General features: G+C 41.3%; 1 protein-coding gene across 4 annotated transcripts; it reads right to left on the bottom strand.

Annotated features, from left to right (window-relative positions):
• Positions 1 to 5,673: 5,673 nt before the first annotated feature.
• On the bottom strand, positions 5,674 to 113,892 carry APBA1 (amyloid beta precursor protein binding family A member 1). Of its 4 annotated transcripts, none has more exons than XM_081940630.1 (13): positions 113,646 to 113,892; positions 53,238 to 54,436; positions 39,526 to 39,627; positions 35,221 to 35,260; positions 25,054 to 25,199; positions 22,076 to 22,108; positions 20,469 to 20,555; positions 19,004 to 19,189; positions 16,815 to 16,994; positions 14,923 to 15,135; positions 12,779 to 12,898; positions 11,462 to 11,602; positions 5,674 to 9,469 (listed from the first exon to the last, which is right to left on the bottom strand). In XM_081940630.1, the coding sequence occupies exons 2-13, from the start codon at positions 54,381 to 54,383 to the stop codon at positions 9,398 to 9,400; spliced, it is 2,466 nt and encodes an 821-aa protein (XP_081796756.1). In that variant the 5' UTR covers positions 54,384 to 54,436; positions 113,646 to 113,892; the 3' UTR covers positions 5,674 to 9,397. The 4 variants fall into 4 exon arrangements, with proteins under 4 accessions (XP_081796756.1, XP_081796757.1, XP_081796758.1 ...); XM_081940631.1 differs by lacking the exon at positions 113,646 to 113,892 and adding an exon at positions 113,201 to 113,342; XM_081940632.1 differs by lacking the exon at positions 22,076 to 22,108.
• Positions 113,893 to 115,080: the final 1,188 nt, after the last annotated feature.

Below are 115,080 nucleotides of genomic sequence, written 5' to 3'. Positions count from 1 at the left end.
ATTCTCTGTCCCCGCTGTTCAGTTTAAACGTTTATCCAGAAAATCTGTGAATTTAATGCCAAGTAACTCAGTCCCTTTCTTGGATGGGTGCAAACCATCTCTTTTGTACAGTTTTTCATTGAACCAGCTGCAGACATCATGACTAATAAAACCAAAGCCTTCCCTTTTACACCACTTCTTTAGCCGCACATTAAACTCTGCTACACACTGGCCCTTCCCTTTTTGTTCCTTATATACTGGTAAAATCTCTGAAAAGATATGCCTACAACCTATACTACTAAGTTCATACCCAAGCTCTGGAAATCATTCTTCACAGAAAGTACATCTTTTTGGAACAGATCATTTGTGCCAAGATGTACAATAGCATCAACATCACAGTCCTTACTTGCATTCTTGACTATCTTAAGAATGCGCCTCTTGTCTCTGCTGGCAGTGGCACTTGGCAGACACCTGACCTCTTTTAAAACCTACATATCCTTTCCTAAATTTACATCCCTTATGATTGAATCACCAACCAGAAGGTGACTTCTCTTTTTGCATACCTTGCTCTTCTTGTGCGACTGATGTGTGATACCTGGTTCCCATTTCGCCTTTCCAAAGTAAGTTCTTCATTTTGGACCACGATCCCCTGCTTATTTGAGTCATCATTATCACAACTACCTTGACCTGTCTCTTTAGTGTCCCCATTAGGGTCAGCAAGGGTGCTATATCTGTTATGCTGGGTCACAGCAAAAGCTTTGTGTTTATGGTTCACAGCTCTCACCCAGCCAGATCCCACAGTTGTCCATACTGCTCTTCTCCTGCAGGATCTTTGCGGTAGGGGGGGCTGATAACGTGGCATCTCCATAGAGTGGAATGGCCGAATTGGACACCTAATTTCTGACTGGAGAGCACAGATTAGAGATTCTAGATAGGTAATCTGTCTATGTAGACTAGTAATTTGTTTACAAAGGGGACAGTATCCAAATTTGAAAAGAGTACTGCGAAAGACAGGTGCAAGACAGTTATTACATTGAACTAAACTCGTCATTTTGAAATAAATAAAATAACAATTTCAAGCGCACTAATCCAGAATGTATTATTACTATTTTGGTTTATGGACATATGAAATGGAGTTAAAGGGCCACTGCCAACTCCTCTTTGTCTCTCTGCTTCCCCGCTTCCAGCCAGCAGTTCCAATCAGCCCCAACTATAAATTTAATTTATAGTTGTGGGTTAGATAAATTCTTTTACCAGGCCTATCATCTCTCCTGGTCCCCACCTGCTTCATTTGCTTGACAAAAAGCCAGCATCTTGTCAGCCATGATGACTGCCGCCCCGACTCTGATTCATAGGCAAATCTCTAACCCACGAGGGATCTGTTGCTTCTCCCAGGGTCTGATGAGACACTGCCCTTCTTCTCCCCCACCTCCAGTGGGCATTCAGATTCAAAAGAATCTCGGAATTGGATTGTCAGACAGGGTTCATGTGAGACTCTTAAGAGCCCACACCACCCATGTCTGTCAAGCTGGAGAACTTTCTGTCGACTCTCTGCAGAGCCAAGTCTTCAGCTTGTCGCAGAAGATCAGGAGGGTGAAAGCCAATTTCACCGGGACGATGGGAGCCAATCACATCTCAATAAAATGTTCCAAAGGACAGAAACCATGGCAGAGAAGGCTCTTCTGAATACCCTGACCGATGGGATACATAGTAAGTCTTCTCTGCCAGCACAGGTGGGGCAGGCCAATCCCATTTGGATGGGACAGCTCAAGTAGCTAGGACTCATGCCTTGTAGGGCTTAAAGGTGATAACATCTTGAATTGCATTTGGAAGCCTGTACAGTTCTTGGAACAGCAGTGCAATCTATGTCCTGGCATCTCTTAACCCTTTTCCGAACTTGCAGCTTCTCCGTGAACCATGGAGTCAGGAATGATGGGTCAAGAGAAGTCTCAGGCACGATCCTGTCCAAAACCTTTCTCACCATTTGATTCCAGGTCACTATGCTGGTTTTTGCCAGGGCCATGCTGCAAACCCTCCAGGATATCCCCCGGTTCCCTCTGGAATCCATTCAGATCCATTACTCACTGGGGTCAAATGGGTCTGGCCTCCCCATGGAAGAGAATGGCATAAGAGAGCCTCGAAGACACCAGGACGTGATCTGATCATGATGGGGACAATGTTAAATCCTCCACTAGTTCACATTGCCATTGTTACATTATATCTGGTGTGTGGCCAATCCCAAATTGGAACCATGATGATCTGAGAGAGTTATGAGGTAAAGTTGATAGTGATGTTGATGGTTGTGAGGTAAAGTTGATAGTGTAAGGTTTCAAGAAATCCTTTAAATATCCATCTGCATTCCAAACAAATGAGAAGCATGAACTTTTCCTGCCAAAGCCATCGGTTTTAATTTGGGTATGGGTATGGTAAAGCTTATTGATGATATTCTGTGGCCTGATGCTTGGTTTCTGGGTCTGTTTTTCACTGGCTTTCATGAAGCTGTGAAGAAATTCCTTATTTTCCTTCTCACTAGTGCATTTGTAGCAGGGTTTCAGCTCACACACAATAGCAGCACAATCTTTTATCAAGTAACTTCTGACCAAATGAAGTGAAAAGAATGGATGCTGAAAACATGGCAGAGCTTCTCGTGCATCAGACCTGCCAGCTTAAAATATTGGAGACCTCCCTTTTCACTCAACCCTATTTTTGAGCAGTATCGATTGAAAACAGCCATATTTTAAAGGAAGAGGCATGCTGCATTTCATAGGAATTGGTACAAGGAATTGTTAGGTGGTATTTCCCCCTTTTTAATATTTTAAGATTATATGATATAGCATTTATAGATTTTTCTGACGAGAACACTGCTAAATTGCAAATCTTTCCAATAGCTGTAGGGTGGCACGATGGCTCAGTGGTTTAGATGCTGGGCTTGTCAGCCAGCTGCCCAGGTTTGAGACCAGGGTGGATTTGATTTCAATCTAGTTGACTTAAATCACTGGTAAAAAGATTTGATTTAAATCAACACAATTTAAATTGTAATTTTTAAAGAGCAACGGTCAGCTCTGTCCCGCAGCGGCTCCTCCTCTGACCCGCTGTTGACTCACTGACAGTCCCATTCACTTTATTGGTATGGCTGGTGATGGGGCAGTGACACAACAAGGTGAGGGACGTGGTGGGCAGCAGGTGAGTGGATGGCCTGCTAACAGCCACTGCCATGATGGATCTGAAATGACAGATGCTCTTTAAATATAATGACTCATTCTTGCTGGTAGTTAGAATCTTTAATATTATTTGCAAACAAAATGAAGGTTTCCTATTTAGCTAGCAGACTTGGATTCACTGAATGAGTGTACCAAAAATGTAAATATTGCAGAATATACAACCTCATGCTACATAACTAAGCTCCATTTTTTTTTACTCCAAAAGCATTTTATTAAAATAAATTTGATAAAAAAATTTAAAAATCATATTTAAAATTTAAAAATCAAAATTTATTTTTAAATCAGCGATTTTTATCCACCCTGTTTGAGACACAAGCGCCAAGTGACGGGGTGTGTTCCCATCCTCACCCCAGCTCCTACCAGCCTAGCAGTTTGAAAGTATGCAAGTAGATAAATAAGTACACTATGGTGGGAAGGTAACAGCATTCTGTCACGTCACATCACAAGACCAGAAATGTCTTCAGACAGCGCTGGATCAATGGCCTTGAAACGAAGATGAGCACTGCATCCTATAGTAGGCAACGACTAGCGGAGTAAAATCCACAGGGACTCCTTTACCAGTAGCTGGAGAAGCACAGTATTGTTATAGCAAGCTGTTTGGAAGAGATAATGCCTGTTGCGGAATGTGATTTTAGAGACTTGTGACAAGTGTATGGAATGTACTTCCCAGTTTTTTCCAGTTCTTGCTTTATCATTTGAATGAGCTAGTGCAAACCAAACACATTATGCAGAAGGTGGGGTGAGTACTCTCCCCGCCTCAAATTACTTTGCTCTTATTGCATCCAGTGTCATCCGTGTGGCCCTGCTCAGGTTCCCCAGGCCCTCCTAGGACAGGAAGGCTTGGGTGATTATTTTCAGGGCAGTGCAGAAAAATTTGTAGAACCCCTCACAGAGTCCCTCAGATCTGTTTCCAGTTGGAATACATGTGTGGTGCAGGTCCATTAGAGATGCCAAAGCTCTTACTCAGCTATTTGGGAACAGTTTGATCCTGATGGACCTGACAAAGGGGCAGGGCCCTTGATGCTGTCAATGCAACCACCTGCCAATCAATTCCCTGCCCTTTTTTGCTGGTGAACGTTTTTAGTATGGTGACTGCCAGATGGGTTCAGGCAATGAATTCTTCACTGGGGGAGTGGACATTCCAGGGATTTTTTTTCAAAGAATCCCCTGGTCCACCCACTTCTCAAAGTCCCCACCCCCACCCCTGGTCTCTTGATCCCACATACCTGGATAGTTGCCATCCAATCTGTCACCTTCCTTTTTTAGGGAAGGTGGCAGAAAAGGTTGGAGGGCAGCTTCAGAGGTTCCTGAAGCTGCCACAGAACCACCTATTTGAACCCCTTCCAGTCAGATTTCAGGGCCGGTTATGGGACAGAAACAGCATTAGTCACACTTGATGATCTCTGGCAAAAAGCAAGTTGAGGATAGGGCATCCATCCTTGCTCTCCTTGATTTTTCAGCAGCCTTCAATAATATTAACTATAGTATCCTTTTGGCTCAGATGAAGGATCTGGGACTGGGTGGCAGAGTCTTGCGCTGGTTTGGCTCATTTCTCCAAGGCCACACCACATTTGCTGTTGATAGGGAGTGAGAGCTCCAGTTCATGGCTGCACCTTTGTGAGGCGCTGTAGGGCTGACCTGCTGTACAACTTGGGGGTACTCCTGAACTGATCCTGATCAAAGAGCAGGTGGTAGTCGTGGCTAGGAGACAATTTTGTGTGGCAACTTTATGTTGTGTTCAGTTGCGCCCTTTCCTGGATTGCGAGTTCCTGTGCTCAGTCACTCAGGCTGTGTCATCTCATATATGGACTATTGCAACGTGCTACATGGGGCTACTCTTGAAGAGTATTTGGAAACTACAGCTGGTGCAGAATGAAACTGTACAGATAGTTCTTGGGGTGCCTAGAGTAGCCCATATTACACTGCTGTAACACTGGTTGCCAGTTTGGTACAGGGTCCAATTCAAGGCATTCATTAGCACCTTTGAAGCTCTTTATGGCATGAGACATAGTTTGAGATTGGCCACCTGCATTGGCAGAAGGGGCAAGCTGAAGACCCCATTGGTCAAGGAATTCCAGCTGCCAGGGTCCAGAAGTGCTTTTTCTGTTGTGGCTCCCACACTCTGGAGAACATTGTGCTCCCCAAGGTGTGATTTGCACCCATCTTTTTGACCTTCAGAAAGGGCTTGGAAACATGCTTCTGCCAATTAGCCTGGAGCCCCTTAAGAGAGGGGGGTGTATTATACAGGAGGTGGCTAATGGACTAAGACCCCCACCTCCATCCCATGTGCATCTTGCTCCCTTCTTTGCCATCTTTGTTAATTTTAAATGCTAATATTTATTTTTGATATTCAATGTTTTATTTAGTTTTACTTGTAAGTTGCCTAGAGTTGCCTCTTGGCAAGATGCGCAGTATATAAATTAAGTAAATTAATTAATTAATTAATTAAATAAATAAATAAATAAATAAATAAATAAATAAATAAAGGGGTTCAAAAGACCTGTGACAAAAATATCCCAAAACTTCCAATCAATAAATGGTACAGTATCAACCGTCAAGGCCTACACAAGTGCATAGTATCTTTCTTGTTTGTTCACCTATACGAGCATGTGTAAATCTTATTTCAAAATGAGAAGCTATTCCCCAAATTTCATTAAATTAAATAGAGTAGATCAGGAGAAAAAATACTGCCGCCACCAACTTAATTCACCCATTCAGTAGCTGAACTATTGTAAAATGGTACGCCAATTTCTAACCATCATAGGCGGTCCAAAGATTACACACATCCACACATGCATATTTTCCCTGTTTGAACACATTTCTTTTATTCCTAAAATAAAAAAATAACTTACTGTCTGCCTTAAAATTAAATTATTAAAATGCACATAGAAAAATGGTAAATCTGAGGCAACCTAAACTTTTATTGTAAACCCGTTGAAATTAAAGGTTGCTACTACATTTTCCTGGATTTTTTGCAGACTGGAATGATATAAAATAAATAGTTCCTTTGATCACAGAGAATCTTCCCATATCAACTATTTAAAACATCCATTTTCAGTGAATTCTTAACTTCTAATCCGTATTATTCTTAAAATATTCTTTGGAGATTCTGAGTTGATTACAAAATGAAAGAACAGAGAAAGCCCCAATACTAGACTTTTTGAACAGGACTCTCTCTGGCTGTCCTAGACCTAGAAAAACATACTGGGAATTCAAGTTAAGGACATGTTGAAGCTTGCACAAGCATTTGTTTCATTTCTTTAAAACGTATCAATCCTGCTTGTATCTTACATTCTTAATATGTCTTATCAGGAAGGCTCTTGGGTATACCTAAAATAGAACAAACCTATTTTAAGAGCCAATGTTGAAGAAAAGATTTGGTTCTTTTTAACTTAGAATGGAGGGCATTTTTCTTGATTGTAGGGATCACGAAGAAAATTAATTATGGTCTTTCTTTAATGGAAAAAAAAATAGGCTATTTGTAACTTTCAGGTTGTAGGTGGGAGTTGTGAGCAGTGTGTTACTATTCCTGTGCTGATCACAATAATACATGCTGACAGACAGTCTTTACAAATAATTGCAATATTTTGTAAAGCAGCTCACCATCAAAAAAGTTCAACTTGCTTGTTTCTGAATGGAGGATGTCTCATATAGTCTACATATAAATATATGTATTATATATTTATAATATGCATTATATGTTTGTAATATATATTACAAACCTGTAATATATATTGGAAAACTGATGATTCCACAGCTTGGTATGTCTATTTCACAACAAGGTAATTTTACTGAATAATCACATTCAATACATTTTTTTACTCGGACTTTATGTAGTGTATGCCATTTTTCATCTAATCCATACAACTTCACATTTCTCCAGCTACATTTCTCTATTTCAAAAGTGAAAAATTCGCCCTACCTTACACGTAGAAAAAAGCAAAACAGTAGGATGAAAAAAAGTCCAATTTTAGGACAAATGAATATATAGTACGTATGTATAGTGTGTATGTGTATATATGTACATATATACAAATGCAGAAATATGCATTTTCTTTTCACAGCTAAATAAATACAATAGGTGAATTTAGTTAAATGTCCAAAATCCAAGAGCTGAATGTAATATATTTTATTTTGCTTTGCTTTGAAAAAAATTACAACTTTATATATATCTTGTACTTTTATTTGCAGCACTTAGTGATCTCACATCTAGTTTGTTGACCTGAGCTATAGCCATTTCATTTCAGTAAAGCAATAGCATTAAGTAGCTCACTGACCCCAAATTTGCATCTCAGTCTAATGCAGATTTCAGCGAGTTGAAATGTACTACGATAGATAGGACTGGATGGCAGACTTGGACTGGTGGAAATGAAGTTTTATTTAGCATTGTATATCGTTGCAGTAATACTCTATAGGCAATATGATGTGATGGTGTACAATTCTTTTGAAGAAAGGAAATTAACACTCCAGTCTTGTTGCTATGCTTCTGCATATGTGTGTGATTGGGGCATAGAGAACTTTAATAACACTATGCCCTGTAGGCCACAGTTTTCTGTTAAATCACTCACTGTTCTATTGTACTACCAAACTCTCAGCTTCCCAGTACTTTTACATTTCTGGAAAAGGGTGGGATCTACATGCATTTACATCTAACACCCATGCAGGGCACTGAATCCCAAAGACCCGATCATTACATATCTTTGCAACATGTGTGCAGAGTGCACATCCATGCAACATGCATACACCCAGGTCCTTCCCTTGGCACACATGTGTTGCTCTGGATGTAAATCTGGGCGGCCACCTTTCCACTTTATTACTCTTATTTTCTATTTTCTTTCTTATGTCCCATACAAATACCAAACACTTTTCGGAAAGATAAAACATGTCTGTTTGTCATATCAAAGCAAACAATTGTAGATTACTTTAAAGTTCAAGGTATGTATTGTGAATAAACATTTATCTGCACTATTCAAAAATACTGTGCTAAATTTATAATTGTGTAAGCTGCCACAGGACCTAAACTTTTGTGTTCTCACTCTATAGTTTTACTACAAACATTACAGTCTACTGGCCTTGATTTTAGCTATCATGATCAAACTTTTTGCAATATTCTTTCATTTCACAAGTGTCTACAATAATTAACTGAACACAATCTTTTTAGCATCACATAGAGTAGGAATAACTTTTCATCTATTTTATATAGGTGTGTGTGTATATATATATATGTATATATAACAAAATAAATTAAGTTTTTTTTCCCTTACATAATTATGGTCCAGAATGAAAGAAAACTCATAAAAATAAATAAATTCAAGATTTTTATACCAAGATATGTTAAAATTAAAATTGGCTCAGAACAAAGAGAAGTAGTACTGTGACAAGCAAGCACTTAAAATGTGACAGCTTATTAACCCATGGATGCCTACAATGGAAAAAAATAGAAAGTCTGGCAAAACATTTTCCTCATACCCACATTCTGGTTTCTTGGATATTTCGAATGAATCATTTATCTTGGAAAGAAAGCAGGAATTAGAAAAGTCATTTTTAAAAAATTGTGTTATATTCAAGAAATAAATGACTTTTCAGGAATATGAGGAAAGTTTTTTAACTCAAGGGGAAAAATTGTAAAATGATATCTCCCATAGACAATACACCTTTAAGTTTGGAGGTTTATCAGCAAAAGCTAAACACCATTGTTTAGTAATCGATTTCCATTACATAAATTTTTAATTACGTAAGGAAATCAGTGTTTCCTTCAAACTATATTTAATTATTTGTTTAGGGTAAAATTGTAATGTTGCTTTCCTACTTTTGGCACAGCAAGTTTATAAGAGAAATTGATCAACACCCTGTCTGTTTTCATAAATAGAGAACGTTACCCTGCAATCTGTCTTATTCGGTGAGAAGAGCTTTTTACTTTATTTTTATGTAAGATACTTGTGTTTTCTATCGTTAAGAGCCACAAAACATAAATGACATAGCTTGAAGAAGTGCATGCATGTGTATAGTAGAGATTCTTAGTTACATAAAACTAGTTGTAAAAAGGTGCAACCAAAAATGCCATCTGATACCCAACGGAATGATCAAAGGTAAGAAAGGAGCAAGAGATATGCTGCTGCAGACATCAAAACGCAGCCCAAGAAAACACCACCACTAATGAGAAGGAACATCCTCCATGCACGCTGGAAGAGTCAGCTTCAGATGTAAACTGGTTGTTCCTGGGCAGTCAAGAGTCTGTACATGGCAGCTGGCATAGTCTTCATATGAATCTGGAAGAAAGAAGGACTATTCAGTTGATAGTCCATCCAGAATAATCAAAGGGACTGGGGCATTTGCATTGGGTCAAGAGTAGAATAGCTTCAGTACTCGCCATTCAAAAGGCATTTGAAAGAGATTGATACGTTCAATAGCAATACACAATGTATAATATCATCCGTTAGCTAACATATTAGTATAAGCCTATAAATAAAAGTTCCGTTCAATAATTAGATTAATGCTAAATGTATGCATATATTTTAAAACGAGATATTAAACAGCAACTCAAATTTTAATGCAAAATACATGTCTATATGTCCATTTCAGGAATCAGTCTACTAAATCATTGGATGTAAAGTTAAATGAGAAAATAACTAAAAATATCTGTGCAACATGCAGGGGAGGAGCAGGGAGATCATTTTCCCTTCTATATAATGGAAGCTGTTATTCTGTTATAATTGTGACTTCTGACTTCTTGCCAGCCACCCCACTGAGTTTGTTTTTTGGAAGCTGGCAAGGAAGATTGTCAAATTGTGATCATGTGACTGTGGGGACTCTAGCTGTAACTACGAGATCTAGCCCTAACTACCAGCATTGTAAATTTCAACTAAGTGAAATTTCAACTGAGTGGCTGTTAACTAAGGACCACCTACTGTATTTTTAGGAATATAAGTCGCACTGTTCCCCACCCTAAAAGAGGGTGAAAATTTGGGTGTGCCGTACATTTGTACACCAAATGTAGCCCCGCCGGCCCCTACCCTTTCGCCTCTGCCTCCCAGCAATTTGCCTCCTTGTAGCAAACAGCAAACAGACCGTTTCAGTTTCAGCACAGCCTGATTAATGCAAGCAGCTGATTGTCGGTTGGATCGGCCTACTGACCATCAGCTGTTTCAGGCTGCATGGATTGCCATTGCCTATTGGTCTTTGTGCGCCCCGTTTTTGGCCTCTGCACTCCCCATTTTCTGCCCATTCCGATTCCCGCACCCGGAATGGGCAGAAAATGGAGTATGCGGAGGCTGAAAGCAGGGCATGCAGAGGCTGAAAATGGGATGCAGAGGCCGAAAATGGGGCGTGCAGTGGTGGCAATCGGCTATGGAAATCCCTGCAGCCTAAACAGCTGATCGTCGGGAGGCCGATCCAACCGATAATCAGCTGCTTGGGCTAATCAGGCTGTCCTGAAACTGAAACAGCCGTTTGCTGCAAGAAGGCAAATTGCTGGGAGGCAGAGGCAGATTTCCCCCCCTTTGTTTTCCTCCCCAAAAGCTAGGTGTGTCTTATATTCCGAAAAATACGGTACATGACTTAAAATGTGAACTGTTCTCCACACAAGCCTAAAACTAAATACAGAACCCAATTAAACAAATGTGCCAAAATATTATACTTATCACAAAAGGGTTTGATGTACATTATGCGTCTAATTTTAAAAAAATAGTTTCGGTCATTTTTCATGTCCTTTTCTCCTAGTTCGTAAACAATTGAAAGAGAAAATGGTGACAGTTGCATTAGTGTAATTGACTTTAAATTTGGAATCCAGATAGACCAAAGACTTTCTGGTGTAGTGAAGGGCACATTAGACTAAATAGGTTCAAATTCCTAGACAGAATTTTCATTTGGTTACCTTATCACTCAGCTAGAATAATCATACGTAGTGGGTAAGTCCATCTGTGGATAAAAACTATTACGGTATATACTTGCTAATAAGTCCATCTGTGGATAAGCTGAACCTAATTTTCTGGGTGCAATTTGGTACCTAAAGTTCTAAGTTTGTCTATGAGAATATACAGTATTTTATAACTGTTAGGTGCTTATAAGTTCGAAACAGCTTGGAAGAAAGGGATATAATCCTGAACCCATCAAATATGCACTATAAAGAATACAACAGGCTCAGGAAAATTTATAACACTACTATGTGTATTAAAGAGTGTCCCACCAATATTTTAATTTGTGGCAGCAATAATGCAGCCCAACCAAGCTTTCATGGGGCACTGATGGATCCCAGCTCTTACCTCACCAACAGCATTTGAGAGAACATGAACAATCTTTTCATGAGGTGTTGCTACAACACTTTGTCCATTTATTTCAATAATTCGGTGACCCACTCGGACTCCTCCTCGTTCTGCAATCCCTCCTCTCATAAGACTACAGATCTGGAAAGATATAAGAAACCAACAACATTGAAAAGATGTAATAGCAGATGCTTCAATAAGGCCAAGCATTAATTTGCACTTGCATGATTGCCAATTTGATGCAGTGATTAAAATGCTGGCCTAGAAATCAGGAGACTGTGAGTTCTAATCTTGCCTTGGGCATGAAAGCTGGTTGGGTGTTTTTGCACTTCTCTCTCTCTCTCTCAGCCCAACCCACCTCACAGGATTGTTGGTGTGAGGAAAATAGGAGGCAGGAATATTAGGTATGGTCATTCCTTGAGTTGAATGAATGAAATAATAATAATAATAATAATAATAATAATAATAATAATAATAATAATAATAATAATAATAATAATAATAATAATAATAATAATAATTGTTATTGTTATTATTGTTATTATTATTATTTCACAAACTAACTCCCTACAATGCCATGACCGCGTTGCTAAGATTATTCACTGGAAATTGTGCCAAAAGTTTGGATTTGAGTACAGCAAAAACCACTGGGACCATCAGGTTGAGGAGGTTTTAGAGAATGAGAAAGACAAAATCTTGTGGGACTTCAGAATCCAGACTGACAGGCACTTGGCCTACAACATACCTGACATAACAATAATTGAAAATAAAAAAGTATGGTTCATTGACATTGCAATACCTGGCGATGCACGAATTGAAGATAAACAGCAAGAAAAAAATCACAAAATACTGGGACTTGCAAATTGAGGTTGAGCGACTGTGGAAAAAGAAATCATGTGTTGTCCCAATTGTAATTGGAGCTCTTGGAGCAATACCTAAAGGGCTACCTTACTATTTGAAAATTCTAAATTTACCTGACTTGAACATTCTGACTCTACAAAAAACCACCCTACTTGGAACAACTTATACCCTCCGATGTTACGTTAACAGTTCCTAGGTCCTTGTTTAGGACTCGAGCTGTTAGGCTACCAACCAGCCCCAAAGGCTGTGAATCTCACCAAAGATGATGATGATGATGATGATGATGATGATGATGATGATAATAATAATAATAATAATAATAATAATAATAATAATAATAATAATAATAATTCATGCTCAGTATTCTCATTACATGACAATGTTTTAACTGGAAGCATTAAAAATGTTTGCAATAAATAGGATTATGAATAAGAAATTATATTGAATATTACTTACTATGCCATTCTGTACACTGAAGCCTAGTTGGTATCTGAGGTCTGGTCTTCTAATGAGTACAGTAGTTACTGGAGGACATCTCACTATGTTCAGTTTCACTCTGGCTTGTGTTTTTAAACCCTGAAATACAAGATAGCAGGATTTTCACATTATTCTTTTGAAATCTGCAGTAGACCTTAATATGGCAAGTCTACTTTAAGAAAGTATTTGGGTAGCATTACATTTAATTTATTCTTAACATAAAAGCAAGGCATACAAAAATAAATAATTATAATATCTGTATCAGTTAAACGGTAGGCAATTAATTTTCCCAAGAGACTACAAGAGAAACTGGAGTTGTTGTGGAAGACTACTGCCATTCAGTACCTATGAATTAATGCCCTTATATTGAGTTGGGCAGTACAACCATTGGGGCCAATACTATTCAATATTTTATTGATGACCTGGATTGATGGGTGGATATCACATTTTCAGATGACATAAAATTTGGAGGTCTGGCTAACAGTCAGGGTACAAAATGAGATTGCAGTCTAATCCGGACAGATTGGAAGACTGAGCTGAGAGGACAAAGATGCCCTTCAGAAAGGAGAAATATAAGTTATTACTTACATATAGGAAAGAAAAACTTAGACCACACACAGAAGACAGGGAACTCTTGTGTCTTGGAAATCACTATATTGGAAAATGATTTGACTCTGGTCATAACATAAGCTAAATATAAGAGCAGTGTGAAGCAGCTCTAGAAAAGTTAACACAGTTCTGGGGCTCATCAGATGTTCTGTATCAAAGCCATGTAATAGCCTTAATCACTTCTACCTTCTACATTCACAAAACCACTGGAATATTGTGTATGACTCTGGGCAACACATTTTCCTAGGACTGCCACAGATTATAACACACTCAAAGAAGAGCAACAAAGGCATTACAGGAACTTGAGGTCATTGCTCTATGAGGACAGGTTGAGATATCTGGGATCGGTCTGGAGAAAAGACTAGAGAGACATGATATCAGTGTTCAGTACAGACCAGGATGCTACAAGGAAGATGTTCAAGAATTATTTTCCTTTAACACAGAAACTAGGATCAGAAATAAGGAAGCTAAACTACAACTAGGTTCTATTTAAGGAAAAACTTCCAGCCCAACAGTAAGATCTGTACAATGGTGCTACAGTCTAGGGAAGTTGTCGTCGTCCATTTCTGACAATTTATTTTACTCTTTTCCTTTATTTTCCTGCCACCTATTCTTGAAGGCTCAGTACAAATAAAAATCAATATCAGAATAAAATAGAAAGCAACACCTTCAAAATTAATGAACCCCTGAAATAAACAAAACAAAATCAACATAATAAAATAGAAAGTATATAGTTATGTATACTCCAGATGCCACTTTCACTCACATGCCTTCCTTCTATGTTAGATGGCTTTAAAGGATCTCAATTGAAAGAGGGAAGGATCAGATCTCTGTGACCAAGGGCCATCAGATGGAGATCTCATAAACATAGGACATGGAGGGAGTTTACCTATTTGAACTGATTGGATGGGCAGATAAACATGGGAAGTGATCTCTGCTAACCCTGATAAAGACAGTAATGATAATGACAGCCATATCTCAAGGTTGGTTTAATTAATTTTCCTGGCTGTTGCTGCTAACAGGACTAAAAAAATTATCATATCCCCCTTTTATTTATCAAGGAATCTAGAAATCTTTTATCATTCAGAAGCATTTAGAAATACACTAACACCATTATATTTTCTTCACACTTTCCAGGGCCTCTTCCCCTCGCCTCTGAATGAGAGATTCACAGGGGGCCGAGGAGAACAAGTAATGAAATGTGTATTGCTGTCTTATGATACAAAAGCTGCCTTTTACATGTATACAACGTCACAGTATATGTATGAAAAGATGGCACTTCTTGATATCTTATAGTAGCAGTCACTTATGGGTTTTTTTTTTGTGGGCTATTGCTTTAACTTACTGTATAAAGGGAATAGTTAGTACTATTTCTGTCAATAACTTTTATTATCCCCAATTCTAACATATTGAGTTATCATATTCCAATATTAGCTTGCTAAACTGAGAAAGCCGGTGTTGGTTAAGTAGAGTCAGGATCCTGCTTTAAATTAAAAAAAAATCATTTTCTGTACCTTTATGATACTCTGGCATGTAGAGAGTGGTAGGCCAACTAAACTAGTCCCATTGATCGACATGATCTGGTCTCCAATATTCAGCTTTCCAGATTTCTCTGCTGGTCCCCCGTGCATCATATTGGCAATGATAACTGTAGGCAAGATGGATCCCCACCCGGATTCTACAATCACTACGCCTAGAATTTCACCTTTCTGCTTCTCAATGAAAACCTGGATGGAAGAGAACAAAAACAAATTCTCAGAAACAATTCTCTGTTATGAAATGTAGCAATCCTGCAAAGCAGCCCCAATTGGCAACACATTTGCCTTACCCATACAGCTGCAATATGAGCATTTTTAAAAAGTAAACTTTAATAAAAAGTACCGTATTTATTGGCGTATAACACGCACTTTTCCCCCCGAAAAATAGGGGGCAAATGATGTATGCGTGTTATACGCCGATACTGTTTTTACAGTAGCCTGAGGCTGCCTCAGCCTCAAGCACACGTGACCCCATTACCCCGCCTTCCTGAGCGCGCTTCGCCGGTTCGCGTTCTGCGATCCCCAACAGCAGCTGCTTTTCTGTGTGCCTGGCGTTTGAAACATCCGGCTATCTATCTAAACGCCAGGCACACAGAAAAGGATCGCGGAGCGCTTCGCCCCAACAGCAGCTGCTTTTCTGTGTGCCTGACGTTTAGATAGATAGCCAGATGTTTTAAACGCCAGGCGCACAGAAAAGCAGCTGCTTTTGGGGCGAAGCGCTCCGCAATCCTTTTCTGTGTGCCTGGCGTTTAAAACATCCGGCTATCTATCTAAACGCCAGGCACACAGAAAAGCAGCTGCTGTTGGGGCGAAGCGCTCCGCGATCCTTTTCTGTGTGCCTGGCGTTTAAAACATCCGGCTATCTATCTAAACGCCAGGCACACAGAAAAGCAGCTGCTGTTGGGGCGAAGCGCTCCGCGATCCTTTTCTGTGTGCCTGGCGTTTAGATAGATAGCTGGATGTCCTAAACGCCAGGCGCACAGAAAAGGATCACGGAGCGCTACTCAGCGGGGTGTGGGCGAGAGGAGGAGAGAATGGATGAGCTGTCTCTCCTCTCCCCGACACCCGACTAAAACGCTTTCTTTCGCCCGCGGAAGAGCTCGGGCGGGCGAAAAGAAGCGCTTTAGACAGCGGGGTGTGGGTGAGAGGAGGAGAGAATGGATGAGCCATCTCTCCTCTCCCCGGACTCCCAACTAAAAGTTAATAAAAAAAAGTTCTGAGCTACCCTTATTTTGCTTCAAAGTTCTTTATTTGAAATTTAATTTTTTTTCCTGAAATTTCCCTCTTAAAATGAAGGTGCGTGTTATACGCCTGTGCGTGTTATACGCCGATAAATACGGTATCTAAAGTAAAGTATATAAATGGTGTGCAACCGCTGAGTGGAAATAAAGCAAGTAAATATATTAGCATTTTAATTGAATATAAATATTTCCAAATTACAGGTACACTGGCTATTCTTCTACGTGTAGTGTTTCAAACTTTATCGTTAAAAACAGCTTCAGTTGTATGGAGACTTTTAAATAACTTTTCTTACAAATATTTTACATCAACAGGAAAGAAATTGCTGATAAAATAACTAGCTTTTTCCCCTACTGCCACTTCACACTGACACCCAGTATGTCAAACATTGGAAAGTTGTGTCTTCAACAGAATGCAAAGCATGTTAATCCAAAGTGTGAACATTTTTAAAGATGAAAAAAGGAGAGTGGAGAAGAGAGAAAATAACGTTTTTTGCAGACTCTAAAAGTAAATAAAAGTCTGTATGTTATTGAAGGAAGTCACTCATTAACAGAAGCTTTATAATTAGCTGCGAAAATTAGGTGAGAGGATTCTTAGCTGAAAAGTATTGCAAATAAAGAGATCCATACATCTTTGCAGTTTTCAGACTTGGAGAAGTGGATCAGATCATCATTGTACATATCTTGAGTATTGAGGAGGTCACTGTACTCCTTCTGACTCAGGTCTTCAGGATTTATTCCATTTGCCCTTAAGAATTCCTGGTATGCCACACTGAATGCCTGGCCAATGGACTGCGCAATTAACTGTGCCTATATCAGTTGTAAACGAAAAAAAAAACATAATAAAATAGTTAAGGAAATCCAGTAGGAGCAGAGAAGTTTTAAAAAGGTTTCCAACCTCACCATAAGCTGGGATGTCAAATATATGGCAATATATTAAACAATGCATGGCCATGAGTAAGATTGAAGTCTTACAAAGAGCCTGGGGGAAATAGATAAACCCTAAAAAGTCATTTGGGTCTTCAATTTGAAAAGCTGCTTCAAATTACTGGCCTCAACAATTCCATGGATGTAGCACTTTATGGAAGAGCAAACATGAGGGAGTGATTTTATTGTTCAGAATGTCTATTAGACTCAAGCAATAAACACTCATTTGCACCCTCTGAGTTTTTCCTTCTAATACGATGAAGCTTTACAGAAAGAAATAGACAGACAAAACTGTATTTACAGAGCGATTTTCCCCCCTTCTATGTAAGTTCTTGGTTTGGTCTATTCAGGCCCAGGCCATCGTAATCTTGCAGCCATCATTCGTGGCTTAGTGGATTAAAGAGAAGCATTGATAGTGTAGGCTTTGCCTCATTTTCTCCTGGCATTGTTCAAAACCATCACTCTTTTCTCAGCCTCAGGGTAGCACCCAAAATTAAGAAAACATATTCCTGTTTCTCTTGTTCTTTTTGTACATGTTTCTCATCACCAAATATTGTCTATTGTTGGATTAATCTTAGTTGGTTGTAAACTCTAGTTGTCATGATTGTCAGGGCCAGCTCAGATGTAGAAGATGGAAAGGATTATCAGCCTGAAGGATTCAGCTGAAAGAGTCACATAAAAACAAAGAGAGGCAGCTATCACGGGCCACACAAGTCAAAGAGCTAACCTTCCCTCCACTGCAAGTGTCCACAAAGGCAGTCAGCAAGACTATGGGCCAGAAAGAACCCTATCCTGTCAAAGAAACTAACTCAGATCTCCCCATCCAGATATAAGGGATCAACTATCTTGTTTACCTCACCATTGTGTTCCCCAGCTCCTTAGCAGCCTTCTTGTTTGTTCAACCCTTTTGCCATTAGAGTTCTATTTGAAAACCATTTTAGAAAAGAGGTCTTACCCATGTCTCTGTGATTTCCATGATACAGGACATGGTCTGGGAGAAACAATGACCAGCAGACTAGACAACTGACAACCTTTCTCTTACCGATAGGTTCCTTTCTGTCAGGATTAGCACATGCATTCTTTCATGCCCTACAACAGTGATGGCGAACCTATGGCATGCGCGCCACAGGTGGCACGCGGAGCCATTTGTAAGGACACGCAAGGCGCTGCTCTGTCAGCTGGCCAGCTGAGTTCACCATTTTTTAAAGCCATTTTTCGCCCTCTCCAGGCTCCGAGGCTAATAGGAGCCTGCGGAGGGTGAAAAGAGCCCCCCGCTCCCATCGGAGGCCCTCCAGAGGCTTCATGAGCTTTCCTGAAGCCTCCGGAGCGCAAAAAAACCCGGCCCTATGGGCAAACCAAAAATTCAGGAACGCACTTCCGGTTTGCTCAGAGGGTTGTTTTGAGCACTCCAAAGGCTTCAGGGAAGCCTCTTGACGGTCCCTGAAGCCTTCGGAGTGCTTAAAATGACCCTCCAAGCAAACCGGAAGTGACTTCTGGTTTGCTCGGAGGGTCGTTTTGACTGTTTCGGAGGCTTCAGGGAAGCCTGCTGAAGGTCCCTGAAGCCTCCGGAGGGCTTCCCAGGGGGCGGGGGAGGCTGTTTTTGCCCTCTCCATGCTCCTATAAAGCCTCTGGAGCCTGGGGAGGGTGAAAAAAGCATGCAAAATGGGGGGGTCACGCCTGTAGTGTGCGCATGCACATGGAGGGGGGTGTCGCACATTGCATTATGGGTGCGGCACGCCTGCACACAACCCCCTGCGCTCCCCCCACTTATGACACGCGAGCCAAAAAAGGTTTGCCATTGCTGCCCTACAACTATGGATTGCAAAAAACAGCCTGATAAAAGAGGAGGATTCTATATTGATTTCAAACACAGAAATGACAAAGTTCCTTACATCTTCAGATTCAAAAACATGGCAGATCATTTTGTACTGCCTCTTCCCATCCTGAGAAGGATGAGATGCCTCCACATTATCTTGAGAATTTGACCTTGGCATTCGCCTTCGAGCCATCAATACAACTATATTTCCAATATCTGCAATGTAGGAAATGGTCCTCAAAGGATGATCCATCATTGTTTCCTAAAAAAAAAGACCCTTGCATTAGTGTTCTTTATCACTAACAAAACCATTTAAGGACACTGGCATTCCATATAAATGAGTTTTCCAAATTAAAGGAAATCTTCATCACCTATACAAATCAAGGAAGAATAAGAGTTGCCACCTGTCAGATCACAAGAGTCTCTTGTAAAATACTTATTGGGATCATGGCGTGTACGGGTAATCCTTGACTTACGGCCAGTTGTCTGATGATTATTTGCAGTCATGGTGGCCTCAGAACAGATGCTGTATGACCCATAAAGCACTTCCAGCCATCATAATAATCATGCTGGCCCCTTCACACGACCGCATTTAGGCTCTTGGTAATCTGTTGACATTTATGACCAGTTGCCAAGAGCCTGGGAATCACATAGATTACTATTTGTAATCTTTTCTGCTGGCTTCCCAGGAAAGTCAATGGGTAGGAAAGGGACATTGGATTTGGGGTCTGTTCCCCTTGCTTGCTAAGTAATTTCCCCTCTGCTCGGTGCAGGAGGAGAAATCCTTCTCCATGCTAGAGGAACAGACCTTAAATTTAGCAAAAACTCTAGAAAATGTTATTGTTCTGGAAGACATTTTTCTCTCCAGATAGTGAATGCCAATGTTTTGAATGATGGTATTTGCTAGTATCTTCACCAGGTTAAAAGTCCATTCCTCCAGCATCCCAAGGGATCTCTCCTCCCGAGAGGGGAAAAACCCTCATCTCCCTCAAATGTCATCATTCTCTTGACTGTTCTTCCTGATGGGGCAGGGGAGAGGATTCAGGCTTCCTGCCCTACCAATTGGAAAGTCCATTTTATGACTCACAACTGACCAAAGAGAGCAAGGATTGCAATAAGTAAGCAAAGCGGTCACATGGCATCTTGCTTAATTATATTCATGTGGAGTACTACCTGTACCTTATTTTGAAGAGGAATAACCTAGTCATTGTACGTGAATTATGACTGATACTAATATGGAAGTTTGAATATTTTAAAATCTAAGACAGTATCTCTCCCCCCCCCCCACCCTTGAAACTGTTGCTTGCTGGCATTCTTGATCACTCCAATAAGCAATCATTGCAAAAGTTATGTTTAAAATAAGAAATGAGATTTTTAACGTAAACACATTTGGAAAGCAGTTAAATTATTTCACCTTCTTACAAAAATTCTAAACTATGTTTTTTTCATAGTAAGGCAAGAAGTAAATGGAAATAAAGAAGAAATGGCTCCATGACATATTTCCAATCCTTGTAAAATAGTTTATACAGAGTTTGCTATACCTGGGTGTCTGCATTTAGCACTTTTATTCTCTGGGTTGAAATGAAAAGATCCACTTCAGTCATAGGTTGAGATTCACCTTCAGGAACCTGTAGTTGAAGCCATTTGTCATTAGGAAACATGTACTTCAAAAGCCATACTTTTTAAAATATTGGTATAAATAAAATAAACCTTACAAAAATATACTATTTGACTGTGAAGTTAATGATAAGCAGAAATAGCATGAAATATGAGTGATGGGAAATGGTGAAGTTCCTCCCAACTCTGGGTCTGTGTGATATTTTTTCCTGTCATGAAAACACATTCTCCTCTGTCCTCTTCCTGGCATAGGGGCTCTCCCCGGATTCTTTTAAATCAGTTCAACAGCCAATCTTTCATTAATTACGGCTAATGAGCTCAAGGCACAGTTAGGTAGAGACGAAGAGGTGGCATTATGCTGTTTTGGCTACCAAAAAAATAGATTCCCTAAGAGGGAAGAAAAACGAGCCAAGGTCCTACATATGCTCAGTATCCATTCCCCTCTTTAAAGCACTGTCATAAAAACAGGTTTTTGTGTGCATTCATATTCATGACATTTTGTTTTAGGTCGAAGCATGTTAGTCATAAGAATTGCAAAAATAGTAAAATAATCCCACTTCCAACTCCCACGACAATAAAGTTGATTGTTAGAAATGATGAAAAAAATGTAGAACTTGCTACAGCCATACAAATGTAAGTATTATTACACTAAAATGAGCTATTCATAACATATGTACAACGCATGCCAAATATCACATTATTTTTTGTAGTTCCAGCCCCACCAATTACTGTGGTTAAAAAAAAAAAGCATGCCAATCGCCAAATGATATTGATATATTTTTTTTTATAACTGAAGGTGCAATAAATAAGTTTATTAAAACCTCAACTGGCACAACGCATTTATTTGTTGAAAAAAATAATTGTAAATGATGAAAATGTTGGCCCTGTATAATGCTCTAGAGCAGTGTTTCTCAACCTTGGTGACTTTAAGTCCTGTGGACTTCTGAGAGTTGAAGTCCACAGGACTTAAAGTCACCACGGTTGAGAAACACTGCTGTAGAATATCACGTTATTGTATTTTGCTGCCCACTGCTGAACTGTGTTTGCATAAATATGCTTTCTATAATGTGTTTTATATACTGCACGTAATTATAGAATTTAAATTGTATATAAGAAAAGTAAGCCATTTGGTTGCATCCAGCAATTTTGTTACATCCATTAAGGGAAATGAAATGTAAAAATAAAATAAAATATAACTTGTCTTTTTTTGGAAAAAAAGATTTAATTCATAAAATTAAACAAGCATTCATTAGCTCTATATTTGGGATGGGCTTTTAGCAATAGCATGTTTTCATTTCATTAATAATTATATTATGGTCATGAAATGGTTAATAACAAGCAAAGGATGGACAAATTGGGCGACTTGTTATCTGACATGTGTCAATTTACATGGTGGTTCAAACATTTAATGAGGAACATTTGCTGGATACAGTGTTCGTTTTTTTAAAATGTGACAAAGAGAGATGCAGAAAAAGTAAAATGAAATAACAAAATCTAGACAACACATCAAGCTGATGAAATTGTACTGCACCTTCTTTCTGCTTTTGGCTAATTTCTGGGCCATCTGCTTAGCATGAAATAAACAAAAAAAGGAGAATAGTTAGCTAACATCTTGTAGAGACTCTATGTCAACCAGGGATCTATAGCAGTACACTCGTTGGTGTCACCTAATTAAACTGTGTATACAGTACATCAAAACAGCCTTTCCAACCTACAGTCTCTCATTTATGTTACATTACAACTTTTATACATTTAAACCATCATGGCTCTTTGGTGTTGACTAGGAACTATGGTATTTGCAGTACAATACATTGATATTATTGTTTTTCAACCTTGGAACTTTAAGATGTGTAGACATCACCATCAACCCCTTCACGTTCAACATCAACACTACGAAATAAAACTAGCAACTATCAGTGGATATCATTTCCCCAGAGGCTACCAAAAAGAAACTCAGTTGGATAGTTTGCTAGGTTGTCCCTTTCTCACTGCAAGGAGAATCTTATTACTTTAAACTTACTTCTTAGGGACTGTGGCCTCCTTATAGAGCAGAATTCAATAAATGTCATCCATTCATTTTCAAAATGAAGACATTGATACAAACCAATTCCAAACCAAACAAAAATACCCCCTCCCCACTTTTAGTCTGCTTTAGATGTATGTCTTCATGTCACAATGTGAGATCAAACAATTATTTTGAATCGCAAATTACATATGAAAAAACAAAATAAAGTTTATTTTGATAAAGTTCTAGACAAGGGGGTTGAATTATTTCCTGAGTTTTAATAAAATAATTTATTTAGTCCTGTTTACTTGATTTATATACAGCCTTGCAAGCTCAAAGAAGCTCACAGAGAGCTCCTACCTCCTCTTTTCTCCCCACAATTAACAATCTTGAGGGGGATTGGCTGAGAGAGAATGACTGACCCAAAGCTCCTGCTGTTAGAATCTGGGTCTCCTTGCTCCTCGTCAATACTTATCACTACATTTATCCTTGCAAATGCTATTAGAGGTGACAAATGCGTTTCTATGAATGCAAGCCAAAAATCTCATCCAACATTGTTGCTCATTATGCAGTGAAATTCCAGGTTCTGATTTCTGAGCAACAGATTACCGGAACATTTATTTAACTAGTGAAAAGAGTTTAACTATTAAGTAAGACTGCTTAATGTAAAAACAATGCATATCCTAAAATGACTAGACTGTATGGAGTTTGCTAAGGAAGACACACAAAGAAATAGATGCAAAAGGAAGTGTTTTATTTTATGATACACTGCCATCTGCTCCCATTGTACATAGGAGTTTGTACTCCCTCTTTCCGCATAAACTAGAAAATGCTCATTAAATGGGAACAGATCACATGAAAATATATTTGTTAATTGAGTTGCTTTCTTAATTCCAAGAGACTGAGAATATTAGATTAGATTATCTTTTTTATAATTTAATAGACTGCTAATGCGCCAAACATTAAGAAACAAGTCATTTTGCAACTTAGCTCTAGTTTGAAACCAATGTATTATTCATAATGTCTCATCTGTTGTATGGTGGTTGATGAAGAACTTTCAGCAAAACAATATGAACAAAGCTGATTTTGATTTCAAAAGAACCTCAAATATTTAGCAGTATTTCATCCTTTGTTTCATAGAAAGCATACAAGCCTAACAGAACCATGTGACAGACATGTCGTTCAAAATTATACAAAATAAGGTATGAGTTTTAGTAACTATTTGAGGTCCTTTTTATGAAATTTTAGTTTTGTGCCACTTTTGACAATGTGAAACAATTCAATTTATAAAGATGTACTGCTTTTAACTTGCAACATATTTCAGTATTTATTATATTGCCTAAACTCCAGCCAAAGTTGAGCATCTTTAATAATCTATTCACTTTAAGCTTAACAAAATCAATGAGGTTTAAGGAAGTCTTGCTGGACTGAGCAGTATCTATAACATTTCTAACATTAGTTTTTAAAAAATACAGGTTAATCTCCAAAAGTATTTTATACTTTTAAGATTCAAAAAAGGTTAAACTCGCTAGAGTTAAACCACTATTTGTTTTACTGCTAATGAGCTTTGAATATGTCACTGGCAAAGCAGAACTCAATATAAGATAAAACGGAATGGAATTTTGCATGTTTTTATTAATTCATTTTGCATTTTATAGTTACTAATGAATGACATGAAAAGCTCAAATTTCATGCCAAGATTAAATCAGCTTTATAGAAACCAAACAATGCCATTATTTGCATATATTTATACCATTTTTAATTCTGCAGTAAAAGAAAAAGTACTTTGCTGATTTGCTACAGTATGTTCATTTTATATTTTAATTACCATATTAAGATGTTTAGTGCCATAATGTAAATAGCTACCTTAACGACCCAGATGTATTATGTAAAAAGTCCTACTGAATGTAAATTAATCTAATTTTATGAACATTGTCTGAATTGTATCACTTTCCCTTGTAATTCCTGTTTTTTTGTGGACTCTGATTCACATATATGAATTCTGCATTCGTATAATAATTTAGGTTGGAATATTCTGAAATTTGAGATTTGACAGGTCCCATTTTATTCCCTCAAGTTATATGGGAAATATATTCTTTATCAGATGCCTCAGTTCCCTTTTAACTGCCACATCAGTGTTGTCTTGGCTTATTGTAATCCTATTGTTTCTGAGAATTTGTCAATCATTTTTGGCAATTTTGATTCTCAGGGCCCAGCTGCTATTAGCAAGCTGACAACTGTAGAAACAATATTTCCCTTTCAGATGAGCATTCTTTGTCTCTCGATAAAGGGAAGATAAATTTATTTGAATGTATTAGCTGCCTACTGGACTCAATTATAACAAAATGTTAATCTACAAATTATGAAAGCAGACTATGCATAACAATAACAAACATATCAATTCAATAATAGAACCATTTCCAGAGTACGGTTCAGGACAGAGATAAAGAATGGATTGGTCACAGTTGCAACTCAGTCACAACAAGAGAGTGACTGATTTTCACCTTAATTCGGCTCACTGCTTCCTGAGCCTGCATCATTCTCACATTCTTGGATGGAGTTTTGTCCGAAAGGAGTTGAGTAGAGCCAAGATAATTGGCAGCAAATATGATTCCATCGATTAAATCTTCAGGATCACAAGGCCCTGGAACTACAGTATATAAAAATTGAATTATTGGGCAAAATTATATATTAACAGGGAAATAATAGAATATATTATCATCAGTACTCGCATATGCAGGCTATAAATGGAAGTCTGGTGTGGCTGAAATTCATCATTCCCAAAAAGATTTGATACGATCAGAAATGAACAGAAGGAATATATTCTTCTCTATCACAGAGAAAACACTTGATAATCTAATTTATTTTGACATTTGTTTGTTCTGTTGTGAGAGAAGTGCCCCTTAAGCAAAACAATCTGAATGGATATTTTCTCTCTCTCTCATCTCAGAAAGGCACAGAGAGGCATTCATGCCTCTGTCCTAGCAATGCCCATTATTCTTTAGCCTTGATTATCCATCATTAGCTTGAAAGGAAAGAATACCAACTGACATAACCCAAGTTGAGGGCAAAAAGTAAATTAAATACATGGCCATGTATTAGCTTCATGACATGGCCAATATTCATCTTAAACAATAGCAACAATCCGTGGAGCTAGATAGGTAGCTAGAAGTAGACATTGATGGACCAGAGATGAGCTCTGTTGTTTAAAATTGTTTTCTATAAATTGAGATAATTGTTTGAACTGCAGACATTTTAGTTTGTGAGATTCTTGCTGTTTTAACTGTGTACATCACCCAGAATCACTGCCATGAGATTGTGAGAAGAGGACATATGAATGAATGAATAAATGAATAAATAAATAAATAAATAATGTGTCACCGCAAGTGGCTCTAACATAAACATCTATCTTAATTATGTATCTGGCATAGTAATACAAATGCATTTTTTGAAATGTGTGCAGTAACTTGAAAAGGGCAGAAGGGAAGTTGAAAACTGTAGTTTTTCTTGTTTTGGTTAGAAATGTTTATACAATAGGATTAGCTGGACCCTTATGGAGGTATTATGAAGACCTCTGAAAAGCCCCTCCTAGCTTTCAATAATGTATCCTTTCTCTAGACTGCCCACAGTTTTTCAAACTTTCTTCAACACAAAATGTACTTGCTTCTTCAGCTATAGAATTTGTGACAGGGAAAACAGACTCTAGCAATTCATATAACTCTTCCATTTGAATCGGTGCTATCACCTTGCTTAAATTTTATTACACTTTCTAAGAACATACGTCCAATAAAGTCGAGCAATTCAAATTGTTAAATTCAATTATGGTACTTTTTGTAATCTTATAAAAAAAGTCAAGTGTTGATTGCTGATAAGGATAGAAAAATGTTGCGGTAAAAGTCATACAAAGATAGATTTAAATTAAAATATCTATAAATATCTTCGTATTTTTAATTAATTGTTGCAAGCATCATTAAGAACTGTAGATTGTCATTCTAATTATATTAGTTTTTTAGATGATTAAAGCAAATTTACTCTAGAAAATTAAAATACCAAGCATATAGTAATTAGATCACGGGACTGAATCTTTTTGGTTCAAACAAAAATCACATGGACCAAAATTAAATATGAAAATGTAATATAAAATTAATATTCAACCAAAATTGCAACTGTTGGAATCAAACTATAAAAAGCCATTTGAAACTTGTGCCTGTGTAATTAAAATGTAGGTGCCAATAACTGAAGAAACTGTTATACAAGTATTTGGAGAAGCATATCTTAATATGCTAGATGTAATTCATTCTCCAAGAATACACAGGATTGTAAATAGTCTAATTTATTGTTGACCTGTAAAGCATTGTTTGCAATACAACTTAATTAGATTTTATTTACAGATCTGGAATATTCTGAAGAATGTTCAGAACAAGAACTAGTCTGCTGCGATAGCAAATGTTTCAAAGTAGGACTGCAAGATGCACCCTTACTTATCCTTGCAATGTGGTCATTGTCCCACAGATACAATTATCTCTGGGGTTTGTGGTGCGAAAAAATAGGAAAAGCAGAATCATCTGCTGAATCCAGAGCTTTGCAGTAAAGGGGTGAAATTTGTGTTGCAATGTCACAATGCATATTTTGTTACTTAATCCCCTTAAAGGAGGGCTTTTAGGGCATAGGGAGCAAAATAAAACATAATCAATCCGCCCAATAAGGTCTATGAACGCATAAGCTAAAGGAAAAATAAGCAATTCAAATTGAAGCCAATAGCTATTTCAGTTGTTATTTATTCAATTTTCAGGTCTGGGTTTCTTTAATTTTTCTTCTTTTTAAAAACAAATATCCATACCTAATATGTTTGAATATAATTTAGCATACAGCCAGAGGCATGCAGAATTATTACTCCTTACTGTTGCTTTTAATGCTAAACATCAGCATGCAGAAAAATAACCTCGCTTTTAAAGTGTGCTTAGATTCAGTTTACTTCTGATCTATTATAGAGACAAATTAGCCATGCAGAATTAGTGATGCATATATGTGGCCTAGTAGTTGACTGAAAAGCACAAATATTATATAACCATTTTTTAAAGTAGCATTTTCAGATATGACTTGAATTACAGATAAATGTGATTTAAATCTAAAATCTATATGCTTTTTATATTGAAATGATTTTATAAGTTAATATAAAAGGGCTAGGTACCAATCCTTTACTGTAGATTGACGAAAACACTGGCTAGCATGTCAATTTAAAGTCCATGCAAGAATTTCTCACTAGCCATTTACCCTTAATTGTACAGACATGCAAAAGAGAAAAAGATGTAAATGTGATGAGGATGGGGGAGTTTTTTTCTTGAATCTGGCTAGAAAAAAATCATGTTCAAATCCTATACTAGATACAAGATAAGTAATATATGACAAAACAGAGGTGATGTGAAATGTGTTTCCTTCTTCTCTGTCAAATAGCAGGTAAGAGGAAATTGGTAAAGGAATGCTAGTTTTACTACCAATTCAGTCCCAAATGGGATTACTTAAAGTGGAATACCTATATCAGGATAAATGCTCTGTTGACCCTAGGATATTTTATCTGTGAGAAGCATCACTGAGGAAGCAAATTAAAAGACGCAGCGAACTGCAAGAAAATGTGGACTGGGCTGGAATCTCTACTGTTTGTGGGAGAGGCAGATATGGTGGGGGCCGAGGGCCAAATTATGTTCGGGTGATGTGGGTTCGCTGTTTAAGAGCGATCGCGCGTTCCGACCCTCATCGCCCTTCTCGCACCTTCAGGTGCTTGGGATTACAGGTCTCCGGCTAGTGTTGCTTAACGCCAGGTCCGTGGTACATAAGGCTCCCCTCATTTGCGACCTCATACAAGAGAGTAGAGAGGACCTGGCGTGTATTACGGAGACATGGTTGGGCCATGAAGGGGGTGTTCCCCTTAGTGAACTATGCCCACCAGGCTTCCTGGCGTTTCACCAGTTGAGAGCCAGGGCAGGGGCGGGGAGGTGGCGGTGGTTATTAGGGAAAGTCTCGGACCTCAGGAGGTCACTGTGCCTCAGATAGGCGGGTGTGAGTCCCTTTTTGTGAAATGGGGCCTTGGAGTTCAGGTGGGCCTTTTTGTAACGTATCTGTCTCCCTGCTATGTTTCATTGGCCCTGCCGGAGCTGCTAAATATGTTAGCTGGATTGGCAGTTGATTTCCCTAGGCTTATGATCCTGGAGGATTTCAATCAGCCTTCCATTGGCAAGACATCCGAGTCAGCTCGGGAGTTCATGGCTTCCATGACGGCTATGGACCTAACTCAACTAATTCAAGACCCCACCCATAATAGGGGACACACGCTCGAACTGATTTTGTCTCTGGGCAGTGGATGAATGATCTAGATTTAGGGGATATTTCTATCCAACCCTTGTCATGGTCTGATCATTTCCTCATCAGGCTTGACTTCCATACTGCTACCCCTCGCCGCAGGAAGGCGGAACCGGCAAGATGGTTCCGCCCCAGGCGCCTGATGGACCCTGAAAGATTCCTGATGGAGCTTGGAACTTTTCCTGAATCCCTTGCTCACAACTCGACTGAAGCCCTAGTGGAAGCCTGGGATAGGGCGGCCACTGGGGCCTTGGATCGCATTGTGCCTTTGCGGCCTCTGACCGGTGTCGATCCCGGGTAGCTCCTTGGTTTACCGAGGAGGTCCGGGAGATGAAACGCCGGAAAAGACGCCTAGAGAGTGGTTGGAGGGCCAGCCGATCCGAATCTGATCAAACACTAGTAAGAATTCATATTAAATCCTACTTAGTGGCGATAAAAGCGGCAAAACAGCAACATTTTTCTGCTCTTATCGCGTCCGCAGACAACTGCCCAGCCGCCCTGTTTAGGGTGACCCGCTCCTTACTTAACCAAGGAACTGGGAAAGACCCCTTGCAGAGTAGGGCTGAAGAATTTGTTCAGTATCTGCAGGATAAAATCAGTCAGATCCGGACAGGCTTGGACTCTGACTGGGTAGATTTGGGTGAGTCGATGGGGATGAATCTTATGGAGACAATCTGGGATGAGTTTGACCCTGTGACCCCCGAGGGCATGGACAGGATTATGGGGAGACTCAGTGCTGCCACTTGTGTGCTGGACCTGTGTTCCTCTTGGTAAGTTTCGGCTTCCTGGGAGGTGACATGAGGCTGGCTCTGGGCGATTACCAACGCTTCATTGAGAGAGGGGTTCTTTCCCACCGCGGTGGTGAGGCCCCTCCTTAAGAAGCCCTCCCTGGACCCAGCTTCTTTAGCCAACTATTGTCCGGTCTCCAACCTTCGCTTTGTAGCAAAGGTTGTTGAGCGTGTGGTAGCACGTCAGCTTCCCCAGTACCTGGATGAAGCTGTCTACCTGGATCCATTTCAGTCGGGTTTCAGGCCCGGGTACAGCACGGAGACGGCATTGGTCGCGTTGGTCGATGATCTCTGGCGGGTCCAGGACAGGGGCTCTTCCTCTGTCCTGGTCTTATTAGACTTCTCGGCGGCTTTCAATACCATCGACATGGTATCCTACTGCGACGACTCAGGGGGTTTGGAGTGGGGGGCACCGTTTTACCGTGGTTCTCCTCCTACCTGTCGGATCGATCGCAGTCCGTGTTGACTGGAGGGCAGGGATCGACCCCGAGGCGCGTCACTTGTGGGGTGCCCCAGGGGTCGGTTCTCTCACCCCTCCTGTTCAACATATATATGAAACCGCTGGGCGAGATCATCCATGGTTTTGTGGTACGGTATCATCAATATGCTGATGATACCCAACTTTTTATCTCTACCCCAAACCACCCAAACAATGCCCTTGACTTGATGTCCCGATGCTGGAGGCTGTGCGGATCTGGATGGGGAGGAACAGGCTCAAGCTCAATCCCTCCAAGATTGAGTGGCCATGGTTTCCATCATCCCAATTTGTGCATCTTTTTCCATCTTTGATAATAGGGGGAGAAATTTTAGCCCCCTCAGAAAGGGCCCACAATCTGGGAGTCCTCCTGGATATGCAGTTTAGTTTAGAAGAACACCTGATGGCCGTGACCAGGGGGGGCTTTTACCAGGTTCGCCTGGTATGTCAGTTGCGCCCCTTCCTGGATCATGATGCTCTGTGCACAGTCACTCATGCCCTCGTCCTTTCTCACCTGGACTGCTGTTAACGCTCTCTACATGGGGCTGCCCTTGAAGAGCACCCGGAGGCTTCAGCTGGTCCAGAATGCGGCCGCGCGGGTTATCATGGGGGTACCTAGGTGCTCCCATGTTACATCCCTTTTAGGCGGCCTGCACTGGTTGCCAGTTGTTTTCCGGGTGCGATTCAAGGTATTGATTGTGACCTTTAAAGCGGTCCATGGCTTAGGCCCAGGGTACCTGCGAGAACACCTACTGCCACCAGTAGCCACCCACAGTCCAGTGCGATCCCACAAAGTTGGCCTCCTCAGAGTGCCATCGGCCAGACAGTGTTGGCTAGCGACCCCCAGGGGGAGAGCCTTCTCTATGGGAGCGCCTTCCCTCTGGAATGAGCTGCCCCCGGACCTTCGCATAATCCCCGACCTCCGGTCCTTCTGACGCGCCCTAAAAAGTTGGCTTTTCCAGCAAGCCGGCCTAGCCTGAACAAAATAAAATAAATGCTTGATTTAATCGTTAATTTTAATCCAATTTTAAAAATGTTATTGTTCATACTAATTGGGTTTGTTGGATACTCTATCTAATTTCTTTTTAACTTTGTAATATGTGATTTTTTTAAATGTTGTACGCAGCCCTGAGTCCTTTGGGAGAAGTGCGGTATATAAATCCAATAAACATAAACATAAACAGAGAAAGCAATTACATTAGATTTATTTCAAAAGTGTTTGATCAACCTGGCAAAAAACTGCCTGAGTCACTACTTCCAAATTCACAGCTTTGGGGAAAAAATAGATGAAGTCACAGAGGTGGAGATAAATAGTTCATAGAATAAATTCATGATTTGCAAGAATAAGAAATAATCCAAGGGATATTTTGGTCCATTTTGTGAGAAAGACAATGGATCAAATCTTGCAACATTTTAATACAAAATTGAAGATTGATAACGCAGATATAATTCTCTTGAAAGAAATCCCTATCAACTTCTATGTAGAGGAAATAATACTCCTTCTTGCCTGATTAATGCAAAAGAAGATTTCACTGGGATAAATTAGTTGTGCATTTTTTACTTTTAGATGGAAGATATTTTGACTGAATTCTATTCAAAAGACAAGATAATGTTTTAAAAACTTTAGAGAACTGGAAGGTTGTGGAAGAGACAATAGAAAAAACACAACAGATGTAAAAGGAATCTGGAAGAGATAATTTTGAATTAGAGTTACAGGTATTGACTTTTCTAAATTTTTGGTTTAGTTATGCATTACAAAGGTCTAACATGGAATTTAATAGAGCACTCTTTTCAATGAATTCTATTTTACAAGGGAAAAATGCTAGAGACTTGCAGTAATATAGCAATATACCTAAATTGGGACAAGATTTGACTTCAACAAGCAATTATGGACTAATATCATTATTGAATGATTATAAGTTGTTCACAATGAACATAGCTGATAGACTGTAAATATTTATTTTATTCATGAAGCTCAATATAGGTTTTTATGTAAAAGATAGTTAAAAGGTAATGTCATTAGACATTGTTGTGGAATATTTGGAACAGCATGATGAGAACCAAGCTGCATTTTTTTTAATGCAGAAAGAGCTTTTGACAATTTGAACTGAATTTTATTATTTAAAGTTTGGGATTATCTGAATTTGAGAATTTATAAAATGAGTAAAGTAGATGTATACTTTCTTGAAAACACAAATTATTGTTAAAGAAGATCTGACAAGAACATATGCAATACCAAAAGGAACAAGGCAGGGCTATCCACTGTCCCCTCTTCTGTTGAGTTTGGTTCTCAAAATTGAATGGAGACATTAGACAGGATGAGAGGTTTATGGGAGGTAAAATTTTTAAGAGATTTATAAGTGAAGATGTTTTGTAGCTGGTTTTGATACTAGTTTTAGAAGAACCTTTCAAGGGAACTGAAATATTAATGGAAGGCTAAAAGAACCGGTTGTTGTTTTCAGCATATGGCATTGTTACATTAGCCAGGAGGCCACAATCCTATTGCAGAGAAGTATTTTGGCTGCCAATTTACCAGCCCTGTTGTAGGACATGCTTGAGCACTTCCTAAAATGCACCAGAGGAGGGTGAGCTGTCTTCGCACTAGAAAGACAAATGATTCTCCTGCAGTGTCATTCTAAACCCTTTGCCAGAGCTGCCTTGTAAATGGACACTGCAACTGAGAAGGTTCAGAGCTGGCAGAAACCTGACTGCCTGCACAGAACACCAACTTGTCTTCCCACTGAAGTGGTACCTATTTATCTACTTACATAGAACATGCTTTCAAGCTATTAGGTGGCCAGAAGCTAAGGCGACTGACGGGAGTTCACCACACCATACAGTGCTAGGGCTCGAACTACTGGAACAGAGACCATCTTCAGCATCATTAAGCCACTGCTCCTCTAAAAGAACTGATACATTGTCCAATTTTAGCGTTAACAAACAAAAGGCAAAAATGTTAACAAAAACTATGAAGATATAGGATCAAAAATAAAGAATAAAATGGGTTTTAAGATTGAGAAAAAGGTAAAATACTTAGGTATTAATATCACAAATATGAACTGTATCTTATCTCAAAATAATTACAATAAGACATGGAATGAAATTAAAATATATGTTAAGATGGGTGAAAACACAAATGTCATTGCTGGGGAGAATCTCTACAATTAACATAAAAGTGCTATTTTTTTTTCAGGACAATATCCATTTGGTCATATACATCATATTTCCCCTGCCACACAAGTTTAGATATACTTTTCCACATAATTGATATACAATGTGGAAAGGTATATCTAAATTCATGTGGCAGGAGAAAAATATGAGTTAGATGTAAGGTGTTACCAGATACAAAAAACAAAAATAAGACTGTGGTTAAATGAGTTGAAATTATATTTTGCAGGTTGCCATTTATAGTTTGGATGAAAGAGTGGATGTTGCTGATAAACAGAGGGGTTTTGCAACTAGAAGAACATGATCTGAGATTTGGAGGGCATGGATATTTATGGTATGATAAAACTAAGGCTAATGTAGATTTTAAAAATAATTTTGCTTGATGTGCAATATTGAAAATATGGAACAGACATGAACCCAGATTGTGCCTAAAAATATCTTTGTAGCTCTCAGCACTAGATTAATTTCACTGAAGAAAAATGATAAGTAAACACAGATTACTAAGTGTGAGATATTGAAATTTTTGTCAAGAAGAATACAAAATAAAATAAAAGAGAATATCTGGAAATAGAAGGCTACACTTATCAATAGTTTTCTCATGTATTAGAAAGATTTATGTATTGGTTTTAAGTATTATTAAGACTGAGTTTGAAATAGAACTGTGTGCAAAGGATGAACATATTATTAAAAAGTATAAATTTATATTGAAAAACAAGTGAAGGAAGATATAAAATAGGCTAAAATTTGATTATAATGTATAAATGGAACAGTAGGAAAATATACACTCAAAAGGATTAAAATATACATTAGATTATAAGCTTTAAAGCGGATTTGTAATAAAATGATATATTGCTGGTATATTTCAATTGAAAAATTGTCTAGAATATATAAAAGTACTTCACATTTACAATTGATATTTTAGCATGCTTTATAGCTGTGCAAAACTGTTGGAAACTTTAACTCAATCACATTACATAATAACATATATTAATTCAGAAAATGTTAAAGATTAATATACAATTGAAACCAGAAGTGTTTCTTTTGGAACCAATCAATAAACTGTTGTGAAGAAGTCAAGGAATTTTAGTTTTATACATACGTTTATACAAAGGTGGAAAGATGGGACATTACCCACAATGGAGGAATGGAAGGTGAAGATGATGGGACTTGCTTAGATGGTCACATTAATTTTTTTGATCAGATAACTAAGTTTAATGCTGACTGGAGATTTCTTACAGACTTTTTGTGTGACATAGAAAAAAAAATGAAACAATGATATATGTTCTATTCAGTTTGATGAATAGAAACAAAATTGATTATAGAAAAATGTGATGTAAGTAATGCTATAATCCAGAATAAGAGATTAATGTACATCTATAACTGCTGTCAAAAAAAATCAGAAGCTACTTTTTAATATATATTTTCCCCGGCTTTGCCTTTTTCTTCCTTCTTTTTTTCTTTCTTTTAAAGATTAGTTCTTGTTAGTTTTTCTTTTTAAAAGCAAAAGTAATAAAGTTATATGACTAAAACTCTAATTAAACTGCTAACAGACCAAACAATTGAAGATGTTAGTGTACTAATCAAGTTTATTGTTTTCTTTCCAATGTTATTTCTTTTAGCCAAGTCCTATTTCTAAAAATCCACAAATCTTGAAACTTGTTTTTTTTTTTAAACAGATGACTCATTCAGGGATGACATTTCTTTCTCGGCAATCTCAAGTGATAAAGCTCGCTTCTTTCTCAGATGTTCTTCCATTCTTTATGCATAAATTAGAGATCTCGGAAAACATTCAAATGAATCTGAAAACTTTTCAGTTTAATAATTCATCCCACTTTATATATCCGTATAGACCAATTTAAACAAAAGACAGGTTGACAGCTTACCTTCAACATAGGTTGGGAAAGAAGCCAAGCTCTTCCTTGACTGTAATTAAGACAAACAGGATATCAAACCAAGCTAAGCATGCTGAGGTTTGCTTTAAAAAGCCTTTCATGCAGATCTGGCAAAGTTATTCATCACACAATGACAGTTATTACCCAATCTCTGTAGACAGTCTATTAAGAAATCCTTAAATATGTATACCCTTAGCATTAATTAAGACTTTCCAGATTTACATGAGTATATAAATGTTAATATTTCTAATACACAAGATGTCATTAATAAAAATAATGCAAAGAATTCAAGGATTTCAATATCGAGGACTTCCAGGGAAAAAATAATGAACGGGAGATGCCTCTGCCAAAAGCAGGGCTAACTAAGTGGCAGAATGAAAAGCCACTGAGTAGACCATCCCTTTGTAATTCCTCTCTGGACAAGAAGAGGATTTGAAATCAGACATAAGTTGCTCCACACAAGGAGACCACAAGAAAGAACCTCCAGTAGATGTGAAGCTCTTTGTTCAAATTATGGATGGGGGCTTTATGGACACTGTGATTGCATACTTCCATTTCTAATCACTTTTGAAACTGCTTATTAACTGCTTATTTTCACTCATTAGGAACTTTGGTATCAATATGTTTTGCAGCACCAGGTGAGTTCCCTTCAATTCTTAGCAAAATAAGTTTTAAATATAAATTTAGGGACTTTAAAAATCATTTTTGGAATAAACAGCAAAAGGGTTATTAGAACTTGTATTTTGGAAACTTACAAACAGATGAAGGGGCTAGATGTCTTTGAATTAAGATTTTGAATTAATTGCAAGAATCCTTCTTGTGGGAAAATCCTGATGCTTTTTAAATTCTTTTTGGGTAGAAGACACCATTTGCTGTATTTTAAGAGAAGATGATATATTACTAACATTTTAGCCGTGCTGTGATTAAGTTATTTCTTTATATTGTACGTCGCCCCGAGTCCCTGGGGGGAGAGGGGGCGACTAAGAAGTCAAATTAAATAAATAAATAAATAAATTTATATATTTCTTTCTTTTCTATTTTTCTTTCTGTTTTTTCCCCCTTTTTTGCATTCTCTAGTTCTAAGTTTTATTGTTTAATTGTAATCTATATACCGTACTATTAAAACTGTAGTTCCTGTAACCTTTAACTGGGTGAAATTGCATCATAGGGTAACAGTTTTTAAACCCAGGTACTTCGGATGAGCTAACTTACAGGATGCATTTAAAATCCAGCACCCATGGCTTCTATGGAAAGTTGGCAAATTTTATAAAATATTTTATGACATAAATATTATCATAAAATGGTTTATGACATAGAACAAAATGTCATAAAATGTTTCTTGTACTGATATCCGATGTGCTATAAAGTTCAACAGGGGCTATTTTCAAGGCAGATATGTTTCTGAATGTATTCCTGAATTTTTATTAACTTTTCCAGTATGTTAAAAGTTCTGTCATTGTTGAAGGCACTGAAATATCTTTGAATTATGACCCAATGGGTTATGGGTTGTCTAGTGTTTAATAAAATTACTATTTACAAAGGATTTATATATCCAGAACTGTGATAAAAGCTTTAAACTATCCTCTAGTCAGTTCAGACTACTAAACATATGAACACTAAATCCTAAAATATAACATAGTTTAGAATTTGCTTGGTTTAGCACAATATGTACCCATCCAAATTAAGAAATCATGATTGATATCAATCATAGTGTATGAGTTCAAATTTCATGCTAAAAAAACACCAAATAAATTATGGTTTAGTGCTATTACTAAATCAGGCAGTTTGGAACATAATTCTGAGAAACATATAAAAGATTCGACCGTATGCATGTGTAGTTAACCTCAGAATTTATTAGTGACAGAAAGCAGTAAGACATATGCATCTGTGCAGCTTTAAAAAAAAACCATATCAATGTATATTTCAAAATTTCTTCAAGACAAAGAAAAAAGCAACAATTTTAGAGATATTAAAATATAGATTTGCCACTAACAGTTTACAACAGAAACTACTTTTTAATGGTTTTTTACTTGCAATTTGGAAAATGATCAACAGTAATTTGATATTAACTTTTAGCAATAGTTTTATTTCTAAAGATGAAGCAATAGTTAATTCTTAAATTTGTACTACAGAATTGGCAGAAAACATTTGCTGGAGTACACTATTTTAACTTAAAATGAATGAAGAACATCTGTATTATTGGCTTCTTCAATACTTTCATGAGCAAGTCAATCAAATTATGTGGTTTATTAGTTTTGTTATTATTATTATATACATAATTTTTGAGGTGATAAAGATTCATTTGAAAGTAAATAAGTTTGTCAATGCTGCAATATAGCTTGGAATAAGAAAACCGCAGACCCAAGTGAGAAAAAAGTTACTACCAAATAATAATAGAAAAGAGTCTGCTAACAAGGGAGTTTCTGAAAATTAAGCATTAGGTAAAATTCTGACATTTGTTTTCACAGAAGAAATTTGTCACTGGGCTCATCCCCTGATCCATTTACATGCCTGCAATTATTTTTGATCCTATTGTGCTAATAAGCCCTTTAAATAATTTATACCATTGCAATGAATAGGTTATAGCACATTGTCTACTGTATTCAATAGGCGTGATAATGAAGCAGCATAATTAGATGTATAAAGTTTCTGAGAACAGCTTGATATCATGTGCACAAACTTAATCTAACTGATATAAAAGGTTTGATTCATTCTGGCTACTGTTATTACTGTAAGTCTAGATTCCTTCCGAAATAGAATGTATATGGCGAAAGGTTGAAATTTATAATCTTTGTAACAAAGAGCACTGTGTGCAATATTCTGTTTAATCTTGCCTTAAGTATTTGGTTTTATACAAAAATGATTATATGATTCCTTTTGCCACCACCCTGAACCATTGGTCTTAGTTGTGTTAGGTTCTCTTACTGAAGGGAATGAAGAGGAAGACAGAAGGTAAAACACGTCACAACTAACATTGGGCTCTGATCTCACCCACTTTCTTCAGCCTGCCTTCCATGGTGGCCCCTGGCAGATTACTTTGAAAAAATGCAACTACCAACAGGAAGGCCTTAACACAGCAGATTGAGTGGGTGAAGAGATATTTCCTAAAGGATTGCTCCAACAGCTGCCAGTTTAGGTTCTGGGGTAGCTATTCTGTTTTTTTCCCTTTCACAGCAAATATCATTGGGGGGGGGGGGAGGAAAAAATATTGAATTATGGTATTGAAGAAAAACTTGACTGGAGGCATCAGAGAACAGGTTCATATTGGAATTTTCATTAATGTCTGAATAAATGTTAATATACTAACCCCGAGGAATTTCGTAAGTAATTATAGAAGTATGAATGATTTTCAGATGTGGCCACTACATTTATTCTTTTGATACTGGGTAAAAAAGTCATTTTTTTCAAACGTAGAAGAATTTCGAGAGGCAAGTCTCCTATATGTTAGAAAACTTAACACTTTCTATTAGTCTTTAGGTGCCATATTCACAATTTACAATTATTATTTTGCAAAAAGGAATTCAATAGTCCTGATAATATGAAATAAACATAATGAGAAATGTACATCTATTATTCATACTGTAGCATCTCTGTTTTAAAGGCTCAGTTATTGTATTTGATTATATGGGGATATTAGGATTTTCGTCTTTTTGGTTAGAAATCTTTTCTGCTTCTAGGGCCCATATTTTGTAGCAGTATTCAACCTATAAGCAGATGAAGCAGAAATGATTTAAAGAATCTGGTTTCAGCTGCCGGTTTTGTGCTTTCTCATACCTAGTACACAAGACTTCGTTCCAAAGAATCAAAATCTTTAAAGAACAAAGAAAGGCACTTATTTTTATTTGTTATTTGGAGCAAATGCCTAACCTCTCCTATCCCAACAAATATTATAAACATTACAAAGAAAGCCGCTGTTAGTCTATTCATATAAAACCTGAGGAAAGCAAAGCAATGGCTATGTTTTGTAACTTTGCCAGTATATAACAAAGAGACATTGCTTTATAGGAAGTAGAGTTACACGAAAACATGATTTCTACTTAGATATTTTAAAGGATAATAAATAAATCTAACACCCCTTCAGGATTATTTAGTGACCTATTTTTATAAACCTGCCTGCTTATTGACAAACATAAAATTTATTGGCACTGCAGGTGGTGATGAAATCTTTAAATGTTTAAAGTAGAGAAATATGTATCCAAAATAGCCATGTTTTCAGTTTGTGTAATGCAAAACATAAAATTAATCTTGGAAAATATTTCTAATAAATGCACTGATTTTAAGAACGTTACACTCTACCTCCTTATTGGTGGGGGTTTCTGCTGTACCACAGACATCTTGATGATGTTGTATACTTGATGATTCAGCACCTTGAGGTGAAGAGGGATCAGGAGATGGAGACTACAGGATATACAAGGAAATAAAATTCTGAGCAAGTAACATACAACATTTTACTATTTTGGTCTCAAGATTCAAAATTGGATTGAAGGTTCCCCCCAAAAAATAGTAAACTCAGTTAATTTAATTGAATTCCCACAATACTACCTTCACATTTATATTTACTCATAAAAAAAATAAAATGAGAATCACAAACTGCAATACTGAGCTTGAGCAGTACTTCGAATTTAAAGAAAGTGCTTTAAAGCATTTTTGCAAATCTTAAAGAAACTGCATCTTCTCTCCCAGAAATGGGAGAAAAGGAATGCTGGCTCTAACCAGCTAAAATACAATCCCCCCAAAAGCCATGTTTGTTTTAAGCAGTTGTCGATAGATGACAAGTGGAAGCCCAAGGTACTCGTTCCTCCCAATCCATATGGCTTCCACCTTGATGATATTCCAGAAAGTTCTGAAAACCTGGATTCTTTTCCAAGTCTCGGGACAGGATGATGTTTTGTTTGATTTTCTTTTCCTGATGAAGTCCCTTTGCTGTTCTAGTTTTTTTTATAATATAAAGGGTTCAGAATTGTTGAGAGGCATCTTTTAAACTTATGTAAATAAGTAAATAATATTTTCTCTTCAAAACCTGTATTATTTATCAATTTTGGATAAATTGCAATATTTACCCATGATAGTTCTGGAAATCATCATGTTTGTAAAATTAACATAAACAACCTACCCCATTATTCTTGCTTCATTCATCATATAGAGGTTCAAATGGTGGCCAATTCATTTTCAGATATATTTGAGAGTAAGGAGGCATCTCCCATCTTCTTTCTGCTCATCTTCCCTGCTCCTTCATACATGTTTTTCTTACATACTACACCGATTATATACCAAAAGACTATAGTTGTCTGAATGTAATTCTGTTGCTGATACTAAGTTGCCAAGATCAGATCCATATACAAAATATAGGCAATTTGCTCTGAATCGTTACACATAAGACCAGTAAGCAGTGCCTCTGTTGAAAACTGTTGTTCTCTTGCAAGACCTTGTACTATGATTGATGTATTTTCACTCAACAAAAAATACCAGAACAAATATTAACTTACTTTCTACTTACAATATGCATTTCCTGTTTTATAAGTTATTATATGTACATTATCATATCATATACATTAGGCAGAACAAAATATATAATCTATATACTTTATGACAAATAAACATTTTTAGTGTAATGCAATCTTACTAACAATATGTAATTATGCTAATAAAATCATTTCAATGAATATTACCTGTACCTACTAATGTAGGGCTAAACCTTAATTACATCAATAAAATTTAATCCTGAGTAAACATGCATAGGGCAGCAGCATCTATCATTATTTATTCCATTTCTATAATTTACCTACCATGTTCCTAAGATACTCAGTGTCGTACATCCAGAAATTCTCCATTTTGATGTTGCTGTTCAACAAGAAAATAATCCACTAGCAGATGGCAGCAAATTGCTTTTTCCAGTGGTATTATATGCTCAAGACTTGAAAATGAAGGCGGTAATAGGAGATGTTGCTGTGCTACCTATGTAGATTAACCTTCTCTGTTATTTAATAGCTGTAAGAAGGTCATTCTATTATACTATAGCAAAAAGCTCCTGCTCCATAAAAGACTGTTAGTTATCTATTCTTTTTATTTTGTTGCTTTTCAGGAGCCTATCTCTATCAGAATTTAATCCTACTTGGCTTCCAAGTAATAGCAATACAGTAGCAAATACTATTATCAACATGTGAAATAGAAAAAGAATTTAGAATATTTATTTTATTTAAATTGATTCATTATGAGTTATCAGATCATTGTCAAAGCAAACAGAAAGACAGATTTTCTCCATGGTTCTTTTAAAAACCAATGACAAATTTGAAAACTTTTTACTGAGCATCTTTTAAAACACTGTAAGCAATGCAGAATTAAATACATATCAGCATAAATAAAATTGTTGTTTTAAATACTCATTTCAAATACAAGATTTCAATTTCAAATATTCAATATTCATTTCAAATACATGATTTAAACATTAGTCCTTTGTACGCATGCAAATGAAACAGCATGGCTGATCTATTTTTTTATTAAAAAAATTGAAAGAATGAGAGCTTCTGAATGTGAGACATACCATTTTAGTGATACTGAATCAAGAATGAGTCTTAGATCAGAATGATAAGAAAGAAGTGGGAAAAATGATATGAAAATAGAATAAATGTAGAAAAAGAAACTCTGCTATAGGTATTCCCTACTTAACAATGGTAATTGGAATGAGAATTTCAACATCATGTGACCATGTTGCTTAGCAACAGTGGACCTCACTGTTGAAAAGGAGGCCATTAAGACATTAAGTCACATGATTACAACTTCCAAATTCCTAAAGGTTTCCCCATTGACTTTGCTCATGGGAAGTCAACAGAGAAGGTCACAACTGTGACTGTGTGACCACAAGAAGTTGCAAAGTTTGGAAATCCAGACTGATTGCCAAGTGCCCAGATTGCAATCACATGATTGTGGGTGTGCTGTCATGGCCAGAACTTTGAGAACCGGTTGTAAATACCACTTCTGCCATCACAAGTTAAAATAGTCACTGAATGAGTGCACTCCTTGTAATATTATTTTCGAAAATCTAAGAGTAAGAGGTAGGTGTGTGTGTGTGCGTGTGTGTGTGTATGTGAGAGAGAGAGAGGGAGAGTGAAGGTATGACTTGAACACAAATATCTGCAAATACAATTTGAATACAGGATAACATATGAATCTGCAAAGAAATTATCCCAACTTTGTACAAAAGCGTAACTATGTAATAAAGACGGTAACATATTCTACTCTAGCCCCCATGCTCCTGAACAATAGACATCTTCTAGCATCAAAAGGTTGAAGACTGATGCATCTATCCACACACACCAAGGCTCATGCCATGTAACAAAAGTATTAAATTCTCTTGAAAAATGAATTTTGTCAGTTTAAAAACCTAAATTAAAGGAAAGCCAAAAGTGATGTGACACAATTGTATTATTGTCTCCTTGCGGCTGCTATCATTTTCAAACCAAAATGTTTGTTTATTTCTTTTTTGTATTATTTATTTGTAATAGAAGCTGAACTAAGTTTGCAAATTAAAAGAAACTGAAGTAAGACGCGGGGATAGTTAATAAATTAACAAAGGTCTGACTATTACAGCATTTAAAGTGTGCTATTTTAGGATATGGGTGTTCATTGTATAATTTTAAGTGTTAGCACTAAATAAAATGCCCTACCATCAGCATTCTGAAATGCAATTCCAAAACCTTTTTTTAAGCAAATGCTGAGCACTTCCTCACATCCATATTGCTGGTCACAATCCTTTAGCCCCTTCCAGCACCTGAAACCTACTTAATTATTCAGTGCAACCTTCTCTATTCCCTTTATTAATAATAGATTGTCCCTGCTGTAGGAAAAAAAACAAACCCAGAAGCTTTACAAAATAACTTGAGCATCAGATTCAGAACTAAGTTAAAAATAGAATGAGCATTAACTCAACAAAGAGGTGAAGACACGTTATCTTAAAAAAAAAAGTTAAAACTTCAGTTCATCAAACCATATTACCCATGTGTATAATTTTCAAAACAACACAAAAACAAATCTGTGCTGTCTGAAGCTTGCAAACCATGTAAAGGCTGTCACCAACTGTTCTTCAACATGGCTGAGGGGTATTCACTGTACGAAGTTATTGCTCTGTTGGTCCCAAAAGAGAGGGCGCACAAACTCAGGAAGGAATGCCTTTATTCACTAAACATATAACTGCACAAAATGCAATTTCTTCTGAGGAAATGATGTTAAAATATGTCTGTCAGGCCTGCAGCCATCTTTTCTTTTGGATCTTTGGCCTGTCATGCTGTCTATTATTCTACTATGCATTTTTTATGGGAAATCCTGTGGGAAAATGGGAGTGGGGATTGTACGAAGTTAGATGATATGTAGCCATAACAAAATTCTTTCTAGAAAGCCAAGGTCATCCTTTGACTTCACACCTCTGCACCTGACCGGAACTAGATGGGTGAAACTGCCAGCATGGCAGTAGAGGATTGGATCATGTGATGGACTTGTGGGTGTGGGGGCAAGATCTTGAACTTTCAACTGAGTGGGGAAAACTGGGAAGCTTTAAGATTCGGGTTTTCTCAGATGTGCCAACATGGCTCTCTTAATAAATTGGAAGTTTGAGCAATACTTTGCCTTGGACTCTGATTAACTTTTGGATGCTATTTGGAACCCTGACATTAACCCGAATCGACAATGTATTAAGGTTAATGGTTTCTAAACAGTGATAGCAGTAATGGTTACTAAATGAAACCTGCCTGATCAGAAAAATTGTGAGAGTCCAATATGCCATTATCACAGACAATCTGTAATTTCACAAATGTTCTAGCCACTTCTTTTGGAAGAAAAGAACCTGGCGTTCAGAAGTCTGAAATACTCAATCTGTGGTCACCAGGGAGCCCAAGAACCCATTCCTTGAGATCTGCACAGCTCCTGATCTTCCCCGATGTTCAAAATTACATTGCTTTTTAACTGGGTGACCTACATGCAGTAAAGTGCTAAATCTTCAGCACTATTTTTTATTTTTAAAAATATAAGACTTTGGAGTCTTAAATACATTCTTAGGAAAGCAAAATACAGGATGCATTCATTTCGCCTGCATTTTCTTAGGAAGTTTGCTTTTGTTTGTGTACTACATTTTGCTCGTTTGTTAATTATATTTTGATATTTGGATATACAGAATGAGTGCTTTGCCTGACTACATACAAATAACGTAGTTTTCTTCTATCAAATGGATATTGCATGCTTAGTGGGAGCAAGAAAATATGCAATATAACATTTGGGGCTGCAACCTCGCTTTTGGCTTGTATGTTGAGTTCTTGATGCAAGCTACATCTCTCTGAGCCAAATTGGTACATCTTTTAAAGAGTGGTATAAAACATAAGGGGTATCGGCACTGATGTATATTCCAAAATATTTTATGAAATCCCGCAAATAATCCTAGCAGATTAATAAATTGTAGCAATAAGGGGGCAAAGTGACAGTTGGTCTTACCTGAACTGTTGTTTTAGGAGGTTTTGCAAGATTAGCCAGGTTTGGTATTGTGATGTCCAATTGGCCTTGAGACAGAGTTAATTTGAAGCCATGTCTCTGTGCTCCTTGCTTCTGGTTCCAGTTTCAACGAGTCAAGACCACTGCAAAATACCTGAAAACAAGTAATAAGGAAACACACCCTACCCCCTGAACTCAACCCCTGGACCAATGCTAGGGCGGGAACCTGGCTAATCCTGCAAAACCTCCTAAAACAACAGTTCAGGTAAGACCAACTGTCATTTTCCGGAGGAATTTTGCAGGATTAGCCAGGTTTGGGACATACCCAAGTTAACGTCCCTCAGGGGGGGCACTATTGGTCCTGGGCCCCTCATGCGCTACCACGTTGTAACACCCTACAACCAAATGCCGCATCAGCCAATGCAAACACGTCTAACCTGTAGTGCCTGATAAAGGGAGACGGGGATGCCCTGCAAATCTCCACAATAGGTGTCTGTGTGGCCCAGGCCCCCCAGGTAGCCACACTCCTAGTGGAGTGTGCTGTGATGCCCTGGAGCATCGGAAGTTGCTGAACCTCATAGGCCAATGCGATGGCCAGTTTGATCCACTTCCCTATAGCCAAGGAGAACACACTCTTCGCCAGGGAAGACAGATAAAAGGAAATGAAGAGTGCCTCAGGTAAATACGCAAGGCATGCCTGACATCCAGCCGGTGCCAAAGGCGCTCCCTATCATGAGACGGGTTTGGACAAAAATCAGGTAATACCACCTCCTGTGACCTGTGGAAAAGGGAGTTAACCTTGGGAACAAAAGTCGGATCCAGTCACAGGATGACCCGATTATTGTGGAATGTACAAAGATCCGACCTGGAGGACAACGCTCCCAGTTCGGCGATGCGACGGGCTGAGGTGACTGCCACAAGGAACACTCCCTTAAGGGTTACGAACTTCAGGTCAACTGTCCTCAGAGGTTCGAATGGTGCTCCTGTCATTGCTTGGACAACCGTAGTGAGGCTCCATGTTGGAAACCTGTGGACTACCGGGAGACGGAGATTCCCCGCACCCTTCAGGAACCTCTTAATTAACGGAACCTGGGAAAGTGGAAGGAGCCCTGTCCTGAGGGTGCCATGTGAGAGCCCCCTATCCAATCCATCTTGGAGGAACTCGAAGACATGCGGTACTGAAGGCTTGCGGGGATTCGCTCCCAAGACCCGGCACCACTATGCAAAGATCCGCCAGGTGGAATCATAAATCCTAGTGATGGAACCCTTGTGTAAAGCCTCAATTGTGGAGATCACCCTCTGTGAAAGCTGGGCGGCCCTCAGGCACTCCCGCTCAATCTCCACACGGCTAGCTGCAGCCACTGTGGCTTGAGATGCACCAGGTTCCCTGTCTGAGGTCCACATCCCTCCCTGGGATCCTCCACGGCTGTGACACTGACAGGCACATTAGGTCTGCAAACCACGCCCGGTGCGGCCAGTAGGGTGCCACTAAGATGAGCTCCGCCCTCTCTGATATCACTTTCCAAACTACCCCAGGGAGAAGGGGGAGGGGAGGGAAGGTGTAGAGCAGGCCTTTCAGCCACGGAATCCGAAGCGCATCGACTCCCTCTGTCCCCCGAGCCGGGAACCGAGAGAAGAACCGATCCACCTGAGCGTTCTGCGGTGTGGCAAACAGGTCCATCTCCGGATGGCCAAACCTGGAGCAGATGGCCTGGAACAGTTTTGGAGAAAGGCTCCACTCCCCGTGGTCGACCGTGACCTGTCTTAGCCAATCGGCTTAATGGTTGTCCACCCCTGTGATGTGCTCCACCCTCAGCGATCGAAGATGCCTCTCCGCCCAGGCGCTGAGTGCCACCACCTCAGTTCGAAGAGCCCTGAAGTGTGTGCCGCCCTGTTGGTTGACATGGGCCTTCGCCGCCACGTTGTCGGTCAGCACCAAGACGTCTCGATCCCGAACATGGTCCTTGAAGTGCCGCAATGCCAAGGGAATCACTCGCAGTTCCAGCCAATTTATATTGTGTTGGAGGTCCAACCAGGTCCAATGCCCCTGCGCCATCTGGGACTCCAAGAGCTTCCCACTCCTACAAGCTGTCGTCCATTGTCAGGATGAGGTGCTCCATCTCCCTGAACTCGCAGCCCTTGTGTAGTGCTGGGGAGAGCCACCACCTCAATGACAGCTGCACCTGTGGTGTGTCACTGGAACCTTTTCCTCGGAATTGCTGGAGTTGGACCTCTGATGTGGCAGGAGACGCCACTGGAGCGGCCTCACATGTAGATGAGCCCAAGGCACCACGTCTATGCAAGAAATGAATTTTCCCAGCAAGCTGAAAAGCACTACTACAGGGTAAAACGTTGACTTCTAACTTGTCTAACTAAGGCTAACAAACTAACTTTACAGTCATGGGACAGGAACACCTTCCACAGCTTAGAGTCTATGATGGTCCCCAGGTGAGGAATCCTGGTGGCGGGAACGAGGGAACTCTTATCTAAGTCAACCAAAAAACCTAACTGCTGTAATGTGGATACCACCAATGAAATATCCTCCCTTGCCTGCTCAAAAGATGCTGCTTGGACTAAGATGTCATCAAGATAGCATTGGACCCAGACAGAGCACTCACGGACAGAAGCCGCCACTGCGGCTAGGACCTTAGTGAAGGTCCAAGGCGCCAAAGCCAAGCCAAATGGTAGGGCCTTATACTGATAGTGGCTACCTAAATAGGAGAACCTGAGATAAGATGGCCAGGGAAGATGGGGATATGGAGGTAAGCCTCCATCAGGTCAATGGAGGCCATGAAGTCATTCTGCCTGACCCCCGCCAAGATGGGTTTCAGGGATGCCATCTTGAATCTTCTATAGACTAAGTGAAAATTTAGCAGTTTAAGATCCAGTATCGCCCTCCATCCCCCGAACTCTTCTGAACGACAAAGAGGTTGGAATAGAAACCTGACCCCACTTGGTCCGGAAGAAACAGTTCCACCGCCGTAATCTCTAGGGGATGTCGGATTGCCTGCCTCATGAGAGAGCGTTTATCTTTACTCTTGGCGACCGAAAACGTCGGAAAATGGTTTGATGGAATGGAGAGAAACTCTAGGCGCAGGCCAAATGTGATGGCATTCAGAACCCAGTCGTCAGTGGTATTCTCAGCCCAGGCATTGGCAAACAGAAGCAGTCTGCCGCCTATGTGGGGGTCGCTATTGACCTATCTGCCCCGGCGGTAGGGACGGCCACCTCCCCCCCGAAAGGGCCTCTTCCCCTGAGGTTGGAACCTAGGACTATCCCTGGTGTAGTGCCTATCCGACTGCCTATCTGATCTCGGAAAATACCTGCTGTGTTGCGCATCCTGATCTGACTGACAATAGGACTGCTTCCGAAAATAAGGTGCAGATTTTTGCTCCAACTTCTTTGCGGGCGAGGGCATGACCTTCTTTTTGTTCTTGTCCTCAACGAGGATTGGGTCCAACGGGGTACCAAAAAGGGATCCCCCAGAATAAGGCGATGATGCCAGGTGCCACTTTGCCTTGTTCTCCGCTTGCCACTCTCTCAGCCACAGGAGACGTTGGGAGGTCACCGGGGCCGCCATTGCCCGTAAGGCATACTTCATGGCATGCAGAGTGGTGTCCACAGAGAATTGTGCAACAGCAACCAGCTTGTTGAGATCTTGGTGAGTATGCACCTCCTCAAGCAGAATTCTTTCCTGCATCTGTTGTAGCCAAAGGATAGCCATGTGGCTGTAGAACGACACAGAGGCAGCTGCCTTGATGGCCTATGTGGAAGACTGGAATGTTTTACAAAGGGTCAGCTCCGCTTTCTTGTCCTCGGCCTTCAAGTAATCAGCCACATCGCCAGACCCCACCGTTGACGTGGAAGCCAATGCCACCACTGGAGGGTCCACTGTGAGCACGCCTCAGAGAAACTAGGTTCCATGTTAAAGAACCTCCTATCACTGCTGCTGCGGTTAGGAAATGTTCCTGGCTTTTCCCACTGCTTTTTAACTCCATCTAGGAACAACTTAGGGGCAGGGATATCTTCCTTCGCTGGAGGAGGCTGTGAGTAAACTCGATCCTCTGGCTTTTTCTCCAGACCACCCTCTTTGGCACCTAACTTGGCGCCCTCCGTCTCACCCAGTTGCGCTGTGGCCCTGGCCTTGCACAACAGTGACTTGAACAAATCCGGAGGAAACAAACCAGAGAACGCTGGTGCCTCAGGCTTTGAAGGATCCTCATCATCAGACATGTCTACTTCTCTCTGAACCTGATCCCCCGCCATGGAACCTTTGCTAGCCAGAGAAGGAGAAACAGGCCAGCGCACCTCCAAGGGAGAAGGCCTAGGCCTGGCTTGAGCAGTGGCACCCCCCCCCGGGGGTCGCACAGACCCCTTCTGTAACTCAGCAGAAATTCCATGTAAAATTGCAGAGGAGATAAACCTCTGAATGCTTGCTGGAAGCTGCTCCATGTCTCTGACGAAGGAATCCCCCTCCTCCTCTTGTGCAGTCTTCAGACTGTGGAGCCAATGATGGCCTGATGGGACTATCCCCCCTGGCTCCCCTGCACTGAAAAGAATCCCTTAGATAGGGGCCCCGTTACACATGGAGAGTGGGGGAGGGAGGCAAAATGTCCCTGAGATACAATGGGGAATTCCCCCCCTAGATCTAATGGGCGATCTAGACCTCAAGGGAGAACTAGGCCTACCCCTCTGTTCAACCCTGGACACCTGCTTTTCCAGGGCACTGTGCCTCCTTTCCTCATCCTTCTGCAAGGCCTTGGAGGATTTTCCAGCTGCTGCAGTTTTTCGCAGTCTCACAGAGGCTGTGGGCCTCACTCAGGCCCCACTGGAGGTCTCCTCCCCAGGGGACAATGGAGGGGAATCCAGCCTCTCCTCTGCATTTGCCATGGCACCAGGTCAGGGCTCCACCAGGCTCAGCCCACCAGAAACAGCAGTGACCAAGACAGTTCCCCCAATCACTCACGGCCTCCACGCGACGAAATCAGCCTCTGGTAGACCTTTCCGGCCCCTTTTGCAAGCCATGAGGCTGCCAGCAGCACCACGTGGCGTGCCACGTGGTCCTCACTGTCCCGCGCCACTCCGGGCCTCCTGCCGTCGATCTGGGCCCACAGGGCCTTGCCACCGCTGCAGAAGGGATGGCCACCCAGGAAGGCAGGGATGAAAATGAGGCTTGTAGTAGCCTCTGCCCCAGCCCATGTGGCCCGCAGGAAATTGAGGCCCCAAAATGGCCGCTGTAATGGCGTCCTGCCTCTATAGCCCCAAGAAGCAACTTTTAAAACCCTTACCGGCGGCCGGGAGCAAGCCACACCAAGGGGAGGCTTCCAGGTATCAGATGGACACAAGGGGAAGAAGGCAGGGAGAAGGAATTTGCAGGATGGCACTGGATTGTTTTTGGAACAATCAGGAACCAAAAGCAACTCATCTTTCTTCGGCCAGACAGAGTTGAAACTGGAACCAGAAGCAAGGAGCACAGAGGCGTGGCTTCAAATTAACTCTGTCTCGAGGCCAATTGGACATCACAATACCAAACCTGGCTAATCCTGCAAAATTTCTCCGGAAAACATCACTATTTCTGCACTCTTATTGCATAATGGTGATGGTTGTATGACAGCCCTGTTTAGGATGACCCACTCCCTATTGGGGTTCTTGGGCCACAGGATCTTCTCCAACACTATGTTGAAGAATATTCATGGTATCTGATAGGAAAAGTCATTCAGATTACCTTGGAGTTGGACTCTTAACAGGCAAATCCTAATGAGTTGCCCAAGGAAGAATCTTGGGATGTTATCTGGACTGAGTTTGATTCTTATTCCCAAGAAAGTGAGCAATGTGCTCTTGCCTGTTAGTCCAACCTCCTGTTTGTTAGATCCTGGCTTTCCTGGGTTATTAAAACAATCTAGGAGATGATGATGGGATGGCTTCAGCTGGTGGTTTGAGCCTCTTTGAGACAGTGGTCCCACCAGCCTTGAAGGAGATAGCAATAAATCCCTTCCTCAAGGGATTACTACTGGATAATTGTTGAAGAATTATCTCTGTTGGAAAAGTATCAGCCAGTTTCAAATTTTCCTTTTCTCATGGAGACAGTGGAAAAGGTAGTTGAATGACAGCTACAAAGCATCTTGGGGGATCTTGAATTGTTATCCGGAGTGCTTTCAATCTGGCACCAGGTCAAGGTAGAGTGCAAAGATAACACTAGTCATACTTGCTGATGATTCTTAGTGGAGTCTTTGGGATAGGAGTGGTACATCCATCCTAGGGCTCCTTGATATTTCAGCAGCTTTCAATACTTCACGTTATCCTTCTGGACTGGCTACAGGAATTAGGAGCTCAAGGCACTGTGCTCCAGTGGTTCACCTCCTTCTGCAATGCTAAGTTCCAGTCAGTATAGACACGGGGAAAGAGATTGCATCTGTGGCCCTTCATATGTGGGGTGTCTCAGGGCTTGTCGTTTCTCCCCTATCCTGTACAATATCTACTTGAAAGCACTTGATGAGGTCATCTGCCAGTTTGAGGTACAGTATCTTCACTATGCTGATGGTACCCAACTTTACATCTCCATCCTGAATGATCTAGGTGAAGCTGTCAATGCACTGATCCAGTATCTACAGGCTGTTTGGGTCTGGATGGGGGTGGTGGTGGATGGGGGGACAGAGTTTGGCTCAATCCTAACAACGCTGCAACTGTTTAGACTGTTTTGGGAATGTCACCATCTTTGGTTTTGGATGAGGCTCCACTTCCACAGCCAAGACTGATGTGCAGTCTTGGGGTTCCTTCTGGATTCGCAGCTCAAAGAGCAGGTGGCAGCTGTGGCCTTTGCACACCAGTTGCACCCTTTCCTTGATCAGGAGGCCCTTCAGATAGTCATTCATGGTCATCTTACAATTAGATTGCAACACATCTAATTGTGGCTGCTCTTGAAAACCACCCAGAAGCTGCAACTGGTTCAAAATGCAGTGTTGTGAGCAGTAATGAGTGTCTCTTAGTGTGCCTATATTTCACCACTGCTATGCAAGTTGTATTGGTTGTCAGTTGGCTTCTGAGTGCAATTCAAGATCTGATTATTACGTATAAATCTCGGTATGGGATGGGGTCTGGACCAGAGGTGGGTTGATGCCGGTTCGGCCGAACCAGTAGTGGAATTCAGGCCTGGGTCGCAGAACTGGCAGCAACCCAGGCCTGACACACCTCCAAACCAGTTCTCCGGTGTCTTCTGCCGTTGCTGGCATGGTTCTGCGCATGCACAGAGCAATTTTTAGTAAAATGCAGAAGCAACGTGCGGCCAGCGTGCATGCAAACGAAGCAAGCAGCGCTTGCGCAAAGCATGCATGCAGCGAACCGGTACTGACCGATTCAGGAACCCACTCCTGGTCTGGATATATGAGAGACTGTTTGTCTCAAACTGTTTCTGCCTGTCCAGTATATTCCAGAAAAATGAGTGTCTCCAGGCCCCCTCCATTAAACACTGCCATCTAGAAGTGTGTCTTCTCTGTTGCTGCCCCATCCTCTACAATAGCATTGCTTCCAGACATTACAGTGGCATCCACTCTGGAGTTCCAGAATGTTTTGTAAACTTGCCTTTGATTCCAGGCTACAGGTTTTTATTTATTATTTGTTAAATGCCCCCGTTTTGCTGTTTTTCTTATATATTAAGTTGCGAGTTATTGGTGCTCTCTGAGTTTGGGTATTTTTTTGTAGACGTTTCATTACCAAACTATACAGTAACATCACTGAAGTGTCGGCAAGAAAACAATCAAGCTCAGAGAGCACCTAGGATCCCACAGTTCAACCCTGAGTATAAATATTTTCTTCTATCAGTGTATCACATTATTTTAGTTTGAGCTGTCTGCTTGATTCAATGTTTTTACCTGTTTTCATATTTTTCCTTGCTTTATACGATATCCAGAGGCCACTAAATTACAATAAACAAACAAATGAATTCTACCAAAATCTATTATGTGTACCTTTCTGGTATTAAATTTGCATAGAAATTTTAAAAACCTGGCACTTTAGCATGCCAAACATAAAAATACCATAATGGGGAATTGGGGATACTGTACTGAAAGCAAGAAAACTTTGTAAAAAGTAAATATTGTCAAAAGAACTATGGAACAATGTTATGTGGCTTACGGCAGGAAAACATCTGCTATATGGATGATTTAAAAGGTCACATATTTCAAAAGGGCTAACACCACGGCAACACACTACTGATGACAAAAACAAATTCATAGCACAGGTGCTTAGAATTCTTTTCCAGAAAGTTCATGTTTTATGCAAGCCATCTTAACTTTTTTCCTCCTTTTTGTTTGATATACAACAAAGATCAAAAGATAGCCAAGAGGAAGTTCATATTTTAATACTTATAATTTTAAAGCACTTTTTTGAAAAAGAGCAGACATCTTTATTGTATGTAACATGATGTTTCCAAAGCAAATTAAAAAACCTACAACCAACCTGCCTTAGATATCAAGTAATAATTTAATGAAAATTCTGACGTTTGCTTTCAAAGTGCAATTCCAAGTTGGTATACTCACATCTCCCTCTAGTGGTCTTTGATCCTCGTCATCCCTGGTCGGGCTGATATCCTGTCTCATCACCCAGATGGGTTCTTTGGGTTCGTCAGGAGTATATGGAGAACGAATAGTCTTTGTTTTCACTTCCTCAATAGCTTCCTTAATGTCTTTAATTGCCAGTGATATGGCATCCCTTTTTTCCTTGCTATATCTTTGCACTGATTCGCCTGCATTAACAGGTGCTCTAGAGTTGGTTGAAACCTGATTGCTGCTTTTATGGCGCATGTTAGCAGGAACGTTAGTGTCCACATTTTGTTCTGCTTCTGGCATCTCTTCAGCAGCTTTGTCCAGGCTCTGAGAACTCATGCTTTGTTTGACTTCAGCTACTATTTGGTCTATATCTTCCTCTTGTTCATAACTGTCCATACGAGGATACGGGGCAAATTCTGCCTCCTTTTCAGGACTGTCGGACTCCCCATCGGAGCGCTCATCATAGTGGTGAAGGCGTGCACCCAAAGCTTCCTTTCGATAGTTGTCAGCTTCTTCCCTCTCTTGCTCATACAGTCTAAGACCTTCCCGCACATCAAGGTCAGGCGTGTCACCTATCTCTTCATACACATGTTCCTGCAGCCCATAATCAGCATAGGGCTCTGCATACTGCTCATCTTCCCCTCGATGGAAGAGCCTGTGAGTGTACACGTACCCAGAATACGCTGCATTCATGGCTTCCTCATGCTCAATGGAATGAAAGTGCAAGTGGTTGGGAAGAGTTCGGTTATGAATGGTTTCACCGTGCTCTGCCTCAGCGTTTTCAGTGTACTCTTCTGCTTCAGGTCGGTACTGCACCCCGTAGGCACTCTCATCCTCATTCTCGAGTACTCTGTCACCTTCATAGCTGTCTTCGGCTATGACATCTCCTTCAGCAGTGTCAGTATGATAATGGAAGCCACTTTCAGTGCTGGCTGACCGTGCTAATGTGCTTTCCTCTTCTTGCCTAGAAGGTCGTTCATGGCTGCCATTGGCACATCGTGGGTAATGAATGGCATACTGTTGCTGTTCTTCTTCTACTTCAGAATGTTCTAGGTCTGCCTCTACAGATTCATTCACTTCTCTATTTCCTAGTTCATCACTGACCTCTCCTTCAGCTGGTCCTTCAAAATGGTTCATGGCAGGTTCTACTAGGTATTTCACCTATTCTACTGACATTTTGTATGTTGAGGCTGTAAAGAAGTTACAAAAAGAACACTTTATTACATACAAAAAAAAGAGAGAGATTTTAAAACCCACTTCACCGACTATAAAAAGTAGGCAATTAGTTTGCATTTCCACTTTTAAAAAAAAGTCTCATAAATAAGAATTCTCTATAACTGGAATGGCAAAAATCAATAGTCACCATAAGCAGAAATCACTAATAACAATTGAGAGAAAGGATGGAATATGAAGACTAAGTGTCCAACAGAACAGAATAGGCAGATTGATTAGACAGACAGCATGAAAAATATCAAGAAAAGAAATCATTGCAAATGGGAAAGAAAGAGGATATAAAATAACTACATGGAAAAAAGGTAATATAAAATATGTGCAGGTGAAATTCTCCGTTTGTATATGCTTGTAGCTATTTAAATATACTTGCCAAAAGCCACGTTTCAAAAAAGAGGCAAGGATAGGACGAAAATGAATTAATATTCATTTAATTAATAATTACTGATTAAAATTAATTGCTTTTTAAATAAAAATATATTCATAAAATTACTTAGTCCTGTACCTGCACTTTTCCCAACAGAACATATAAGAGGAAACATATTTCCCTCCCAGGAAGGTCAGAAAAGAAAAAGAAAAATCCAGAATGGAGATAAGCCATGAGAAGGGAAGGAAAAGGGAGCAAAATAAAAATAGATGGAGATGAAGCAAGGGAAAGAGGTATCTAAACAGGAAAGGAAAAGAGAGAGAGAAGTCCTATTTAGTCATTTAAAACAAAGGTTAAAAATCAGCGGGCAAGCAACCCCTGCCAAGTGATAGAAAAACTTCAAAGACACAATTTTTATCCATGCTTTTCAGTCTAATCTTTACCTGCCTCCACTCCTTTATTTTTAACAGTATCCTATATTCTTGTCACCTAAATGCAAAATGACGCCCTCATCCATTTCACAGTAAAGATTGGTAGGAGATCCCAGGAAAAGACATTTAATTTGTGCTCGCTTCGACAGCACATATATTAAAATTGGAACGACACAGAAAAGACATTTAAAGACTTGCAGACCGGTGTTATGGAAAGTGGCAGAAATATATTTTATATTGTGAAGCTCAATGAAAGTTTTGATATGCAACATTATAAATAAGGACAGCTCTAGAGCCTGAACCATCATCAAACTATATAAACTAAAATAATATATAAATTATAGTCATGGTCTATTGCAATTTCAAAAAAAAGTATTCCCAAATAACTTTGAAATTTGCCACGTTGATAAATATTTAACACACAGAATTAACGCAAAGCCACAAATCTCCTGAATTTAACAATGAGTGGCATAAATAACATGTTGCTCTTTCCGCTAAGCCCACTGACTGCAGTGCTGGAGAGACAATTTCATTACTACTCATTACTGGAATTGCTTGCACACATTATTTTAAGGCTTCATTGCTAAATCAAGAGATGGCAATTAGCCATAACTCTCTCTAAGCAGTGGCCAGGACAATGAAGATAACTAAATTAAACTAAACTAAAGGACCCCATCCCCACAGCCTTCCTCTCGCCCTCCTCCTCCGCACTTTCAACTTTCATAGAGAGATTCTAAATAGATTCAACTTTCTAGATGGATTCAAAATGGAGACAAGCAGGTGTGGAAGAATGAGCCAGATAAGCTCACACCCACCAATCAACTTCTGGGAACTGAACACCTCTAAAGAAATGGAATGGCCCTTGGGATACACATCACACAGATCTTGTCATCAGAGGGGTTCAAGCCGTCTCAGAAGCAGGCTATTCATTCCAATGGAGAAACAAGTTAATCAAGCAGGAGAATTAACCCTACCAGGCAGTGGTGGGTTCCTACTTGTTCAGCCGAACCAGTAATGGTTTGGCAGCCCGGGTCACTGTAACCGGCAGTGACCCAGGCTTGCCACACCCCCAAACTTGTTCTCCGGGTGGCGCCATAGGTGCCAGCATCTTGTTTTTTGCTTCTGCGCATGTGCAGAGCAATTTTTATTGCACTGCGCATGCACACGCGAAGCATCCACGAGCGAACTGGCTGTAGTGACTGCCGGAACCCACCCCTGCTACCAGGACTATAACAGATAAAGACTTAGTAGACAAAAGCATGTGCAAGAGGCAGTTGAAGATCATTCCCATCTGAATTGCTACAGCTACAGCAATTCTTGTATTAGCCCGATGTCCAATATAAGTTTTTCCTCAGATAAGAGTTCCAAAATCACCTTCCAGTCAAGCTATGTATAGAAGAGGATATGACATTATGATCAGAGTCTGACATGCTTCAACTGTTAATTCATGTATGCTAGCAGGCTTAAAGATGAAATGTTCCTTCAAATCTTTTAGTTAAACAATCTTTTGTTGGAAAGCCAACAAAACAAAATGCTGTGATGTGTGAAGGAGGCATGATCTCTTTTTCCTTCACCAGTAATTTTATTTTGATCCCATAAACATGCACATTCAAGGAACACTGTGTAAAAAAACAATCACAAGGACGCCTCAATTTATGTTGTAACAAAGCAGAGGCTAGATTTTTTTCAGCCATTCTTACTTGAAAGAATAATTAATTAAGGCTAACCATTGCAGGGGGCAAAGAAAAAAAAAGTCAAGATAAAAAATTGTGTAACTAAAGCCCTATTCCTGCTACCTATAGGGTAGGACTTCGATCACATGAATGACCATACAAGCCACCATCTTGATCACATACTGCCAGGGCCGGATTTTCCTATAGGCTAACTAGGCTTCAGCTTAGGGCCTCAAGATCAAGAGGGCCCTTTTATTTTTATTTATTATCCGTGCCACATTTTTTATAAAGGTTAGTACCAATTACAACATGTTTCATTTAATATATTGATATATATCACAGTAATGATGTATTTTATTATCTCTCATGTAATTTACAAACTTAAAAATGGGAGGTGAAAGGGCCCCATAAGTGGAATAGCCTAGGGCAGTGATGGCGAACCTTTTTTGGCCTGCGTGCCACAAGTGGGGGGAGCGCAGGGGGGTCGAGTGCGGGCGTGCCGCACCCATAATGCAACGCGCGACCCCCCCAGTGCGCATGCGTGCAAAACGCGCAACCCCCCCATTTTTGCATGTTTTTTTGCCCCCCCCATGCTCCAGGGGCTTTATAGGAGCCTGGGGAGGGCGAAAAGAGCCTCCCCCGACCCCCCGGAGGCCCTCCGGAGACTTCAGGGACTGTCCAGAGGCTTCCCTGAAGCCTTCGGAGTGCTTAAAACCACCCTCCGAGCAAACCGGAAGTGACTTCCGGATTGCTCGGAGGGTCGTTTTAAGCGCTCCGAAGGCATCAGGGAAGCCTCGGACGGTCCCTGAAGCCTTCGGAGCACTTAAAACCACCCTCCGAGCAAACCGGAAGTGACTTCTGGGTTGCTCGGGGGGTGGTTTTAAGCGTTCCGAAGGCTTCAGGGACGGTCTCTGAAGCCTCCGGGGGGCCGGGGGAGGCTCTTTTCGCCCTCCCCAGGCTCCTATAAAGCCTCTGGAGCCTGGGGAAGGCGAAAAATAGCTTTTAAAAAGGTGAACTCAGCTGGCCAGCGCACGCATGCGCGCTGGCCAGCTGACAGGGCAGCGCCTTGCGTGCCGTGACAAATGGCTCCGCGTGCCACTTGTGGCACGCGTGCCATAGGTTCACCATCACGGGCCTAGGGCCTCTTTTCATCTAAATCCGGCCCTGCATACTGCTACTGTTGGATCTTAAAAAGCCAAGCAGCATTCTCTCTCTCTTTTTTTTTTTTTTTTTTTGACTGGGTTTTGGATGTTGTGTCTTAGAATTTAGTTTCAGATAAAAATTAGTCTACGGGGGATTAAGTTTTTATCTAAGTAACAATTGGGAAATAGTACTTGGAGGGGAGGGGGGGAGAGAGAAATTTTAATCTTAATATTTATATTAAGAAAGGTTAATCAGAATTCTTCCACTCTTTTGATCAGAATTGCTAGTGGCAGGGGCAGGAGTCGGGAATTAAAACCTTTTTATAATTGCCAGCAACCTTAATCAAGATGAACTTCTGTTATTAAGAAAGCTATCTCAAAACCTAGCCAGCAGATAATAAGGTTGTATAGATTAATCAAATATTATTCATGGTGTAAGGCAGTACTTCCCAAACCTGGGGAAATCACCCCAATTTGGGTAAAAGTAATTTTTAAGTAATGACACATGAATCTATTATCCAATCACAATAGGGACATTTAAATAAAGATTTTGTGTTAAACGGAAAAAAGAACTTTCTGATAAATGGTTTCAGGTAATGAAAGAAAATGTTTGGGAAGCAGTAGTCTAAAGTAAGTATTAAGGAGCCAGAAGCTGTCCCATTTACTAGAGTTAATATCTTCAAACATTACCACTACTTCTCCAGAACCTCAAGACACTTCCATCTATCTTTCTAAATACGCTTTGGGTAAATTAGAGTGGGAAATTGCCCAAAGGGCCTGAAATTTGCATTGCGGTTGATCAGGCATTTTGCATGCAAAAGTCTGGCTCCAGTGGTCAAGGTTCAATTTGTTATTCAAAGAGTGGCCTACTTTATGCAGTGACCATAGGATACTTTACATACAGATTGCAATTTTTTTTTTAATTAGGAAGAGGGTTTTTATATTTTTAAAATCTTTTTTGTATTTTAACACTGAGAGAGATGGGGGGGGGGATCTTCCTACATTACCTTGCCAGCCTTACACAAGAAAAACACATAATCAGAAGATTTACATTTATTTATTATTTATTAAAATATCTGTATGCCACCGCAATTTAAAAAATGACTCGGTAGCACATATAAAAGATACAATACAATATATTGTAAAGCAAAACACATATAAATATTAAAAACAATAACACAATAAAAAGAGAAAGAGAATAAAAGATAGCAACAAGAAGTCAGGGGAAAGCTCTCCAAAAAGTTCACTCTTTAGAATCTTGTGGAAAACCAGCAAATACAAAATCAGCCTGATCGCCACAGGGAAGCTGACAATATTGGTGCTGTAATAATAATAATAAGTTCCCTTTATTTTGTGGATTTTGTAGTAGTTTCTCCCTGCTAGATTCAATTTGGCAGGTTGAAATTGGCATGTGCTAAACCATGAAGGGCTTTATAGATTTAAAAAAAACAGAACCATATTGAATCCAGAAACCAACTGGCAACCAATGCAATGCAGGGGCAGCTTCATTTTGAGCCAACCGAAGTTTCCAAATATTCTTTAAGGTCAAACCCCAATAGAGCACATTACAGTAGCCTACATGGATGATGGTAAGGGCATGAGTAACTTGCCAGCAACAGAAACATCAGCTGATGTTGGACATAATCCCATTTGGCAATGGCTTCTACCTGTTCATCTAGAACAGGGTGTCAAACTCACATGCTGGCCACCCCACCCCATTTAATGAAGGGGGGGAGTCTTTTTTTGTCCTGTGACAATGTGATGTCGCGAGTTTGTCACCCACGATCTAGAGGAACTCCAATTATTCCTTATTTTATAGGAACCAAAAAGCAGATTTGCCAAGGCAGAAGATGTCTAGAAAAAAATAAAGGTGTAGTATGATTGTTTGCAGGTGTGTTCCTCCCTACACAGGTTTGGATTCATTCCTAATTTGGCTGATTACAATGAGAGATGAACATGCCAAAGTAGCCAGAATGCAAAGAGATTCTCATTCTATAGCAATAAAACATACGGGGGTGTTTATTTTCAAAATGGGGCAAAAAGAAGTTATTTCAAAGATGAGATCATGTCAGCTTTATTATTTTCTTTTTCTGTACTTGTGAAGAACCTGAGCATATGTGCCTTTATGAAGATTTCTCACTGTACAGGTTTCAGGGTTGGAAATAGTTAATTCAATCTATCATGCCACATCAGATTTACCTTGAAGTCACCTTCCAATTTAATTCAAGCAGTGAGTGGTTTTCTGTTGGTTGAATTAACTGATCAGAGACAGCTGAGTACACAGTCTGCTTGTTTCCTAAATACAATTAAAACCTTAACGAAGAATGGCACTCTAGATTTAGATCTCAAAACAGAAAGAACCATGAATTTCTAAATAGGCCATGACCAAACTGGAACAAGGGTTCCTCTATAGAGATATGCTCATTTTCCCCATTTCAAATATACCATATGCATATATACATATTGATTATAACCAGAGGGATGGAAGAGCATGTCAATGAAAATGGAACGTTTTATTAGACACTAGCCAAATTAGCAACATAATGGACAATTAAAAGTAGCAGCTTTTTTGGGGGGGGGGGGAAATAAAAGCAAGATACACTTAAAATATGTTTGTTTCTTTTCTCTCTAGTCAAGAAAATGAATTTATTAGAATGCTTTTGAAAAACATAGCAAGAATTTATAAACAGCATTTTTTCATGAGCAAGGGAAGGAGGAAAGAGCAAGCCAATTTTGTGTTACCAGCAATATAGAAATTATATTTGTCATTTCTTTCCATTTATTGCAGCATAAACGTATTCTATAAAATCTACTACCTACAACTTGCTGTTCTCAATTTAGGCAAATAAGCCATTACCCCCATATAGAAAAATGAAGGTTGACAGATTTTAGCTTACCTGAAAGGACAATTTAATTATAATTATTTATGAACAACTTTTAAAACACAACAATTATAGCTCCCAAATCTACTAGCAGTGGGTAGAGGCGGGGAAAATAGCTCTGAAGTTAGCAGTTGGTCTTATCTGAACTGCGAGTTGGGGCTGGATGGTCCAGTAGTGGTATAATCATGCCCAATTGACCTCGAGACTGGGATGAAGCTGAAGCCATGCCTCTGTGCTCCACACTTCTGACTCCAGTTTCATCGAAGCGTGCTCTCCCGAGACCCTGAAAACAAGTCACAAAGGAGAACCTTCCACCCACAAGCTATGTATTGAACCCCGGGTGGGAACTGGACAAGAATATGCATAGGGCCCGCCTCACACCTAAAGGGTGCCACCCATGCTCCCATTCCCCGACTGGGACCGGACCGAATCCAGAAGGACAATCTCCTGGGAATGGTGAAAAATGGAATTTACTTCAGGAAACCCCCAGGTCCAAACGAAGCACAACCCTGTTGCTGTGAAACACAGCTACCCTGGAAGACAGGGCCTCCAGCACCTTGCTGAAGTGACTGCTACTATAACACCACAATGAAGTTGAGTAACTTCAGGCTGGCCGTTCTCAATGGTTCAACAGGCTCTGACATAAGGACCTGCAACACTGTGCAGAGGTTCCATGTGGGAACCATGGACCACAGGGGGACATAAGTTGAGACCCCCCCCTAAGTAACCCCTTAACCATTGGCAACTGGGTTAAAGAAGCTGACCCTGCACCAGGAAGAACTGTGTCAAACGCAGTAAGCTGCCTCATAACCGTACCATGGGAAAAACCCTTGTTTAAACCTTCCTGGATAAAGTCTGGGATCCACAGGACTGAAGCCCTAGTGGGCACTACCTGGGCAGATTGATACCAGGTACCGAAGGAGGACCAGGTGGAGACATAAATCCCCATTGTGGATTGCCTATGAGAAACCCCAATGGACCTGACCACCTGGTGAGACAGAAGAGCTCCCCTCAGGCGCTCCCGCTTGATCTCCACATGGCTAACTGCAGCCAGAGTGGCTCCGTGGGTACCAACTACCCCTGATGCAACTCTAACTCCCTCTCGGAATCCTCCACAGGGGCAGAACTGACAGGCTCATGAGGTCCGCAAACGAAGCCCTCCACAGCCAGAGCGAAGCACCAGGATGACCTCTGCCTGTTCCCTGACTACCCTCTGAATGACCCTGTGAGTGAGGAGAAGGGGAGGAAAAGCATACAGGAGCCCGTCTGGCCATTTCGTGCCAAGGGCATCAACCCCCTCCGTTCCCCAAGCTGAGAACCGAGCAAGTACCAGGGAAGCTGCGCGTTGGATGGAGTGGCAAACAAGTCCGCCACCGGTCTCCCAAACCTCTGGCATATACTCCGGAACAGCTCCTGGGAGGAAACTACACTCCCCGTTGGTCACTGTCCCTCGACTCAACCAGTTGGCCTGATTGAAGAAGAGTGGGGAAAGATGAGGCTAGAGACACTGAGGAACGTCCAACACAATTTTATTGAAATAAACAGCAACTAGTAATACAGGAGAGAATCGCCCGTTCCTCTGCCTGACAGCTATTTATACGAAGAGCTGTCAGGCAGAGAAACCAATCAGGGAAGCAGAACAGCCCGCCTTCAGCCACTTTACGGTGGCAGGCACCCACTTTAGATCCCACGAGAAGGCCCTAGCCCATACTGGATCGCTGTCGAGGAAAGAACGGGGAGGGGGCCCCAGGTTGCTCGGCTGTGCCTCAGAATAGGTTGGGTGTGACTTCCGGTTCCGGCGGCTACGGCGACGGGCAAGGACTTTGCCCGCTCCCGCTCTTCGGTGGGCTTCCCCCGTCTTCGGGGGGGCACAGGATGCCCCGAAGAGGCGCCCTGCCGAAGGAGCGGCTCGCGGAAGGCTCTGGCACCGGCGGCGGCTGGTGGGGGCTTTTCCGCTTTGCTCTAGGCACCGGGGAGCAGTTTTGGAGGACGCGCCTGCGTCTCGCCCCATGCCGATCGGAGAATGCAAAACTGAAGGAAGCAGCGGCGGTGCGGTGAGATGCTTCCTCTCTTCATCCCCTTACTTTTGAATTGAAAGGCTTTTCAGCAACTTTAAAAGTTAACCTTTCGGATTTACTCTTTGAGGAGCGGCTAGAGGGGAGGGGGATTCCCCCCCCTTGGACAAGCGGCTTGTTAAAATTCTGCTCTCGCCCCCTGGGGAAGGAGGAGGGGGGAGAGCCAACTAACGATGCCTCACCCCAGTAAAAGTGCTTTTCATGGGACTTAGATCCAGAACTTATTGATGATCTGAGAACTTTTTGAACTTTTAAAATTTTCTATGCCTCTGAGCCCAAAGCTGGCAGGGCAAGATGGCACACTTCCGTTGTCTTCATGAACTGTGAAACCTGACTCCACCTTTAAAATTCAGGCTTCCGGTCTTTGTCTCCGAGTCACCCAGAGGAATCTCTTGTGGATTGTTATTTTCTGAACTCTTTGGAGAAAAAACTTTCATCTATTGCTAGAGTGACTAAAGAAACTCCCACCTGTTTGGATCCTCTGCCTTCTGGACTCGCCTGCCTGCTCTACTTCTCCAGCTGCCCAGTTCCTACACTGACTGATCTCTTTGTTTTATAAACCATGTCTCCAAAAAGACCACCTCCTGGAAAGCCTGGCTTTGCCACTTCTGCTCCAGCGTCTGCAACGTCCAGTCCAGCCACACAGTCAAAGATAACAGAACTGATGCAACCTAAGACTACAGAGATAGACCTTCAACAAATGCTTCAACAAATTTTACAGGGCCAGGAGGAAATTAAGAAACAGTTAAGGGAAATGAAAGATGAAATTAAAGAGAATCAAGCTCAAATTTTTAAGAACTCACAGAGACTGGACCTTGTGGAGGGTGGGGTGGCGGAGGCGAAAGGGGGGGTAGAGGCTTTACAGAAGGGGAACAAAGAACTTGATATCCAACAAATGAAAACAGAGTTTGAGAGAATGTCCTTTTATCTTAGATTTCAAAATGTAATAGAAGCAGATGGGGAAAACATAAGGGACATTATGACTAATATTCTAGCTGAATACATACACAAAGATAAACAGCAGATGGAATGGGAGATAGATCTAGTCTATAGAGTGAATTCAGCATATGCCAGAACACACAATGTACCCAGGGAGGTTCATATTAAATTCCTTAGGAAAACCACAAGAGATGAAATTCTGGGTGTACAAAGGGGGCAAACACTGACATACCACGACAGGGAGATAACCATTCTGAAGCAGATTCCCAAAAAAATTAGGGAAAAAAGGAAAAGCTATTCGCAATTGGCGAATAAACTATACCAGAAGGGGGTGTGGTTTAGATGGTTGATGCCTGAAGGTATGCTGATATTCTGGGAGGAGACAAGAATCAGAATCAACACACCCATAGAGGCACAGGCCTTTATGGAAAAAAATAAAGCGAACCTAGAAAAAACAGAAGATACCACAACGGTCACACAGGACACGGGAGGGGCCGGAGCTCTGCCAGCGGGGGGTGAAGGGGCAACACCAAGAAAGCTCAGATCACAAAAATGAATAAGAAAACCACAATGTTATAAACAGACCGAAAGTAATAATGAAATTATATCTAGACTATATATCATAACTATATAAACTGATTGAAAATTATTTTTTCTAGAATTAATATGCTGATTTTTTATGATTATGTATTAATGTTTGATATTTAGATGTAACCTATGAGTTTGGAGGGAGGGGGCGTCTGCCACACTTGCAACTGCCAAAATTTGTAACCATTCCACTTACCCTTTTCCTTATAAATGTTTTAAAAAACCAATAAAACTTTTTGAAAAAGAAAAAAGAAAAAAAGAATAGGTTGGGTGCAGCCTATCTAAGGTGGTCCGCAGGCGCCGGCCCATCAGCAGCTCAGCAGGGGTTTTCCCTGTCAGTGGGCACGGGGTGGAATGCTGAACCAGGAGGTAAGCAGCCACCCTCGTGGGCCAGTCGCCCTTGTCCATTCGTCCAAGGGCGTCCTTGGCCGAGCGGACAGTGTGTTCCGCCCGGCCATTGCTGGCCGGATGATAGGGGGCGACTGGGGCGTGCCGGATGCCCTGGGAGGCCAGAAATTCCTGAAACACGGTGGACGCAAACTGGGGCCCATTGTCCGACACAACAACGTCTGGCAAGCCGTGGGTGGCAAACAGACGCGTTAATGCTCGGACAGTGGCCTCGGCTGTGGTGGAGGTCATGAGGATGAGCTCCACCCAGCGCGAGTAAGCGTCCACCACGACCAGGAAGACCTGGCCTCGAAAAGGCCCAGTGTAATCCAGGTGGAGGCGTGACCATGGGCTGCGAGGAATCTCCCACTCCCGCGGCGGGGCCGCCGGAGGCGCTGGACGGGAGACCTGGCAGGTCGAGCACCTGGCAACCCAGGTAGCTATCTCATCGTCCAGACGGGGCCACCACATATAGCTGCGCGGAAGCGCCTTCATGCGCGCTATGCCAGGGTGGCCCTCATGGAGGCGAGACAGCACCTGTTCGCGCAGGGTGGGTGGAATGACCACCCTGTCCCCCCACAGGAGGCACCCACTGTGGAGAGACAGCTCTAGCTGCCTGGCCTTGTAGGGGCGGTGGTCGTCCGACACCGACCCCTCAGGCCACCCCCGCAAAACCCAAGACATGACCTAGGAGAGGGTGGGGTCGGCCAGAGACGCTGCGGCCACATCGCCCGCTGAGAGCGGCAAGGCTAGGTCTGCAATGGCCAAAACAGACAGGCAAGGCACTGTCTGAGGGTCGGAGACGGGCAAGGGGCAGCGGCTGAGGGCATCAGCGTGCCCCAGCTGCTTACCAGGGCGGTAGACCAGGGCATACGAGTATGCCGCTAGGAACTCCACCCAGCGAGTCATTCAGGGAGACAGGATGGGAGGGGTCGGACGGTCACCGGCCAGAAGCCCAAGGAGCAGCTTGTGGTCAGTGAAGAGCGTAAAATGCCGTCCGTAGAGGTACTCGTGGAACTTTTTAACCCCGGACACGGCAGCCAGAGCCTCCTTGTCGATCTGGCTGTAGTTTCTCTCCGCTGGAGAGAGTGTCCGGGAATAAAAAGCTATGGGGGCTTCCGAGCCATTGGGGAGGACATGGCTTAGGACAGCCCCCAAACCGACGGGGGAGGCGTCACATGCTAGAGTCAGGGGCATCCTGTCACTGTATTGGACTAGGACTGCCTCTGACGTCAGCATGTCTTTGACAGCCGCGAACGCATGCGCTTCGCGGCTGCCCCAGCGCCAGGCCGCGGATCGGTCGAGCAACCGGCTCGGCTAGTGACGCCTTGTGCGGCAAAAATGGCGCGTAGAAATTTAAAAGCCCTAAGAACGACTGCAGCTCCGCCTTGGAGGCGGGGGGGGGGGCGTTCTTAATGGCTGCGACTTTGGCAGGGGTGGGGTGGATTCCGTGGGCGTCAATGGAGAAGCCTAGGAAGTCCACTTTAGGCACAGCAAATGAGCATTTGCTGCGCTTTAATTTGAGACCCGCGCCCCTAAAACGGTCCTTCCCAACATTTCGAGGAGTCCTGAGCGGCTGGACGCAGCGATCAGGACATCAGGACATCGTCGAAATAGGGTACAACGCCAGGGAGCCCAGGGAGCAATCCCCGGGGCCACGGAAACGCCGAATTGGAGGCGGCGGCAACGGAAAGCCCCTCGATGGGTGACGATAGTCTGCGCAGCCGCCGCTTCGTCATCCACCGGGAGCTGCTGGTAGGCCTGCGCCATATCCAGTTTTGCGAAAATACAGCCCTGCCCCAGGGAGTGGAGCAGGTGCTGTACGACAGGGACTGGATAGGGGTTTGCCTGAAGGGCCAAATTGATGGTGGATTTAAAATCGGTGCAGAGGCGTATGGAGCCGTCGGCCTTCACGGGGACCAATATTGGGGTCTCCCAACATGAGTAGTCAACAGGCTCCAAGACGCCCTGCACCAGCAAACGGTCAATCTCCTCATCAACTTTGGCCCTTAAGGCAAAAGGCACCCTGCGGGCCTTCAGCCTAATGGGAGCAACCTGGGGATCTAAGTTAAGAGAGATGGGGGTGCCCTTATACAGCCCCAGCTGGCCATCAAAGACGTCCGCGTAGGCGGAGATGACAGCAGCTACGTCAGGGGGTGTGTCTGAGATGGAGTGCACCCCCTGCATGGAGAGACCTAGGGCGGGGAACCAATCCAGCCCCAGCAATGCGAGGAGGGGTTTTTCGACTACCAGGACGGGCAGGCAACCCGAAAACCCCCCATATTCAACCCTAACCGTATAGCTGCCCAGGGTTGGTATAAGTGACCCCTGATAGCCCCTTAGGGCCACGGGGCTGGCAGTCAATTGGCGTTTTAGGACGCCGGGGCAAAGTTTGTTAAAGTCAGCCCAGGCAATTATGGAGCGGGACGAGCCGGAGTCCACCTCCATTACGCAAGGCGCGCCCTCAATGAGGACTGACGCCTTGATTCTGTCCGCACCTGCGGAGGCCTGGTAGATTGCCTCAGCAGGGGCGGCTGCTGGTCCTGGCTCCACGGCGTAGCAGCTGGCTCTCGTGCGCGGCTGGCGGCGGGGCTGCTGCGGTCCTGCGGTCATCTGCTGGCCCGTGGCTCCTTGGGATGGTGGTGGAGGCAGCACAGCCCGGCAAACTTGAGCCAGGTGCCCCTATTTTGAGCACCGGCGGCAGATGGACGCCCGGAATGGGCAGGCTGCCCGGTCGTGGCTGCCCCCGCAGCCTAGGCAGGCTGTCATAGTCTGGCGCGGGGATCGCGGATTGCGGCGTCTCTGCAGCTCCGCCAGACGGGCCACTAGCTCTTCCTCTTCTTTGGCCGGGCTGGGCAACGGCGCCAATTGATCTATGAGGCAAATGCATGCTGGAAGGGACAGTAGCTGGTGGCGGTCCATTTCAGCGGTGGATTGCTCGGACAACTCCACCGCCCGCGCCTCAGCGACCGCCTCGGCTAGGGTGATTTCTGGCCGAGCCAGGAGGCACCTCTTCAGCCGGAGGTCCTTGACCCCGCTGACGAATTGTTCCACCAGGTTGTCCTCCAAGTCCAGGAACTCGCAGGGTATGGCCGTGGTCCGCAGGGACTGGAGGAACTGGCTGACGTCTTCGTGCGGTTTCTGGACACACTGGCAGAATGCGTACCGCCGGGCTATCTTTGACGGGGTTGGGGCGTAATGCCCCTTCAGCTTGGCCATTAACGTGTCCCAGTCGAGATCGTGGACTGGCAGAGGGGCTGCCAACGCCCGGGCGGCGTTGAACATCGGGGTTCCGCAGCTACTGAGGAAGAAACTGCATTTCTCCTCCATAGGAATACCCCATTTTCCGTTGGCTCACAAGAAGCACTCGAAGCGCTCTAAAAATCCAGTCCATCCTTCTCCATCGGTTCCGAAAGGAGCGAACGGTGGAAGCGATGACATAGCGGCTTGAAGTTGTGCGGCTCGGGGAGCTGAAACTCAAGCGGCAGTGCGAAGAGGTCGGGTTCCGTCAGGTTCGTCGCCTCAGAGGGATCCCACCTTCGTCGCCAGTGAAGAAGAGTGGGGAAAGATGAGGCTAGAGACGCTGAGGAACGTCCAACACAATTTTATTGAAATAAACAGCAACTAGTAATACAGGAGAGAATCGCCCGTTCCTCTGCCTGACAGCTATTTATACGAAGAGCTGTCAGGCAGAGAAACCAATCAGGGAAGCAGAACAGCCCGCCTTCAGCCATGCCGCGCCTGATTGGCTAAGGCGCGGCATGGCTGTTGCTAGCTGTCAACAGAGGGAATCCCCGGTCCTATGTCGGGGAGGAAAGGAATATAACACTGATGATTGTCAATGCTGCCCTGCCGACGTATATGGGCCATTGCCGCAACATTAACGGTCAAGACCAGGATGTGACAATCCTCGACAGTGCTCTTGAAGTGCCGCAAAGCCCCGAGCTCCAGCCCATTCACGTTGTGCCAGAGGGCCATGATCACCGGCCTTGTGCCAAATGAGAATCCAGGGACACCCCACAGCTGAATCGGCTGGCGGCCGTGTGAGGACGAGGCATTCCTGCACCCAGAATTTGCAACCCTTGAACAGAGGGGAACAGAGGGGAACCTGTACCTGTAAAGAGGCCCGGATCTTGGATGTCTAGTTGCTGATGCTGGATCTCTGTGTGGCCGGAGCCACCATTCGAAGGGTCCTGGCATGTAGCCGCACCCACGGCACCACCTCGGCTCAAACGCTGGGCATCCCCAACAATCTGGCGAGAGGGGTTATGGGAACAAAATGGCCCCTACAGACCTGCTTGACCATGTTAACTAGCCAGATCCATGGTCCGGGGGAAGGAAAACCTTACCCAACGGAAATCTATAACCACCCTCAAAGGAAGAATCCAAGTCGACGGGAAGGGAACTATCCTTGAAATGAACAGAAAAACCCCAAACGGTGAAGGGGTCCATGACCCATAAGATGTCCACCCTCGTGTGGCTAGGCGACGCCCCCCCCCCCGGATGAGGAAGTCATCCAGGTAGCAGTGTGGACTAAAGGGAGCCTCCCTCAGGTAGGCTGCTACCACCGCCAGCCTGCTAAGACCAAATCAAGAGGCAGGGCCCTGGACTGGTAACAGACTCCCAGGTAAAGGAACCTGAAAAACCGCTTATGTTGCAGGAGAATGGGAATGTCTTCGTGAGGCCTTATGGCTCCTCAGCTCGTCCCTCTGGAAGGCACGAGAGGAACGGAAGGCAGCAGAGGCCCTTAAGCCTTCTGGAAGAGGCTGCAGGGCGCTGCCTGGGAAAGGGGCCCTCTCTAGAGCAAAACAGAGGGGAAGGGAATCTCCAGAACCCCCCGCCAGCTTGCCCACACGCTCGGTTCTACTTACAACCCTCCTCGCTGCTGCCACTCACTCTTCCCTCACCTCATTCGGCGGCAGCAATAACAAAGGGAGAAGCCTTCCTGAACCTCGCAGGCAGCCCCAATGCAAATGCCAAGCTCAGCACGCTCCAGGGGGCCACTGCAAAAACTTTCCCGGTTCCGAATCTCTTCCGCTCCTTCTCGCCGCCACGGCTCATCTAAGATGCCAAAAAATTCTTCACGCTCTTCACAGAGCTCCTCCATGCCATGGCTTGATTTCCAGCCACCAATGCAGCCGCCGCTCTGTTGAAGGGCTGGAAATCCCGAGCCCATTAGCCTCCCCGGCACATAAGGAACCTGCAGCCAGTTCCACGTGGCAATCGCGGCTCAAAATTGGTCACTGAACTGGCAACCGAGCCACCCGACAGCACTCTCCCTGGTGGCTAGATAAAACAGCCACAACTAGGAGACTTACTGGGGTGGAGGTAGGGTCCTTTGCTAGGAAGGGCTGGAAAGGTGAGGAGGGTCCAATAATGGCAATAATTAGGAGTCCAATTTTTTACGTCTCATCACTGGCCAGACTGAGATGAAACTGGAGTCAGAAGGGTGGAGCACAGAGGCGTGGCTTCAGCTTCATCCCAGTCTCGAGGCCAATTGGGTGTGATTATACCACTACTGGACCATCCAGCCCCTCACTTCAGAAAATAAGCAGGCTTCTGCTACGGGCTTTATTAAATTGTTCTAATGGGAGGCATTAAAAGGCAATAGCTAGAAAGTGGGAGACTGTAAATTCTAATCCAGCTACTTTAAATGTAGCATTGAACGCTTTGCTATCTATTCTTCAAGTACATTTCACTGACAAGAAGCAGTATTGGCTCTTCAAAGCTGAATCCAGAGCCCCTCTACTGCCACAAGAGACTTCAGGTCCAGCCTCTCAACAACACTAAACTGACGTGCTAAAGTTCCTATGTTCCTTTCCATTACTTAAAGATAGCAGAAAATGAAAGATCAGACAGCTCCCAGCATGTGGAGAGTTGCACACCCACTCTATACACCTGTGATGGTGAACCTATGGCATGCTTGCCACAGATGGCATGAGGAGCCGTATCAATGGGCACGCAAGCATGTGTGCCTTGGCCAATTGATTTTCGGGCCTTCTGGGTCCACCAGAAGTCGGGAAACAAGCTGTTTTCTGCCTCGAGAGGGCCTCCAGGGGGTATCCAGATGGCCTCCGGGGGAGAAGGCCTTTTTCGCCCTCCCCAGGTTCCTAGAAAGGGTGAAAAACAGATCCACCGTGCCCTCCCGGGCCAAAAGTGGGAGGAGTGTGGGAGGTTCATGCGTATATGTGTGGGGGGAGGGCACATAGAATTATGGGTGTGGGCACACACGCACACTACCTCCTGGCGCTCCCCCCACTTTTGGCACTTGATGGCAAAAAGGTTATCCATCACTGCTATATGCAGTATATGTAAATGTCTGTGAACATTAATTGCATTCAAAGAAATTATTTAATAGGATTTCACAAAATAGTCAAGAAGATATGATAAGCTGAGAAAATGGGTGACTGGAGGCATTTTAAATATAACTCTTTTCTAACTGTAATTCTTTTTTTTTTCAGGCTGTAAATTTAAATCTACTGCTGAAAATTTTGAATCTCTATTCTTCAGGTGCATTTTGCTGACAAGAAGAGCCATTCTTTGCCCTTCTTCAAAGCACTGAATCTATGCAAAGGTGCTGCTTTTCTCTATAAATAACTCATGATAGCCCAAGGACAACTTCAGAAACTGCTTTGTAATCAGAACTGTTGGACAATAGAATTGGGGGAGGGTGAAACAAGATTGCATGCATTTATATTTTAAATTGTCTAATAAAATTAACAATCATGTTCTTCTATTTCAAAACTGTTTAAAATTCATAAGAGAGTCATTGAAGAGGGCTTTATGGAAACTGCCCTAGAAAAACCTTATAATTTAACATAAAAAATTAATGCTAACACTTGAAGCATATAATGGAAAATATATCAAAAGAATAGCTTCTTCTGCCTTGATTCACAGCTATAAAAAGGGCACGGCCAATGACTATATGGGAGTATGCCAGAAGGCTAAGACACTACTCTATCTTCCCAGGAAAAGTTATTAAAATAAGAATTGCTCATCTTTGGAGTTTAAAGAAAGGCTGAATCTGTTTTCTTTTCCAGTCTGAAAGCTTAGTCTTCAAATGGTATGTTGGATGTCGCATGGTAAAAACTAGTCATGACTAAAACAAGAATTATATCCAATGAAATAAAGCTTGTATAGTTGTAGTTTATAGGTAAAGGTAAAGGTTCCATATATGTGCTAATCATTCCCAACTTTAAGGGGCAGTGCTCATCTCCATTTCAAAGCCAAAGAGCCCAACACTGTCCAAAGACAACTCTGTGGTGATGTTGGCCGGCATGACTAAACACAGAAGGCGCACAGAGCGCTGTTACCTTCCCACCTAAGGTGGTTCCTGTTTTTTTACTTGCATTTTTACATGCTTTCAAACTGCTAGGTGTTGGCAGAAGCTGGGACAAGTAACGGGAGCTCACTCCGTTATGCGGCACTAGGGATTCAAACCGCCGAACTGCCAACCTTTCTGATCGACAAGTTCAGCGTCTTAGCCACTGATCCACTGCGTCCCTATTTATACAATGTGTATAGTTACATTTCCCATGTATTTTATATTCTTCCCTTTCCAATTCAGAGAGACACAGGTTCAAGTTGTAAACTCACGAGGCAGAGAAAAGAAGGAGATTCAAGTTACCACTGTAATAGGCAGACCAGGGATGAACATACACACAGGATAAAGAAAAATAATACTTATGTATATTTGATTAGGATGAAACAGCAAAATAGCAAATTATTATTATGATTTTCTAATCAATACTCACCAGACCTTTTGATAATATAATTCCTAAAATTTGGGAATTTAGGAAACCTGACTAAAAACACCATTATGTAGTTATTACTATGACATCATTCTAATAAGCAAACCAAGCAAATATTATGCTATGTATCCAGGAATAGGTTGTACAAAAGTATGTCCAATTAACACGAATTTATCAGGCAAAGTGTTATAATAGCAGAAGTTTGTTAACTTTCACTCCCTCTGCTGGCTGCACACTGTGTTATGTGTATCTATCCCTGGCTGGCTATGTTCAAGCATTGTAGCTACACTGAGCTACAAATTCCCCTCAAGTTTTACAACTAATATCCTCTTAGTTAAATGTAGAACGAAAAGATGGATTTTTGTAGTCATCCTACTAAGGATTTAGGATTGAAATTGAACACAATAAATCTAATCAATTTATAATCCAAAACTGCTCAGGAATCCTGTAAGCCTATTCACCTATACGTTTCTCTTTCAGAAAAATCGGACTAGCCACAGATTTTAGAGGAACTAAACCAAGATTTGTGCCTGGATTTTCAATCGGTATCATTTCAATCTGAAACAGACCTCAAGAGTGAATTATTCCTAGTCCAATGCAAATTTTTATTTGCTCTTTAGGCATCGGGTTATGTGCAAGCCTGATTTTAAGAATAAATAGTTGCCAAGTTTCAACCTTAGCCCCAATGCACACAGTACAAAGATTATCAATACACATATAACCCATTCTTGCAGGTACAAATTATCTCTGCTGTAACAGTTTAGGTTACTGCCTTGTTATACTCCTTTTGAGAAAGGTTATGGGATGCCACAATATTTCTCTGTTACTAAGATCATACGCTATCACAACAGCTGGCAAGACAGAGCTTATGGATAGCAAGATGAATGGCAGATCCATAAGACACATCTGGGTACACCTAAGAAACTGAATTAAACATGGTGCTTGGACCATTCATATAACACTCAAAACCAGAAAAGATTTATAATCTTTGGTTATTAGTAGCATCAGCAGGGAAATCTTATTTTTACAAACCAAGTGTCTCTCTCTCTCTCTCTCTCTCTCTCTCTCTCTCTCTCTCTCCCTCCCTCCCTCCCTCCCTCTCCCTTTCTCTCTCTCTCTCTCTCACACACACACACACACTGCATAGTTTATAAAAATGATTAACATAATTCTCCAAATTTCCATGCTTTGGTAAATATATAGTAAATCTTTAAATAATCATGAAGAGACAATATTATGTTTCTGGGAACAAAACATTCCATATAAAAGAAAAACCACCAGTTTCCTTTAGATGTATGAATTTGAACAATAAATAAAAGGCTGGCCAACATTCTCCGTATTCTTCACAAAGGGCATTTATGAACAAAACATGCTGCAGGCTAAAAAAGACATTTTTATTTGGAAAAAAAAGTAGAAGCACATACGTTCTAATAGTATTAGCTTCTTCAGAAGATGTTTCTTCTGCCATCCATACATAAAGCAAGGACAAGGGATATATTTTCTTTGCTGGTTATTTCTAAAGTTGGGCATTATTCAAGTAAGTTATACTGTATTATATTTCAGCACTAACAAAACACTAAACAAAATTCATTAGAAAAATAAAAAGAATTAAACAATGTGGGGTTCTTGGTATCCTCCAAGCTTGTTTCCTTGCAGAAGTTTCATTACCCAAACTTCATCAAAATTGTTAATGTTACTTGGTTTGGTCAATGAAACATCTGCAAGAAATCAACCACATTCAGGGAGCACAAAGGACCCATTTCAACTCTGAATTACAAATATTATCCTATCGTAATTGAACAAGGTTTCATTGTTGTGGAATTAATGGCTGGAATTTGTAAAACATTTTTATTTAAGAACTGTTAGATTCAAAGTTTTTGTACAATAATCAGAAGGTACCTTTAGAAACTTACAGATGTGGAATGTTAATGCAATCTTAGTTGCTATATATGCTTTATCAATGGGTGGAATGTCTAGCAGGTACTAAGGCATCTATCATAACAGCTTGAGTTCTAGAGTTATTCGTTTCTTGGACTCAGTAATAGACATTTCTTGCAAAAAATAATAATGGAGAAATTGTTATCACTCCCCTGGTGGTACTTTTTAATTAGTCATCATATTTAGTTTGCATGAATGGACAAGGAGCATACTGGATCAGCAAACTGAAGATGAGCTAAAACCAAGAAGCAATGGTGTAATCTGAAAAAGAGTGATTACCCAAATGTTTGGACTGGACACATCCAGGAAGCCGAAGAAATGAAAAAAAGCAGTGTCCCACTGGATCTAGCAGATTTTGTCCATTAAAACTGAAGTCTGCTAAAAGAAAGGCAAAAGAAAACAGAGTTTACTGCAGAGGTGGGTTCCTACTGGTTCACACCGTTCGGTGGAACCGGTAGTGGAGATGGCAACTGGGTCTCCGAACGGGTAGGGACGGCAAGCTCACCATGCCCCCAAACCGGTTCCCCGGGACATCTTTTTTTTAAATGTTCTGCGCATGCGCAGACCTATTTATAGGCAACTGCACAAGCGTGCAGAGAGTGCAGACCGAACCGGCCATAATGCCAGCAGAAACCCATCTCTGGTTTACTATTCTAGTATTCAAAAAAGTCTGATCTGGAGTAGATGGGATATCAAAAGTTAAAATCTCCATGCAAATTGGTCCCAATTTCAACTGTATGTGAATGCTATCTGTAGCTTGGCCAAAAAAGATACATAAGAGGAAAAATAGAAGTATAAAACACAACACTTTAACTGAAGAGACTGCCTCTGAAGAACAAAACAGTGACAAAAAGAGAAGATTTTAAAGAAATCATATAAGCTCGTAATTAAAAGGGAAAGGAATTATAAATAGAAAATATCAAGTTTAATATGTAATATATTACATATGGGCAGTTTTTTTATTCTACAATTACACTTTGATGCCCTTTTTGGAGAGTTGATGCACTGCATTGCCATATGATTACAGTTAAGAAACTTCATTCTTGCAGATGATACTTTGTGAGAATCTGCAGTAAAGCTTGAAGGGGAAAGACTATGAAAGAGGATATATACCAGCGTCCCCAGTCTGGTGCCATCTAGATGTGTTCAAATTGTTATTTTCAGAACTCCCAGTCAGCACGGCTAATCCATTGGGATGGCACCAGTTTGAGTATGAAATGTAGAACAGATTGTTCCCAACACAGATCCTTTTTCAATATTTCTCAGAATTCAGAAAAGGGCACCATGGAGGGTTTCATTTTAAATTCATTAAAAGTAAAAATAATTTATTTTAAAACTTCATTTTGAGAGGCAGCTCAATATAGATCTTAACAACCTACTGTAGATATCTGCTGTCCTTACCCTATATTGCTGGATCCACACGACATGCTAGGATAAATGCAAATCCATGTTTTGAGGTTAATTTATACTTAATTTGAACCCAAAAAATTGAAATTGAGAAAACCACGGTTCAGTTAAAACTTCTGTTCTATAGCAAAATAGCCATATATACATAACTATATGGAACAAAGAAATAAAGATTGTTCTCCTGTGGCCACCACCTTCTGGAATATTCTCCCACTGGAGTGAAATCTACCCCCACTCCTGGCCTTCTGGAAAAGCTTAAAGACGTGGCTTTGCCTCTTGGCCTGGAGTCCTAATGGGTGACTGCTACATTGGGAGTGGCTGATTGGGCAGAGAAAATCCCCACCCACAGGCCATCCATCATCTTGGTTTTTAGCTTTTTTATTAGATTTTTCCAAAATTAATTGTTTTCTTGTACTTTTCACTTTTTATTATATTGCAAGCTGGCCAGAATCGCTGGATCAGTAAGATGGGCAGAATATTAAATAAGTAAGTGAGTAAGTAAATAAATAAGTAAGACTTGATTCTCGCTTTTATCTTGGGTTTTACTACGCAACAATACAGCAGTAGCAACTTTCAACTCCAACTGAAACTTTAATAGTATTATTAGTGACACAAGAACCAAGAGTGTGGTGACATTTTAAACCTTCGCAAGTGACAGAAGACTTAATTTTTTGTAGAATAGATTCCATTTTATCAGCTGAATGAACTGTCATCGTAATTAGAAATATTAAAACATTCATAGTTTTGAAGGTAGGATAAGGAATGGAAATGCATAAAGTACAAGCAGTAACAATTATCTTAATTGTTCATGAAACAGTTGCAGGCTTAGAATACTCAAGCACTGTTGAACTGATTAATGTATGAACTAAATCATTTGCTTCTTTTCAGACACAGAATTAAAACTCTTTGTAAGTTTTCACATTTGATTCTATCTTTGAGTTCCTTTGTTCCAGAATTATGAGTTGATGCCAGTAAGCAAGTAATTAAAGTAAATCCTTGATTTAACTAACAGGATGGTCATTACAGTAGAATGTCAGATACATCCAAATTTATTTTATTTATTATTTATTTAATTCAATTTATTAGCCTGCCCATCCCACATAAGCAATTCTGGGTCAGAACACAATTAAAATCATCAATATAACAGTATAAGATAAAAATAAAAACACAGTCAAGAAGGGACCAAAAAAAAGACAATTGAAGATACTTGTCTGTGTAACTCACAGCTTCATAAAACTTCCTGAAACATGCCTGAAACAATGGGGGTGGTGGGGGAAGGAATGATGTTCCAATGGGCAAACACAATGACAGAAAAGACACACTTTCTGGGTCCCACAGATGGGACCAAGAGCACGCCCCTCCTGTCAGATCTGATGGGGTAAGTAGAGACAACTGGGGGTAGGTATTCTCTTAAATATCTTGACCCTGTATCAAATAGGTGATAATTAGCAACTTGAGTTGCATCCAGAAGCCTATTGGGAGCCAGTGTGGTCAGGAATCAATAATGTAATATGGGCATATCGAGGCAAGTCCATAATTGCTTGGTTTGCTGCATTCTGGATCAATTGCAGCTTCAGATGCTCAAGAGCAGTCCCAAATAAAGCGCACCACAGTAATCCAAACACACAGTAAATAAAGCATGACAGTGCATAGTGCTGCTCAATCCAATGGGAGATGCAGTCTGAAGTTGTGCAAAAGCCCTCCTGTTCCTAAAGCAAGAGCCACAAGTCCAGAAGGTCCCCCTGTATTGTATACTGGCTGTGGCTGGGATACCACAATACCATTTTTCAGCCATACGGGGGCACTAAACTCACTTGTTATGATTCGGCTGAAGCCTGTTCTTCCCTATCCACTCCCCACAGACCTCAGACACCGACAAGCATCACTTGGCTGAAATGACTCAGGTTAATTACAGCTGAGTGTCATCAGCATACTGATGATATCTTGCTGCATATCATCAAATGAGCTCACCCAGTGCCTTCATATAGATATTAAACTGAAGTGGAGAAAGCCCCAAACCCCATCACACCCCACAAAGATGTGATATGGGCTTGACCTTTTCCGTCCATCAACTCTGACTGAAACCAAACTTGGATAAAGGCACATGAAAATTTGCTTGTCATATAGAGTTGTTATTGTGAAGAAAACAAGGTGGGAGTATTATGTGCATTACCATGGATTGTACAAAATAAAGTCAGGACTTCATAAATCTGATGAAAATATCAAAATTTAATGACAAAACACATATGTGAAATACAAGTCAAGTGGTAACATTTTTAAATGTAAAGGGGGAAATTAAAAGGACCTAGAGCCTAACTGATCAATACTATATACAGAAGACTGCTTTAAGCAAATGTTCTTTGAAAATATGTATATAATTGGTGGCTTGCACAATTAAGATTTTTGACTTGTGAAATCTCCACAGGTCCTAGAGGATATGATTTGCACACTAAACACATAATTGTCAAACCTTTTCGTCAAATATATTTCCAAAAGACTGAAACACTGTAGAATCTTCTTAAGTAGAAATTTATTTTTTTGTACTCTGACAAAACAGGGTTTTACATTTTCAAAGCAAATCAGGTAGTCCTTGACTTATGATCACAACTGGGATCAAAATTTCCGTTGCTAAGCAAGGTGATTAAGCAAATCCAGTTCCTGCCAAGGTCACAAAAAGTGATCACATGACCTTCGCAGGTTGCAACTGTTGTAAGAACATACCAAGTGCCTGAATTTTTTTTATATATTATTTTTATTTATTCTTATAAAAATAAAATCATACAAACATAATTTCAAACATATTGTCGTTACAGCGCGAGAAATCATAACGTTTAAATAACTAAACTTGACATTACCGTCCTAATAATAGGCCTAATATTTAGCACCAACATTTACACTATATGCAGCCCATCTAGTCAGCGTACTTACATCATCAATTCTTATTCGTCCTTTAATTTCTGATTAATATTATTTACCAGTATCTGATTTAAACATATATTATTGCTTCAGTTGTTATTATTCGGTCGTTCCCGTACCCAATTGTACCACCTCTTCCACGAGTTATAGAATTCTGAATCCTTTTTTCCTTTGATTAATTTTGTTAGTCTATCCGATTCTGCGCATTCATTAATTTTATTTATTACTGCCCTATCCATTGGTATTTGATCGCTCTTCCATTCCTGAGCAAATGCCAATCTTGCCGCAATGATTATGTGCAACACCAAGAACCATATCTCGATGTTGATATCTGGGGGTTTGAGTCCTAACAGGAAGGTTTCAGGTTTCAAATCTAATTGATGTTGGGTGATTTCTATTAACCACCGCCTAATTTTTTTCCAGTATTTAATCGCCATTGGGCAGGTCCACCACTGATGGAAATAGGTCCCCTCTCTAGGACCACATTTCCAGCAATTAGGCATGATCCCAGGGAACATTCTGGCAAGTCTTGCCGGTGGTAGATGCCACCGATATATCATTTTATATGTATTTTCCTTATACGAGGCTGCCATAGTCAATTTCATATTTTTAAACCAAATTTCTTCCCAACTTTGAAAGTCCAATGTACGTCCTATATTCCGTCCCCAAGCAATCATGCAGTCTTTGACCACTTCTTCCCCTACGTCCAATATCAATAGATACCCGTAGCACTTGGAAAGCATCCCTTTCTCTGTTCCAAAGAGAACCTTGTCCAGTTCTTGTTTATAGGGATATATACCTTCAGTCTTCTGATCTTTTTTATACCTTGAGAGTATCTGGGAATATGGCCACCAGTCGATATGGTACCCTTGCGAAGCTAGTGATTCCCTGGTCTTCAAATTCCCCTGTGAGTCTAAGATCTCTTCATATGTCAAGATCTTCTCCCCTCTGTATCGTGTTGGATAAGCAAGGGCTTCCTGAGTAGAGATCCAGCATGGCACCTTCAAGTATAACTTCCTCCTCAACTTCTCCCAAGAGTGGCTCAAGGTCCTACGCACCAAATGGTTGTTAAAGTGTTTGGGTCGCTCTGAACCGGGCCAAATATAATAGTGCCAACCGTACTGTAGGCCCCAGCCTTCAATAGTCAGGAGCCGTGTTCTTCTCAGTGTCATTCATTCTTTAATCCAAATTAATAAAGCCACCTGATAATAAAGCTGCCAATTAGGGAGACCAAATCCCCCTCTAATTCTAGGTTCCTGCATCATTTTCAGTTTAATTCTAGGTTTTTTACCTTGCCAAATAAATTTTGAGACGGCTCTATTCATTTCATTAAAGAATTTCTTTTCCAATCTTACAGGAGCCGATTGAAATAAAAATAGCCATTTGGGGAGAATACACATTTTAATAACCGCTATTCTCCCCATAAGGGAGAGTTGTAGGTTCTTCCATCTGCCGAAATCTTGGACCATCTGTTTGTAAAGGTGAACATAGTTGTCCTCCTTTATGGAGCTACATCTCCCTGTCAGCCATATTCCTAAATATTTGATTTTTTTTACGGACTTCAGACCATTAGATGTTCAAGTTGGTGGTTCTGTCTTGTGGTCATGTTTTTGACCAACATTTTGGTCTTATCTTCATTAAGAAGTAGACCTGCAACGCTCCCAAATTCCCTAATTAGTTCTAACAAATGCGGTCCTGATTCCCTTGGTTCCTCTAGAATGAAGGCCAGATCATCAGCATAGGCTTGCACCTTAACCTCCTCCCGTCTAATCCTCATTCCCTTTATCTCGCTTTTCCGTCTTACTTCTCTCAGTAGAGGTTCCAAAGTCAAGACAAATAGGAGCGGGGATAAGGGGCAGCCCTGTCTTGTACCTCTATGAATCTCGATCTTCCCTGTTTGATCTCCCTCAATCAATACCTTTGCTGTTTGTTTTTGATATATGGCCTGAATTGCCCCAAGAAATTTTGTGCCAAAATCCATATATTCCATCTGGGATATCATAAAGTCCCAGGAGACCCGATCAAATACCTTTTGGGCGTCGACAAAAACTACGGCCATCTGTTTATCCGGGGAGGCCTCAAAATATTCCAGGGTATTCATAATCATCCTCAAATTATCCCGTAGGTAACGATTGGGGAGGAAGCCATTCTGATCTGAGTGTATGAAGGTATTGAGAAAACAGGTAAGTCTTCTTGCTAACACAGCCGCAAAAATTTTATAATCAGAGTTTAGCAGCAAAATTGGCCTGTAATTTCTAATAAGTGACAGGTCAGTCCCTTCCTTGGGAATAATGGAAATAAACGCTTCAGACCACGATGCTGGAGTCTGGATATCCCTCATCACTCTATTATACAATTCTGTCATATATTTACCCAGTACCCCAAACATCGCCTTATATAGTTCAACCGGGAGCCCATCTGTACCTGGGGTCTTCCCATTGGCTTGTTTCATCATGGCTGCTTCTACTTCCCCTTCCGTTATATCAGCGTTAAGAAGTTGCTTCACAGATTCAGGGACTTGTGGTAGGTCAGATTTATTCAAAAACTGTCTGATTCCTTGTGTCTCTTCTGCCCCTTTCTCATACAGTTTGGTGAAAAATTCTTGTGCCACTTTCTTTTTCCCTTCCTTAGTAGTATGGAAGTTCCCATCCAAATCCTTCAACCCCTCTATCCTTGGCCAGTTCCTGCCAAGGTCACAAAAAGTGATCACATGACCTTCGCAGGTTGCAACTGTTGTAAGAACATACCAAGTGCCTGAATTTTGATCGTGTTATTGTGTGGCTATGAATGGTTGTAAGTCAATGACTTTCAGTACTCCAACAAAGTAAATTATGATCAGAAATGGATATTGATCATGAACCAATACCTTTCAAATGAATCTGTAACAGGAAGAGTAAATTTTACATATCAATCTAGGAAATTATGTTTTTAATTAATATTAGGATGTTAGCTGATAAGGAGTAAATGTGAAAGTTGTTCAATATTGGACTTAACTTGTAAAGGAAAAAATGTTCTGCTTGTGTGGTAACCAAGTCATCTTTCCCTTATCTGCAATTAGCGTCGAACCAATATAAACATAGGGCATATTGTTCATAGACTCCAGGACATCTTTATTAAATTAGTTAAATTAGGAAAGTGCAACCAAGCCAGTCCATCCCCTGGTGATTCTGTGGTCAATGATCAGCATCACAATCTATTTCTAGTAATAATCTGTCGTTCTTCCAAGAACGTTCTTCCTTGATCTTGTCAACCTTATCCTTGTCTTTTAAAGTAAAGATTGCCAAATCTAATCCTATGTAACAACGACATTTTTAACAATGGCCTTGCAAGTTTTTTTAAAAAACAGAAATGAGAATAAGCTTCCTCTAAGGGAAAACTTTACTCCAAAATTAAGTCAATCGTTTGAGCAGTTTTATTAGCCAAGTATAAAGGTTGAAGCTGGTGAGGTAGGAATCTATTGTTCTTAAACCAGAGAGAAAAAATAAGTCAGTTGCCCTGAAAGGGCAACAGGGAAGAGTCTAGACTGATCAGTCTCAGTCAGACAGAAAAAAAGTACTTGATTTTGGTGTTCTATGTATGAGATCTTCTGCATTTATGACTTCTTTGTTGTCCACAATAAAGCACTGTATCTAGCCATGTTTGTAAAAACCTTACCTGTTAGCAAATTCCTAAAGTCTTAAGTTGACTGTGGAAACTGTTAAAACGTGATATTGAACCTCTGTTGACCATCCTGACACGAGGATGGTCAACAGAGGTGGGTTGCTTCCGGTTTGGCCTGGATTGGGCAAACCGGTAGCAGCGGTGGTGGGAGGCTGTGCCCACCCACCCAGACGCTTCTGTGCCCAAACTGGTAGTAAAAAAAATGGCAAGCCACTACTGATAGTCAAGCATCCAATAAATGAATGATAGCTTTGATCTTTCCAAGTAATTAGTCTACATCTTCTTGCCAAAGAAGATGAGTCTCATCTATTACAATTGGATAAGCAGACACCTCAGTCATGAGCAAACATTCTTAATTTAGATAGCCTATGCAAATTAAACTCAAGTAAAATCAAACGATAAAGACTTAAATTTACATATAGTCCAACGCTAATTGCTTATTTATAACTGACCCAATATAAGATGCAATGTATTAAAGCAGAGTTCCCCTACCTTTCTGGTTTTCCGGACCAGTGGGGAGAGGGGGAAAGGTTCTTCATGAATGGCTAGCAAATGGGCATGCATGCAACTCCATTTGTGAAAACAGCGGGCATGCATGCCCACCACCTGTGCAAATGGAATGCGTGTACACACACTCGCCTGCTGCTTGTGCAAGTGAGGATGCATGTGTGTGCTCATCCACCCCTTCTATGGCCTGGTTCAAAATGGCTCATACAAGGATTGGGGATCCTTATATGTATTAAAGAATGCAGTTATTTTCTTCCTCTTAAAGCATATACATATAGAAACTTTATGCAGAAAATGGGATTGTTTTCTGGATGGGTGACAACAGACTCAAACTCAACCCCTCCAAGACGGAGTGGCTGTGGCTTCCGGCCCCCCGGTTCAACCAGTTGCTTCCATCTCTGGCCATTGGGGGCGAGCAACTGGCCCCCATGGAGCGGGAGCGCAATTTGGGCGTCCTCCTGGATGCCTGGCTGTCCATGGATGACCATGTAACAGCCGTGGCAAGGGGGGCGTTCCACCAGGTTCGCCTGGTGCGCCAATTGCGCCCCCTATGGGACCGGGATGCCTTACGCACAGTCACCCATGCGCTGGTGACGTCCCGCCTAGACTACTGCAATGCTCTCTACATGGGGCTTCCCTTGAGATGCACCCGAAGGCTGCAGTTGGTCCAGAATGCGGCCGCGCGGGTGATTATGGGGAGTACTAGATACTCCCATATAACACCTCTCCTGCGCGAGCTGCATTGGCTTCCTGTAGCCTATCGGGTGCGTTTCAAGGTTTTGATCACCATCTTCAAAGCGCTCCATGGCACAGGACCTAGCTACCTGCGGGATCGCATCCTGCCCCATACATCCCTACGACCAATCCGCTCTCACAGAGAGGGACTTCTCCGGGTGCCGTCCACTAAACAATGCCAGAGGGCGACACCCAGGAGTAGGGCCTTCTCTGTGATGGGCCCAGCCCTTTGGAATGACCTCCCCCTCGACATTAGGATTACCTCCGATCTCCGCTCCTTCCGTTCAAAACTCAAGACCCACCTATTTCAATTATCTGGCCTGGCTCAAGCATAGTTACATCTTATTCCTCCTGACAGTCTTTTTAAATTAGTAACTTTAAACTGGGGTATTTTAATTTCTATTTTTATATATTGTAATGGTTGTTCTATTTTCATATATTGTAATGGTTGTTACCTCCTCCGTGTAATGTAATATATATATATGTGTTTCTATTTATTGTACGCCGCCCCGAGTCCCTTGTGGAGAGGGAGCGGCTAACAAATCAAATAAATTGAATTGAATTCTCTCAAAAGGGACTTCATAATAGATCTGTAGCTTGCAAGTTAGGGACTGATCTTCATGGAGAAAATCCATTTTTCTGGATCCTAAGAGTTCAACCCAATTTGATGTCCCTGCAGCTTTCAAACGCATTCCTATGTAGAGTCCATTACAGTAGTCCAAATATAAGTAAATGTACATTAGATAGATAAGTAAAGCATGAGTGACTGTTGAGCAGAGCTCCAATTACAAAAACTTATGCAACTGATGGATGGATTTGTGCAAAGGTTTTGCTGGCCATGGCTGTGACTCGCTCCTCACAAGAATCTCCAAATCACACACCAACTCTGTCTCAAATAGTGCTATCCCACCCAGAGCCAAAGTTAGAAAATCTTCAGAACTGGGAGGCCCTAAAATGACCATTGGCTTACTGAAGGGTTCTTTTCTGGGTGCTGCGAAGGAGAGTTCAAGCATGGGTTAAATACAGACAATCTGCCCAGGACTGAATTGAAACTTTAAGCCACGCCTCTGGTGCCGACTAATCCTCAGATTTTCTTCAATGAAGGCATGGACAATGCGCACTGAGAAGTTCCTGAAGGATACCATGACTGACTATATTGGAAAGCCACTGAGAAATCAAAGCGAATCGGCATGTATGCAATACCCATCCTAAACTTGCTCAAGGTCAACCACTAGCAGTGCAATAACCTGGCCTGAAATCCAACTGAAAAAGATCCAAATATCTTTTTCCTTTGGGAAACTTTGGAACGGCAAGCCTGCCCCATTCTCCCAATAGCTTTTTCCAACAATGGCCAACGCCATTGCCCTAAGACTAAAATGATCATTGTCTTATCTGAAGGGTCGTTTTCAGGGCACTGCGAAGGAGAGTCCAAGCAAGGGTTAAATACAGCCAATCTGCCCAGAACTGAATTGAAACTTTAAACCACGCCTCTGGTGCTGATTAACTTCAGATTTTTTCAGTGAAGACGTGGAACTACTGCGCGCTGAGAAGTCCAACAATGTAAACAAGTCAATAAGAAAAAACCAAACCAAGTGGAACCATAAACGTTCGAACTGTCACCAGCGGAGCCAGACCCCAGGGTGGGATGGACTCTCATTCGCAGCGCCCTGAAAACGACCCTTCAGGTAAGACAATGGTCATTTTCCAGGGCGCTGCTCTGGAGAGTCCAAGCAAGAGACATGCCCAAGCTAATTGTCAATAGGGCGGGAAGCAGCAGCATTCAGAGTCTCTCCGCTGATGTGAATGCCTTGAAGAACACGCCTCCCGAATGCCCCTTTCGCTGATGCAAAGCTGTCCAACTTATAATTTCGGACAAATGGAGAAAACAAAGTCCAGGTAGCCGCCTTGCAAATTTCCTCAATCGGTGACTGGGTCGCCCAGGCTGCCGTGGTGGCGGCGCTCCTAATCGAATGTGCTGTAATGTAGTGAGGCACAGGTTTGCACTGCAGGACATGAGCAAGGGTGATGCAGGCCCTCAGCCACCCTCCGATTGTAGAGGAGGACACTTGCCTGCCCTGGGAAGCCAGCTGGAATGATATGAAGAGTGATTCAGATCGTCGAAACCCTGCTGTGTGCTTGATGTACCTGCGAAGCATCCTGCACACATCTAGCAAGTGCCAGCGTTTCTCCCTCAGGTGTCTAGGATGTGGACAAGAGTCCGGGAGAACTACCTCCTGGGCTTGGTGGAACCAGGAGTTGATTTTGGGGATGAACGACGGGTCCAGCCTGAGAATTACCCTGTCTTGTCGAATCAAGCATAAGTCCTCTCTGACGGACAGGGCAGCCAACTCCGAAATACGTAGAGCTGAGGTGATGGCGACCAAAAATGCTGACTTAAATGTCAGATGTTTGAGACTGGCAGTTCTGAGTGGTTCAAACAGGGGGGCGATAAGGGCACGTAGAACTACGTTGAGGTCCCAGGATGGATATCTGTAAACCACTGGGGGTCTCAGGTTAGTTGCACCCCTGAGAAAACTGCGAATGGTAGGATGCCGGCCGAGCGAGGAATGTCCATCGGGAGCCAGAATGGTTGAAATTGCCGCCATGTGACGCCGTAGAATGTTAGGCGCCAGGCCCTTGTCCAAACCATCTTGCAGGAAGTCCAGGATGACAGGGACCGAGGCTGAGGAGGCTGAGGAGGCTGAAGATCCACGAGCAGTGCACTAGCTGGTGAAGGCTCTCTAGGTAGCGTCATAGATCCGGGTCGTGGACGGACGCCTGGACGCTTGGATGGTGCAGATCACTTTGGCCGAGAAACTGCCTCTGCTCAGAAGATCCCTCTCAAGTGCCAAGTGGCTAGTTGCAGCCACTGGGGCTCCGGGTGTTGAAGAGCCCCCTGGCTGAGGGAGATCTCCTGTGGAGGGATCCGCCACGGTGATTCGACAGAGAGGCTCACCAGGTTCGCAAACCAGGTTCTCCTGGGCCAGAACGGTGCCACCAGCAGTACCTCCGCCGTCTCCAACAGGATCTTCTGGATGACTCTGGGAAGTAGAGGTGACGGAGGGAAGGCGTACAGTAGTCCCCGCGGCCAAGGGCAGTGCAAGGTGTTGACTCCTTCGGCACGTGGGTCGTGGGACCTCGTGAAAAACCTTGGGAGGTGCATGTTGGATGCGGTGGCGAACAGGTCTACCTGCGGACGGGTGAACCTCTGGGACAATTGCTGGAACAGATGTGGATGCAGGCGTCACTCCGAGTGGTCGACCATGGCCCTGCTCAGCCAGTCCGCCTGGGTGTTGGTCATGCCCGAAATGTGTTCTGCCTGTAGGAACAGGAGGTGTTTCTTCGCCCATCGTCCTAGGATTTCGGCCTCTGACATCAAGGATCTGGAGCGAGTGCCCCCTTGGCGGTTGATGTGCGCCTTTGTCGCAACATTGTCCGTCAGTATCCGCCCGTGGCGCCCTTGTGTGCTGGTCTGGAACTGGCGGAGGGCCAACCTGACTGCCCTCAGCTCCAGCCAGTTGATGCTGTGAGCAGCCTTGGAAGGAGACCACTTGCCCTGCGCCAGCTGACTGTGGCAATGAGCTCCCCAGCCGTAAAGGCTGGCATCCATCGTGATGGTGAGGTGGACGGGTTCCTTGAAGGGGGACCCCTTTGTCAGGGCAGGGGACAACCACCACCTGATGGAACGCCGTACCTCTAAGGAGACCGGGATTAGCCTCATCGAGCTGCTTTCGTTGGCCCTTTGGTAAGGGAGCAGGAGCCACTGGAGCAGATGGGAGTGGAGTCTTGCCCAAGGCACGATGGACAGGCACGAGATCATTTTGCCTAGAAGCTGAGACAGCTGAACCACCTTGGCCAGGGGCGACCACTGCACCTGTGCAACCCTCTCCCTGAGGCTGGTCACCCTCTCCCGAGATAGGAAGACCTGGCAGGAGACGGTATCGATGATGGCCCCTAGATGTTGTAGTCTGGTTGTCGGAAGAAGATGACGTTTCTCCACGTTTATGGAGAACCCGTGGTCTTGAAGCATCTGGATGGTGTACTCCAGGCCTCTGGTTGCCTGTTGGTGGGATGACGACTGGATGAGGACATCGTCCAGGTAGCAGTGCAGTCTTATTGATGGGATCTGAGGAAGGCTGCCATCGCTGCAAGGATCTTCGGAAATGTCCTGGGGGCCGATGATAGGCCGAACGGCAAGGCTCGATACTGGTAGTGGCGGCCTGCGTAAGTGAATCTCAGGTATCGGCGGTGGGCTTTGCGGATGGGTACGTGGAGGTAGGCCTCTTTGAGGTCTATGGATGTCAATATATCCCCCGGCCTGATGCATCCCAGGATGGACTGGAGGGATTGCATTTTGAAACTCCGATAGGTTACATGATAGTTTAATCTTTTTAGGTCCAATATTCCCCTCCACCCCCCGGAATTTTTGGGAATTAAGTAAAATCCTGTCCCCTCCTGACCCGCTGGATCTCCTGTTCCATGAGGGACCGTTTGACTGGGCATGAAGGGACGGGGCACCTGATGAAGTGGTGGGGGGGAGGGAGAGGAACTCCAAGGTGAGGCCCATGCGGATCATTTGTAGGACCCACTGGTCCGTCATGATCTGCTCCCACTTGGCGTGCAATAACTGGAGACGCCCTCCTATGGGAGCTGATCGTTGAAGGTCATTTGTATCTCCTGAAGGGGCGTGAACCAGACCCCCTCACGAAAGGGGCATTTGGAGTAGTGTTGCTGGCGACCTCTGTCGCAAAAGGACTGATGGTCTTGGGACCGATCGGTTTGCTGGGGATGCGCCCGATGAAATGGGGTGGAGCTAGTGGAAGGCTCAGTGTTCCGAAAGGGCTGCCTCCTGTAGGAGTTGGGACCCTTCCGATCAGACTTCTTAGTGACCGATGGCATCACCTTCTTCTTGTCCTTGTTTTCTACTAGGACAGGATCCAGGACCTCCCCGAAGAGCTTGTCCCCTTTAAAGGGGGCTGTGACAAGCTTCCACTTGGAACGCATATCCACGTTCCAGTGTCTCAGCCACAAGAGGCGTCTGGTGGTGACATTAGACGCTAGGGCTCGAGAGGCAAACTTGGCAGCGCTCAGGATGGCATCGGCGGTTTATTCTGTGGCTGCCATGATCTTGTTGATATCCTGCCTCAACTTGGTGTCCTTGGCCGGAATTTTTCTCAGCAACTGCCTCAACCAAAGCAGGGCTGCCCTGGAAAGGAAGGAGGCTGAGGCGGACGACTTAATCGCCCATGTTGCCGCCTGGTGAGTTTTGTGGCAAGCAGTCTCGGTCCTCTTGTCCTCAGCCTTGAGCCCCTCTAATAAGTCAGGGAGAAGAACAGACGTAGAGGTGATTGCCGCCACGGGAGGATCAATTGGAGGTAGCTTAAGCAAATCTTCCAGGATGGTATCTACTGTGTAAAGCTTCTTATTATTGTTGATGGGGGTAGCTATGGTAGCAGGCTGCGCCGATTGCTTTTGAACCATGTTGAGGAATAGTTTGGGAACTGGGACTATCTCCTGGGCCGACACAGTTTCTTCAAAAAGGTCCCCAGATAGATCATCTGCGTCTTGGGCCGTCGGAGCCGAAGTGGTAGACCCCATGCGGGTCGCTAGCTTTATCCAGGATGGTTTTGAAGTTGGTCAATTTAAATAGACACAAAAAGGTATGCTTTTCAGAAGAACCACCTTCATCCCCTGAGAACTCGGGTTCCTGCCTAGGTAATAAGTCTTCCTCCTCCTCCCAGGCCAAATCCTCCGAGGCTAGGGAGGAATGGGGGGACTGAGGAGGCTGGGGGAAGGATGCAATACTGGGAGCTCTCTAGGGCTCCAGATGGCGGGTCTTGTGGGTGCTTTTGCCTCTCTATTGCATGCCCTCTTCAATGCCCTGGGAAATAGCCCTGTTGATGACCTCTTGCATTTCCACTGAAAGGTTGGGCCCCTGGTCCTTGACTGGGCAAAGCCTGGGGCCGGGCTTGGGGGGTAGGAGTTGCGGTGCCAAGGGCCCCATAGGGGCTGGCCCCTCCTCCCGGTCCGAAGGACAGGCGAAGAGGTCGGCCTGATCCGCCATCGAGGGGCTTGGTGAAACCGCCATGGCCAAAGAAGCCGTGGGCGAGAATTCCTGGCCTTCCCCCTCGCTATCGGAGATAGGTTGAGCCTGGGCAAGGGCAACCTCTCCGGAGGATTCCTGAGAGTCCACCAACTGGGAAGCTTGGGACTGTTGCTGGGCCTTGGAAAATTGTTTTTCTAGGGCCTTCTGACGGCGTATGGCGTCCTTATACTGCCCTGATCCCTGCTTAGGCCCAGGTTTGTAATAAGGTTTGTTGCCTCTGATGGCCTCCCTGGCAGCCTTGTCAGCCTGTCTAGAGAAGGCTCTGGAGGAAACCCCCATTGGTTCAGGGTTTTCTGGGGTCTGATCTGCCATGGCGTTAATAAGGGGCCTTAAACAAGACAGGTAGGGAACCACCTCCACTCACCACCTCACAGTAGCCCACCGCAAGCCAAAATGCTCAGGAAGAGACACAGAAGGTTGCAGGAAGAGATTCAGCCAGGCAGCGTTATGGCACGAGCAAATCCAGCTCCCAGCGCCTGCAGGAAGGTAAGGGTTGCGATCCAGGTGACCACAAGCACTTGCCGCTTCAGTCCGAAAGGCTAGGGGTCCAGATCGCCGGTCTGACCAGTCAATGAGGTCTCCACGTGGCTCCTGCTATGAGTCAGGCTTCAGCAGCTGCGGCATGCGATTAAATCGAAATCGAAAACGAAACAGGCGGCTCCAAATGGAGGTCGGAACTCCCTGCCGCCTCTCCAGATGTTTTAAAGTTGCCGCTAATGCTTAGGAGAGCCCTGAGGGGCCGCGCCGAACACCAGCTTGTAAAAAGCACAGACGACAACAGAACTCTCAGCGGGGATTTCCTCCCGCAGCAGGGCTGCGGCGGCGCCGCTGGTGGCGGCAGTCCGACCCACGCACTTCCCCAACAGCTGTCTGTGACCCTGTGGGGCCCGTGCAAGATCGGGACACCGGGAGGACCAAGGGGTGAGAGAGAAGCTAAATTGGGATTTAAAGTAAATTTCTCTCACCAAGCCTGCTCCAAAGTAAAGAACACAAACTTTTCCTTTCAGTAATATAATTGAGAGTCCAAGCAATCTATCTAGAATTGAAGAGAAACTCGAAGCGCGTCCACTGGGCTAGCTGAATTGAAAAAAACTGAAGATAATCAGCACCAGAGGCGTGGTTTAAAGTTTCAATTCAGTTCTGGGCAGATTGGCTATATTTAACCTTTGCTTGGACTCTCCAGAGCAGCGCCTTGGAAAAAAGAATATTCTACATCTACAGTGTGACCTAGAATAATTCAGGACATCACTGGCTTGGATTGGTTCAAAAATGAAACAAAACTAAATTTTGATATTATTACTGCATTGGGGTTTCAAGGCAAGTCCTCAACTTTTTATCTGGTGGATACAATGGAAATGTTAAAAGCATTTAAGAGTGTTCTTATAAAACTGCAGCAAAAGAGACCTTGATCATTCACAGATTTATCAGAATACTAATTGCAGCGTATTCTTTCTCTTTTCTTCCATATATTCCCTAATATTTCTGTTCATTTTGTCCTTCCAAAGGTCAGGGAACATTTCCAAACTAAACACTGAACTGTAGTATTCATTGTTTTCATTTTGTTTCTGGCAAGTGATATGTTCATCTCAATCTCAAAGGCATTCTTGAAAATAAAGCTGATCCAAGAATTTCACAGATGAAAATGTGGCATAATTTCTATTCTATTTCCAGATTTATCTTATTGTATTGAAAGGAAAAAAATGGAATGTAACACATGCAAATCGTGTGATTTGAATGAACAAGCATACAAAGAACTGATTCATACATAATGCTTTTTACAAATTTAGCATTATTGTTAACTGTACTTTATATGAATGATAAAAATTGCTTAAGTAATTATAGTGTAGCGTCTTGGAAAATTATAAAATGTGCACACAGATAAATATTTCTCTTTAAAGTTTAAAATGCTTTCAATAATTTAATATCTCCAAAATATTGTACATATTATTTTCTTTAAAAAAATATGTATGCTTGCAATTTATTTTTAATGAGGGGAAAAAACAAAGTTTGACAGATTTGTCTAACTATACACTATATATATTTAGATAATATACATTTATTCTGTGTACAACCACTTATTTAAGACCACAATTGGAATGGACAACCTGGATATTAAGTGGAGATATTACTAAATGAAGCTACAATTGTGCTTACATTCTTACTTTAGCTTTTCTTTTCTTTACAGACTTGTGAAGTCATAAATGAGAGAATTGGTCATAAAGTTATTTTTCATCGCTGTTGTAACTGCAAACAGTTGCTAAATGAAACAGTTGCTAACAAGGACTACCTGCAATGATCTGGTATTCAGCCACTTATGCTCAGATGCCCTGAGGAAAAGGAAAGATGGGGGAGTTAAAGAGGCAGTGAACTTGATTGTACCCAATACATTTCATTTTAAAGAACTGTAGTCTTTAAATGTTTTATCACCTTTTTAAGCATTAGCAGCTCAACAATAAAAATAGAAGTGTGTTTCAAAGTGAGAACTGTTGAAAAGGACAAGTTAACAATTAGCATTTAAAGTGGCAGATTGAATACTGTTTATATAAGCAATAATTTTAAAATATTTTTATGTATTTTGCTGGATATTGAGATATACATGTTTAACTATACATTGCAAAATGAAAGACAATTCCAGAAAACCAAACAGCATTCTATGGTTCAGTTTCCCAAAACTAGCAATATCAAGTCATATTAAAGTACATTTTCATTCATCTCAATAGTTTAAAACCTGCTGGATTTGGATAATGACATGTGAAACTTAATACCACTAAAAAGGAAAGATGGGTAAAGACTATTTGTCTGGTTAATATATACATTATCCTCTCCAATACTAAATGCTTAAAGCTCTCTCATCCAAAGTAGGCAATGTAATTTTCAACATCTTTCTGACGTTTTGTTTAGTTGACATCTAATTTATATGGCCTTTTAATATGATTTCCTTCTAATTTGGTAAATCTAACATTGCCCAAATGTTTTTTAAAATGTAATTTAGAACAGTTTTCTAAATATTTAACTCAATATGAAACTATGAAATAGTGTACTATATACACAAGACATGTAAAGTTATTTATTTGTTGAATAGAGAAAAACAACATAAATTGAAATGAACTATAAACTGTTTTTTTAAATCAAATACACACAATCAAATTTCATAGCCAATATACATATCAAAAAAAGTTGAGACTACACATAGTCTTAGAATTATGATCACAATTAGTACCAGAATTTCCACTGCTAAGCAAGTTGTTAAAAGTGAATTGTAATCAATTTACAACTATTTTTGCCATGATTCTTCAGCAAATCACTGCAGATGGCTTTTTCCTTTGACTTTGTTTGCAGGTGGGAAGGTCAAAGTGGAGATCACATGACCCCAGGACACTGCAACCATTATAAATACATAGCGATTACCAAGAGCCCAAATTATGATCATGTAACTGGGGCAATGCTGCAATGGTCATAAATGCAATGCTCAATTGTAAGTCAGTTTCTTCTGTGCCATTATAACTTTGAATGGTTGCTAAATGAATGTTTGTAAGTAAAGAACTATATAAAAATATATGGTAGTTGTATATAAAAATTAGAAATAGAATCTCCAAAAGTTGATTGCAATGATGCAAAAATGCATAACTTTACAGAAATTATTGTATGCTAAACTGATTTCTAGCAAGCTGACACCTATTTTGTGTTGGAAGGCACTCCCTGAAATACTGAAGAACACTAAAGAATACTAAATATTAAATTTCCATGAAATATGTGGAAGTGATGATTGGCTAGACCAGAGCCAAAAGAAAGTATTTTCACTGATAATCCTATATAGAAAGATAATTTTCTTGACATACATAGAAACATAACTGTAAAATGCAAGAAGCATAAACCAAAGAAACCTGAAACTGTCAAAGTGGAAATGAGGTGTACCAAATTAGATGCTTCTAAATCAATTTAAGAACTCTGGGTAATTTGGATGAATGGCATGGCAATGACATTCAAAAAGAAGTTTACTAAGCTTATGCTCTGTTAGAACCCATAAATGACAACACCATAGCTGCTAAAATTAGTTGATATTTAGTAAAGATCTATGTCACAAATATATGTATCCACTACAGGAACAGTGGAGGAAAATACTAAAGAATCTTATTGCAAAGTTCTAGGCTAAATGCAACATCAAAAAACTAATATCACTAATGCAAAACTTGGAAGAATGGAAGAATGGGAATCATAAAAGGATTTGAACTAGATGAACATAATTATATAGGAGAGTGTTAAATAAAGTTTTGTGAATATTTTTTTTTATTCATTGCCAACGTCTGTTTTAGGCAGCAACAATACAAATTCCACATATGAACGTTGCTCAGTGGACAGCATCAAAATAAAATAGATAACACTATGAGATAGAGAACAATTCAGTCAACGGGTGCATAAGGAACTTTTTTTAAAAAAATAATGAAAATTATTATTAAATTATTATTATCTGAAAAGTTAGGCAATGAATTTTAAGTAGTAACATATGATTGTGAAAGGTGGACACTGACAAAGAACAAGTCATTTTTAAATGACAGATTATATAGAATGATTACTAAGAGTATCACAGAATGCAAGAGAAACTAATCAGTCCTAAATTAATGACAGACCAATCTTTCGAGGCAATATGTCATCGAAGATCTGGGTTTGTGATACAAGTGAATACAGGACCACAACTTATTATATTCAGGAATTTTGGGAAGAGGAGGAGGAGGAGGAAGAGGAGAAAAAGACAGATGACAAGATTAAGGAAATTACTGGAATACTTCTTACTGGAAAATATGAATAATACCTTTTATAGAAAATGCCAAATTAAGTAATGGGTATACACATATCAACATCAAAACCAACTTCTTATTTAAAAAACAAATCTGATACAAAATTAATTCAACTGTTTTTTTATTATAACTTCACAAATGGATTTACACAACATCCAAAGTTTTAGTTTCTCCGAACTTAAGTAGTATATTATAATATATGATATAATTATAATTGTATTTATGTTTTCCCCTTTTAAATTTACCAAATTATGTTTGATTCAAATAATGATTTTTAAAGCTAAAACAAATTGCCAAAAATGCCAGACTAGACAAATCTTGATTAGTTTATATTAGTACGTGACTCACATTCAGCAGACAATAAACTCTTGATTTAACAGACTAATGGAGGAAACAGTCACCTGGTATAGCTGAATGTCTTTGAAGTGTTCAGCCAAACAAACTCTCATATAACTCTAATCCCCCTCAGGCCCAAAAACTGAGCTGAAGCCAAGGAGCAATTTCAAACAGTAGACATTTGGTCACCTTTGGCAACTTCAAGTGTGGTAGACTGGCATGCTAAAGACAAGCTTCAACAAAATGAGGATACCAGCCAGAACAATCACCCACTTTTAGGGACTGAGCTGGTCCAAGAGTCAGAGGAACTTCAAGAGCACTGGGAGCTGGGCAGCATCTATTGAATCTTCTGCATCTAGCAGAATTTGTCAATTAAATCCAAATTGTGCTAAACTGAGGTGCATTATATGCTTGGGACTGATAACTCTAGAAGACTGTAGACATGTAAACTTGTAAACTTTCTAAATGTATTTCTCAGGACACTCTTTGGTGCTGAATTATCTAGCTTCTTAGTCTAAACCTGGAGTGTTCAACCTTGGCAATTTTAAGACTTTTGGACTTCAACATCCAGATTTTTACAGCCAGATATAAGTTGCAAATTTTGATCATATGACCATGGGGATGCTGTAACAGTTGTTAAAGTAATAAATTACTTTTTTCACCGCTGTTGTAATTTTGAACGGTCACTAAACAACTGTTTGTAAGTTGAGGACTACCTGTAGTCAAATGTCAGCAAAATAGCAATCAGGTCAGACCACTACAAAGCCCAAAATTAAAATGAGTCCAAGATCCTGCATCTTGTATGTGAACAATTTCCAAACGCAAGCACAGGCTGTTTGCTGAAACAACAGACTGACAAATTAATAGTGCATGTTAGGATCCTGCATCTGGGATATGAACAGGATAATCTCTACTTGCCTAAGCACCATAACTGTTCAGTTTTTGAAATATTTATATTTAGTTTTCCACTCCTCAAATGTATAAACATTTACTTCTCTTTTTAAAGGAGAAAAAACCCTCAAATTTTATGCCCAAGGTATCTTTGCTCCTACTTCTATAAAATTCTTGTTGTTTATGTAAATGAAAATCTTTTTTTTTCAAACACCTTGCTCTAAACAATTGGATAAATGCATAAAGTGGAAATGCTAGCAAATATGTGGATTTGAAATGGAACAACGAATACAGTACTTTATGCAATGGTCTATTTGCTACCTAAATAAAGCCTATATAAAAAAGATAAAGGTTAAACTTTTTTATTTTTTTCTATTATTTTCTAAAGTATTCTATTTTAATGTCATTCATTATATTATTTTAAAGATATTAATGAATGTACAAACTAGTTATATATCAATTGTATCACTTTGCATATCAAGCAGTTGTTACATATATTTGTTTAAGAAATATATGAAGTAATGGAGTAACCCTCAGTTTTACTTTCAATCTGTTTACTGTTCAAATCAAACATTTGAAAAACCCACTCTGCTACAAACGTACTATACTACTCTACCAAAGCAAACTTTCTAGATATATAAACATGCATAATAATAGATAGAAGTGTGAAGCTAAATATAATTTCCCATGCTAGCTTTCTGTAATGAAAATAATTTTTGCTAAATATGCATATTTATGTGTTTATAGTTCCAAGAAAGATAGACCGTCTAATAATATTACTAAATACCAAAACTATAGATCATTTGCTCAGTGTCTGTGTTTGTAATCACTTGGCAGATGGTATCAGGAAGAGAACTGCATAAAACAAATTAATGTTTCCTTTACCAGTTTCCACTTCAGTGACCTGGATGTCATTGCTTAAAAGCACCAGCTCAGCTGCTATTCAAAGGTTCTGTAATGCTTCTTACCGCCTGCCCATTCATTACCCTTGAAATGCTAATGCATTCTATGCTTGTGGGGCATCTCTTCTGAAACAGCCTACAGAAAGCAATTAGTGAAAAGGTAAACAGAAACAAACAATATAAACAGAATATTTCAGTGAATAATGGCACCTTGAAGGTCTCTACTTTGCAAGAATACCAGTTGCAATTTTCTTAGGCAAGTCAGAGTACCTCTATCTGCTCCAATGTAAGATATTAAATAGACGCAGAGATAAGCTATATTTACATACCATTCAATAAAAAAGCTGAGAAGGAAACAGAAAGACCAGAATATATCCAGTAACTAACAGATAAGCAGGCATTCACACCAGACAAATAACCAAGCAGAAAACAATATCCTAATCAAGGCACTACCAAAGAGAAAATCACCCTCCCATCAATACCAATATAAACAGGAAACAAACACCACAATCACTAGCACTAATGGTGTTACTTTCTTAAGTAATGAAATTTCTGCAATCAAACAATCAAGCTCAGAGAGGACGCCATATCAAAGAAGAGGCAAGAAGAGACATAGCCAGTAGCAGAATCTAGCCAAACTGAGCCAATTTCCTGAACCCCAGAGATAAATCCCCAATCTCCACGAAAACAAAGCTATGCTAGGTTAGACCTACTAATACTTGGAAAGGAAATCATTAAAAAATTCCATGCTGTACATTTGACTAACTAATTTTAAAAAGCTACAAAGTAATTTTGCCTCCACTGTCTTTTGCTTGCCTTGCTTCCAATTTTAAAAAGTAGGATAGTAACTCCTTTTATTCCTACCTAGTTAAGACCTAGTCCATGTTCTTATAACATGTATTGAATGCTTTTGTACATTCTGTTGCAAGACATCTATTTTATTATAGCTAATTATTTTTTTCATCTTTTTCTAATTTGTTTCCTCCATTCTGCATTTTTGTTTTTAGAATAAAAGCTTCTACAACAGAGAAGAATAAGCGTCAGATATGCACTTAAGAAGCAAACTTAACAAACTATATTTGAATTATTATGATTCTACCCTTTTGCTCATGAAAATTGCTCACATTAGACAAACATTATTTTAAATTTAGGAGAAAAATGCCATACAATTAAAACATAGAAAACAAATTGAATAAAATGCAAGCAGTTGCTGATAAACAGTAAAAAAAAATTTTTCAGGATGATCAAAAAAAACAGCAAAAATGAAATGTTCCACATTCCCAAGAAAAGCTATTTGAGATCTCTGGATAAATGCTGCAATTTACATGATGAGATAGACCATTTCATATGACAAACTAGCAATCCACCCTCTTTTCTTAAAAATACCCAGAAATGCATCTGAATGAATTATATTCATATTCCTAATTCTCATTTTAAAGCAAAAAATATTATATATTTTCTTTTAAAAGGGCACGTAGAAAAACAAATGTATATGGCATAATTTGCAATACAATAGCAGTGTATGTTTTTATACTCTAATTGATCAGTTATTTTCATGCTTTATTCTATTTTGGGAGACATCTTTATGTAAGTTTATTTTTGCTTCAAAACGTATTTGCATTTTTAAAATTTATATGAAATATCTATGGATGTCTGCTTGCCTGCCTATCCATCTTTTATTTAAATTTTTATTTCAAAAATTAGCAATGTTCAAAGCTGTAGCTCGTTGGGTAGTTTATAATAAAACAAACAAAAATACAGTCTGAATAAAACATATATAATAAAATGCAAAATAACACTATATATGCTAGACAGCTGCAAGACAATCTTTCAAAAACTAAAATTTCACAAAATTATAACTAAATCTGGCAATTAATAAGAGGAATAATGGTAATAGTTGGGTGATCATAATATGAGCCATTTTGTTATGCCTCTTATGGCATGTAGCATCTAAATCTCAAAATGTACTATGAAACCTAATTTCCCTTAAAATTGGGAACAATACTTATAATTCAGAATCAGCATAGTTTAAACACAACTTCAAATCATGGTTGAAGAACAGAGAAGGAGCTGCACTCATAGGAAAAAAACATACATGCATGATAATCCAATCAAGGCAAAATATCTTTACTGTATCTTAAAATAATTCTGCAGAAGAGTTGAGGTTTCACTCCTCTTTAAGATAATTACTTTTTATCTTATCTAAATTACAAAATGTATGTGCTATCAATAATTCAGACTGAAAAATTATACTGTACATACCCATACGTACAAACATATATACATACATTTGTAGAACCCATTGACAATATATATATAGTGCACAGATTCCAAATTTTCACCTAGTGGATGTACTGGAAATTTTGTGTTCTAGGCCAAAATTGCTGCTGAGGAATCTTGAACACCCACAAAATAGGCCAGATATATAAAAAAGCACCAATTTCCCAGAATACTGCCATGCCTAATATTATTTGAAGACTATAGATATCTTTGGAAATAGATGATGGTACTAGCACTTTGTGTTGGTGACTCAGAGGGATTCACATTGGGGATCCCAGACACCTGCCATTAAATGAAAGTATTTCTATCCATGCAATTCAAAGGAAAATGCCTTTTGTAATTTATATTTTGCTATCCATAACAACAGCATAAATCCGTTTTTTCATCACCACTATAAAATCTGCTACATTTAAGTGTAAATGATTAGATGCACTTCTTAATCCTGACAAGTGTGAAATCTTCAACTGCTGTAAGGATACAATGCACAATACATTTAAAAGAGCAGGGATATTTATTTTCCTGCAAATGCATATCATAATATAGGGAAGAAAGATTTCCAATTATTTATTAACTGAAATCTACAGCTGTTACGCAAAATAGTGGTTCATACACATTATAAGATGAAAAATAGAATGGGATGAGAAAATAATTGCCTACTCAAAGATTCTAAAACTAAAGGTAACTAGCAAACCTGGACAAATATAGCATAACATTTCAATTGCAAAGGCTAAGAGATTACCACAGGACTAGCTTAGTCATGGAAGATAAAATTTAAATCATTGCAGATTATGCTTTTATTTACTATGGCCAAATTGTTAGAACTTAAAAAGCATTACTTATCCTTAATAGATTTTACAATCCCTACTTTATTCATCTGCATAAGGAAACATTCCTATCTTTTATGAATGGACAACTGAGAGCATCATTATAGCTAAGTTAAACATTCAATCAGGTCTTGTCTATCTTTCTAGTTACAACTCTGGAACATTAGGCCAGACTGCCACTAACAGAGGAAGGGGTGGCTCAGAAATAAATATCTATGGCTGTCCTGCCTAGTTGGAGACAATAGACAATAGGTCTGAATGCTCAACTTAGCCCCATGATGTAGCTAACGCCAAATCTTATGTCCACATTCGGTGGGAGAGGTCTGGAGGCCTAGTGTGAGATGGGAATACATCTACATGCTCTAGATTTGCATTCTTTAAAGAGAAAGATAGTGTATATGTGGGATCCTTAGTGTGCTATGAACTTGCTTGTTTTCTTGTAGACGTTTCATTATCCAATATATGACAAACATGCAGAAGACTGGCAGAATGCATCCATGAACACCAACTAGCAGTCAGAAGACATGATAAAAACTCTTTAATTTTACAACATATAGACAGATTTAACCATACTTTCAATTGAGAAAATGTGACCATCATAGACCGAGCCAAATCCAAAAAATACTAGGAAATTTCTAGAAGCCTGCCACTCAGACAAATTAGTCAACAAAAGACACATAGACATTAACAATATTTATAGGCTACGCAAAAGAGACAATCAACTAGCCAAAAAGGGAACAAAAAAGTCCAAGCACCTCTCCAACAGCAATCAGCACCCAGTTCTGCATAGATTAACTCCAAGATTAACATCAGACCAGTGGTTGGTTTCAAAACTTTTTACTACCGGTTCTGGGGGCGTGGCTTATTTTGTGGGCGTGCCTTGGCAGTCATATGACTGGGTGGGCGTGCCTTGGCAGTCATGTGGCCATGTGAGAGTGGCTTGGTGATCATGTAACTGGGTGGGCATGGCCAATTTAAGCACCCATTTTGCCAATTTAGCAGTCCATTAAATAATACACAGCAGCCCTATTTCCTATTCTTTTTAATACTGCATGAAGGTTTTGTTCTAGATTTTTTTTTACTAGAGGGGAGAGGTTGGCAATGCCAAGGGATTTCTGGGAATTTTTCCTCTGTGTTAGAGGCACCAAAATAACCAAGATATAAGGTCTCCTGCTGGAACAGGGGGTTGGACCAGATGACATCTGAGGTCCCTTCCAGCCCTGGATTGCTGTGCTTTTTCAAAGCATCCTCTGAAGCTGCATCTAGTGCCAGGTTTGTGGTCCTCCCTTCCTGTCCTTTTTCTCTCCCTCCCTCTATCCATCCATCCATCCATATCTCATTCAATACAATAATACAATACAATAGTAGAGTTGGAAGGGACCTTGGAGGTCTTCTAGTCCAACCCCCTGCCTAGGCAGGAAACCCTATACCGTTTCAGACAAATAGCTATCCCAACATCTTCTTAAAGACTTCCAGTGTTGGGGCATTCACAACTTCTGGAGGCAAGCTGTTCCACTGATTAATTGTTCTAACTGTCAGGAAATTTCTCCTCAGTTCTAAGTTGCTTCTCTCCTTGATTAGTTTCCACCCATTGCTTCTTGTTCTACCCTCAGGAATTCACTTTCCCTTCCCTCTTTCTCCCTTCTCTCCTTCCTCCCTCCCTCCCTCCCTCCCTCGGGAACGAACTTCTGGTTGGGCCATAGGGTCTGCTTTTTGCCCTCTTTAGGTTCCGGAGGCTTTCCTGATGCCCGGGGAGGGTGAAAGCAGCATGTCCTGGCCCTCCAGAAGGCCGAAAATTAGCTGGCTGGCACATGCATGCGCGCTAGATCTAAGGGCTGCCGAGCTGGCAAATATGGCTCAGCATGCCACCTGTGGCACATGTGCCATAGGTTCACCATCATGGTACTACAATATAAACTGAGAGCAAACTCCACTCTTTACCAGCAGGAGGGTGGGGGTGTAATGAAACATCTGCAAGAAAACAAGCAAGCTCAAAGATTGCCAAGGATCCCTCATTTCAACCCTGATCTACAAATATTCTCCTTTATTGGAAGATATATATTTGTGATCTAATTGCAGAATGGGTGTGTTGACTGATTTGGGGGCGTGAGTTGAGGTTGTTAAGGGTAAAGCCCAACTGAGTGATTTTCCAATAGTGGACCTTGGGTATTGGTTATTTTGTTATTTATTACTATTTTACTACTGTGGTTAATTGAGGCATATACATTACCAAATTCATAGTAAGAATGAGTCGCTCCTGGCAAGAGGATGGATGTTGTAGTATTGTCAGGTAAAGGAAGATATGGGGGACGGCACTTAGTAGACTGTTCCAAGAAACTCCCAAACTTGTGGCAAATTCAACTTTCAATTGAGATGCTCTACCTTGTGGACCAGTTGGCCAAAGGACTTTGTCACTACCAATCAGCCAACCAGCCTTTCCTAGTCTGCTTCAGTTGCGTAATGGATCTACTTCTAGTGACTCTTTCAGAATTTCCACATGCTTAATAGTGGCCTTATTCAAGATGACAATGAGGGTGCTTACCACAAGGAAGTAGAGGTTTGATGAACTGATGTAACAAAAACAGCCTCATTTTAAACTGAAAAAACTGAAGCGACCATTGACATTTCAGAAAAGGCAGGTACAACCACACACCTCTGTGTATTAATGATTAACATGTGGATATGGTTAGCAGCATCAAGTTCCTGGGTGTGTAGCTAACGAGTAGGCTAGCTTGGATGCTCAACAGTAAGACACTAGTGAAGCCAACACAGCAGTACCTGCAGGGGAAAAGTACATTTTCCTTCCCCTATCCTTCCCACTTTCTATAGAGGATGATCGAGAGCATTCTGTCGTATTGCATTACTGTCTCGTTTGGAAGCATTACTGCTTCAGACAGGAAGGCTATGAAAAAAGTGGTGAGGGTGGCAGAAAAGATAATTGGTAGTTCACTTCCTTCTATACAGGACATAACTTACTGTATTTTTCAGAGTATAAGACGGACCTTTTTCCATCAAAAAAGAGGCTGAAAATCTGGGTGCGTCTTATACACTGAATACAGTATTTTTTGCCTCCCGAAATCCCTCCCCCTTCACCAAAATGGCCGTGCAGCCTTTAGGAGTGCTCCTGGGGGCTGGGGAGGGCAGAAATGAGCAATAAATGGGCCATTTTTTGCCCAATTTTGCCCCCTCCCGCAGGCCCCAGGAGCACTCTATGAGCCGCTTTTGGGAGGTCTGCAGAGTGCAAACACTTTTTTATTTTATTTTTTTAATTTGCCTCTTCAAAATCTTGATGCGTCTTATACTCTGAAAAATACAGTATAAGCAATGCTTGAGCAAGGTCCACAGGATTGTCTGGGACAATCCTTTTCATGACCTGTTTCCCTTGTTACCTTCTGGGAAGAGACTCTGTGATATCCGAAGCAGAACATTCAGATTCACTCACAGTTTTGAGTTCCATATAGCATCAACCTTGTGAACTCGCATGTTTTGTCAGGGTGCAGGCAAGCCAAGAGATGTGAAGATGAGCCTCCTGCGGCAGGCCGCTGATTCCAGCCCATCGACTCTCCTGCAGCTCACCTGGTGCATCTGGATCGCCTGCCTTCCCCTCTGCAGCTCTGCCTCTGTCTGCTGCCAGTGCCACCATGTGAAGACAAGCCTCCTGTGGCCGGTCGCTGCTCCCAATCCACCAACTCTTGGCTTTCCAGCTGTCCATGTGGTGTGTCCAGCCTCTGCCTGCTGCTTGGACAGATAATCAACTCACCTGCACTGTATATGTTGCGTCTGCTGCCTGACACCATTGGTCCACACGCGCTTGCTACCTCCTGTGCTGGCTAAGCCCACCCCCTTCACTAAGGCTTATTTTGGGGGTAGGGCTTATATTAGGTGCATGCTTAAAATCAGGCTAGGGTTTATTTTTGGGAAAACACGGTAGCATGTGAATATGTGTGTTATGTATGGGTATGGGTAGGCATAGACTTTCTTTTGAGAGCAGGCAACAGAATTTCATTTTTAATATGGGCCAGTTTGCTCTCAGTAAAAATGACAATAAAGTCTATCTTATCTATCTTATTTTATCAATTCCCAAATCTTGAGACTATATATCATCAACCCTGAGAGCTTATAAATCTTTTGATATATGCAGTTCAAGAAATTGAAATAGTAGAAAATAAAATGTGTGCTTCTGACTTGAAGTCTGTGCAGGTCTGACACTTTGATTATGTATCTGTGATAGACTGCTCCCCCCCCACCTGTATATTTTGTGTGCTTATGCCTTTCACCCCTTTGAACATAATATGTGTGCAATTATCCCTTTACATGACTGGGAATGCAGAGATTCCAGGGATGTTCTTTATCACTGTAGAATAGTATAACAGAATCTTGAAAGCTTCTCAAAGAAGCACTTTAACAAACAAAATCAAGGCAGGGTTATTTTGATTTTTTTCCCCTCACATTTTATCAGGACTGAACTACAAGATGCACTTGCTTTTATGGAAGCCTGGATTAGTTACTGATACATTTCAAATCACAATTTAAAATTTTAAGTCCTCCATGACTTGACACCTAGTTATCTACATGTCTAATTCCATTACACTGGCTCAATTATTAAATACGGGTAGTCCTCAACTTACAACCAGGGCCGGATTTAGATGAAAAGAGGCCCTAGGCTATTCCACTTATGGGGCCCTTTCACCTCCCATTTTTAAGTTTGTAAATTACATGAGAGATAATAAAATACATCATTACTGTGATATATATCAATATATTAAATGAAACATGTTGTAATTGGTACTAACCTGTATAAAAAATGTGGCACAGATAATAAATAAAAATAAAAGGCTCCTCTTGATCTTGAGGCCCTAGGCTGAAGCCTAGTTAGCCTATAGGAAAATCCGGCCCTGCTTACAACCATTCTTTTGGTGACTGAAGTTACAACAGCACTGAAAAAAATTATGACCATTTTTTGCAACCATCTGACAAGCAAAGTCAATGGGGAAGCCAGATGCACTAGCAACAGTGTTACTAATTTAACAATTGCAGTGATTCACTTAACCATGCAGTAAGAAAGATCGTAAAAGGGGGCAAAACTCATTTAATAACTGTCTCACTTAGCAATAGAAATTTGGAGCTCAATTATGATCATAAGCCGAGAACTGCCTGCACTGAGGGATTAAAGGCTATTGGTTCCACACTTCCAGAAAGGAAGAACTGCCAAAGGCAGACAGCAAGGCTTTCCTATATAGCGGTGGCATCTTTGCTTTGGAATGACCTCCCATTGAAAAATTAGACTCCCCTCCCCCCTAGTGGTCTTTAGGAAGCTATTAAAAACTGAATTATTGTAAAGTGCATTTTCATGATTTGTTGACTTAATTTATTGCACCATTTTTATTGTTTCATTCTCTTTTACTTATTGTCATTTATGTTGGCATTATATGGAGATGTTTAAATTGTCATTTTGCTATATTCATTGTAAGCTGCCAAGAGTTGATTGATTCTGGTGGGTATGAATCCAATAAGTAAATAAAGAATAAATAAAACAAACTTGACTTGGCTCCAAGAAAAAGCAACACCCAGGTCAAAGACATCTATAATAAACGTGCAAATTATTTGTAGTAGGATGTAAAATTTCTGATTTAGAAATTCCTAACCAAAAAGTTACATTTCTGCCTAGGTCCACCTCAGGAAGGTTTTCTTAAAAGCCAAACAAATTTAAAGCCAATTATTCAAAGTTGACAATATATTTTTCCACAGAGGAACTTATTATGGTCAGTGTTCACAAAGCAGAAGAGCTTCATTAAAGAAATGTAAGACGCCACTAGTCACCTACATGTCATGGATACTATTTTACTATTCCTCTCAGTTATTCCTTAGCTAATTAAGTCCACCTTACTTCTTAAATAAGTGCTTATTTCTCTTATTGTTTGATTAACAAAACTAGATACTAAAATAATTTATTTTGGATGGGTTTCCTAGCACACTTGATCATTATATGTAAGGAAAAAGAGGGTCGTGAAAATATTTACAAACCCCTGGCATCCTGGACCTAAATTGTTTCTACCTTCAAAATGACACTATAGAGCAATGCACACCAAGACAACTAGACACAAGAACAGTTTTTCCCCGAATGCCATCACTGCTAAACAAATAATTCCCTCACCACGGTCAAACCATTCACTAAGGCTGCGTTGCTATTACTATTCTCATCGTTCCTATCACCCATCTCCTGCCACTTATGACTGCAGGATTGTAACTGTTGCTTGTATCCTTATGATTTATATTGATATTGTTTCCTGATTGCTTATTTGTACCCTATGACTATCATTAAGTGCTGTACCTTATGATTCTTGACGAATGTACATTATCTTTTTATGTATACTGGGAGCATATGCAACAAAGACAAATTTCTTGTGTGTCCAATCACACATGGCCAATAAAAAATTCTATTCTATTCTGTTCTGTCCTATTGTAAGTAAATAACTAAATACATTATTTTTCAAATGATTTTTCCTATTATGGATGTTTATGCTTGTGGGTCTGTACATCTACAATCTAGAGAGATCAGAATCAATAGACACTTAAACCTGCAATGCAGCAATATTACTGATATAAAAAATGGGCAATATGATAGACAACATAAGAAAAATGTGTCAGTTTCTCAAGGAAGCAGTATGTTTTTTAGAGTTGCTTCCTCCTGGTTATCTTTTCAGTTTATATTCAACTGGTCAATCTACAAATATGTTTCTTTCACTACTTCTCTAAAATGCTAGCTTCGCATTTGACAGAAGGCAAAACAACAGTCAAAAGACATTACTCTTAAATTAAGCCAAATCCATTAGGGCTAAATAAAAATGTAGCTCCAAGCTAGAATAGTACTATGCCTCTATGAATTATGAGAGGACAGATACTCTATGTAGTTTCACTATTCTTATTTAGCAGCCATTTGAATTTCAGATCTTGTGTCCCCTTCTAACTCAAAATTTGCAACCTATATGCAGCTATTTTATAGACACCATAATAGTGATGTTAATGTTTTATCAATTTATATCTATAACAATTTATAGCAGCAAATAACTGGCAGCACTTTACTTGAGAAAATGGAAATGTTAGTGCATAACAAGGCTTGAATGTAAAAAAAAGTACCATGGTGGGTACCATGAAAGTCACACCATAGTAGTTCCAGCTTCCCTTTCTCTCCAGCTGGTGCAGCAACTATTTTTTCAGTAATCATGGTTTTCTTCTTGTTAGTAAAATAAAGAGACATAGACTGATAGACTAACAGATCAGAGCCACTGTAGTTTATCCCTTTCCCAACTCCAAAAAGTAAGAGTGAGTGAGTGAGTGAGTGAGTGTGTGTGTGTGTAGAAGGGTTAACTCAAAAGCATTAGAGACACTGTTGAAGGGGTAGATATGATTGTTTAACTATAGTATGAACCATCTAGGTTCACATGATGAGGTGTACTGATGATAAGCACAACCTAAGCTACAGATTGTCATAAATATACAGTGGGCAAAGAAGTATTTAGTCAGCCACCAATTGTGCAAGTTCTCCCACTTAAAAAGATGAGAGAGGCCTGTAATTGGCATCATAGGTAGACCTCAACTATGAGAGACAAAATGAGAAAACAAATCCAGACGATGACATTGGCTGATTTGGAACGAATTTATTTGCAAATTATGGTGGAAAATAAGTATTTGGTCAATATCAAAAGTTCATCTCAATACTTTGTTATATATCCTTTGTTGGCAATGACAGAGGTCAAACGTTTCCTGTAAGGCTTCACACGGTTGGCACACACTGTTTTTGGTATGTTGGCCCATTCCTCCATGCAGATCTCCTCTAGAGCAGTGATGTTTTGGGGCTGTTGCTGGGCAACACGGACTTTCAACTCCCTCCAAAGGTTTTCTATGGAGTTGAGATCTGGAGACTGGCTAGGCCACTCCAGGACCTTGAAATGCTTCTTACGAAGCCACTCCTTCGTTGCCCGGCCAGTATGTTTGGGGTCATTGTCATGTTGAAAGACCCAGCCACGTTTCATCTTCAATGCCCTTGCTGATGGAAGGAGGTTTGCACTCTAAATCTCACGATACATGGCCCCATTCATTCTGTCCTGTACACGGATCAGTCGTCCTGGTCCCTTTGCAGAGAAACAGCCCCAAAGCATGATGTTGCCACCCCCATGCTTCACAGTAGGTATGGTGTTCTTTGGATGCAACTCAGCATTCTCTCTCCTCCAAACATGACGAGTTGTGTTTCTACCAAACAGTTCTATTTTGGTTTCAACTGACCATATGACATTATCCCAATCCTCTCCTGGATCATGCAAATGCTCTCTAGCAAACTTCAGACGGGCCCGGACATGTACTGGCTTAAACAGAGGGACACGTCTGGCACTGCAGGATCTGAGTTCTTGGCGGCGTAGTGTGTTACTGATGGTAGCCTTTGTTACGTTGATCCCAGCTCTCTGCAGGTCATTCACTAGGTCCCCCGTATGGTCCTGGGATTTTTGCTCACCGTTCTTGTGATCATTTTGACCCCACGGGGTGAAATCTTGCGTGGAGCCCCAGATCGAGAGAGATTATCAGTGGTCTTGTATGTCATCCATTTTCTACTTATTGCTCCCACAGTTGATTTGTTCACACCAAGCTGCTTGCCTATTGCAGATTCTTCCCAGTCTTCCCAGCCTGGTGCAGGTCTACAATTTTGTTTCTGGTGTCCTTCGACAGCTCTTTGGTCTTCACCAGAGTGGAATTTGGAGTATGACTGTTTGAGGTTGTGGACAGGTGTCTTTTATACTGATAACAAGTTCAAACAAGTGCTATTGATAAAGGTAATGAGTGCAGGACAGAGGAGCCTCTTAAAAAAGAAGGTACAGGTCTGTGAGAGCCAGAAATCTTGCTTGTTTGTAGGTGACCAAATACTTATTTTCCATCATAATTTGCAAATAAATTCTTTCCAAGTCAGCCAATGTGATTGCCTGGATTTGTTTTCTCATTTTGTCTCTCATAGTTGAGGTCTACATATGATGTCAATTACAGGCCTCTCTCATGTTTTTAAGTGGGAGAACTTGCACAATTGGTGGCTGACGAAATACTTTTTTGCCCCACTGTAATTTCATTCATTATCTCAATTCCACTGATATCCTAATGCAGCAACACTATGACTGTGTAGCATGCAAATCAGATAAGGAATTTAAGTTATTCACTGAACAATTCATAACTGAAAGCTTGAATATGAAATATGTGTCTTACTGTCTTAGGAAGAAACTAATTCAACAAGTGATTCTTTTTTCATATTTACTGGATACCTCAGAGTATGGTTAAATATCTTGTTATTAATTGAATTATGTTAATGTGCAAAGGGACATTTTCTCATATTATATGGACTTGTGCTTCTGTTGCCCTCAAACCTATCAGGCTCTTTATGGAGCAAAATAAACTCATATTCCACCCCTCCAAGACTGAACTACTGTACATCAATAGGGATCAAATTGCTGAGGGGAGGCATGGTCCCCTTAAGAGTTGGTACATGACTTGGGGATCTTCTTAGATTATTTTACTGTTTAAGCAAAAGTGAAGGACTGTTTCTGAGTTTTGGCTGAGGCAACTGCTCAATTTTGGTATATCTCAGGATACTCAGGATGATTATTGTAATGCGCTCCATATGGGGCAGTTTTTCAAGACAAATCTGGAAACAGTAACTACAAGCAGCTTTTGATTTATGACACTTAGGACTGGAACTTCCATCCGGAAGTAATGCAGCTATTAAGTGAATTGTGCCTAATTCTACAACCTTTTCTATAGGAAGTTGTGTAACAAACCACCGCAGTGCCTGCAGTTAAGCAAATCCGGCTCCTCCCACTGATTTTGCTTGTCAGAAAATCCGTGGGAAGCCCACAAATGGTGATTAACTGACCATGGGATGCTGCAACCATTGTAAATATATGCTAGTTGCTAAGTGTCTAAATTCTGATCACTTTACTCCAGGTTGCAATTTGCAGGTTGTGATGGCTGCAAGTTCGAGTAAATCACTTTTTTCGCTGCTGTTGTAGCTTCAAATGGTCATTAAACAAATGTAACTCGAAAACATTCTGTAATTCAGAATGCAAGTGAGATTGTTGGCTGGTTAATCCAGCCATTGCAGGGTAACACTTCTTCTGAAGTCACTATAGTAACTATTAATCAGCTTCCAGACCAATTTTGAACTGCTGGTAGCTATCTCAAAAGTACTGCATGGTGTTACATCAGCTTAAACCACACACTGCTTTGTCAGAACTAAATCTGCTCATTGGTGAAAATAACTAGGCAAGACCCATTAAGAGTTCTATCCCCAGATGAAGTGAGAATAATATGGACAAGAATGATAGGTCTTCTTCTGTGATGGTCTCCACACTTTTACCCCAGAGGTCCGTAAAGCATCTTCCCTCATACTTTCTAGATCTTTAAGAGCAATTTTATTTCACCAAGCCTTCAATCTTAGTTAAGTTTAATTCACCTTGGGGAAGGCTTGATTTATTATTTAATTTCTTATTAACAGACTTGTGTACTAGTTGTTTTATGTTCTTACAATTTGATTTATTATTATTGCTGCTTTTAGCATTTTAATGTATTGTAAACTACTCAGGATCTTTTGTTTTGGATGGGCTAGCTATGAAAACTGTTAAATAGATGAATAAAATATTTACTGGCTTTTGTTTGAAATATTGAGCTTTGTATTATATTATTAAAATCAATACAATTTATTAAAATGTCAACATACCTTTGAATTGTATACCTCAAATTTGGATCAGTTATATGAATAATGAAGGACACTGTCCATAGGAAAGAGTAAAAAGTATCACTCTTTAATGTTGAAAAGAGCACAACTCCAAATTTTCTATCTTGGATTACTAATAGATATTTGCTTTCTATTTATCAGTTGGCTCTCTATTGACTTAATGAAAAGATTGATCAATATTATTTTGTGTAGACAGGGTTTAATTATGCATTTTAAAACTAGGTTAATGATTTATCATTTTCAAACCAATGGTCTTGTTATTTCTTCTATTTTTTCTTTTCCCATATATTTAAGAAAGAATTTTTTTTTAATTGTCTGGTTTTTTTATTCAGGAAAATCACAAAATATTTAGCGGTTATAAACAGAAACATAGTAGGTGAAGCTCTTTCAAATATGGCATTTTTATAAAGACTTTAATTTGATGGATTTCTGCTAGTCACTCAGCTAGTGAAGGCAAGCTCAAGCAATACAAAATAAGATAATAAGCTTGCTAACTGCTTTCTCTTGCCTTCTTTAATTCTGTGACCTCTGGATTGGTCATAGCAGCTGGAGAATTATAGGATTTGCTCCAACATACCTGGAGAGCATCAACAGAAGAATGCTGATCTACTAATTCACAAAACATCTAAATCTGAAGGACAGATTGAATGAGAAAAGCATATGCAAATATACACAAACAAAATAAAATGGTAAATATTATTATGCTGCATTCATTTTCAGAAAATCATTGGCAGATAACTCTTTTAAAACAGTTGTGATAGAGTTCTAATATATTAATTACAAACCTAAAACACATCCTAATTTTAAAATACAATCAAGCCTTAAATAAGACTACAAACCTCAAATAAGGTCAGTCATAGAAAGAATATAAAAGAAAATAATCCATAGGATCTAATTGTACCTTTATCCTTATGCACACTTACTCAAAAATAAGTCCTGTGTTTACTAGAACATACAGCAAGTAGATGTGATTAAGACTGCAGCTATCCAACACAAGTCTATACATTTTATTTAATAAGTAGTGCTGTGTCTAATGGGCTTTAGTCCCAGGAAAGCATATTCAGTGTTTCAGCTCCATTTCCCATTTTGTGGAATGGAGAAGCAAGCACATCATACCAATCTAGATTGATATGAAAAAAATAAAATCACACCACTAAAATAGGTTTAGTACCTTTTTTTTTCAATTTCTCAATCTCAGATAAATATGACAGTGTAGCATAAATGCCTTTACAAGGTGAGCAGCAAAAGGTACAAACATTGAGGGGAAATGTCTCATTTTCATAGCAGTACAGGAGAATATTAAGGTTCCATGAAAAAGATGGCATATAGTTGCTATTACAGGAGTTTATGAAATATATAAACAAAGATATGTCCAAAAGTCTACTGATGGATAAGCACACATATACTTGGATCCGTATCTCAATAATGAGGAGCATCCTTCAAGGTTAGAGATTTATGCTACTCAACTGATTTACTTCTTTGTAGTTATTTATACCTAATTTTCAAGATCAGTGAGGAAAGGGTTAAGATAAGCTTTTTGTTAATTCTTTGCAATACCTTGAAGCTCATATGGCACTTTAAAAATTTTAACTTTCACTGGAGAAAGAGTGCTAAATTCATCTTCTCAATTAGCCTTGGAGAAAAATGAGAAAGCATTAAAGGAAGCTTCTGGTCAGTTCCCAGGTACTTAATTTAGCACCTCAGCAGTAAAATAAATGGTCAAATACTCAATCACAGCCACCTCCACAAGAAATAGGTTAAATACATACATACATACATACATACATACATACATACATACATACATACATACATACATACACACACACACACACACACACACACACACAGTATCAGCCTAACACTTAATAAAAAAGCAGTACTGTGCTGCACTATAATATATATGTTCAGATGCCGTTTTTAAGAAAGAGGGTAGGCCAAGGCACTTTCTGTCCCCTGAAGGGGCAAATGTCAGCAGGTACATTCTGTAAGTCAGCATGTCGATAATGGTAAATACGACCAAGAACCCAAGCAGATGGCAAGAGGAGGAGGAGGAGGAGGAGGAAGGTGGTCCTCTAGGAAGCAGGAGATATAGAAGGAGAACCAGCAGCGCCCCCTTCAGAAAAAAAAATCCTCAGGACCTCCTCCCCATTTGCCATGTGTAAGTAAATATCCTGTTGCGATTTGCCACTCCCCACCTCTCTCCCTACTACGCGTAGAAATCCAAGCAACCGCGGGCACCTTCCGCCCACCGAGCGAGCTTCGTCTCGACCACCTTTCCGAATAAACACGCACGTCATTCACCGCCTCGGTTTTCCACCGCAGGCAGGCTAAGTCCCCCCCCCCTCGCCATCCCCAACGCAGCTTTTTCCTTCCTTCCTTCCTTCCTTCATCCCCGAATCCTCACAACGTCCCCTCACCGTCACCGCCTCCCTCACAAGTTCCAAGCGCTCGCCCGGGACTGCCCGACTGTTGAATCCGACCGCTTCCCGTCCTTCTCGCCCCTTTCTCTTGTCGCATCAAGTTGGGAAGGAGGGGAAAGAGCGAGCCTCTGGCTCCACGGACGGGGGAACCGGCGGGGTGGGGTGGTGGGTGAGGAGTAGGATTCTGTGGAAAGCGACTCTACCCCGTTCACACAGGTTAGATGACACGCAATGTGGCGCGTGCACCTCCTCCTTCGCCCCGCCAGGGCCTCTCGCTCGATAAGTCGCGGCGGATCCGGGCGGGCTTTTCCGCCCCTCGCGCTCGGCCGCCGGCTTCAGCAAACCTTGCGGGGTGATTTTTCTGCCTCCTCGGCTGCAAGGAGCTCCGGGCATCCCGCCCCATCCCCCACGCAGACGGCAGCAGCCGCCGCCTTTTCCCTACCTTCCTCTCTCCGCGCCTTTGCGCCAAAGCCACGCGCGACGCACAGTAGCCGCAGCGGGTCTGGCTGGGATGCGGATGGCGGGAGCGGCGGCGGCAGCAGCAGCAGCAGCAGCAACGCAGTGGCAGGCAGGAAACCTGGGAAGCCGCTTTCCCTTCAGCCGCTAGTCCGGCCTCCCGCTCCACCATCTTCCTCCGCCTCTTCTCGCTCCTCCTCGGCTCAGCCCGGCAGCCATCCGCGACAGCGCCTCTTTCTGCCCCCGCCTCCCGCGCCTCCTTCAGCCCGCCTCCGAAGCTCCCCCGTGACTCCGGTGTGGCGATCAGGCCCGCAAGCTCAGCCGGCGGGCGCTTCGCTTCGAGCGGCGCCACGGAAACGGGAGGAGCGGCCTGAGGGCTTTTTTTCCCTCAGGCGGCGGAGGTGGCGTTTTTGTCCACGGGAGGGAAGGAAGGTCTCTCTTCGGGCGTTGAAAAAGAAGCGGGTCTCTTACTGTTGCTTCGGTTGCTGGGTTGCAAGCCTAGATAGGTCTGAAATAACGAATTTCTCTGAGGATGTGCAGAGGCCGCTTCCCTATCTCTGAGTATACATTAAGGTTACAGGGTTACAGGTAGTTTTCTGTTTCTAACCATATGGCCGAAGTTACAAGGGCACTGAAAAAAATGATTTATGCAAGGACTTTTCCACGCTGAGAGTGAAATGTTACATGTATGAACCAGTAGCCAAGCATCTGAATGTTGATGTGATCATGGGGATGCTGCAAGGGTTGGGTGAAAAATGAGCATAAATGATTTTTCACACAACTGTTGCAGCATCCCCCTGGTCACATCACCATTCAGATGCTTGGCAACTGGTTCATACAGGTAATCCTCAAGTTACGACAATTCATTTAGTGATTGGTGGAAGTTACGTGATAAGCACCCCTAGTGGTTTCGACCAAGTCCCGAAATTATGAATGTTGCAGCACTATGGCAGGCGTTCACCCTTATGAATTACCGAAGAGGCACTTTAACATGCACCCTATTCCCCCCCCCCCCATTTCCACACAGCTGTTTCCCCCTCCTATCCTGCAGAACTCAACCTTGCAAAGATCTGTCTCCTCTCTGCCTTTGAGGGAAAGGAGAGTAGGACGGTTTTCTTTCCAGCCTACTGGTCGGCTTGCAAGTGCTTTTCGTGCTGAGAGGGAAATGTTGGGGTGGTGGTGGCTTGATCTCATGTGATTTCAGGCACCCATTCTCTGCAAAAGTGGATGGGTGCCTGAAGTCACGGAAGATCACAGCCCCCAGAACATTTCACTCTTGGCGCGAAAAACACTTGCAAGCTGACCAGCAGGCTGGAAGTGAAATTGCCTTGCTTCCAACTTACCGCTCAGCTTGTAAATGCTTTTCACACGGAGAGTAAAAGGCTCTGGAGGCTGTGATCTCACATGACTCCAGGCACCCA

Source organism: Natrix helvetica (assembly GCF_964273705.1).
Source record: "Natrix helvetica genome assembly, chromosome: 2".
Lineage (NCBI taxonomy): Eukaryota > Metazoa > Chordata > Lepidosauria > Squamata > Natricidae > Natrix > Natrix helvetica.
The sequence above is the reverse complement of the archived record's forward strand: the minus strand, read 5'-3'. Positions and strand labels throughout refer to the sequence as shown.

Excerpts from the sequence above, each read along its gene's own strand:
- APBA1 (XM_081940630.1), bottom strand. The coding sequence starts at position 54,383 with ATGAACCATTTTGAAGGACCAGCTGAAGGAGAGGTCAGTGATGAACTA. Across the intron at positions 11,603-12,778 it reads TCAGTGTACAGAATGGCATA|ATCTGTAGTCTTATGAGAGG; the intron begins GTAAGTAATATT and ends ATATCTTTCCAG. Across the intron at positions 9,470-11,461 it reads TCTCAAATGCTGTTGGTGAG|ATTCATATGAAGACTATGCC; the intron begins GTAAGAGCTGGG and ends TCTTTCTTCCAG.